The sequence below is a fragment of the Salvelinus sp. IW2-2015 genome, linkage group LG2 (assembly GCF_002910315.2).
Source record: "Salvelinus sp. IW2-2015 linkage group LG2, ASM291031v2, whole genome shotgun sequence".
In the NCBI taxonomy this organism is placed as follows: domain Eukaryota; kingdom Metazoa; phylum Chordata; class Actinopteri; order Salmoniformes; family Salmonidae; genus Salvelinus; species Salvelinus sp. IW2-2015.
Window position 1 is genome coordinate 31,125,964 of NC_036839.1, and position 144,179 is coordinate 31,270,142.

At 42.9% G+C, this 144,179-nt stretch overlaps 4 protein-coding genes and 1 pseudogene across 7 annotated transcripts; 2 read left to right on the forward strand and 3 right to left on the reverse strand.

The window, feature by feature from the left end:
* Positions 1-1,218: 1,218 nt before the first annotated feature.
* Positions 1,219-4,908, forward strand: LOC111978276 (stress-associated endoplasmic reticulum protein 2). Its single transcript, XM_024008251.2, has 3 exons — positions 1,219-1,407; positions 3,414-3,486; positions 3,666-4,908. Exons 1-3 carry the CDS (start codon positions 1,324-1,326, stop codon positions 3,704-3,706), a joined length of 198 nt encoding a protein of 65 aa, XP_023864019.1. The 5' UTR covers positions 1,219-1,323; the 3' UTR covers positions 3,707-4,908.
* Positions 4,909-6,255: 1,347 nt separating this feature from the next.
* Positions 6,256-74,042, reverse strand: LOC111978154 (TSC22 domain family protein 1). 4 transcript variants are annotated; one of them, XM_070448401.1, is made up of 4 exons: positions 73,843-74,034; positions 70,654-73,327; positions 9,379-9,430; positions 6,256-7,901 (listed from the first exon to the last, which is right to left on the reverse strand). In XM_070448401.1, exons 2-4 carry the CDS (start codon positions 73,302-73,304, stop codon positions 7,641-7,643), a joined length of 2,964 nt encoding a protein of 987 aa, XP_070304502.1. In that variant the 5' UTR covers positions 73,305-73,327; positions 73,843-74,034; the 3' UTR covers positions 6,256-7,640. The 4 variants fall into 4 exon arrangements, with proteins under 4 accessions (XP_070304502.1, XP_023863809.1, XP_023863819.1 ...); XM_024008041.2 differs by having other exon boundaries at positions 70,654-74,034; XM_024008051.2 differs by lacking the exons at positions 70,654-73,327; positions 73,843-74,034 and adding an exon at positions 10,036-12,099.
* Positions 74,043-103,796: 29,754 nt separating this feature from the next.
* LOC111978225 (general transcription factor IIF subunit 2) lies at positions 103,797-138,931 on the forward strand. The gene is made up of 8 exons (XM_024008172.1): positions 103,797-103,966; positions 104,114-104,187; positions 104,452-104,470; positions 104,733-104,877; positions 131,325-131,406; positions 136,876-136,975; positions 137,148-137,291; positions 138,463-138,931. Exons 1-8 carry the CDS (start codon positions 103,814-103,816, stop codon positions 138,589-138,591), a joined length of 846 nt encoding a protein of 281 aa, XP_023863940.1. The 5' UTR covers positions 103,797-103,813; the 3' UTR covers positions 138,592-138,931.
* Positions 120,914-122,571, reverse strand: LOC111978233 (BTB/POZ domain-containing protein KCTD4). The gene has a single exon (XM_024008183.2). The coding sequence runs from the start codon at positions 122,432-122,434 to the stop codon at positions 121,664-121,666; it is 771 nt and encodes a 256-aa protein (XP_023863951.1). The 5' UTR covers positions 122,435-122,571; the 3' UTR covers positions 120,914-121,663.
* Positions 138,932-140,977: 2,046 nt separating the features above from the next.
* The window catches only part of LOC111971523 (translationally-controlled tumor protein homolog), a 4,227-nt pseudogene continuing 1,025 nt past the window's right edge, over positions 140,978-144,179 (reverse strand).

Consider the following 144,179-nt stretch of genomic DNA (forward strand, 5'->3'; position numbering starts at 1 on the left):
AGCTGGTAAACACATACAGGAGCAAGGCAGACCACACACACTCACTGAATGGTCACAATAAACACACACACATCTGTGCGTGTCAAAGCTGAGTTTGTCATATTGGAGGTTGTTGCACTGCCCTGCAGTTTGGCTGAATATGGGCCTAGAATATAGATACTGTGGGCAAGAGGAGCCAAACTGTTGTTGCAAAGTGAACTGTCTGGATTACATGTGTTTGGGCTCACAATGTTCAGTGCTGTGCAACACCAGAACAACCCAATTAGTAAAAAAGAGCATGAATTCAACATTACACACTGTGCACACAGAACACACACTTCAATGGTTGAAATTACTGGAAATCTTACATACAGTAACAGACTTTTAATAGATAAATACAATGTTATTAGACGTTTATTAATTGTATGTAAATAAAGTAAAGATAATGAAATCCATCCATGGGTTGAGCTGTTGGACCCATGGTGCTGATAAGAGTGGTTGCCTATCAACTGCATCTAGGGGTGGGCCAGCTATGTCTGAAGTCCTCCCTGCCAAGGCACAGTGCTGCTGTGAAACCCTGGTTGGCCCACCCCTAGATACAGTTGCTAGGCAACCACTCTTATCAGCACCATGGGTCCAAGTGCAGCACTGCTGTTCTCTTCTCTTCTCTCATCTTATTCTTATTATCTCTCTCCTCTCTTTCTCTGTACTTAAACTAATCACATTTGAAGATATGATATCATTTTGTGAGTATTAGAAACCCCAAAAGCTGATAGTTATGAGTGGTGTAAGCTGTTGTAATTCTAATTTATACTTTTGTTTTAAAAATAAATAAAAAACAGATCATTCAAATGTTTCTAACCTACTTTTGCACCATGTTCTAGTCTACTACACTCAATGTCCTGTATGTCAGGTATTTGTCAAATTAACACATGATGCTGTTTCTCCAGACATTCCAGGCATGTGCAGCACACAGACAAGACCCTGGCAACAGCTTCTATTGAGAAAGGTAGAAGAACTTTAGCCTACTGATTGAGTACTGGTGACAATTGAAGGTTATGCTACTGTTAAAAAGTATGTTTCTATGGCAAATGAGAGAACTATTCATGCATTCCATGTTGAAGAATAAATAGTTTGACTAACTGCTATTGGCTGGTTGGATTGAGGTAAGGCAGAAAAAAGCTCTTTACCGGATCGCGCGCGCCACGCTTCATGGAAGAGCACTTCCGTCCGCGCGCACGTCAGCAGGTGCAGAGAGCAGTGGGGGTCTCGCGGCTTCATCATCACTGCATCGAAATTACGCCGGCATATAACAATTTTACATCAATATAACATTCTCAGAAAATGGTAGCAAAACAAAGGATCCGTATGGCAAACGAAAAGCACAGCAAAAACATCACGCAGAGAGGGAACGTTGCAAAGACCCTGGTGAGGCGACGCGTTTCTTCATGCTGTGTGTTCCATCATCAGACGAAAGGAGATGCAAGCATGATGACACCGATTCAGTTAATCATCACTGAGAATTGCATGATTTCAAAAAATGTGACCCATCCATTTCATAATGATAAATGATTGTGTAGGCCTATGATGTTATGGTTCTAATTGGGTATCATCAAAAAAAACGCATGTTGTAGCCTATCTAATATGATTAATTTCAAACCATTCTGATCAATCACACGACACATACAAGCTGCAATTAATGAGTTTTCAAGCCCTTCTCTATTCATTGTAATTCATGGTCCGTTGGTTGGGTGGTTTATCAATACTGATGGCTGTATGTTATATAATGGTCGATTATCTTGAATCGGCGGTTTGCCACAGGGTTTACAGCCCGGTATTCTCCCGATCAATAATTAATGAGAGATCGTAGATAAAGATCGAGATTGTCGATAAGGATGGTGTCATCATCTGGTTGAACATTCCATATAGAAGGCTTGAGGTTGTTGATGAACTCTATGGTCGATCTGTATACTGACCGGGTCACAAATACACGCACAGTTTTGTATTGCTATGCTTGTAGGGACCATAGAATTCCCACCCAAAATCCGGTTTTCCCTAACCCTAAATCTAACCCTAACTCTAACCTTAGCCCTAAACCTAACGTAAACCCTAACCTTAATTAGATTCCTAATTGTAACCCTAACCCTAAACTTAACCCCTAAGCCTAAAATAACATAGCCTTAGGGAAATGGGAGGTGTTCATAATTTATTAAATTATCATAACTGCTGAATATAATGTTATAGTAGTTGTTATAGTATTCCCAATTTATCCACCGTCTAACAGATTCCTTTTTATGGCAGGCTGATTTGTTCTCTTGGTGTTCCTTAAGATGTCGGTTTTTCTTCTGACAACCTTGAATTATGAAACTATACCAGAAATCTTTACATGCCTTCAACATGACTGCATTGTGCAAGGTGACACTGAATGGAATAGCTCACTGTGGAATAGAGATTGTTTTCATTGTTTGCATTAGAATAAAGGAATACTTGGGGTTTGCGCTGTACATTCTAGATAGCAATTGTGTCATCCACAATAATACCGTACCACAATCAGAAAGCACATGTGTGCTATCCAACTGTATTATGACATCACCCACACCAGACCACATCGTGTGGTTGTGATGGTTTATGATGCTGCTGGTCTAGACAGCCAGGCAGGCTGAGGGTTTCCAGAGACATATTGTATATCATGTGTTTTTACATCAGTGGTTTGGTTTCCACTCCTGTTTTCCATAAGAACTAGATGTGTTCATAGCTGAGTCTGAGGGGCTACATGCTAACTCTGCAGAACTCAGTTTATTATTAGATCCAGTCTATTCTGGTGTAACTGGGTACAAAACACCCACACCGTGATGAGGACAGGGTTTAAAACAGTCAGACTGACTGGACTAACATGGGTTGAAACGTGTCCTATTCAGCATGTTGTTGATGTAGGCCTAAAGGTCATAACACTGTATGAAACTTCATCCAATGGATGTTTGTTCAACCTGCTTGGTCTTCCTCCACCAAGCTGTGTCCTGTAGTCACATATTCTGCACAGTTTTGACCGCCCTTGAACAACAACTGTCCGACCTTGACCGTCATACTAACTCTGACCTTACGTCCGACCTTATGTCCAGTGTATGTGGCCAGTCAGAGGAGGATGCCTCTCAAGATTTCCTCCTTCTACAGTGGAGGTTTCCTGGCCATTGTTACACTAAACTTGCTCACTGGGGGTTCAGGCCTTATCAGGTCCTAAAATTACATATCTCTAAAACTAAAATAGTTAACTAACGGAAGAACACCGATAACAACTGTTTAATTCAGAAGGATCATGTTGTTTCCAAAGGGGTCCTAAGACAAGACATGACATAAATAGTGACATTTGGATGACATTTGACCTGTACAGTATGTCTCAGTGGTTGAACATTCTTGTTGTTTTCTCTCCCTCTCAGCGACCTCAGGAAGAGAAGTACCCCGTGGGGCCGTGGCTCCTGGCTCTGTTCGTCTTCGTCGTCTGTGGATCAGGTAAGGCCCAAACATCCAGTGTTCAACATTCTGTTTCACATTAGCCTTGATAATACTCACCTAGGGAACATTGGTTAACCACAGACCTAAACCAAATGTAGTTTCACTTCAGTTTTCTGCTCAATTATTTTGCTTAACTGGATGTTTTCTTGTGTAACAACAGCCACTTTCTCTTTAAGCCATCTTTCAGATCATCCAGAGCATCAGGATGGGAATGTGATCCAGAGGCCCCACAGACTCTCCCCTCTCTCCCCACACCCGCTCATCAGACCTGAGGCGGCTCGCCACCCTACGCACCTCCCTAACACCTCCAGGAGGCCTGGAGGTCCGGACAGCTCTGTGTCCATCAGGGAAGGCCTGAGAGATGAGTGGACCACCCCCCTTCCCCCCTCGATTTTCTCGATCACACGTTTACAGAGTTCCAGGCCGTGGAGATGAGAGCTTTTCTACTGACAGTCTAAACCACAACCAATGGCTGGCTCAATCTCGTACAGTGTGTTTTACACCTGCTCATATGTATGAGTGTGAGACTGTGAGTGTATGTGTGTGCAGTCAATGATGTGACTGGCTGCTGTGCAATACTGCTGTGTTTCTATATACACTCACCGAACAGTTTATTAGGTACACCACCTCGTTCACGAAAATGGATCGCTCCTACTGACAGTGACCGTGGCTTGCTATATAAAGCAGGCAGACAGGAATCTAGACATTCAGTTACTGTTCAATTGAACGTTAGAATGAGCAAAACAATTGACCTAAGCGACTTGAAGCGAGGTATGATCGTCGGTGCCAGGCGCGCCGGATCCAGTATCTCAAATGGCCGCCCTCCCGGGCTTTTCATGCATGACAGTGTCTAGGGTTTACCGAGAATGGTGCGACAAACAAGAAACATCCAGTCAGTGTGGGTGAAAACAGCTCGTTGATGAGAGAGGTTGTAGGAAAATGGCAAGAATCGTGCAAGCTAACAGGTGGGCCACAAACAGACAAATAATGGCACAGTACAACAGTTGTGTGCAGAATGGCATCACGGAACACACAACTCGTCGACCCTTGTCACGGATGGGCTATTGCAGCAGACGACCAAACTGGGTTCCACTCCTATCAGCTAAAAATATTAAGAAACGTCTCCAGTGGACACGCGATCACCAACACTGAACAATTGAGTGGAAAAACATTGTCTGGAACATGACAGCGAGTTCAGTTTACTTGAGTGTCCTGCGCAGGCCCCAGATCTCAACCCAATAGAGCATCTTTTGGATGAGATGGAACGGGGTTCCGACCTAGTACTCGATGGAAGTACGTAATAAACGGGCCGGTGAGTGTATATCTGTGTTGTGTGAGAACCCTTTTCAAATAAATGTGACTCATTTGGGACATGTCTGTTTGTCTGCTTTCAGTTCCACTTTGGCTGCTTCTATCCCAGCGCATGTTGTGCAAATTCAGCTTGCTAACAGTGTGGTTAATTTGGGGCTTCCTGGTGTGTGTGTGTGTGTGTACATGCATATAACTTAGCACTAAAGAACCATGGCTTCATGGAATGTCAGGTGTCTTAATGTTTAAATTCCAGGTGCTAAACTGTCACAACTATTTACCAGGATTCTGTCATGTCCTTTCTCCAACATACCTGTATGACACCAGGGTTACGTCTTGTTACTCAGCCTCTCAAACTTATGTCTCCCGAAACCATCCTTCAAGGCAGACGGCAGCTTATCGTCATTTGAATGGAATGCTGTTCACACATTTATCCAGTGTGGTGAGTTGTGGAGTTATACAATCGCTGTTTGTTCACTTGAAGTAATGGGCCGAAGCAAGGTGCTGTTCCTGCTCAATTGGAGTGATTTGTGGACCATGTAATCTATGCAGCTGTTAACTAAGGCCGACCCTGGTGAAAAGCAGAGGGGAAAAGCTTAACCTACAGCTTGCAGTATACAGGCAGTGCTCTGTTGCTGTCTGTTTCATATGTTCTCTTTTCAGTGTACAGTAGGATGATGTGGCCGAAGACACTAAACTAAGGTTAGTTTTACATTTCCCCTCCATAATGGTTAAGGTTGAGACTAAGGTTAAACTGCTGCCTACTTCTGACAGCCCTGGCACAGCAGTGTTGAAGCATGCTACAGTATGAGGACAGAGAGAGACTCTGCAATAAGTAATCAGCAGACACACTGGTCTGATTGTTACAACAGTAACCCACAGCAAAGGTCTGTCTGCTGAACACAATGAGGTCAATGCTCAGCCTGGCATTTCTCTGTCTCGGGGAGATGGAGAACACTGCCTGGCCCTTTCCTAGACAGATCTCTCTGTGTGTGCATTTCCTATCCTATATAAACAGGTCTTCCCTAACTCACCCCTGAAACACAGGACATAACATAACCTAGCCATGGCAATATGTGTCAAAGCTCATCCAGCAGTGCAGCTATAACATGCCTCCAATCCTACAAGTAGAAATGCAGCCAGCTCAACTGGCTGCATGCCAATAGCCTACGTGACTAGAAAAAAGGTGGAGGAGACTACCATTGGACCGCAGGGGAGAGAAAAAATGGCAATCAGGGACAGGGTGCTGGTTTGTTATTTACATAAACATGTGGTATCCATACAACCAGTAGGCCAAGGAGGACCACCAGCTCATCCACAACACCAACTTTTGTTCACTTGGCAGGTCAGCACTAAGTAAGAAGTTGATGATAAATGGCCTACAAGTTAAGGTTAATTATTTAAACTACAGAAGTAAAGGAAGACTAAAGTAAACATGAAGAGGCATGACCAAGTTGATTATTCCTTTAACATTTTTATTGAAAGTTGTGAAGTGAAACTGTCAAGTGCAATTGTGTTAAGTATGTTTACAATACCTCATCTGGTTTGAGGAAACATGCACGGAACATGAGCATACAACTTATACATAGAATGCAAAAAATCCATTTCAGTTTTTCTTTATGATATTCAGAGTAATGTGTTTGTTATGTTTAAGAGCTGATCATCCGGAAGTACTTCACCGTCAAAATGAAAACAAAATAAATGTACTTCAAATCATTACAAGTGAACGATGGTTTACAGTAGGCGTTAATGTTGCAGCCGAAGATATGGATACTGGATATTTGTCAGTTAAATAACCTCCACAGCTCTCTATTGTCCTGAATTACAGCATTAAAAAGACAGCACATATCTTCAGACCAGCCCATTACTAGGCCTAGATCACTCACCATTTGTACTTCACCTAAATAGCATCTGTCTTCTCTCCTTATGTCACTATATTACACAGTACTTACACTACATATACAGAAATATACACAATGTAGAAAGCCCATCAACTCCTCTTTGAAAATGCAGCTTAGCCAAACATCTCAGCCCCTGTGCTCCTTTACATGAGAAGAGAAGCCGCCATGATAGGTTTAACAGGGCGCAAGGCGGTGGGGTTCAAATTAAAATAATATCATAATCATCATCTCTTTTAATAAGCAAGTGTAGGCTACTATACTCCATTCAATCCCACAGTTTAAATGATGACGTCCATGGAAATGTTGTCGTGTTCTCCCTTCAGATCTCCTCGCCCTCCTCCGCTCCACTCACCAGATGGGGACTATCACACCATGATAATCCTCTGATTTTTCACGTTGTCACCATGAGAGGTGCTCCATTCTCTGTCTGTCTCTCTGTAGCACGCAAGCAGAAGGGAACCGCTCTATTTATTTACATTATCAGGATTCAGCAAAGCATGGCCGTTACTAACTCCATCCATCATCGTTACCACTGAAGTCGACATCACTTGAAATTCATTGACACAGGCACAGTAACTAAGTCATGTCCACTTTTTTGTTGGTTTTGTTTTTCTTAGTCAGACAATCTTGTTTTTTCTCTCTCCTAAGTCCATGAATTTTTTGGCAATGTTCATTCTCCTATAACAGCCCCTTTCCCTCCTCTCCTAGGCAGATTGTCTTTGATAGTGTTTTTAATAGTCTTGAAACGATGAGACAACCCATCACCGCTCTCAAAGTTAAATATGTGCAAATTCTTGTCTTAACAGCGTAGCCCCGTGCAATGAAGGCCTGGTTGTTCTGCAGCGTTAGAACAGGAGTCTGTCTGAGGACTGTCAAGTCAGTCAGGCCCTGGTTGGTTGATAGACTTCCTCATCTACCCCTCTCCGGGGGTAGGAGGTGATGCTACGCAGAGGGTCCAGAGTTGTGTGATGGTTGGGTCGGGGGTAGGGTTGGTGCCTGGGCTGGAGGCTGTGTGGAGGTGGGAGGGGAGCCTGTCTGGGTCTGGGCCTGGAACTGAGCCATCTGCTCTGGGCTGGCCAGGGTCTTCAGAAGGCTGTTCTCCTGCTCAAGCTGGGAGTTCCTCTCAATCAGCTCCTTGATCTGCTCCTTCAGAACCTCCACCTCCTCCCTCACTGCGTACATCAGGTGGCTCTTCACCAGGTCCTAAAGGGACAGAGAGATGAACAAACAGAACAGAGACTTTAGTCTAGTTTTTTTACACATGACAATTAAATATACCATATGAAAGAAGTCAAAGATAGTGTTGCATAGTCATTTCACCCCTACCTACAAATTACCTCGACTAACCTGTACCCCCCACACATTGACTCGGTATCGGTACCCCCTGTATATAGCCTCGTTATAGTTATTTTATTGTGTTACTTTCTATTATTTTTTACTTTAGTTGGTAAATATTTTCTTAAACTCTTTCTTGAACTGCACTGTTGGTTAAGGGCTTGTAAGGAAGCATTTCCCAGTAAGGTCTACACATGTTGTTTTTAGCGCATGTGACAAATCAAGTTTGATTTGAAATGACATACAAAACAATGTTAAGTTTGTGTTGTTTTTTTAAATGACCATACATATACATTATACTCTTGATGCAATCATAATAATGTACGCATAGCATTACTACTGCTCTTTCTGTGGGAATCACTATTACTATGTAATACATGTTAATTATTGTAGCTAGCTTCTGTTTGTTTTAATATAAGAAGTGGGTCTGATCTTAAAACACATAACCTGTTTGAGCATATGGTTAAAATCAAGACAAAGATTCTGTAGATTCTGGGCCAAATATTCCCTGGGTCTAAAACTCCCCTTCCTCTAGGGCCAGGACGCAACGTCACCAAACAGACAAAATGGCCGGCCCACATACACGTTTTAGCCAATCAGAGCCTGAGATATTTATATCTTATATCTAGGCGTCAAATACTTTCTGTTTGCCTAGCAACAAAGGCAAGCACAGTATGGCGCGAGTGAGAACGTCCTTAGTGGGCAGGGATCCAGAGACAATAAAACATTAGAATACTGAGGAAATGAATATAAAATCCTGCACGCACGCTCATCTCGTTTTCCTTGTGTCAACGTGTCTATTCAAATAAATGGTAGCTTCAGGTAGAAATCGAAACAGTGTTTTACAGATGTGGATAGTACACATAACATAAATGTACATATGGCCCATGTGCTACCATGCTAATTTGGATACGACTTTGCGTGATGACAAACCTGGCTAACGTCTAGGCCCCCATAAATACACTTTGGCAAACTAAATATTACATTGACGTCAAGGCGCATAACACCATATGCTGCTACATTGTTGCCAGAGCATCAAGCTATTCTCTATCTATGTAACAGCGCCAAATTAAATGGGTTACAATGTAACGTGCAAATCGAAAGTGAATCGAGGTTTTTCAAATCCAGTTGCGTTTAGAAAGACAATCAGCAAAAGGCTGTATGTTGCGTGACTTCCCAGTTGTCGCTGGTTACGTGGTTATGTAATCCATTCATTGCGCTAACTGAAGCAACCTTTTCTTTTAACTGATCATTCTCCGAATGTATTCTTCGAAATAAGTTCTATTCACATGTGATTTGTGTAGTATAGTTTGCAGATAGTGAGTTTTAGATTGCATAAACTTACCATAGCCTGTTCAATTTTGTTGTCTATGGCCACCACACTGGCTCCTGACGAACTGCAAGAATGAAAAGAAAATAAGTCTTAATACACTGCATCGGTAAGAATGAATGAAAGCAAGTACTGTCGATGTTGCAGGTCTAACACCAGTCATTTCAATACAATGAAATACAGTATAAATCTCCTTATACAGGTGACATCACTTCGACTGAAGACAATTCTAGAGCCAAGTGTTCAGAGTGTATTGAATAGACCGCAGACCATATTCCTCTCAAATGCCACAAATAAGCCGTACATGTTCTATTACTGTCATCAATGTAAATCAACTAATGTTCTTTTACTGTCTTCAATGTAAATCAACTAAGGGGGTTAGCTACAGCATTTCCTGGGCCAGCAATATGCAAAGCCATCCTAGTGATGCCCCATCACGACAAGTGCATTTTCTCTCACTGAGCCCAATCAAAATGGCAGCCTCAGCATTAACGTCATACAAAAGGCATTTGGCTATACTTTTATTTCAATAATCAAGTTCTCTATAATACATAGACTCAGTGTTGTATGATCAGTGTATAAAGCAGCGCTTCTTTCGGGAATACAGAAAGAATATTAGCTGCCAGCAATAGGCATCCTCCTTGCAGCAATGTCATCGTAAAATATATTTACCTATTGTCGAGCCTGACAGGTGAACTATCCGAGCTCAGTAACGAAGATAAAAACGATATAGAAAAATTCCTTAACTGGCAAACACCGAGATCCATCGCCACTGTTGTATAGTACGGACTATTCATGCTATATCACAGATATAAACCAAGCTTTAAGCAACGAAAAACTCCTCTCTCGACGATTATCGTGTATCACAAATCACATTCTCTAGTTCCGTGGTTCGGAGAGGCGTAAGCAGGCACTTTATGTCCCTTCAGAAAAGCCTCGTATCCCGGGAAACCTGAACATCTATCTACCGCTGCAGCACAAAGAATCTCCAAGGTCAGCTCATCTCCGCTCGGCTGAAAATCTGCAGCCCGGGGACATTTGCATAATGCATCTAAGAAAAACAGCGCTCCGATGCACCCGATTGGTGGAGGGATACTAATATTTGCATAATCTATGTAGGAAACGCCCATACCTGCGGCTCAGCTGATTTCATTTTCATAAATTATTTAGAGGATGCACCCTCTGCCGAAACTGGGAAAAACCGGATGAGATGGTGAGGAACACTACAGTACTTCAAAGACACAAAGAAGGGACATGTTTACTTGTCGAGAATCAGGCTACCAAGAATTGTCCGAATACCAGGAATTATACAGAGAAATGGACAATGAAAAATGATGTATTTGGTACATTTACAACTACCAAAACGACTAAACGCGACGAAAGTGTATATTATGAACAAAAACGAATCAATCATTCACACAGTAGAAAATAACCTTTCAAGATCATTGTAGATCCAAAAACAACTGAACATATCTGAATTGTATACAAGTTCTGCACGTCAACATACCGCCCCCTGGCGGTTACTATGAGCACAGACCCACACAAGGATAACAACACTCCAGTCCACACAGGGTTTACTCAAACCATTTAAGAATAACCAATTACAACAAGTAAACAAATGCATTCAGAACTCTTCCAGCACGTTTTGTATATGTGCCAGGGACACAGGCCCCTCAAACCATAGATGAGTCAGACACTAACCAAATTCACTTGAAATGCTCCTTGCACCATACCTCTATTTTAGATGGACGCATTTGCTCATTTTATTAGTGCTCCAGAAATTAGAAGAACTGTTGTGTGTCAGTCCCCCCCAAAAAATAATTTTAGCCACACAAAATACCTATTGACTGTAAGCAAAACACTAAGGAGTGGGTAAGTGAATTGACGGGCAAGATGGATAATAACATGTACTTGTTGTGTTAATGTACTCATGAAAATAATGTTTGAAAAATCTAATCAGAGACCGTAGACCAATGTTAACCAAACCTCCTGGAGTACCCTCAGCCAGTATTTGATGTATTCCAGAACTAGCACAGCTGATTCAAATGGTCACCTAGTCATCAAGCCTCTCATTAGTTAAATCAGCTGAGGAGAGGTTTGGGAAACACTGCTGTAGACTATCCATCCAGAGTCCTTAACTTGTCTACACTAAGTCAGACATTTACCTGCCCTGTGCCCTACACACCTTACGACAACCATTACTGGAGATATTGGGCTTTTTCTACTCATGCCACCATGGCAAAACAAGATAAAATTACCACCCATTCTATCAAAGACAGCACAAACACACCATCAGACCCAGAGCACGGATTCAACTGATCACATCCTCATATTTACAGACTCAGAAACTACACTATAGGCTAGTGCCTGGTGAGGTGGCTTCTCCCTGACCCAAAGCTACACCTCTGAAATAAGAGCTGTAAGAACCTTTAGATGTTGTGATTGAGGTAGGACATATCCATCAACTTAATTAAGGGGTTCATTTTAAATAGCGCTTTTCCAGATGCTCCAAGCACTTTCTATTGTATGGGGCAAAGAAACACACCATATCCATTATCTGTGTGTAGCAAGCAACTGGGTGAGGCCATGGCAGCCATTTTGCACCAGAGATAAGCTCATCACACACATCAGCCATCACAGGCTGATATCTGTTTAGTGCTGCTGAAACATTGGCGTCTGAACTATACCAAACTATAGCTTGAAATCAAAGAAATATACTTTCTCTTGTTATACAACTTCAGTACTTGGATGTACAGAATACACATGGACACATGCCTTGCTTGTCACGGAAGACACCGTAAAGGCCTAATGGTTGTCTTTTATGGTGATCCATCTACAGTAACTGTCAGTAAAATAGCCTAGAGTTAGACAACAAAAAAATAGCTTCTGTTCATTTGCGTAAAAGTTTTGGCTGAGAATTATTTAGTGAACTCCACATACACACACAAGCGCAGGCTTGCCTCAGGGAGCTAGAATCTGTGAATATGGACTTGACTTTCCAGGGGAGAGAGGATTGCACATTCTCCCTATGAGGACTTCTGAACAACAAGTCCCTAAAGTAGGCCTAAAGCTATGAGAGCATAGTTTATTTCATGAGAAGACGGGGCCTAGGGAGGGTTTCATTCTTGTTGAAATCCAGAACATTAATCATAGAGATCCTAGTTTCTATATTAATTTTAATGCAAACCAAACCATAACAGACAAGGATGTGGATGAGCATCCTAGTTGGCCTACTATGTGCAGCAGACAAAGCCTTCACACATACAGGGGATTGAGTGTTGCCGTCTCAGTACTTCTGGGGGAAGAATGGAACACTCATCCACATATCCAAGACATCATACAAAGGGCTGTGTGCTGAGCTGGGGTGATTTATGCATGTGCCCTCTTTTACACACCCTACCTGGGAGGAAAGGAGTGAGAGAGGATGGGTGGGATACCTGGGAGGAAAGGAGGAAGGGTGGGATACAGGGAGGGAGAGGGTGGCCACTGTTGAAGAATGTCTTAATCCTGCCAGCAGGGTGTAGGGATTAATACCAAACAGAGACACAGAGTTAGAGAGACACACACTAGAGCCTTACACACCGAGAAAAATAGAACACGAAGTAGGGGTGTGTGGTTTCATAGGAAAGGCAAAAAGGTTCATGTGTTTGGACATGCACAGAGGTGGTCCAATATCACCACATTTAAAGATCCGGTACTACATTTTTTGTATTATTTTTGTATTTTATTTAACCTTTATTTATTTAACTAGGCAGGTCAGTTAAGAACAAATTCTTATTTACAATTACGGCCTACCCCGGCAAAACCCTAACCCAGACGACGCTGGGCCAATTGTGCGCCGCCCTATGAGACTCCCAATCACGGCCGGTTGTGATACAGCCTGGAATCGAACCAGGGTCTGTAGTGACGGCTCTAGCACTGAGATGCAGTGCCATAGACCGCTGCACCACTTGGGAGCGCATTAACGATAAACACAGAATAGGCTACTACATAGTAATTAAAGCCACCCTTTCATCCAGTTATTCACAGATCTATCAGTCATAGGAAAGGTGTCCATCTTTACACACAATTCACAGAAAGTTATCTAGTTCTGCAGAACTTGGCTTGGTGTTAGTCTGAGATTCAAACATAGCCCAGTGCTCAGTACTGAGTCCATCCAACAGTAACAGTGAATATACACAGTGTACAAACATTAGGAACACCATGCTAATATTGAGTTGCACACCCTTTTGCCCTCAGACTGGCCTCAATTTGTTAGGGCATGGACTCTACAAGGTGTCGAAAGCATTCCATAGGGATGCTGGCCCATATTGAGTCCAATGCTTCCCACAGTTGTGTCAAGTTGGCTGGATGTCCTTTGGGTGGTGGACCATTCAATCAAATGCAGCATATGTCACAAAGTGCTATATAGAAACCCATCCTAAAATCCCCAACAGCAAGCAATGCAGATGTAGAAGCACAGTGGCTAGGAAAAACTCCCTAGAAAGGCAGGAACCTAGGAAGAAACCTAGATAGAAGCCAGGCTCTGACTGTGCCGGGTGGAGATTTATAACATTACATGGCCATTAAGGACAGATTTTTCTAATAGACGACCAGCAAGGGCAAATAATAATCACAGTTGTTATAGAGGGTACAACAGGTCTGTACATCAGGAGTAAATGTCACTTGGCTTTTCATAGCCGGGCATTCAGAGGTTGAAATGGCAGGTGCGGTAGAGTGTTGAAAACAGCATTCTTGATACACACAGTAAACTGTTGAAATTGAAAAACCCAGCAGCGTTGCAGTTCTTGACACACTCAAACCAGTGCGCCTGGCACCTACTACCATACCTCGTTCAAAGGCACTTAAATCTTTTGTCTTACCCAATCACCCTCTGAATGGCGCACATACACAATCCATGTCTCAAATGTCTAATCCTTCTTTAACCCGTCTCCTCCCCTTCATCGACACTGATTGAAGTGGATTTAACAGGTGACAACAATAAGTGATCATAGGTTGACCAGGTGAAAGCTATGTCATGGAAAGAGCAGGTATCCCTAATGTTTTCTACACTTCCTGTCCTCTTTGCCTGGAGGTGTCTTTAACCTATTAGACAGACCCAAATATACACCTGGGAAGAGCACAACCTAACCTCAGTCTACCGAAACACACACAACACGGTGACACTGCGACCAAAGCTACTTAGCCCTGAGCTATACTGGGCTCCATTCATAAAGCACCCAGGGGCATACTGGGACAGGCTTTCAGGAAGCTGAGCTTAACCAATGTTCTGTACCTTCTGTGTCACTGACCTGTACATACGCAGCCAATGACAAGCAGCATATAGCTGAGGTCGGAGGTCACCATCTGGCATAATGGAAAGGTTGGAAGCACAGTATTTTCCAATCACAGAAGTGATTTATCAACCCCACCCTTAACCCAAAACCTAAATAAAAACGAATTCGAATAAAAAAATAAGTAGTTAACGTACATGGACCATTTTGGCTCGGACCCAGGTATTTGAGCACCAATTCTGACAATACTGCTTCTTTTGTCCATTCAATATGTGATTTACTGACAAGCAGTTTATGGGATGATGGCATGGAGTTTGGGTTCAATAGGTAGATGTAGAGGTTCCCTAAACACAGATCTAAGATAAGCTCTATTAAAAGCTCCATGTAGTCTAACATTTTGACCACTATGTAACAGGGCCTTTAGTGCCATATGGTTGCATAGTTAGGTTGGAGACCTACTGAAGTCAGTGATTCTCTGATCTAATATCAGGAAAAACACTCACCTACATCATGCATGCACCAACCACATACTGACCAATGCCATGCAACCAGCATGCAACCATCACACAACTAAACTGACAAATGAAGTGACACTTGAAACCAGTGGTTCGCAAACACTGTTAATTTTTAAAGGAACTCAGTCAGGCATGAAACTTACTCTTGAAAGTTGTAGAAGTAGAATGCACAAGGTGCAATTACTAAATTGGGTAGTGCATCCTTGGTTCCTCTTGTCATTTTAGTTATTGCATACCGTAGAGCTATTTATAACTTGTCAGAATTGTCCAGATCAACTAGAACATGTCTTCTAACATTTTTTTATTTAGTTTTTTTAGCCCATAGATATTGTTGTAATTTTTTTGTCACACAAATATCACATGAATACACATTAGATATGACAAAATGTATAGAATTGCAAGTAAAGTAGCTTTCAAACGCACATTTTTTTTGCAGGAAATAAGCTGTAAACCTGCAAAATTCTCTCCACCAACAAGATGTGTGTGAACAGTTTGTGTCATTAACAGTGCCTGTGCCCATAGAAATAGACATGGCGTGAGTGCAGGATGTTCCCCAAATCTGGAAAGGGGTGCCCCCGAGTGAAAAAGTTTGGAAACCCCTCAGGGCTGACCCCAATTAGTCGACTGGTAGATTGTTTGGTCGTTAGGCTATTGGTCAACCTAGATTGTTTTAGTCGAGCAGTAGTAAATATATTATATATATATATTATATTGTGTATATATATAATGTGTATATATATATATATATATATATATATATTATAATATGTGTTATATATATATATAATGTGATATATATATATATAATGATATATATATATATGTGTAATATATATATATATATATATATATATATATATGTATATATATATATATATATATATATATATATATATATATGTGTATATATATATATATGTGTATATATATATATATATATATGTGTATATATATATATATATATATACACACACACATCTCTCTCTATACATACCTCTCTCTATACATATACCTCTCTCTATACATATACCTCTCTCTATACATCTCTATATATACACACACATATACATACATCTGAAGTCGGAAGTTTACATACACTTATGTAGGAGTCATTAAAACTCGTTTTTCAACCACTCCACAAATTTCTTGTTAACAACTATAGTTTTGGCAAGTGCGTTAGGACATCTACTTTCTGCATGACACAAGTCATTTTTCCAACAATTGCTTACAGACAGATTATTTCACTGTATCACAATTCCAGTGGGTCAGAAGTTTACATACACTAAGTTGACAGTGCCTTTAAACAGCTTGGAAAATTTTAGAAAATGATGTCATGGCTTTAGAAGCTTCTGATAGGCGAATTGACATCATTTGAGTCAAATGGAGGTGTACCTGTGGACGTATTTCAAGGCCTACCTTCAAACTCAGTCCTCTTTGCTTGACATCATGAGAAAGTCAAAAGAAATCAGCCAAGACATCAGAAAACAAATTGTAGACCTCCACAAGTCTGGTTCATCCTTGGGAGCAATTTCCAAACGCCTGAAGGTTACCACGTTCATCTTGTACAAACAATAGTACGCAAGTATAAACACCATGGGACCACGCAGCCATCATACAGTCAGGAAGGAGATGCGTTCTGTCTCCTAGAGAGGAACGTACTTTGGTGCGAAAAAGTGCAAATCAATCCCAGAAACAACAGCAAAGGACCTTGTTTGAAGATGCTGGAGGAAACAGGTACAAAAGTATCTATATCCACAGTAAAACGAGTCCTATAACGACATAACCTGAAAGGCCGCTCAGCAAGGAAGAAGCCATAGCTCCAAAACCGCCATAAAAAAAGCCAGACTACGGTTTGCAAATTCAAATTAAACACATAACTAGGGATGGGCACGGTTATTCGGTGGTTTAATGGTACATGTATTCGTACCGAACCGTATGGGGACTTCGGGTTCAGTCCACACACCCGAATGAATACTACTACTACTAGTAGTAGTAATAGTACGACTACACTAGGCCTATAGGCCTTACCTACACTGTGTTGTATGCCTCGAGTAAATCTGAGCTGAAATTCTTTTTGTACCCTATTTCGTTAAAACAGAAATAGCCTATGCGCATGTTGTAATCAATATTCTAATCTTAATTGGCGCATTTCAAACTGTCCTTTTGTGATGTGCAGCCGGGAACTAGTTCTGTATGATGGCGAGTGGTAGGGTCGATAAACCAGTAGGCTTCTCCATCACCGTTTAACCGGTTAAGTCGCTCTGGATAAGAGCGTCTGCTAAATGACTTAAATGTAAATGTAAGGTCGATGCCCACCCGGAAATATAATTAGCATAATAAATAAAAAAATCCCCATAAAAATGTGTCAGTTTAAGCTAGAGATATGTTTTTTTGCATTGGATGGGTCACAATCCACCGCTTCCACCTATGTAATACTTCCGAATCTGCAGTGAAAGGTGACAGAGCTAGAACGGTGTTTGTCAGACCATGAAACATCCCGAAAATCTGTCATCTCACAAAATCGTCTGTGGTGTCCGAGCGGTTTGGCTCTACAAACCCCAAAAGCGTCTTGGGACTCGTCTGAAGTCGGTACAGCCGATCTGCCAACTTCTGTCTGTAGTGTCCGAACAGTTTTGGCTACACACTAGTATGACCACTCTGTGTAAAGGTAAAACTCTCACGAACACGCTTTGTTCTACGACGCCCATAAGTTTCATCTGAAGGTCTCCCAGTACCAGTCGAAAAAATTAAGTATATATGGAAACTTCAAGGGGTCTTAAAATTCAAAATCAATTAGCAAAATGATTATTGGTATGACCTTCTTAAATCAATTCCATATAGCTTAGTAGTAACTAGAGGCCGACCGATTAATTGGAATGGCCGATTAATTAGGGCCGATTTTCAAGTTTTCATAACAATCGGTAATCTGCATTTTTGGACGCCGATTATGACTGATTATATTGCAATCCACGAGGAGACTGCGTGGCAGGCTGACCACCTGTTACGCGAGTGCAGGCAGCAAGGAGCCATGGTAAGTTGCTAGCTAGCATTAAACTTATCTTATATAAAAAAAAATCTATCTTAACATAATCACTAGTTAACTACACATGGTTGATGATATTAATAGTTTAACTAGCTTGTCCTGCGTTGCATATAATCAATGCGGTGCCTGAATATGTGTCACTTCTCTTGCGTTCAATGTAAGCAGTCAGGTTATATGTAGCAGTTTGGGCCGCCTGGCTCGTTGCAAACTGTGTTAAGACCATTTCTTCATAACAAAGACCATTAATTTTCCAGAATTATGACATAACATTGAAGGTTGTGCAATGTAACAGCAATATTTAGAACGGTTCCGTATTTCACTGGAAGAATAAAAGTTTTGTTTTCGAAATGATAGTTTCCGGATTTGACCATATTGATGACCTAAGGCTCGTATTTCTGTGTGTTTATTATATTACAATTAAGTCTATAATTTGATAGAGCAGTCTGATTGTGCAGTGTTAGGCAGCAGCAGGCTCGTAAGCATTCATTCAAACCGCACTTTCCTCCATTTACCAGCAGCTCTTCGCAATGCTTGAAGCACAGCGCTGTTTATGACTGCAAGCCTATCAACTCCCGAGATTAGGCTGGCAATACTATAGTAACTATAAGAACATCCAATAGTCAAAGGTCTATGAAATACAAATGGTAGAGAGAGAAAAATATAGCAGTCTGCAGCGATATAGCAGTCTGCAGCGCAGGCAAAAAGTTGCTCCAGAACACCCCCCCCCCCACCACGAAAAAAAACTGCACCAACACCCCCAAACTACTTTCCGCAGCTATGCTTGCTACTGTAGCTAGCTAGCTTCTTTGCAATGATTTGATGCAGTCAAGACAGGCACTACCATATGGTATGATAGACACACTTGTTGATGCCATAGGTAATCTAACTAGCACGAGTCGGTTTGGCTACTTTCGCTATCTTCCTCTGTGCCACACACACCAGCCCCTGCACCTCTCTTGCCCTTCCCCCACCCTTCTGCTAAAACGAGCGCACCAGCTCTCTCAAGTCACGTGATCAAGTCTCCATTGACATTTTAAAATGACGTTTTTATGAGAAAAAAACAACATATTTAGACTATTCGGGTATCTGAAAAAATATGTTATTATTCATATTCTGAAATAATTTCAAATGCCCATCCCTACACTTAACACCAATCGTCAGACCAATCATTAGTCTGACCAAGACAAAAGAAAGACAATGCAGCTTAGTGCATCCCTTCCTTGGCTTGTTTCCAGACTCCTGTACAGTAAGAGCAGACATACAGTCTATACCTCTTCAACTACAGTATTAAGACACTAACCCTGTTAGCAGACCTGGCATAGGGGAGGACTAGGTCGGTATTGCCAACAGACTAGCTCCAGTAAGGAACTAGGTCGGTATTGCCAACAAACTAGCTCCAGTAAGGGGAACTAGGTCGGTATTGTCAACAGACTAGCTCCAGTAAGGGGAACTAGTCAGTATTTGTCAACAGACTAGCTCCAGTACGGGGGAACTAGGTCGGTATTGTCAACAGACTAGCTCCAGGAAGTGTGAACTAGGTCGGTATTGTCAACAGACTAGCTCCAGTAAGGGGAACTAGGCGGTATTGCCAACAGACTAGCTCAGTAAGGAACTAGGTCGGTATGCAACAGACTGCTCCAGTAAGGGGAACTAGGTCTTATGCAACAGACTAGCTCCAGTAAGGGGAACTAGGTCGGTATTGCAACAGACTAGCTCCAGTAAGGGGAACTAGGTCGGTATTGTCAAACAGACTAGCTCCAGTAGGGGAACTAGGTCGGTATTGTCAACAGACTAGCTCCAGTAAGGGGAACTAGTTCGGTATTGTCAACAGACTAGCTCCAGTAAGGGGGAACTAGGTCGGTATGTCCAACAGACTAGCTCCAGTAGGGGGAACTAGGTCGTATTGCCAACAGACTAGCTCCAGTAAGGGGGAACTAGGTCGGTATTGCCAACAGACTAGCTCCAGTACGGGGAACTAGGTCGGTATTTGCCAACAGACTAGCTCCAGTAAGGGGGAACTAGGTCGGTATTGCCAACAGACTAGCTCCAGTAAGGGGAACTAGGTCGGTTTTCAACAGACTAGCTCCAGTACGGGGAACTAGGTCGTATATTGTCAACAGACTAGCTCCAGTAAGGGGGAACTAGGTCGGTATTGTCAACAGACTACGTCCAGTAAGGGGAACTAGTCGTATTGCCAACAGACTAGCTCCAGTACGGGGAACTAGGTCGGTATTGCCAACAGACTAGCTCCAGTACGGGGACTAGGTCAGTATTGTCAACAGACTAGCTCCAGTAAGGGGGAACTAGGTCGGTATTGTCAACAGACTAGCTCCAGTAAGGGGAACTAGGTCAGTATTGTCAACAGACTAGCTCCAGTAAGCGGAACTAGGTCAGTATTGTCAACAGACTAGCTCCAGTAAGGGGAACTAGGTCGGTATTGCCAACAGACTAGCTCCAGTACGGGAACTAGGTCAGTATTGTCAACAGACTAGCTCCAGTAAGGGGGAACTAGGTCCAGTATTGTCAACAGACTAGCTCCAGTAAGGGGAACTAGGTCGGTGTAGTCAACAGTAGACTAGCTCCAGTAAGGGGGACTAGGGCGTGTAGTCAACAGTAGACTAGCTCCAGTAAGGGGGACTAGTCGGTGTATCAACAGTAGACTAGCTCCAGTAAGGGGACTAGGTCGGTGTAGTCAACAGTAGACTAGCTCCAGTAAGGGGGACTAGGTCGGTGTAGTCAACAGTAGACTAGCTCCAGTAAGGGACACTAGGTCGTGTAGTCAACAGTAGACTAGCTCCAGTAAGGGGGAACTAGGTCGGTGTAGTCAACAGTAGACTAGCTCCAGTAAGGGGGAACTAGGTCGCTATTGTCAACAGACTAGCTCCAGTAAGGGGGACTAGTCGTGTAGTCAACAGTAGACTAGCTCCAGTAAGGGGGACTCTAGGTCGGTGTAGTCAACAGTAGACTAGCTCCAGTAAGGGGGGACTAGGTCGGTGTAGTCAACAGTAGACTAGCTCCAGTAAGGGGGGACTGGGTCAGTATAGTCAACAGTAGACTAGATCCAGTAAGGGAGGACAAGGTCGATATTGTCTATCTCCAGTTTAAGTCTTAGTTTACCTCTTGAGGTGCTGCTCCAGTTCCCAGAACAGCAGCTTCATGGCCATCTCGTCCTGGCCTTGCACCCGGACCACCCGCTCTCTCATCGGGCTGTCTGTTCACTCTCCTCCAATAGAATCAGATATTCCTCTTTTCTAGTCCCTCACTCCCTTTCTTTTTATCCTCCGAGTCCCACCGGATGTGTGGAGAGCATTGGTAGAGATGAGGGGACAAGCCAGGGCTGCGTGTTTCGGTTGGTGTGTGTGTGTCAATCCTCTGCATGCGTCTCCAAGGCAGGAGAACTAGCGACTGATTGAGCAAAAACAAGTGTAGGGCAGACGTGACATCACAGCACTACGAGGCCATGTGACCTAGTGTTACATAAAAGCATCAACACAGATTAGCTTCTGCCCTGATGAGCACCGCTTCTCCTCCTCTCCCTCCAGAGTGGGGTACATTTGGAGCCCTCTGTGTTTAGGACGGACTCCCCCCTTATTTAAGGCAGGGAGTCTGGCCTCTGTACTTGAGCCAGGTCTTTTCCTGTCACTTCTCATCCGTAGGGTGGGCTAACAGTGGGCTTAACACCTGCACGCATAGAACGAGTACAACACACACGACTGCAGACTGTCAGCCAGCAGCCTGGGTCAGGGGAACACCACAGACAAGGACAAAGCAGGGGGGGCTTACCTGTTCAAATACACTGAGGGCTGAGTCAGAGCGGGGCTTTGTTGGTCACATGTCCAACCGTGGCAGTTTAGCCTAAAAAACACTGACCTGACCCATGATGAGACATTAAATCATACACAACTGACCACATACTTCATGCGCTATCCAATAACTTATATTGATTACGACACCTTTTAGGGCTACAAGTGCTCTGATTGTTTGGTAAATTCAAGTGAACGGTTATGGAGGACTAGTGAGGCCCGCAGACGGTTATCTGGTGGAAAATAGTATGTTGTAGAACATCATACTGTATTTTTATTGTAATTGTTCTCCTAATTATGCCTGGCCAAATTAACCCTGAGGGGATTGATCCAGTCATATTGTATTTGTTTGGGAAACCGCGGGTTAAAGATGCTGCCCCTGTCCTTTCAGTCTAATCCCTACCATATATAATAGTCTACTTATTACACAACTCCCAGTTTATAAATAGCAAGTCTTAACATTCACTGTCTCATGGTGATTCCATGTAGGTCTATTTTAAGAATATCCCCCAGTTTATACTGTCATATCACCAATGGGACATCTAGGCTCTCATTTCCATAGCCCAAAAATGCAGACTAGTTTCAAGCCTGGATAGGACAACTATGGATAGAGTAATTCACTGTGGCAAAATGATGAGTAGCCATTTTGGCATTACGTTGTGGCGTGAGAGGTAGAAAGGGAGAGGGTGAGAGAGGTGCCATTTGAACATTTGGGCTGACAGCAGCAGGTCAAACAACAGAGCTGAGTCCTGCACTCTCCGGCTCTCACCAGGGGAGTATGGACCAGATACACCGCCTCAGCACGTTGCTCTGTCTCAGAGAGCGAGAGATAGGAATTGCCATGGACCTCACGATACGGTACTGTGCTGATACGATATGTATTGCAATTCTCACGATTCTATATGTATTGCGATTCGATACAGCAATTTTATTGTGATTTGATGTTACAAACTATATGTCTGCTGCAGAGAGACGAGAGAGAATGATAAAATGAGTCATTCATGGAAATAAAAAGTGCTGAAAACATGTTGGCCCACTATTTTTTTTAAATTATGGATTACAAGCTATATGATGATAAATACCGGAGTTTTGACGTAGGTACACCCTACTAGCATTCAATATTTCTACCTAGTGAAAAAAACAAGTATGGAGTCAAGTATCGATATAATATCGTCCAAAAATAATACTGTGATAGGTTACTGTATAGTCCCCCCCCCATCACTAAACATCATGTGGTCAACTGGATCCAATACATCTTGATAGGTTCAGATAGAGCTTTACAGCCCAGCATTCAACAAGTATGCTCAAACATTACTAAGATCAGTACAGGTCTACTAAGCTGAGTTATCACATAGGTGCTCTGCTAGGTGCATGTATGGTCTGATAGAGATCAATGGAGAGGTGTCTGATTGAAAGTGCGTGCTGATCCGCACAGCGGTCACTACAAAGGTGTTTGTAAGAAAAATAAGAGCAGCAGGTATGACTAATGTGGCGTGAAACCTGGTATTAGCAGGACTAACACTCTGAAAACACAAACACATGATGCACTGCTCAAAGACCTGTTGAACACACACAGCGCTCAAAGAGAAAGACCTGGGGCGGAAGAGCTGCCAATTCTTACATGAACCATGAAGAGAGGAGGGGCAACAGAGAGAGGGAAGACAGAGAAGTCAGAGACAGAAAGCAGAAAGAGAGAGGGGGACAGAAAGGGAGAAGGGGACAAACAGAGACAGAGAAAGCAGAAAGAGAGAGAGGGACAGAGACACACACAGAGAGATGGGGAAAGAAACAGTCAGTCGTGCCTGCATCTGTAACAGTGGTGTCCCTCCAGTCAGTCTGTGTGGAGCCACTGGGCTGTTGATGAGAAGTGACACGAGGGGGGGGGGGGGTGATGTGAGAGGCCTTTACTATAGCGTAGAACCAACTGCTGCTCCCCTCCACATGCAACCACCAACACAGCTAGGCCACATCAATGTGTGTGTGGTATGAACTGGGGCTTATCCACAGAGACAAATGGCAGAGCTGTCCGATTTGGGGCGATGGGAGAGAAAGAGGTGACGATGATGCTAGAGGGAAGAGGAGGAGAGGGAAAGGAGGAGGAGGGGGGGGGGGGGCTCTATACATTGGCCTAGAACATGATGTTCTAACTCCAGATGGCTAGTCAAACCAGAACATTACTTCTACTGCAGCAGCTGAGGGGATTGGGAGGGCTAAGCTGAGTTGGATGTATAATACTGCACACTCATCAAGTGTTAGGGGTCAGTCACATGTTATAGTGCATTATATGGACCCCCTGTGTGATAGCTTAATCAAACAGGATTGGTTGGCCCTTCCACACTATTAACCTGGGGAAACACACACACGAGACAGAAAGACAGACGGGGCAGATGGATGGTTTGTGATTGTAAACCCAGACCAGGCCTTCACACTACCTGCTGGTTTGAACCAGATAATAGATCATAATCCATAATCAATTATGTACCAATTGTTTTTCTTTACTGGGAAATTAGACTGGATAAGTCTAGATAAAAATGCATATATATATTTTTTTAAATCATACAGTATTCATGTGAAGTAACCTAGTACAGGTCCTTATCAATATACTGTCAGTATAAACTAGATATCTAAATGAACAGTGTGTCAGTAATCAACAATGCCAAATTAAGCACATACAAGCTCTCACACACAATTAGGCAGATTTTTTCACAAATAGGTATTTTGGCCAACAAGATCTGATGTGAAAAAAAGATCAGAATTGGGCTGCCTGTGAGAACACAGCCATATTACCTGCCACAGTTAACAGAAGGGTTAAGCTGAGGGCAGATGTGTACCATTCATGTAGAGCAGGCCTGGACAATTATTTTCCATGGAGGGCCAAATCAGAATATACTTTTGCCATCGCGGGCCAGAATCATATTACAGAATTATACATCATGTGTTGGCTGTGTTGGCAGATATATCTACTGTAAATCACATCCAGATATGCTACTTATTTTACTTTTTTTAAACACAGAAATAAACCACATCCACATTCTCCTTTTGGTAGGTATTTTTTATTATTAAGCATGCAATGAACTACACGGAGGGAAATGTACACTATGCATTCAGCACCACGGACAGAACCCTTGTCAACGGGTATGCACAAAAACACAAGAAAGAGAGAGCGCGCTCAACATTACATTTAAACTACTTAATCAACTCTCTGATGGGCATTGACTAGAGCAGTGAAGTCAGGTACAGTTTCTGACGTCGCTATGTGCAGGATTGCTGAGAGGTGAGAGTCAGTAAGAGATTCTGTGCCTTGACGTGTTATATTCTGTTCACATACATAGGTTGACCCAAACAGTACAAACATCTTCTGAGTATAATTCCTTATCTTTAGAATGTTTTGTTTTGTTCATCCAGGGATGCATAGAACCTCGTCAGTGACATTGTTTGAATAGTTCTCCAATCACTGCATCAGACTGAAGATCGATAAGCTCAAGTTGCAGGTCAGTAGAAGTATTATCCACATTGAAGTTGTAAGGAGAGGAAACCAACAGCATGTCATTTTCCAACACTTTGAAATCCTCAAAATTCACCGTTCAAAGCACGCAGCAGCGATGTATACTTCTCCCGCTGGTCATCTGAYAGGGAACAGACTAGTCGTGTCAGAAGGTGGGTGAGATTGTTGGCTTCTACTTGGCGGGTCAKKATGAGTAATTTTCCCTTRAAGGCTTTGACAAGGCTGTACATCTGATGTGCAAAAAGGTCCTTCCCTTGTAGTTTGGAATTCAGTTCATTCATGAGGGCCATGATGTCCACAGTGAAGGCAAAATCAGCCAACCATTCTTTATCTTGCAGTTGAGGGAAATCCACATTTTCCTTTCATTTGCAAAAACWCAGCAATCTCCGACTTCAGGTCCAACACCCTTTTAAGCACCTTCCCCAAACTCAGCCATCTCACGTTTGTGTGGAATGGGAGATCTGCATGACCCGACTCGGTCTCTTCCAACAGTGAGACAAACTATCTGTGGTTGAAAGATTTTGCTCTTAAAMAGTTTACCACTTTAGTGACTATCCACAACATGGCTCATTTTCAGAACACATTTATAGAGCACCTCCTGATGAATAATGCAATGCAGGGGAAAAAAATCTGATCTGGGTTCAGCTCAGCTACTTGATGTTGTATCCTTTTCAAAAGGCTAACGTTTTTTCCTGTCAAGTTTGGGCACCCATCAGTGGTCACACTGGATAACCTTTCAAAACTCAGTCCCAGCTTTGCCACACACTTATTATCCTCCTCCAATAAATATTTCCCTGTGGTTGTGCTCTTCATTGACTGCACTGAAGCAAGCTCCTCTGTAATTTCACAGTCTGGGGTTATTTCTCGTGTCACATGCATCACTGCTCTCATCCAGGGCCAAGGAGAAATAGGTGAAATCCTTTACCTTGTCTTTCAACTGTTGTTCCATATTCTCTGCGATGTCCTTAACACGCCGTGTCACTGTTCGTCTTGACAGAGAAACATTTTCAAACAGCTCGTTTTTTGTCGGGGCAAAGTATTGCTGCAGAGTCAATAAAAAATAATTTAATGAATTCGCCCTCAAAGAATGGCTTGCTACGTTTATCAATTGTGTAGGACAGTACATAGCTAGCTCTCGCAATTCCGTTGTTTGCTGAATGCAGTTTTGTGAAAAGTCTTGCTGCTTCTGCAACTGAGAAAGCAACTCTTTCGATGCCCTCTGTTCAGAAGACATATTCCTATATTTCTCTGCATGTTTTGTCTGGAAGTGTCAGTACAAGTTGTAGTCTTTCAAAACAGCGATGCTATCTTTGCACACTAAGCACACAGCTTTACCTGATACGTCAATAAATAAATATTTCGATGTCCACTCTTGGCTGGAACACCCTACATTCATTGTCTACTTTCCTTTCCTTTGAAAAACAAATTTTTGCACAATTTCTAGCTAGCTACTATTTGTAACTGTGACGTGTGTGTCAGCCTGTCAGTCAATGTCTGTCCTTGTGCAGTTATTTATACGTGCCTTCAAAATAAAAGTCCCACAAGAGGTGGGAGTTAAATCATGACACAAAGGTGAGTATTCATTGGGCTTTTAATTTGAATAACAAATACATTCTTCAAAACCTTACAATCGCAAATTCTTTATGTGACCGGAGCATGATTACGCATACGGCCCCTGGGCCGGCCTTTGCCCATGCCTGACGTATAGTGTAAACTAGCCACCTGCTTTTAAATGCATTGGACAGGCTATGTGTTTGTGCTTTTCCCAAAGATTCTTTAGAACTAGAGCAAACACAAACACACGTGTCAAGTGTACTATAAGTTGGGGGCATTGTGTTCTTGTGGACTGTTGCTCTGTTAGAGGGGAGTGTGTTCATGCATGCATGTGTGTCTGTGGATGCATTTGTGTGATGTGCTCTGTACCCCTGTGCAGCTCATGTTCTACTGAGCAGCTTTTACCTGGCATCGGCAAGGAGACTTCAGAACACAAAACAGCAATAAAAAACACACAACCCATCCCCCACTGACATACACAAGAGAGAAGAAAGAATAGTGTGTGAAGTGAGTTAAGTACACAGACTGTAGTCAGAACTGTGTGATATTTCAGAAAAGCAAGGCCAAACCTCCCCATATATAATGTTCGTGTTTATCTCTAACCTCTTCAAATAGAACATCCCCATTCTAATCCCAATTCTCCACAATATAGCCTATCTGTGTCTGAACTAGGGGATTTCATTTGTATGTAGTTCTATCCTTGAGCTGTTCTGGTCTATTCTGTTCTGTATCACGTCATGGTCCCGTGTGGCTCAGTTGGTAGAGCATGGCGCTTGCAACGCCAGGGTTGTGGGTTCATTCCCCACGGGGGGACCAGGATGAATATGTATGAACTTTCCAATTTGTAAGTCGCTCTGGATAAGAGCGTCTGCTAAATGACTTAAATGTAAATGTAAATGTTTTGTCTGGACCCAGGATGAGTAGCTGCTGCTATCACAACAGCTCATGGAGATCCCCAAAAATAACACTTACTACACTACCAGATTTACGTCTCAAACTCCCCCTGCCCTCCCACCCCTCCATCGCTCTCTTCATCTGACCGGTCTGGCATATCAAATTGGGTGTCAAATGAAAGCTAAGAGTATAGATTTTTGAGAAATTAAAGCATATAATTTTTTTTTACCCTTTTCCCCATCTGAAAAATGAGGCATAAGTAAAGGCTTTGATTTCTGGATAAACATATGGAAAAGGTATATCTATAATTCCATGTGTATAACTTGTATTATCATCTACATTTATGATGAGTATTTCTGTTGAATCGATGTGGCTATGCAAAAATCACTGGATGTTTTTGGAACTAGTGAATGTAACGCTCCAATGTAAACTGATTTTTTTATATAAATATGAACTTTATCAAACATGTAGTGTAACATTTAGTCCTATGAGTGTCATCTGATGAAGATCATCAAAGGTTAGTGATTAATTTTATCTCTATTTGTGCTTTTTGTGACTACTATCTTTGGCTGGAAAAATAGCTGTGCTTATTGTGGTTTGGTGGTGACCTAACAATCGTTTGTGGTGCTTTCGCTGAAAATCATATTTGAAATCGAACACTTTGGTGTGATTAACAACAAGATTACCTTTCAAATGGTATAAGACACATGTATGTCTGAGGAATTTTAAGTATGAGATTTCTGTTGTTTTGAATTTGGCGCCCTGCACTTTCACTGGCTGTTGTCATAGCATCCCGTTAACGGGATTGCAGCCCCAAGAAGTTAAAAAGGCATCAGAAATGCATCAAAACACAATAATGTTCACGGAATATCAACACACATATTTAGTTAAATTGATTGCCTTCTTTAAGAAATATTGCCTTGTAATTCCGTTACCAAAACCCTGCATATCTTTAAGATATTTTCTAATTTCTCTCCATGAGGGAGGATAATGAAAGTTCACTGAGTAACAAATAATGAAACACCTACCAATCATAGTGATTTTACTGATATCAATTTTATTCATGAATTATTAAGTGATTAAAACTTGTAACTCCATTAACAATTTGGGTTATGGAATTACCCCCAAAAACGAATGGAATTACTGCAACTGAATTGGCTACAATGGGAAATCATAAGTCACAAACCACAGTTGGGTCACCTGCTAATGTCCTCCCTTCCACTGGCATGCTGTTATGTTCAGCTCATCGCTGTTTTCTTACTCTTTCTGTTGTCTGGTTGTCAAACCAGAGTTAAAACAGTCTGGACAACCCCTCCCTCTCTCTCTCACTCTCCAGTTAATATCACCTCTTCCCAGCTCTTACTGACACCTACCCATGAGCCCACTATTTCCATTCACTGTGACCAGCATCCACACCCACTGACCAACACCGGACATCCATGGACGTTGAAAAGTAGTTGAAATATGGTCACTCCACCCTGGCCTTGATGTTAACGTCCACAGACGAACCGAACTGGACCAAATCTGAACCCAACATAGAATTATGTTTCACAAGTTTGGATAGCACAGTACATTACAGTACAATGAGTAGAGCACAGTACAATACTACAGTAAAATATAGTACAATAATGTACAGAAAAGTAGTATATTGTACTGTACTGCACTAAACTCTACCCTACTCTGCTGTATTGTACTGCACTGTAGTCTACTGTGATCTGCTGTGATGTCCAGATTTGTGAAACATGAGAATGACATTCATATCCATAATTATGCATTTCTGTGTAGTAGAGATCAGGGATCCATGATGTAAGCCATTACCATAATTCCATTACATGGTGTAAATCCACTTCACTTCAATAACCAAAACCAATTTCTTCAAACTCAAGGTGCCATGTCATAGCTGACATCCCATTCTTTCTGCAGACATCTATAAATCTTAATTCAGAGCAGATATTTAATAGTCTTTGGAAAACGTGGTTGCATAAAAAACCAGAGGGAGATTTTACCGTAATTCCGTTACCAAAGATTGCATCTGTACATTTCTTGCACAATTCCTTTTTGTAAAATTTTCAGTAGAAATTGTTAAATGGTTAGTCCTTGTGCATAGATTTGTATGGTTTGTTAAACTTTGATAATGTTTGTGTGACATACATTTTAAAGTGAATGAGTCAAAGCGTAATTCCGTCACCGTGGAATGGCCCTGTCGTGTCCTATTTCTGACTGGAACAGTAGTGGGAAACCGGTACAATCCGGTTTGGATGGAGGGAGAGAGAGAAAGAAGGACAGCCAAATAGCTTTCCTACCTACAGCTCCATGACACAGCAGAGAGCTGAAGGTAGAGGGTATAGAGAGAGGACATAAGATGGCAGTGGGCAGCAGCAATCACCCAGCCCTGACCATCCATGCCCTCTCACAGACACACATTACACTAACTACTGGGGCTCAGTGATATACCCACTTTTCATTCGCTCTATCAGACTTGAATACTCATGTGCACAGAGAAAACAAAGATAGGCTACTACCAAGAGACACAAACACGCCTAACGGAGCCAAAGGGTTGAAATTCTGAGCCAAAGGGTTTCAATATGGCTTTTCCTCACCGGTTCTCTGAAATGCTACAGTATAGCCGAATAATACGTATCCATCTGCACATTATTGGACGAGGACGTTACATAAAGCGGTTTAACTAAGGGACTACTGCAAGCAGCACTTAGCATAAAGTTATGTAATAAGCTGTGGTCCATGTTGTAGACCTTTTTAACGACTTTTTGAAGAGCAGTAGAAATGAACTGCGGAAACCCAAACACTTCCTGTGCGTTTGCAAACAGCTAGCCAGCTAAACTAGCTAATCAAATCAAATTGTATTTGTCACATACACATGTTTAGCAGATGTTAATGCGAGTGTAGCGAAATGCTTGTGTCCTGGTCTAATTTCTGTTTCCTAACCTTAGATAGAGACCTGTGAAAGCTGTTAAAACCTGTCTGTGGATAAAGGCCTCAAAGAAAGTCCCAAGTCCTGGAGAGACTGAAGGGTATATCTCCAATGGGTTATATATGCTATTGGTTTACTGTTAGAATTGGTTGTAGGACTACACAAATACTGTTAAAAGTAACAATATATAGACATAAAACATGGATGGCAACCTAGCTACTGGGTGCAGATGTTTCTGTTCCAGTCCAACCCTGACATTCTGCTTATTATTTCTATTAGAAAATAATAATTTAACTATTCAATTGTCTATTGTTTTGGAGTAAGATGAATATCTAAACCCACTAACCATTTACATAGGCGTCCTTTTTTGGTCATTGAACATTCCCTGTGTATCTGTTTTAATTGGTTGTCATTCACTTTCCTTTTGTCTGGTGATATTGCACAGATTTGCAGCTGATGTCCTTGATCATTGGTGTGGGTTTTATAATCCCTGTATGGCTGACCTAGGATGCAACCTCTGTCCACAACAGCACCCACAAAGCAGCGTCCATTATCCTACCAAAACTATGGCCATAGTTGGGCTAGGATAACATAACTTTAGGTCTCAGAGCGGGTGACATCACCACAATGAAGGCTCCTAGAGTTGTCTCACTTGGTCTTTCCTTATTACTCGCATCCCATCTCCTCGCCTGTATTGTATCGCAACTGTATTGGTGGAGAAGGTACAAGGTCTCTCCCTTCAATTATTCTTCACTAATGAGGCAAGGAGAGGAATAGAGGAAGGATGAATTAAGAAAGAGCCTAGCACTCACCTGTCAACTAGCTCACTTGTACTATACACTCACCCCTCTGCTACACTCACTCACCTTCTCCGCATCAATCTAAACAGGCAGCAGAGCAGAGCAAATATAGCACCCACAGAATACATTGTGGGTATTTCATTCTGCTACATTGACTCAGATCACATAGTCTGTAGCTGAGTTACACTGTCCGTAGCATAGGTGGTGGTGAAGAAAGGGGTGTGACTGCACACAGAGGTAAGCTGCAGGTGAGTACTAGTAGCCACTGTGATGTAATACCCCCTGAAACTTGTAGTGTCTCCCCCTGCCTAAGCATCTCTGCTGCAGGAGGATCTCTTCCTGTAAATTTGCTCAGATTTTCTTCATTCTGCTACACTCTCCAGTGGTTGGCATGCTAGCTACAAGTGTAATTTAGTCAGGGTTTTTGTCCCGGCCAGCCATACAGGGATGGAACTCATACATTACATGGCTACTTTGCAGACCATGGAAAAAAGTGACACTTCACTGTAATCACTCTCCAGGTTATTTTTCTATTGCCTCCACTATGCGTGCTCTACCCTCTTGGTTAAAGTGGATGTAAGATTTTCTTATGGCCTGCATAACCAACGTAGACATACAGTGCCTTCGCAAAGTATTCAGACACCTTGACTTTCTCCACATTTTGTTACGTTAGAGCCTTATTCTAAATTGGATTCAATTAAATAAAAACTCTGCAATCTACACACAATACCCCATAATGACAAAGCGAAAACAGGTTTTTAGAAATGCTTGCAAATGTAATACAAATAAACAGAAATACCTTATTTACGTAACTATTAAGGCCCTTTGCTATGACTTGAAATTGAGCTCAGGTGCATCCTTTTTCCATCCTCATTGATCATCCTTGAGAGGTTTCTACAACTTGAAGAATTCATTTGATTGGACATGATTTGGAAAGGCACATATATGTCTATGTAAAGATCTCACAGTTGACCGTGCATGTCAGAGCAAAAACCAAGCCACGAGGTCGAGGGAATTGACTGTATAGCTCCAAGACAGGATTGTGTCGAGGCACAGATCTGGGGAAGGATACCAACACATTTCTGCCTCATTGAAGGTGCCCAAGAACACAGTGGCCATTTTTAATTGGAAGAAGTTTGGAACCACCAAGACTCTTCCTAGAGCTGGCCACCCGGCCAAACTGAGCAATCGGTGGAGAAGGGCGTTGGTCAGGGAGGTGACCAAGAACCCGACGGCCACTCTGACAGAGCTCCAGAGTTCCACTGTGGAGATGGGAGAACCTTCCAGAAGGACAACCATCTCTGCAGCATTGCACCAATCAGGCCTTTATGGTTGAGTGGCCAGACAGAAGCCACTCTTCAGTAAAAGGCACATGACAGTCCGCTTGGAGTTTGCCAAAAAGGCACCTAAAGACTCTCAGACCATGAGAAACAAGATTCTCTGGTCTGATGAAACCAAGATTTAACTCTTTGGCCTGAATGTCAAGCGTAATGTTTGGAGGAAACCTGGCACCATCCCTACGGTGAAGCATGGTGGTGGCAGCATCATGCTGTGGGGATCCTTGATGAAAACATGCTCCAGAGCGCTCAAGACCTCAGACTGGGGGTGAAGTTTCACCTTCCAACATGACAACGACCCTAAGCACGCCGCCAAGACAACGCAGGGGTGGCTTCAGGACAAGTCTCTGAATGTCCTTGACTGGCTCAGCCAAAGCCCGGACCTGAACCTGATCAAATATCTCTGGAGAAACCTGAAAATAGTTGTGCAAGCAACACTCAACATCCAACCTGACAGAGCTTAAGAGGATCTGCAGAGAAGAATGGGACAAACTCCAAATACAGGTGTGCCAAGCTTGTAGCGTTATACCCAAGAAGACTCGAGGCTAGAATCGCTGCCAAAAGGTGCTTCAACAAAGTACTAAGTAAAAGGTCTGAATACTTCTGTGATATTTCAGTTAATTTTGAATACATTTGCACACAAAAAAAATTCAAAACAACTTTTCATTATGGGGTATTGTGCGTAGATTGAGGGAAAAAACTATTTAATCAATTTTAGAATAAGGCTGCAACGTAACAAAATGTGTAAAAAGTCACGAGGTCTGAATACTTTCCGAACGCACTGTATGATGGGATTTTTATTGGCCTTGTGGGCATGTCCAATGCACTTGTACATGTGGCTTGTCATTTCTATACTGAAACAGGATTAACAAATCCTCACACATGGTTTACATTTTCTCAATTTTAAATAATACAATTAGAAATAGGAAAAGCACTCACATCTGAGAACTTGTGTGCGTGTGGGAAATAATTTGCTGATACTGGCAAGATCACTGTGGGTTTTAGTTTATCAGACAATTAACGAGGCTAACCATGTTGAAGGACGCCAGCCACTGTACACGCCGTCATGAAATCGATTAGTGCAAGCCCCACCCTTGTAATGAAGGTAGGCCTTAAGGATGACTTGCTCAGGAGAGACATTAGCAAATATCACTATCATGAGGGTGTGCAGAATGGAATATTTTAAGGTTAATTTGTAATTTGTTTGCTTCGTGTTATATATCATCCTGGTGTAATTATTATGCAGTTTACAATTATTACCACTAGCTAGGTCTCGTAACGTGAGGTTGATAATACATGCCTAGCACAAGCTAGCAGTTCATTAAAATTACAGTATGTTTGTTGAAACTTAAGTGGGCAATAGACCTGGGTAAAATATAGTTGCGTTTTGGAAGACGCAAACAAAGACTTAAGAGAGAGATTGGTGACAGGGGGAAGAGGTTGATTGTACTGCTGCTAGCCAACTTTTGATGTAAACAATTAATTATATTGTTGGCTGTCGTGAGAGAACTTTATCTATCTAGCTGAATAACCAGGTTAAGCTGAGCTTTCTATACCGTCACATCACGCTAGCTATGTGGTTATTTCTGTGCTAGCCAAATGTAGCCAACACCAGCAGAGTAAACAGATAAAACAGGAAATAAAAATAGTTGGATGATTTTGTTTAGTATATCTGATAGCAACAAGTCTGTGTATATAACTCGTTTGTTCAGTTTTTTGGTTGGCTCAAGAAAAATGAATTTTGTCATTTTGTGCTAGCAAGCCAACTAACTAGCTAGCTAGAAATGATGGAGTGCCGCAGCACCGAATGTTTACTGGGGAACCTCTTGGTTGTGCGTGCATATAGAACTTGCTACTGTTTTGACAGTTGAAAAGGTCTTCATAATAATAGTTCTCCCTGAACGAGCCGACTGAAGCTCCTGATTACATGCTCCAATACACCCAGTCTCCATAGGTCTGTCAGGCCAGAATATAGGAAAATTACATAATTTACACATTAAATGATGCACACAGAGCAGTCACTGCTCCCTCTCAAATCCTCCAGTGTTCACTGTGTGAGAAACTGGACCTGTAGAAAACCTAAACAGCAGATGGAAGAGTGAAAACTGGTACACTACACCCGCAATAACATCTGCTAAACACGTCTATGTGGCCAATACAATTTGATTTGATTAACACTTGAATATTGACTTAAAGAAATGAGTTTTGTTGATCTGTAATCTGCAGTTCATTCTGGGAGGCCGTCCATCTTAAACACTGGCTTGTAAAACTATAGGATCTTACCCATTCCTTCCTTCCTTCCTCCGTGTGTGCGTTGTATCTTATTAGATGTCCAGAGAGAGAGAGAGGAAGAACTGAGTGGATTAACTAGAGACTGCGTCAGGCCAAAGGCAGTGACGACAGAGGGCTAACATAAGAAGTGCGTGATTCCACACACACACACAGCTCAGTGGCTGCAGCGCCATACATTGACTACGTAAGTTTACATACACTTTGGTTGGAGTCATTAAAAAGTCATTTTTCAACCACTCCATAAATGTATAGTTTTGGCAAGTCGGTTACGACATCTACTTTGTGCATTACAAAAGTCATTTTTCCAACAATTGTTTACAGACAGATTATTTCACTGTATCACAATTCCAGTGGGTCAGATGAAACAAAAATAGAACCGTTTGGCCATAATGACCATCGTTATGTTTGGAGGAAAAAGGAGGAGGCTTGCAAGCCGAAGAACACCATCCCAACCGTGAAGCACGGGGGTGGCAGCATCATGTTGTGGGGGTGCTTTGCTGCAGGAGGGACTGGTGCACGTCATAAAATAGATGTTATCATGAGGATGGAAAATGATGTGGATATATTGAAGCAACATCTCAAGACATTAGTAAGGAAGTTAAAGCTTGGTCGCAAATGGGTCTTCCAAATGGACAATGACCCCAAGCATACTTCCAAAGTTGTGGCAAAATGGCTTAAGGACAACCAAGTCAAGGTATTGGAGTGGCCATCACAAAGCCCTGACCTCAATTCTATAGAACATTTGTGGGCAGAACTGAAAAAGCGTGTGCGAGCAAGGAGGCCTACAAACCTGACTCAGTTACGCCAGCTCTGTCAAGAGGAATGGGCCAAAATTCACCCAACTTATTGTGGGAAACTTGTGGAAGGCTACCTGAAATGTTTGGCCCAAGTTAAACAATTTAAAGGCTATGCTACCAAATACTAATTAAGTGTATGTAAACTTCTGATCCAGTGGGAATGTGATGAAATAAATAAAATCTGAAATATATCATTCTCTGCTATTATTCTGATATTTCACATTCTAAAATAAAGTGGTGATCCTAACTGACCTAAGACAGGGAATTTTTACTAGGATTAAATGTCAGGAATTGTGAAAAACGGAGTTTAAATGTATTTGGCTAAGGTGTATGTAAACTTCCGACTTCAACTGTATATTTACCTTGAGTGTGTAGTTATGGACCACTAGCACAGTGAGAGAATGAGTCCATCTACCGGTATGCTACTTTCACAGAAAACCACAAAAAGGTATTTCTTTGCTAATTAACTCAAGATACTGGCCTGTGTCCTATGTCCTGAGTTGTAACACACTCACAGATACAGCCTACTGTTGAGGCCAATGTAGTTGCTGTGCGCATATGAGTGTGTTTATATTATGGGACAGAGAAAGAGAGAATAACAAAGGAAGAAAAAGCAGGAGGGATGGAGCGAGAGAGTAGCTGTGGTGCGTGGGTGGATGCGACCGGTTTGAACCGGTCAGCTGTGACTCTTACTGAGTGTCGAAAGGACAGCCCCTTTTACAGCAATGCATCCCTGCAGGACAGTTAGAATGCTTTAGCTAGAGGCCTGCAGTAGTAAGTAAACACATGGGGCCTGGGGTCCACCATCTGATGCCATTACTGGTCAACGCTGTCAAGTGGTCAAAGTGAAGTCTTAAATTAACATTTAACACACTTCACAGTTTTATGTAATGGCAGAGAACTCTTACCTACAGATGGGTAGCGAAAGGGCAGGTCAGGAGAGAACATGGAAAAAAGAGAGGGAGACAAACAGATTAACATATAGTACACACACGGATCTACAATTGTGCGACTGTGCCACAAGCCACTTCTGAACAACGAAATTATGCCGAGACTCAGATTTTTCACTTTAAAAAGGTATGCCAAACAAAAAAGTCAAACAAATCTGACAACTCTATGAACAAGGACTACTTTGAACAATTTCTACAGAAAATTCATTCCGTTACCAAATGTATATCTGCACAGTTATTCATGTAAATGTGTTTTTGTAAAATGTTCAGTGAAAATTGTTAAAAGTATTCCTTGTTCATAGAGTTGTGTGGTTTGTTAAACTTTGAAATCAATGGTTTTGTTGGTATACATTTTAAAGTGAAAAATCTGAGTTTCAGTGTAATTCCATTGCCATGGAATTTCCCATAGGTTTACAGTAAATATGTCTGTATAATACACAGGCAAATAGTGTGTATGTGTTGATGTATGAGGGTTTCGGGTTAGGCAAGGGCAGGACCAGTGACTAGGCCAAAGGGGAGGGTAGAGCAAAACAAATAATGGTTGTTCCTGTGTGTAGGCTACACACCGTTACACCACAGAAAAGCACTTCCTAATAAAATGCCCATATAGTATAGATGCCACCTGTGAGTCACCCCACACATGCACACACCCTATTGCTCTCGTTCTTTCTCTAGTCCCTAAGCCTGCTGACTCATTCAACCCAGAGCCATAGGGCCTATTCTTGGGGCGGCAGGGTAGCCTAGTGGTTAGAGCGTTGGACTAGTAACCGAAAGGTTGCAAGTTCAAATCCCCGAGCTGACAAGGTACAAATCTGTCGTTCTGCCCCTGAACAGGCAGTTAACCCACTGTTCCTAGGCCGTCATTGAAAATAAGAATTTGTTCTTAACTGACTTGCCTAGTAAAATAAAGGTAAAATAAAATAAAAAATTCTCACTCAGCCGAATCTAAATCAACACTACATCATTGCCATAAATAGGCATACATTGTGTTGCATACATTCAAAGGCAGACTGAGGCCAGGGTGTGGTTTTGTCATGGTTAATCATCCTTAAATCAATCAAAACAGTCACCTTGCAGGTGTTTCCTGGGCTCAAAGTAGGGCTAGGCGATATCGAATTAATCCAAATGCATGTTGTTGCACTATATGTCTCTGTGTGAGTGTGTGTGTCTCTGTGTGTGTGTGTGTGTCTCTGTGTCTCTGTGTGTGTGTGTGTGTGTGTGTGTCTCTGTGTGTGTGTTCTCTGTGTGTGTGTGTGTTCTCTGTGTGTGTGTGTGTCTCTCTGTGTGTGTGTGTGTGTCCTCTCTGTGTGTGTGTGTGTCTCTCTGTGTGTGTGTGTGTCTCTGTGTGTGTGTGTGTGTCTCTCCTCTCGTGTGTGTGTGTGTGTGTGTGTGTGTGTGTCTCTCTCTCGGTGTGTGTGTGTGTGTGTGTGTGTGTGTGTTGTGTGTGTGCTCTCTCTGGTGTGTGTGTGTGTGTGTGTGTGGTGTGTTCTGTGTGTCTCTCTTCTGTGTGTGTGTGTGTCTCTCTGTGTGTGTGTGTGTGTGTGTCTCTGTGTGTGTGTGTCTCTGTGTGTGTGTGTGTCTCTCTGTGTCTCTCTCTGTGTGTGTGGTGTGTCTCTTCTCTGTGTGTGTGTGTCTCTCTCTGTGTGTGTGTGTCTCTCTGTGTGTGTGTGTCTCTCTGTGTGTGTGTGTCTCTCTGTGTGTGTGTCTCTCTCTGTGTGTGTGTCTCTCTCTGTGTGTGTGTGTGTGTGTGTGTGTGTGTGTGTGTGTGTGTGTGTGTGTGTGTGTGTGTGTGGTGTGGGTGTGTGTGTCTCTCTCTCTTGCAGACAAACCACCTATCAGGGAAATTGTCCAGTGGGCAGTAGAGGGAGGAGGCTGATTAGAGGCGTGACACTGACAACTGGTGGACATCAGAGGTAACAGCATAGTTCACAGGTCTCAGATGTGTGCAGCACAATGGTTGTCTCGTCAACATAGATTTTGATCTCTAGCTATATGCCAGAAATAGCCTAGGGCCCTATGCTTACTAGATTACTGCCAATCATACAAATTGGGGTTTTAGAGGACAATGGCAAACAAAATAATGATATAGGCAAGGGCTATATGCAAGGGCCAGATTAGATAAAGGTTATTTACAGGGGGGCCAGACATTTCCATTACTCTTCCTAAAATCGGTATAAAAACAAATGGCAAACAATTATAATCTTATGAACTCACTTTTTTTTTTAGATAAAAGTTCATTTTAAGTGCTTTAAGATTAGCCTTATTCAGTGCATCAAATGTAAAAATTCTTCATGCTCTGTCAAGTTGGTTGTATTTGTAATGGCAGCAGATACTCTTCCTGGGGTCCAGCAAAATTAAGGCAGTTACACAATTTTAAAAACATTACAATACATTCACAACAAATTTCACAACACATTAATAAGTGTGTGCCCTCAATGGGTCTTATGGTTGTGGAGGTATAAATTCACAAGCTCTGAATTCATTAGATTATTGCTGACTGTTTGATATGCAGTGTATTTGACCTTTAAAATTATACAACAAAGCTTATTTAGAGATAAAATTGAAGCAAAAAATAAATATACACACTTCAACAACGCATGAAGTGTGTGCCCTCAGGCCCCTAAACAGCCATTTTCAAGTCTTGCCATAGATTTTCAAGCCGATTTAAGTCAAAACCATAACTAGGCCACTCAGGAACATTCAATGTCATCTTGGTAAGCAACTCCAGTGTATATTATGTACAGGCTTCCTTCTGTTCACTCTTTCAATTAGGATAGTATTGTGGAGTAACTACAATGTCGTTGATCCGCCCTCAGTTCTCTCCTATCACAGCCATTAAACTCTGCGGAGGAGAATTTCTGTCTATAATAAAAGCCCTTGTGGGGGAAACTGATTCTGATTGGCCAGGCCTGGCTCCCCAGTGGTTGGGGCTATGCCCTCCATGGCTCACCCATGGCTGCACTGCTGCCTAGTCATGTGAAATCTACATATCAGGGCCTAATAAATGTATTTCAATTGACTGATTTCCTTATATGAACTGTAACTGAGTAAAATCTTTGAAATTGTTGCATGTTGGATTTATATTTTTGTTCAGTATACTTCAGCACCAGATCTGTAAAATATTAATTTAGCACAGTTATCTAAGTTAATAATACCAATTCCTGGGGTAACAATACCTATCACTTATACAAACAGTGATAGCGTCTGAACAACATTGTAGTTACATAATTACCTCAATGACCTCGACACCGGTGCCCCCGCACATTGACATTGACTCTGTACCAGTACCCCCTGTATATAGCCCCGGTATTGTTATCTACTGCTGCCCTTTAATTATTTGTTATTCTTACTTTTATTATTTTTTTTTGGGGGGGGGGGGGTCTTAACTGCATTGTTGGTTAAGGGCTAAGTAAGCAAGCATTTCACTAAGGTCGACACCAGTTGTATTCGGCGCATGTGACAAATACAATTTGATTTGTACACCAGTCACTGATTCAGTCAGGTTGTGAGTCATTTATTGCTTCAAACTTGAACTACTCTTTTTTTGATCAGTCAGAAGAGGATCTGGAAGGCGCTTTGTGCTGATGAGTAACAATGCAGAACAGTTAGAGAACCACTTATTTGAGCCAACAATGTATTTTGCTTGCTTAGAAAAAAAGCAACATGCATACGGGTACATTTATGCTTTTAAATGTTTGTATAGAGATAGCTTCCTGTACAACATGTCAAATCAAGATACAAGACAGGCCAAGGGGGGCTCAACTGCATTAGTTGGAATGTAAAACGGCACACTTACAACTTGTCAAAGCAAACATAGCTTATTTTTTTAACAAGAAACACACCTGTTCCCAGATTAAAGCTGGAGAAAATCCTGTATTGGGCAGGTTTTAATCTCAAACTATCTGAACAATCACAATACAAATTTGGCACCTTCCCAAGTTCTCAGACAATAAATGGTCGATATATTGTGGTCTCAGGGATGCTGTATAATATTCTGGTGGTTCTGGCAAATATTTATACCCCTAATATGGACGATATATAAACTTCCTGAAAAATGTGGTGTCTATACTGCCTGATCTAAATACCCATCCAAGGCAAAGACTTCAACAGTGTGCTGGATCCATTTTTGTACCACTCTTCTAATAATAAGGGAAAAAAGTCCCTCTCCCTCCCTCTATCCAAGTTATAGTGCATTCGGAAAGTTTTCAGATCCCTTAACTTTTTCCAAATGTTACGTTACAGCCTTGTTCTAAAATATATTAAATCGTTTTTTTCCCACATCAATCTACGCACACGACAAAGCAAAAACAGTTTTTTAGAAATTATAAAAAAATCACATTTAAATAAGTATTCAGACCCTTTACTCAGTACTTTGTTGAAGCACCTTTGGCAGCGATTACAGCCTCTAGTCTTCTTGGGTGACACCACAAGCTTGGCACACCTGTAATTTGGGACGTTCTCCCATTCTTCTCTGCAGATCCTCTTAAGCTCTGTCAGTTTGGATGGGGAGCATCGCCGCACAGCTATTTTTAGGTCTCTCCAGAGATGTTTGATCGGGTTCAAGTCTGGGCTCTGGCTGGGCCACTCAAGGACATTCAGAGACTAGTTCCGAAGCCACTCCTGCGTTGTCTTGGCCGTGTGCTTAGGGTCGTTCTTCTGTTGGAAGGTAAACCTTCGCCCCAGTCTGAGCGCTCAGGCCAAAAGAGTTCTGTCTTAGTTTCATCAGACCAGAGAATATTGTTTCTCATGGTCAGAGTCCTTTAGGTGCCTTTTGGCAAACTCCAAGCGGGCTGTCACGTGCCTGTTACTGAGGAGTGGCTTCCGTCTGGCCACTCTACCATAAAGGCCTGATTGGTGGAGAGATGCAGAGATGGTTGTCCTTCTGGAAGGCTCCCCCATCTCCACAGAGGAACTGGAGCTCTGTCAGAGTGACCTTTGGTTCTTGGTCACCTCCCAGACCAAGCCCCTTCTCCCCTGATTGCGCAGTTTGGCCGGACGGCCAGCTCTAGGAAGAGTCTTGGTGGTTCCAAACTTCTTCCATTTAAGAACGGAGTCCACAGTGTTCTTGGGGTCCTTCAATGCTTTTTTGGTACCCTTCCATAGATCTGTGCCTCGACACAATCCTGTCTCGGAGCTCTATGGACAATTCCTTCAACCTCATGGCTTGGCTTTTGCTCTGACATGCACTGTCAACTGTGGGACATTCTATAGACAGGTGTGTGCCATATACTCCACCCTCTGCAAAGCCAGAAATAGTTATTTTTGATGGATGCAGAAAAAGCATGACCGCATAGAAGGGGATTATTTAATCAAAGCATCAAAAGGCATTGATTTTGGAGATGCATTTATTTCATGGGTTAAAATAATATACAAATCTCCACTGGTTTCAGAATGAACAGCATCTTTCGTTTTTGAGTACTTTCCCTTTACAAAGTTCCACTGGGAAGTGATGTTCGATGTCTCCACTCCTTTTTTCTATCGCCATAGAGCCACTAGCCATCGCTCTACGTAGCAGTGAGGTAGTGAAAGAGGTGATAAGAGGTCATCTCGAACACAAAATCTCACTTTATGCTGATGACATACTTTTATTTATCTCTGATCCAATGTTAAAGTTGGTCGGAAGTTTACATATACTTAGGTTCGAGTCATTAAAACTCGTTTTTCAACCACTCCACAAAATTCTTGTTTACAAACTATAGTTTTGGCAAGTCAGTTAGGACATCTACTTCGTGCATGACAAGTAATTTTTCACAGACAGATTATTTCACTGTATCACAATTCCAGTGGGTCAAAAGTTTACATACACTAAGTTGACTGTGCCTTTAAACAGCATGGAAAATTCCAGAAAATTATGTCATGGATTTACAAGCTTCTGATAGGCTAATTGACATAATTTAAGTCAATTGGAGGTGTACCTGTGGATGTATTTCAAGGCCTACCTTCAAACTCTGTGCCTCTGCTTGATATTTAGGGAAAATCAACAACAACAAAAAATCTGCCAAAACCTCAAAACAATTGTAGATCTCCACAAGTCTGGTTCATCCTTGGGAGCAATTTCCAAACGCCTGAAGGCACCACGGGCGTCTGTTCAAACAATAGTACGCAAGTATAAACACCATGAGACCACGAAGTCATCATACCGCTCAGGAAAGAGACGCGTTCTGTCTCCTAAAGATGAACGTACTTTGGTGCGAAAAGTGTAAATCAATCCCAGAACAACAGCAAAGGACATTGTGAAGATGCTGGAGGAAACAGGCACAAAAGTATCTATATCCACAGTAAAACGAGTCCTATATCGACATAAGCTGAAAGGCTGCTCAGCAAGGAAGAAGCCACTGCTCCAAAACCGCCATAAAAAAGCCAGACTACGGTTTGCAACTGCACATGGGGACAAAGATCGTACTTTTTGGAGAAATGTCCTCTGGTCTGATGAAACAAGAAATAGAACCTTTATGTTTGGAGGAAAAAGGGGGATGCTTGCAAGCTGAAGAACACCATCCCAACCATAAAGCACGTAGGTGGCAGCATCATGTTGTGGGGGTGCTTTGCTGCAGGAGGGACTGGTGCACTTCACAAAATAGATGGCATCATGAGGAAAGGAAAATTATGTGGATATATTGAAGCAACATCTCAAGACATCAATCAGGATGTTAAAGCTTGGTCGCAAATGGGTCTTCCAAATGGACAATGACCCCACGCATACTTCCGAAGTTGTGGCAAAATGGCTTAAGGACAACCAAGTCAAGGTATTGGAGTGGCCATCACAAAGCCCTGACCTCAATACTATAGAAAATTTGTGGGCAGAACTGAAAAAGTGTGTGTGAGCAAGGAGGCCTACAAACATGACTCAGTTACACCAGCTCTGTCAGGAGGAATGGGCCAAAACTTATTTGTGAGAAGCTTATGGGAGGCTACCCGAAACGTTTGACCCAAGTTAAACAATTTAACGGCAATGCTACCAAATACTAATTAAGTGTATGGGAATGTGATGAAATAAAAGCTGAAATAAATCATTCTCTCTATTATTCTGACATTTCACATTCTTAAAATAAAAGTGGTGATCCTAACTGACCTAAGACATGGAATGTTGAATAGGATTAAATGTCTAGAATTGTGAAAAACTGAGTTTACATACACCTTGGCCAAATATATTTAAACTTCCGAATTCAACTGTATCTGCACCAATGGTTTTGAATACTCTTGAAATCTTGAGGAAAATATCTGTGTATAAACTGAATCTACATAAATGTGAAATGTTTTGTATTCTCCCACATGATGGATCCACCAGTTTGGCTACTCTTCCATTCAAAAGGGTCAAACAAATTCACACATCTGGGTGTTTCAGTTACCCGCCACGTTAAAGACCTCCTAAAGGCAAACTTTACAAAGCTACAATAACATACGAAACTTGTCTTTGAGAGCTGGTCACTTCTCCCCTTTCGCTATCTGGAAGCAAAAAAACTGTGAAAATGAATGTCTTTCCAAGGTTTATTCAACTATTTCAATGTGTTACAGTTTTTTCTTTCTAGATCAAGATATTACCTCACTCATTTTACAGTTCTACAACTGGTCTGCCAACATCAGAAATAGTATGTATTGGGTTGAATCTCAATTATTCAAGTCATCCCTCTTTGGTGTTGTTGGGTTCTGAGAATTGGAAATATACTTATTCATGTCAGTGAGGGAGTGCTGAGGTTTAGAGGGTTTACACCAGAAGTTAAGGGTTATAGGAGGAAGGTATATAGTGTGTGCAACTAAGCTTGGAATGTGTTGAGTGCAGGGAAGCGATTACATGTGGCAGGCATTGATAAGCGGAGAGCCATGGATTGGTGATGGGGGGGTTGAGGTCAGGTCACCTTAAGGGAGAAATAAAAGTTTATGGCCCGTATCACTAGTGTCCTGCCTAGCAGTAAAGAACGATGTTTGTACAGATGGGTAGGAGGAGACTCAGCCTATGAGGAACGGTTAAATATCAGTGCTTGTGTGAAAATGTTTGTCTAATGCAGCCCTATTGATCCTCTGGAAATAATAAACTTGGTTAAACTTTGAGAGTGTTTCACTCTGAGAATTAGAACCTAACAGTGTAAATGGAAGAATCAGCCTGACACACTAATGTTCACCCTTACCTTTGCAGATATCCAGGTACACATCTAATCCCATCGTTAAACAACCTATGAAAATATGGATCTAATTTCGACAACATTTTCAGCTTCACTCGGCATGTCCCGACACAATAACCAAATGTTCCCCCCATCATGTGAAGACAGAGCATTTGATGTATGGCAGAGGAAAGGTGCTCATGTATTGGATCTTTTTCTGAACAATAATTTTGCCTCACTTGACAAACAAGTCAAAAACATTGATCTTCCTAGATGTATTTCGTTATCTTCAGGTACGCAACTTGAAAGTAGGACCTTCACTACCTTTCATTAACTCCCCCCAGCTTCACTATTAGATACTATTTTAATCCAGAGCCTGAAAAGAAAGGTGAAAACTGCAACAATATATGCCTCCATCTTATTGGTACAACCCTCCCCTATTCTGAACATCAAAACAAAATGGGAAGATGATCTGAACAATGAATTCTCAGATGAGGAATGGAAGCAAGTATTGTTGAGAGGGTTCATTCATTGTCTATTTGTGCTAGGCATGCATGCACTTGTTCAGGTCAAGCTGCTACACCAAATCTATTGGACTATGTCCAGGCTAAGTAAAAAGGTATACAAACCTATGTGACCGATGTAGAGAGGCTTCTGCAGATCTTACTCATATGTTTTGGTCCCAAGATCATTACGTTTTGGTCCAGCGTTTTTGCAACAATATAACATTTTATAACATAACTGTGCCCTCTGGGGGCCCTTTTTAGTCTACCACCTACTGGGTTAATGGTGTCCAGACTAGGGGTTGACCGATTATGATTTTTCAATGTTGTTAACGTTAATTGGAGGACCAAAAAAAGTTTAATTTTAATTCATTTTATTTATTTATTTTCGAACAATGTTTTATTTATATTTGTAATAAATGACAATTACAACAATACTGAATGAACACTTATTTTAACTTAATATAATACATAAATAAAATCTATTAAGTCTCAAATAATGAAACATGTTCAATTTGGTTTAAATAATGCAAAAACACAGTGTTGGAGAAGAAAGTAAAAGTGGAATATGTGCCATGTAAAAAAGCTAACGTTTAAGTTCCTTGCTCAGAACATGAGAACATATGAAAGCTGGTGGTTCCTTTTAACATGAGTCTTCAATATTCCCAGTTAAGAAGTTTTAGGTTGTAGTTATTATAGGACTATTTCTCTCTATACCATTTGTATTTCATAGACCTTTGACAATTGGATATTCTTATAGGCAAGCCTATCAACTCCCAGCCTAATCTCGGGAGTTGATAGGCTTGCAGTCATAAACAGCGCTGTGCTTCAAGCATTGCGAAAAGCTGCTGGCAAACGGAGGAAAGTGCGGTTTGAATGAATGCTCACGAGCCTGCTGCTGCCTACGACTGCTCAGTCAGACTGCTCTATCATAGACTTAATTGTAATATAATAAACACACAGAAATACAAGCCTTAGGTCATCAATATGGTCAAATCCGGAAACTATCATTTCGAAAACAAAATGTTTATTCTTCCAGTGAAATACGGAACCGTTCCGTCTAAATATTGCTGTTACATTGCACAACCTTCAATGTTGTGTCAATTACGTAAAATTCTGGAAAATGAATTAAGTTTTTGTTGTTGGAAGAAATGGTCTTCACACAGTTCGCAACGAGCCAGGCGACCCAAACTGCTGCATATACCCTGACTGCTTACACTGAACGCAAGAGAAGTGACAATTTCAGACACCGCATTGATTATATGCAACGCAGGACAAGCTAGTTAAACTAGTAATATCATCAACCATGTGTAGTTAACTAGTGATTATGTTAAGATTGACTTTTTTTACAAGATAAGTTTAATGCTAGCTAGCAACTTACCATGGCTCCTTGCTGCCTGCACTCGCGTAACAGGTGGTCAGCCTGCCACGCAGTCTCCTCGTGGATTGCAATATAATCAGTCATAATCGGCGTCCAAAAATGCAGATTACCGATTGTTATGAAAACTTGAAAATCGGCCCTAATTAAATCGTCCATTTCGATTAATTGGTGGACCTCTAGTCCAGATCAGTGCAGGACGCTCTCTCTACTATCCTTGCGAGGGGAGACGTATAATTCTTGAGGAAAAATGTGCACCCTCCATTGCAGTCGATGGCTGCACAATTTTTTTTCGCCTTTTTAAACTATAATTGTTGTTGAGAATGTGCACCCCTTTGGGTTCCCAGGGCCAGGAGTTGGGAAGCATTTCCCTCCAACAATGTAAAAATGTCCATGTTCTTGACCGATATGAAAAAATATATATATACACTGCTCAAAAAAATAAAGGGAACACTTAAACAACACAATGTAACTCCAAGTCAATCACACTTCTGTGAAATCAAATTGTCCACTTAGGAAGCAACACTGATTGACAATAAATTTCACATGCTGTTGTGCAAATGGAATAGACAAAAGGTGGAAATTATAGACAATTAGCAAGACACCCCCAATAAAGGAGTGGTTCTGCAGGTGGTGACCACAGACCACTTCTCAGTTCCTATGCTTCCTGGCTGATGTTTTGGTCACTTTTGAATGCTGGCGGTGCTCTCACTCTGTGGTAGCATGAGACGGAGTCTACAACCCACACAAGTGGCTCAGGTAGTGCAGCTCATCCAGGATGGCACATCAATGCGAGCTGTGGCAAGGAAGGTTTGCTGTGTCTGTCAGCTAGTGTCCAGAGCATGGAGGCGCTACCAGGAGACAGGCAGTACATCAGGAGACGTGGAGGAGGCCGTAGGAGGGCAACAACCCAGCAGCAGGACCGCTACCTCCGCCTTTGTGCAAGGAGGAGCACTGCCAGAGCCCTGCAAAATGACTTCCAGCAGGCCACAAATTGTGCATGTGTCAGCATATGGTCTCACAAGGGCTCTGAGGATCTCATCTCGGTACCTAATGGCCAGTCGGCTACCTCTGGCGAGCACATGGAGGGCTGTGCGGCCCACAAAGAAATGCCACACCATGACTGACCCACCGCCAAACCGGTCATGCTGGAGGATGTTGCAGGCAGCAGAACGTTCTCCCACGGCGTCTCCAGACTCTGTCACTGTCTGTCACATCGTGCTTCATCGTGCTCAGTGTGAACCTGCTTTCATCGGTGAAGAGCCAGGGCGCCAGTGGCGAATTTGCCAATCTTGGTGTTCTCTGGCAAATGCCAAAGCGTGCTGCACGGTGTTGGGCTGTAAGACAACCCCCACCTGTGGACGTCGGGCCCTCATACCACCCTCATGAAGTCTGTTTCTGACCGTTTGAGCAGACACATGCACATTTGTGGCCTGCTGGAGGTCATTTTGCAGGGCTCTGGCAGTGCTCCTCCTTGCACAAAGGCGGAGGTAGCGGTCCTGCTGCGGGTTGGTGCCCTCCTACGGCCTCCTCCACGTCTCCTGATGTACTGGCCTGTCTCCTGGTAGCGCCTCCATGCTCTGGACACTACGCTGACAGACACAGCAAACCTTCTTGCCACAGCTCGCATTGATGTGCCATCCTGGATGAGCTGCACTACCTGAGCCACTTGTGTGGGTTGTAGACTCCGTCTCATGCTACACTAGAGTGAAAGCACCGCCAGCATTCAAAAGTGACCAAACATTAGCCAGGAAGCATAGGAACTGAGAAGTGGTCTGTGGTCACCACCTGCAGAACCACTCCTTTATTGGGGGTGTCTTGCTAATTGCCTATAATTTCCACCTTTTGTCTATTCCATTTGCACAACAGCATGTGAAATTTATTGTCAATCAGTGTTGCTTCCTAAGTGGACAGTTTGATTTCACAGAAGTGTGATTGACTTGGAGTTACATTGTGTTGTTTAAGTGTTCCCTTTATTTTTTTGAGCAGTGTATATATGAAGTGATCTGATATTGTATACCATGGAATGTAGGTAAAATATTTGTGAAATATGAAATCTGAATAAAAAACAAAAACTTCTAAATAAATCCTGACAGCCAATAGGCACTAGATGGAGCAAGAGACTAACATTACTAAGTGACCGTAACCGCCGAATCAATACAATAGACCCATTACCTCTCTGTCCTCAGTTCTGCCCCGTCATAGAGCCATTACCTCCTGAGTCCTGTACAGTCTGCAGATAATACTGACCCTGTAACTAGCAGCTCTGCTCACCCAGGCCTCTACACTGCAGCAAAATGCTCCTCTCAAAACAAAATTAGTAAATCGTTCCTCCATTTGACCCAGACTTTATGGTAACAGACCTAGAAAGAGAGTCAAGGTAACGCATAAGCCTAAAAAAAAAAATCAATAAATAGTCCATGAGAGGTGTTGTGCATATAGGTGATGCATGAATGTTTTACAGAGCTATCATTTAAATAACTATTTGAGTATGTGTGTGCATGAGTATGTGTGCGCATGAGCATGTAAAGGTTAGTTTAATGTAATCTGAACTAGCTGGCCCAAAAACAAAACAGCACAAAGTCATTTTAAAACGACTCTCTCTAGTTCTGAACACAACCATCAGAGATAAAAGCTCCTCTACTACATACACCTCTCCATCACCGCAGGACCACATGGGTGAAGCTAGGTGGGTGATTGTGAGTGTCTCCAATCCATGCAGCTTTAGAAAAGTACCCAGTGCCTTCAGTGCTCTCTTTGCCTGTGGGTGTGTTCTGTCAGCTGATGAGACATGATAAAACCGACACTCACACACACACGCTCCACACGTTCCACCATGTAGAAACCAGGTGGAAAATATGATCTCTGACAATGGATCTGTGTAATATGAGGACTTTAACTAGGTCTGACTCACTGTCCATGACCTCAGTGTGTGTTTGAGACTAACCAGGAGGTTCAAATAAAACTAACTGTTTTGAGGTTATTGCAGGACATAGCCTACATTCACCCTGTTGGGCGGCGCACAATTGGTCCAGCATCGTCCGGGTTTGGCCGGTGAAGACAGTCACTGTAAATAAGAATTTGTTCTTAACTGACTTGCCTAGTTAAATAAACGGTTAAATAAAAATGTTTAAAAAATGTGTTTCTGATGCAACAGTAAACAGTTGTGACAGAACAGAGTGATGATGCACGTGATATATTAATCTGTCAACAGGACGACAACATCAAATAGCCATGCCTGAACACCCCCGCCTCACACGTGATCTATTACAGCGCAAGCCTGTGTGTGTGTTAGTATGCATGTCCACAGGAAAAGCTATTCATCAATACTGCATGATACCAACACTGGAGCTCAATGTGTGAGTGTATGTCTGCTTACGCATGTGTATGATGTGGCACAACAGACTGGATACCATGAAAACCTGTCATCATAACAAACTGCTTAAATAATCTGTGATTTTATTCATTTTAAATATGAAAAGCTCATAACCTCGGTACAGTCAGACAACACTTGCTACGGAACAAGCAACGATGAGTTCCCAATTTATGACCTGGCACACGCACCCAAGCACACACCCTGCAGTGCAAAGATCAGAAAGACTGTCATGGCTGCCTGTTATTCAGAAGCAGTCACCAGCCTCTTAAATTTAGATAAACTCAAAGCACCTGCCACACCAAACACCACGCAGACACACGTGCCTGGTTGCAGTGGTGAAAAAAACCTGAGTGAAAGAATTAACAAACAAATGGTCATTAATTATAGGAGGGGAAAAAATTGGGCAAGGAGACCAGATAAGTAGGTAAGGTAAGATGTACCCGGGGCAACACTGCAGTAAATACAACCTGTCAGACATATATTGACAAAACAGCCCTGTCATCAACATCAGAGGTTGTTTAACCCAGCTGATTGACTGAACAGGCTTCTGGTTTAGTTAAGGGTTACATGGCTGACTGAAGCCTCAATCCCCGGGGCCCAGTTTTCAAAAATTATCTATCTAGAATTTGCCTATCGGATAGGATTAAATGCATAGAAAGCTAACTAAAAAGCAGCATTCCCCAAGAGAGGATGGCTTTCACTTCAGCAGTAATACATTCATGAACTTCTTTGAGGAAAAGATCATGATCATTAGAAAGCAAATTACAGACTCATCTTTAAATCTGCGTATTCCTCCAAATCTCAGTTGTCCTGAGTCTGCACAACTCTGCCAGGACCTAGGATCAAGAGAGACACTTAAGTGTTTTAGTACTTTATCTCTTGACACAATGATGAAAATAATCATGGCCTCTAAACCTTCAAGCTGCATACTGGAACCTATTCCTACTAAACTACTGAAAGAGCTGCTTCCTGTGCTTGGCCCTCCTATGTTGAACATAATAAACGTCTCTCTATCCACCGGATGTGTACCAAACTCACTAAAAGTGGCAGTAATAAAGCCTCTCTTGAAAAAGCTAAACCTTGAMCCAGRAAAYATAAAAAACTATCGGCCTATATCGAATCTYCCATTCCTCTCWAAAATGTTWGAAAAAGCTGTTGCGCAGCAACTCACTGCCTTCCTGAAGACAAACAATGTRTAYGAAATGMTTCAGTCTGGTTTTAGACCCCATCATAGCACTGAGACTGCACTTGTGAAGGTGGTAAATTACCTTTTAATGGCATCAGACCGAGGCTCTGCATCTGTCCTCGTGCTCCTAGACCTTAGGGCTGCTTTTGATACCATCAATCACCACATTCTTTTGGAGAGATTGGAAACCCAAATTGGTCTACACGGACAAGTTCTGGCCTGGTTTAGATCTTATCTGTCGGAAAGATATCAGTTTGTCTCTGTGAATGGTTTGCCTTCTGACAAATCAACTGTAAATTTCGGTGTTCCTCAAGATTCCGTTTTAGGCCCACTATTGTTTTCACTATATATTTTACCTCTTGGGGATGTCATTCGAAAACATAATGTTAACTTTCACTGCTATGCGGATGACACACAGCTGTACATTTCAATGAAACACGGTGAAGCCCCAAAATTGCCCTCGCTAGAAGCCTGTGTTTCAGACATAAGGAAGCGGATGGCTGCAAACTTTATACTTTTAAACTCGGACAAAATGGATATGCTTATTCTAGGTCCCAAGAAACAAAGAGATCTTCAGTTGAATCTGACAATTAATCTTGATGGTTGTACAGTTGTCTCAAATAAAACTGAAGGACCTCGGCGTCACTCTGGACCCTGATCTCTCTTTTGACGAACATATCAAGACTGTTTCAAGGACAGCTTTTTTCCATCTACGTAACATTGCAAAAATCTGAAACTTTCTGTCCAAAAATGATGCAGAAAAATGTATCCATGATTGTTACTTCTAGGTTAGACTACTGCAATGCTCTACTTTCCGGCTACCCGGATAAAGCACTAAATAAACTTCAGTTAGTACTAAATACGGCTGCTAGAAACCTGACTAGAACTCAAAAATGTGATCATATTACTCCAGTGCTAGCCTCCCTACACTGGCTTCCTGTTAAGGCAAGGGCTGATTTCAAGGTTTTACTGCTAACCTACAAAGCATTACATGGGCTTGCTCCTACCCATCTTTCCGATTTGGTCCTGCCGTACATACCTACACGTACGCTACGGTCACAAGACGTAGGCCTCCTAATTGTCCCTAGAATTTCTAAGCAAACAGCTGGAGGCAGGGCTTTCTCCTATAGAGCTCCATTTTTATGGAATGGTCTGCCTACCCATGTGAGAGACGCAGACTCGGTCTCAACCTTTAAGTCTTTACTGAAGACTCATCTCTTCAGTAGGTCATATGATTGAGTGTAGTCTGGCCCAGGAGTGTGAAGGTGAACGGAAAGGCTCTGGAGCATCGAACCGCCCTTGCTGTCTCTGCCTGGCCGGTTCCCCTCTCTCCACTGGGATTCTCTGCCTTTAACCCTATTACAGGGGCTGAGTCACTGGCTTACTGGTGCTCTTCCATGCCGTCCCTAGGAGGGGTGCGTCACTTGAGTGGGTTGAGTCGCTGACGTGATCTTCCTGTTTGGGTTGGCGCCCCCCCCCCCCTTGGGTTGTGCCGTGGCGGAGATCTTTGTGGGCTATACTCGGCCTTGTCTCAGGATGGTAAGTTAGTGGTTGAAGATATCCCTCTAGTGGTGTGGGGGCTATGCTTTGGCAAAGTGGGTGGGGTTATATCCTGCCTGTTTGGCCCTGTCCGGGGGTATCATCGGATGGGGCCACAGCCTCAGGACTACCTGGCATGATGACTCCTTGCTGTCCCCAGTCCACCTGGCCGTGCTGCTGCTCCAGTTTCAACTGTTCTGCCTGCGGCTACGGACCCCTGACCTGTTCACCGGACGTGCTACCTGTCCCAGACCTGATGTTTTTAATTCTCTAGAGACAGCAGGAGCGGTAGAGATACTCTCAATGATCGGCTACGTAAAGCGAACTGACATTTACTCCTGAGGTTCTGACCTGTTGCATCCTCGACAACTACTGTGATTATTATTATTTGACCATGCTGGTCATTTATGAACATTTGAACATCTTGGCCATGTTCTGTTATAATCTCCACCCGGCACAGCCAGAAGAGGACTGGCCACCCCTCATAGCCTGGTTCCTCTAGGTTTCTTCCTAGGTTTTGGCCTTTCTAGGGCGTTTTTCCTAGCCACCGTGCTTCTACACCTGCATTGCTTGCTGTTTGGGGTTTTAGGCTGGGTTTCTGTACAGCACTTTGAGATATCAGCTGATGTACGAAGGGCTATATAAATAAATTTGATTTGAAATTTGATTTGATAGAAATAGAATGAATGGAAAGGGACGAATCATTGACCAGCCAGAGGTGTGGTGAGGGGGTGAGGACATCACAGGGAGCCAGGCAGCCACACAAGCTCTGGCACTGACGCTTAAGAAATGACTCAGTGCTAAGCTAAGTGCTAAAACAAGAGCTACTCAGTGCTGAAGGGTAGCACAGGGGATGAGCATGCTACAGAGGGGCTATTTCTATTGGTAATATAAAAGGCTACACTAAAGGCTGAGAGAGAAGGCTCATGCTGTATGCTAATGCTAACATGCTAGCCACAGAGTCACAAAACCCATGGGCTCTCATTCAGCTCTGTCACCAAAGAAAAGGGGATTAGTTCACAAAGTGAGGGGGAACAGCCATCAAATCCATAGAGACAGGATTATACACCACATATGACCTGTCCAATGATATGGATACATTTAAATAGATTGTTTTAGAGCCCAAGGCTGTCATTTAACCTGCACCAGGCTCCAACAGTATCTAATGGAAGTTAAAACCCAAACATGTGTCTCAGTCCTTCAAGAATGTGAGACTACGTACTACTGCGCAGGAAGGTGGAGATTTGAGGAAGCTCATTTAGGAGTGAGAATATGGGAGTTTGAGTTCAGAAGAACTTACTTTTTAACTTATGGCTGCAGGGGCAGTATTGAGTAGCTTGGATGAAAGGTGCCCATAGTAAACTGCCTGCTCCTCAGTCCCAGTTGCTAATATATGCATATTATTATTCGTATTAGATAGAAAACTCTGAAGTTTCTAAAACTGTTTGAATTATGTCTGTGAGTATAACAACTCATATGGCAGGGAAAAACCTGAGAAGTTCCACTTCCTGTTTGAATTTTTTCTGAGGTGGCAGATTTTCAACCAAGCTCTCATTGAAATTACAGCGAGATATTGATGAGTTTTCACTTCCTACGGCTTCCACTAGATGTCAACAGTCAATAGAACTTTGTCTGATGACTAATGTGAAGGCGGGCCAAAGGAGACAGGAATTAGTCAGATCTGCCACGAGCTGACCATGCTTTCAACATGAGGACCTCCGTTCCACCGCTCTTCTGAAGTCAATGTAATTCTCCGGTTGGAACGTTATTCAAGATGTTTGTTAACAACATTCTAAAGATTGATTCAGTACATCGTTTGACATGTTTCTACTGACTGTTACGGAACTTTTGGACATTTCGTCACGTTATAGTGGATGCACTTTGTGACTTTGGAATTGTTTACCGCTAACGCGCTAACCAAAGTAGCTAATTGGACATAAATAACGGACATTATCGAACAAATCAAGTATTTATTGTGGACCTGGGATTCCTAGGACTGCATTCTGATGAAGTTCATCAAAGGTAAGGAAACCTTTATCATGTATTTTCTGGTTTCTGTTGACCCCAACATGGCGTTCTGAGCTCCGTCTCAGATTATTGCATGATTTGCTTTTTCCGTAAAGTTTTTTTTAAATCTGACACAGCGGTTGCATTAAGGAGAGTTATATCTATAATTCCATGTGTATAACTTGTATTATCATCTACATTTATGATGAGTATTTCTGTTGAAATTATGTGGCTATGCAAAATTACTTGATGTTTTTGTAACTAGTGAATGTAACGCGCCAATGTAAACTCTGATTTTTTTATATAAATATGAACTTTATAAAACAAAACATGCATGTATTGTGTAACATGAGGTCCTATGAGTGTCATCTGATGAAGATAATCAAAGGTTAGTGATTCATTTTATCTCTATTTGTGCTTTTTCTGACTGCTATCTTTCGCTGGAAAAATGGCTGTGCTTATTGTGGTTTGGTGGTGACCTAACATAATCGTTTGTAGTGCTTTTGCTGGGTGAATGCACCAACTTGTAAGTCGGGATGCAGCCATAAGAAGTTAATCTAAACCTAAAATCCAAGAATTAAGAGACTGAAGTGAGAGAGCAAGTGACAAAGAGTGAGAGAAAGGAGGGGGATAAATTATTTTGTGCCAAGCTATTGTCTCCCCCAGTGACCTCATTTCCCACGGGCCGGACAGACAAGGTTAGACTGGGGCTGTTCAGCCGGTGACACAAGGAAGGGAAATGTAATTGTGCCTGCTCACTAGAGCAGCAGAGACACATGGGCCTTCACTCAAGGCAGCAGCATGCTCACAGAGACGGAGCGTTAGAGAGAGGGGGGTGGGGTAGGTTGAGGCAGACGGTGTGTGATGTGCAAAGTAATCCATTGCAAGTGTGTGTTCTTATGTGCACGAGTACATTCCTGGGTCCAGGACCAGACAGCGTATTGGTCACAGGAATTCCAGGTATGATTCAGCACATCAGTGTTCAGAGAGCTAACAGACTAGTAGACGACCTCTATCAACACCATTCAATACTAATACAGGGAGAGACGGGACTAGACAGACAGAGGGGTGAGAGATGGTTAGACAAAGAGGGACAGAGTGTGTGACTTACCTCTACGTTTCATTCCCAATGACTGAAGTTTAAATTAAACGCTGCACAAATTAGAAGTTACAATACAATGTCATACCCCTTCAAAGAGGTAAAAGGCCTAAAAGGAGGATCTGTGTCTGTTGAAAAGCTTTAGCCTAAAATGGCATCCCACATCTGCTTGATATAAAGGTGGTTCCTCCTACTCCTATCTATTGGTGAAGGAGGGTGTTATGCTATCTAAAGCTCTAAAGCCTCAGATGAAAGGTAGACTACAAACAGTTCATTATAACCTATTAGCAATAACTAGGCCTAGACACGCGCACATGCACCAATCGATCCCCTTTACGGCTTGAATAACAACATATATCATCAAAACAGAGAGAAATAAAGTCAGAAAGAAAAGGCACATCTGCACCTGGATCAAAGAGGCCACTCACTAATTGGCCACTCACACAAGTCGCTGCAGAGTGTTCTCTGGGCTATGTAGTATGGAAGCAGAGAAGGAGAGAGATAGATACACACGTGCAGCAGCAGATTGCCAAAGAATAAAATAGCACATTAGCCTAGCGTATTTACTTGACACAAACTCACCATAAAATCAAAGCACACGCATAATTGACACTGCCAGACTGCACACGAGACCCGAACACAGTTTAGAGTTCTCATCAGAACTGAAAATGTGCTCCCGGTTCGACACGATCCCGGCAAGCTGAGGCCTGGTCCGACATCACAGAAATGAGCCTGAACCCGATAAAATTAAATGATTAAGAAAACAGTAGGCTATATTGATTTCAACTGGTGTTGAGAACAACGTGGCAGAGGCAGGCAGCAACAAAGTGCGGAGATGAGGAAACCATTGGGCCTAGAAAAAGCACAGAGGAAAACTCACCTTAGTTATGATCAACTGAATTATGAAAACATTGGAATAGCAGGCTAATGCAATTGAAGGCATGTATCAAATTCTTGCTTATACAGAAACTCTTAGTCATATACAACCGTTATACTTATTTAAAACAATAGTCGTGTGTGGTCACCTAGATTATCATTTCAGCACTGTTTTGATTGGGACAGCCCCAATCACGCTGCTTCTAGACAAGCGTGGGGGACTCATCTACATAAATGAATCAATGTCAGATCTTTGTTTTCACTGAATCTTCGTTTGGATATTTGGTAACACTTAAGGCTGCTGAAATGTTAGCTAAATTGAGGTGAGTGCTAATGATTATCTTTATTCTAGTTTGCTCATATATTAGCTGATTAGAACATTTTGCTAGCATGTTATAAAAGTGGATTTTGCTCTTCACTCACGCAGTAGCCTGTCCTACTCCCAACCAAAACCTGTGACTTGTCTGAATCAATCAATGTGATAATGTTTCACTGAATCTCTGTCTGTATATTTGGTTAATTGATCTCTGGCTGGACAAGTGGAAGTGGTAGCTCATTTATTAGTTCGCTCAATCACTGATCATCCAACAATGTAGTCCCTGTTAAGATATCTTGATATTTAAACAATTTCTCTTCATCTCCCCGTTATTTATGAGCTGATCTGCTATCTTATCTGTATAATCAACTTGATTTAGTCAAATATGAGATATTCTGTCATTCGTTGGTTATCTAGAAAGCTTAGCAACTTTGGTCATTTTACTTTTGTTTGACTGCCGTTACAAAGTTAATATGATTCGACAACGCTATAGCCTACTCGGGGTGTGTCTTGTGCGTCCTGAGCGCACCATTTCGAGAGAGCATTTCAGCAGTAGGCCTAGGCTGAATTGAGGAACATAACGCTCTGAATTTAAGAACGGCCTGTTACGCAATTCACAATGTTATGGCCGATCAAAGTTACTCTAACATGACTAAATATCAGTTTCACTTGCTGTGTAATCTTTACATAGGGCCGCAGACAAGACAGCAATGTAACGCAGGGACTATCTTATTTTGGGAGAATCCCAAGTGACCATACCTTGGTTTTAAAAGCTTTACATTTCAAAAATCGGAAGTGAGTTTCCCCAGAACTCTGAACAAATATGAATTATTCCCGGTATTGAACCTTGGTAGATTTGGGGGAAAATATTACTCCCTACATAAAAATAAAAATAAGTTTTACCTTTATTTAACTAGACAAGTCAATTAAGAACAAAATCGTATTTACAATGACAGCCTACTGGGGTGTTAACTGCCTTGTTTAGGGGGAGAACAACAGATTTTTACCTTGTCAGCTTGGGGATTCGATCCAGCAACCTTTCGGTTACTGGCCCAACGCTCTAACCACTAGGCTACCTGCCACCCCAATGAGTTGGGCTAGCCAACTTGTCTAAATATTCTAAAATAAAATAAAAACATTTTAGAAGGACAAGTTTGAAAAGGGCGTGATCTCATTGACTCAACCAAAAACACATATCTAACTTAAGCTTTCTTAAATGATTCAGAAAACCAATCGTTTTTTCTGGTATTTATTAAAGGTTAGCTGGCTTACTCGTTGATCCTGCTTTGTAGTATACCCCTCTGGAGCACAGACAGTGGAGTATTGCAACAGTACTTAGTTAATTTAGGCCTACAATGACTGCTAAATGGAAATAATACAGTCCAAGTTTGTTGTCTGGGTTCCAACACTGGTAGTATAATAACAGAGAGAGCAACACATACGCTACATGAAGATACATATTCCAGAATTAATGGATCCCAACTAATACCATAAACATACCATCATTGTGTCGCTTTCCACCGTTGCTATTTATGACTAATCGCAATGTGTATACTGCTATGGTAGTCTAATAAGGAGGCCTATAATCAATGCTTGCAGACCATGACAAGTATTTTAGTATCCAATAAACCAGAGGGGAATAATTAGTATAAAGCCAGGGATCTAAACACAAGAGGTAGCTAACCACATACGTCAGCTGAATAAACTCAATACTGCTGTCAACACAGACAGCTGGGGTTGTGTAAGGACAGGACAAGACAGGCAGGGCAGGTGACAGTGAGACTGACTCTGCTGATGCCGTTTTGGCTTCCAGATCATGTTTCAGTCCTGCTAAAGCAGTCATTTATCTTAGAGCTCCAGGAACAGACACACACTAGTGTTTTAACGATACAAGAATTTTAACTTCGATACAGATACCAAGTTTAGTATCACAATACTCAATACCATAACACAAAAACAAAAAAATATATACATATATATTAGCCAGTCACAGAATGGCACTTGATCCAGACAGAAACTCAGCTACTGTTGTGTTCAATCTTTGGGCATCTTTTGAGTTCAATATCATTACGTTTAAACCTTTTTATGTCCTTTTTTGTTGTTGCCAAAAACAAAACAAGATGTCCTGCTCTTTCTTACATCTCTCAGATAAAGGACAGACACTTCAGAACAAACTTCCTTGGTGGGGGGGGGGGGGTCTGTTGATCCATGTAGTGAATCTGTTATTCAATAGCAGTAGACAGGGCTTAGACTGATTGGTTTTTAAGAAATTAATGACGTCATTCGAGGTTGAATGTGGCTATGGAATCTGAATTTTTGGCTTTGGAATCTAGTTGAAACCAGACGGGAGGCAAAGGCAGTCAGTGAATGATTTTTGGTGGTGAGGAAGACGAAGTGAATTAAAGTTTTTGGTGACAGTCAGCTTTGAAATTAGCACATTTTGCATTATGGTTTGCATATTATCGCAAACAGAGTACTACAAGGTAGTGAATTCAGCTGTAAGCTAAGACTACAATTAAAGCTGGAAGCTACTGGTATCGTCTTGCATTGTAAAACTGTTGTACTACTGATTGTCTAAATTATTTTTGTACTAATCTAAAATTTGACACAGCTGATTAAAGCCCACTCGTCCAAACTTAAAAGGACCCTACGAAATCGACTTTGATTGACCACATATTTACAAATACTCCAGAGAAATATGCTGGGAGTGGGGTATTTGCTTAAGATATTAGTGACCACTGTCCCATTGCATGTGCCAGGGATATACGGATGCCTCGATTCAATCCTCGTTTTATCAAAAAGATACATTTTAAACATTTCAATGAACAGGCCTTTTGTGACCTATATGTCACTTTGATTGTGTTGCATCTATACCTGACCCAAAGTTGGCTCTGAACCACTTCTAAAATGTTTAATTGTATTGTAGATAAACATGCTCCCTTTAAAAAAGGTTCAGTCCAGAGCGATCTGAAGTCATTCACAACAGAGATGCTGCCTGGGCCAAAGGTGGATTCACAGACTCGGCCCAGACTGGCAGTCTTTTAGGCAGTTGAGAAATCTGTGTGCAAAACTAGTTAAAAGCTAAATCAGACTATTACAGTTGAAGTCGAAAGTTTACATACACTTAGTTTAAATGTATTTGGCTAAAGTGTTTCACAATTCCTGACATTTAATCCTAGTAAAAAAGTCCCTGTCTTAGGTCAGTCAGGATCACCACTTTATTTTAAGAATGTGAAATGTCAGAATATTAGTAGAGAAAAAGATTTATTTCAGATTTTATTTCTTTCATCACATTTCCAGTGGGTCAGAAGTTTACATACACTCTTATTAGTATTTGGTAGCATTGCTTTTAAATTGTTTAACTTGGGAAAAACGTTTCAGGTAGCCTTCCACAATAAGATGGGTGAATTTTGGCCCATTCCTCCTGACAGAGCTGGTGTAACTGAGTCAGGTTTGTAGGCCTCCTTGCTCACACACTTTTTCAGTTCTGCCCACAATCCTTTCTATAGAATTGAGGTCAGGGCTTTGTGATGGCCACTCCAATACCTTGACTTGGTTGTCCTTAAGCCATTTTTCAACAACTTTGGAAGTATGCTTGGGGGTCATTGTCCATTTGGAAGACCCATTTGCGTCCAAGCTTTAACTTCCTGACTAATGTCTTGAGATGTTGCTTCAATATATCCACCTAATTTTCCTTTCCTCATGATGCCATCTATTTTGTGAAGTGCACCAGTCCCTCCTGCAGCAAAGCACCCCCACAACATGATGCTGCCACCCACATGCTTTATGGTTGGGATGGTGTTCTTCGGCTTGCAAGCATCCCCCTTTTTCCTCCAAACATAACGGTTCTTTTTCTTGTTTCATCAGACCAGAGGACATTTCTCCAAAAAGTACAATCTTTGTCCCCATGTGCAGTTGCAAACCGTAGTCTGGCTTTTTTATGGCGGTTTTGGAGCTGTGGCTTCTTCCTTGCTGAGCGGCCTTTCAGGTTATCGATATAGGACTCGTTTTACTGTGGATATAGATACTTTTGTACCCGTTTCATCCAGCATCTTCACAAGGTCCTTTGCTGTTGTTCTGGGATTGATTTGCACCCTTCGCACCAAAGCACGTTCATCTCTAGGAGACAGAACACATCTCCTTCCTGAGCGGTATGACGGCTGCTTGGTCCCATGTGGTTTATACTTGCGTTCATCTGTACAAACAATAGTACATGGTACCTTCAGGCGTTTGGAAATTGCCCCCAAGGATGAACCAGACTTGTGGAGGTCTACCATTTGATTTCTGAGGTCTTGGCTGATTTATTATGGTTTTCCCATGATGTCAAGCAAAGAGGCACTGAGTTTGAAGGTAGGCCTTGAAATACATCCACAGGTATACCTCCAATTGACTCAAATGATGTCAATTAGCCTATCTGAAGCTTGTAAAGCCATGACAACATTTTCTGGAATTTTCCAAGCTGTTTAAAAAGGCACAGTCAACTTAGTGTATGTAAACTTCTGACCCACTGGAATTGTGATAGATTATTTCACTTATAATTCACTCTGTCTAAGCAATTGTTGGAAAAATGACGTGTGTCATGCAGAAAGTAGATGTCCTTAACGACTTGCCAAAACTATAGTTTGTTAACAAGAAATGTGTGGAGTGGTTGAAAAAGGAGTTAACTTCACTAGGGTAGGGGGCAGCATTCGGAATTTTGGATGAAAAGCCCAGAAGCCCAGAAGATAGGATATGAATATAATTGGTATATTTGGATAGAAAACACTCTAAAGTTTGCAAAACTGTTAAAATGGTGTATGTGAGTATAACAGAACTGATTTGGCAGGAGAAAACCTGAGAAAAATCCATCTATGTAGTAGGATTTTTTTGTTGTTGTAGTTTTCTATTCAATGCCATTACAGTATCCATTAACTTAGGACTCAAATTACAGTTCCTATGCCTTCCACTAGATGTCAACAGTCTTTAGAAATTGTTTCAGGCTTGTATTCTGAAAAATGAGGGAGTAAGAGCAGTCTGAATGAGTGGACCCTGTAGTGTCACAGAGCTTTCTCATGTACACGACAGAGAGAGTGCCTTTCTTGTTTACCTTTTATATTGACGTTATTGTCCGGTTGAAATATTATCGATTATTTAGGCTAAAAACAACCTGAGGATTGAATATAAACATCGTTTGACATGTTTCTATGAACTTTACGGATACAATTTGGATTTTTTGTCTGCCTGTTGTGACTGCGTTTGAGCCTGTGGATTACTGAAGAAAACGCGAACAAAACAGAGGTTTTTGGATATAAAGAGAGACTTTAACGAACAAAACAAACATTTATTGAGTAAATGAATGTCTTCTGAGTGCAACCATATGAAGATCATCAAAGGTAAGTGATTAATTTTCTCTCTATTTCTGACTTGTGCAACTCTTCTACTTGGCTGGTTACGGTTTGTATGATTTGTCTGCTGGGCGATATTCTCAAATAATCGTAAGGTATGCTTTCGCCGTAAAGCCTTTTTGAAATCTGACACCGTGGTTGGATTCACAAGAAGTTCATCTTTAAACCCATGTAAAATACTTATATGTTTTCATAATTTTTTATAATGAGTATTTCAATTTGGCTTCAACTGTGCATACATACACACATACTTCATGCTACAGTAGAAACAACACTATATACAGAAAATAAGGCACTTACTTTGATAGGAACGCACACAAGTCCAAAGTTATTATTTGTAAGGAAAACAACAATGGAGCCAATGCGAGCACCAACCAAAAAATGTGCCAGTTCATGCAAGAATGAGCAAATGTCTGCATACTTGATGTGCGGAAGAAATGGGGAAGGGCTCTCCTCGAAGAGTGAAGTTTGTCCGGCTCAGTAAAGCCTCAAACATAAATTGTCCGCAACACTGAAATGGGCTACTTCTATGTGAATGAATGAGGAGGCGGAACAACCATCAATTCAAACTGTTAGAAAATACAACTTGTTCGAAAATAACTTGAAATTGACAAGTTGAAACATAGCCTATACATAATTAGCAGGCAGCGTGTGTTAAATGCGTAACAATCAAATTTTGGAACAGATAGTCCATTCTGACATCACGTGCATTAAACAACTCACGCTGGTACGACCGTTAGAGATATATTCAGAACTCACGTATGAAAAGGTTAAACTACTTTCATATTTACTTTGAATGTGTGTCTTTTGAAGTACAGGCTACATTTGGCCTTTATATTTGCCAAATTGAATGTTCTTTTTAATATAAAGTAGAATACAAAGTCTCAAAATAAGGATTTTCAGTCAACCAGATTTCATAGCTTTTGGCAATGGCTCACATAACTTTTTTTGGCACTCACATATGTCCCCCTGTTTTTCTGACCAAGTCGAAAGGTTAATGAAACAATATCAAATACATTTTAGTCCATTGAGTGTTAGTACGAAATTATGCAATCTAGTAAAGATCAAACTCTGATCTTACTCTGTGTGATTGTGATTCATTTCTGGTATTACTCACGTTCTTACATTAACTGCAATCACACGTTGTTCTGCTAACTGGAGCATTGCATGTGATCACATGGCATAATAAAAGTCTTAAATCCATAAACATAATTAAGGTCTTAATCCATAAGAAACTTTCACCGGTCATGCTAAGTTTGTTTTAGGACTGACCCTAATTAATCGACTTGTCGGCTGACCAATAATAAATATATTTTTTTTTTCTTTTTAAAATCGAGCAGTGGCAAATATATTAGGGCTGTCGCCGACTAAAGAAAATCTTTGTCGACAGAGTATTCTTTTGACCAATAGAATGGTCAAGTTTTATAAGGTGTACAAACTTTTGACTGGTTTTATATATAGACACATCCTGTTTTTTAATCAAATCAACTATACGCAGTGACGAAAATAATTAGATAATGTTTGATGAAATAATACATGCAGTGATGAAAAGAATGAGATAATGCTTGATGAAATAAGACATACAAATGACTAGAGGGGGTCCGACCGCAATTGATTAGATTGAGCCGGGCTCAGACTTGCTGCACTGTGTTAAAATAAATGACAGCGAGTGACTATGTGACTAGCACCCGTTGTCTCACTCACTCCTCCCTGCTGCAGCTACCACCGCAGAACATCAGTGTTTATCATGCTGTCCGCGTTACTGAAGCTGCAACATAATTACAGCCATTTCTGACTGAAAAGTTCTGTTACCGAAAATCCTCATTTGTTTACGAAAAACATTCCCTATTCCCTCAACCCTTGCTCTCTTTACGTGACATGTATGCATCGCATGCACGAAACAATAGGGCCTGACCTATAGCCCATATCATAATCTAATCAATAAATTGGTTAAAACAAACTCCGAACACAGTAACATGCTGACCAAACCGGACGCGCGCATGTTGATTTTGTACCCCCACACCAGACACGATCAGGCCACGCAGGATGAAATATCAAAAACTCTGAACCAATTATATTATTTTGGGGACAGGTCGAAAAGCATTAAACATTTATGGCAATTTAGCTAGCTAGCTTATTTGTCCTGGGATATAAACACTGGGTTGTTATTTTACCTGAAATGCACAATGTCCTCTACTCCGACAATTTATTATTTTTAATTTAACTAGGCAAGTAAATTAAGAACAAATTCAAATTTACAATGACGGCTTACCCCGGCCAAACCCGGACGACGCTGGACCAATCGTGCGCCGCCCTATGGGACTCCCAATCACGGCCAGATGTGATGTAGCCTATATTCGAACCAGGGACTGCAGTGATGCACTGCGAGGCAGTGCCTTAGACAGCTGCACCACTCGGGAGCCCAATTAATCCACAGATTAAACGGTAAACCGAATTCCTTTCTCGTTATCTCTCTTCCTCAGGCTTCTTTTTTTACTTCTATGAACTTTACATGGCAGTTGGCAACTGACTTTACGGTGGATTACTACAACCGACTGGAGTGTGGACGTCAGTTCATCTTTCAATCACCCACATGGGTATATTCTCCGAAACACCAATGAGGAGCTGGCCTGTGGGTATATGACCTTAAAAACCAATGAGGTATTGGGAGAAGCCGGACTTGCAGCGCATTGAGCGTCACAAATAGAACACATTTCTATTTTAGCAGACGCTCGCTAAGGTGTGCGAGCAGTGTGGGTGCAATGATTGAATAACATGTGTACATTTATTTTGCAACGCTCGCACACGCAACGCAAGTGGTGTGGTCAGCATGTAAAAGTATTCAGACCACTTGACTTTTTCCACATTTAGTTTCCGTTACAGCCTTATTCTAAAATTGATTAAATTGTGTTTTTTCCTCAATCTACACACAATACCCCGTTCTACAAATATACACATTAACATGTATGCTTGATGTGTCAATTATGTAAGACATTTTGTTTCTCATTTTGTGTGCAAATGTCACATCTATTACACTGGAACAGCCCAGAGGTCATCTTCAGGTAACATTTTGTTCTTATGCCTTGATTGGTTTTCACCAGCACCGTTGTCCTCGGTGTAGGTAGGCTATGTGACATGTCCTTTACAAAACACTAACTGTCACCTGTATCAGTTAGGTGAACTAGAAGAAACACCACAACAGTCCAAACTAACATTACAATTCGCTGTGAGAGGTTTTTATCATTGTGTCCAACATCAGAGTTAGGGCTGTGAAAATAAAAAACAAGGAGAATTATTGGCAAGGGACGAGAGCAGTGGGTACTTGCAGGGGTTGCAACCAAAGATGCTAACGTGATGAAACCTTAGGCCTGTGTGTTTTGGGGATCCAACTAAACAGAAAAGTATGTCAGCAATATGACTCAATATACTTTGCATTTCAGGGCTAAAAAAGATCTGACCACTGTCAGCATTACAACGACGAAAGGGAAAACGATGGAAGGCATGATGTCAATTATCCTAGTACAATAGAGACCCAAATTTAGAAGGCAGAAAGCAGTCATTAGTTATCCATCTCCAAACACTAACGCCTAGATCACACTGACAGCGTCATTGGGTAAAATGGAAACAACATTCACCTTTTGCTACCATTTCTGTCAAGCTGTCTACGCATACAGTTTGATGCACACGTTCAATAAAACCAACATATGCACCACACAGAACGCACTGCAACTCCCTCTGCAACGCAATGCTGCAAGGCAAACGCAGCGTTCCATTGGAAACAAATGTACTTCTGGTATACCAAAACGCAATGACCGAGGCGTAACACCCTGATTGAGTGCGCAGCCTAGCAGTGTGTGTAATGAGGGGTTAACACGGAGTAAGCATTCATTAATTGCTGCTGCCTGCGCTGATGAACTCTCTGACAGTGGAGCTGCCTGGGCAGTATAGGCGTGTCACTGACACAGCCACTCAACATCATCTTACTGACATCTGCTACAGCACGCTCTGTCAGGTACTGAAAAAACTAGGTCTATACTAGAGGTCGACCGATTATGATTTTTCAACGCCAATACCGATTATTGGAGGACCAAAAAAAAGCCGATACCGAGTAACCGGACGATTTTTAAAAATGTATTTGTAATAATGACAATTACAACAATACTGAATGAACACTTATTTTAACTTAATATAATACATCAATAAAATCAATTTAGCCTCAAATAAATAATGAAACATGTTCAATTTGGTTTAAATAATGCAAAAACACAGTGTTGGAGAAGAAAGTAAAAGTGGAATATGTGCCATGTAAAAAAGCTAACGTTTAAGTTCCTTGCTCAGAACATGAGAACATATGAAAGCTGGTGGTTCCTTTTAACATGAGTCTTCAATATTCCCAGGTAAGAAGTTTTAGGTTGTAGTTATTATAGGAATTAAAGGACTATTTCTCTCTATACGATTTGTATTTCATATACCTTTGACTATTGGATGTTCTTATAGGCACTTTAGTATTGCCAGTGTAACAGTATAGCTTCCATCCCTCTCCACGCCGCTACCTGGGCTCGAACCAGGAACACATCGACAACAGCCACCCTCGAAGCAGCGTTACCCATCGCTCCACAAAATAGTGATTTTTTTGTGAATGCGCTTGTTAAATCACCTGTTTGGCAAAGTAGGCTATGATTCAATGATAAATTAACAGGCACCGCATCGATTGTATGCAACGCAGGACAAGCTAGATAAACTAGTAATATCATCAACCATGTGTAGTTAACTAGTGATTATGTTAAGATTGAATGTTTTTTATAAGATACGTTTAATGCTAGCTAGCACCTTACCGTGGCTCCTTGCTGCACTCGCATAACAGGTAGTCAGCCTGCCAGGTAGTCAGCCTGCCAGGTAGTCAGCCTGCCACGCAGTCTCCTCGTGGAGTGCAATGTAATCGGCCATGATCGGTGTCCAAAAATGCCGATTACCGATTGTTATGAAAACTTGAAATCGGCCCTAATTAAAATCGGCCATTCCGATTACTCGGTCGACCTCTATTGTACATGTACCTATGTGTCTGTGTTAGTGGTGTGAACGTTTAAAACAAAATTGGGATCCTTAACTTCTCTAGGGTATGTGGGACGGTAGCGTTCCACCTCGTCAACAGCCAGTGAAACTGCAGGGCGCCAAATTCAAAACAGAAATCCCATAATTTAAATTCCTCAAACATACAAGTATTTTACACCATTTTAAAGATGCACTTGTTGTAAATCCAGCCAAAGTGTCCGATTTCAATAAGGTTTTACGACGAAAGCACACCAAACGATTATGTTAGGTTAGAGCCAAGTCACAGAAAAACAGCCATTTTTCCAGCCAAAGAGAGGAGTAACAAAAAGCACAAATAGAGATAAAATGAATCACTAACCTTTGATGATCTTCATCAGATGACACTCATAGGACTTCATGTTACACAATACATGTATGTTTTGTTCGGTAAAGTGAATATTTATATCCAAAAATCTGAGTTTAGGCGGGACGCTACTGTCTCACTTGGCAAAAAGCCGGAGAAAATGCAGAGCGCCAAATTCAAATTAATTACTATGAAAATTACTATAAAAATCTAACTCATTAAATCACACATAAACGATACCAAATTAAAGCTACACTGGTTGTGAATCCAGCCAACATGTCAGAATTCAAATAGGCTTTTCGGCGAAAGCAAACGATGCTATTATCTGAGGATAGCACMATAGTAAACAAAGASAGAGAAGCATATTTCAAMCCTGCAGGCGCGACACAAAACGCAGAAATAAAAATATAATTCATGCCTTACCTTTGACGAGCTTCTGTTGATGGCACTCCAATATGTCCCATAAACATCACAAATGGTCCTTTTGTTCGATTAATTCCGTCGATATATATCCAAAATGTCCATTTATTTGGCGCATTTGATCCAGAAAAACACCGGTTCCAACTTGCTCAAACGTGACTACAAAATATCTCAAAGGTTACCTGTAAACTTTGCCAAAACATTTCAAACTACTTTTGTAATACAACTTTAGGTATTTTTTAACGTTAATAATCGATAAAATTGAAGACGGGATGATCTGTGTTCAATACAGGATTAAAACTAACTGTAGCTAGCTTTCTGGTCTCGTGTCTCTATCAAACAGGACACTTCAAGTGACCCTCCTTCAAGATGGCCGTACTTCTTCATTACACAAAAGGAATAACCTCAACCAATTTCTAAAGACTGTTGACATCCAGTGGAAGTGGTAGGAACTGCAAGCAGGTCCCTTAGAAATCTGGTTTCCCAATGAAACCTCGTTGAAAAGAGAGTGACCTCAACAACAACAAAAAATCGGAATGTTTGTCCTCGGGGTTTCGCCTGCTAAATAAGTTATGTTTTACTCACAGACATGATTCAAACTGTTTTAGAAACTTCAGAGTGTTTTCTATCCAAATCTACTAATAATATGCATATCTTATCTTCTGGGGATGAGTAGCTGGCAGTTTAATTTGGGCATGCTTTTCATCCAAAATTCTGAATGCTGCCCCCTAACCTAGAGAAGTTAACATTAAGAAAAATACCCAAATGAAAAACAATATTTTGGGGTGGTTTGTCCCCACAAAATTAAAATCACTGTAAGCCAAGAAACTGCAAAATACAGCATTCCTGGTGGCCGAACCCTCTCTCTCTCCGTCCCCTGCTAGCTCGATATGAAAGATGTGAGTGTTTGTGTTCTCTGAAGTACAGCAACTAAGTCTCCTCTGTTCCAAAAATACTGAATCTTAGGAGACGATTGCTAGCAGAATATGTGTTTTCTTTCAACTAAATGTCTTGGTAAGTCACGGTATTTAACTAATTTTAAAAGTACTTTTTTAGGATAGAGTGGTCTGCTCTGCACGCAGGTAGCAGGCAGCAAGCGCAAGCAGGTCTAGATTATTTGATGGAAAATTCTGTCCGCCTAGCGATGGACGTTAGTCCCGCTTCAGAAGCGGCATTCCTTTACAAACAAGTAAAATGCCCATTCAGTGGCGCTTCAAAACTATCTCCAGACAGGGTTTCATGTCGGCATTTAAAAATAAGTAGTTTACCCTTATGAACAAATATACCCTTGAAAGCGCCTCAGCTACGGCATATGACTGCCCGGCCATAGCGGTTGTACATACTTAATAGGACCATTATTCTGCTTTGAAGTGGATTTTTTTAAACAGAAAACCGATTTTAAAAGATTGTAGTTTAAACATCAAGCAAAATGGTCCATTTGTTAAATCCCTAGTCTGTGTGTTTTAAAATGCAGAGTCACTGCAGTCTGAGGTATACAAAATGTCACTTCCAGCTGAGCACTGCCCTGTCTAGTGTCTAAGGAGTAGCATAGAGCTCTCTGACAGTGAGAGCGCACACATGGTTGTGTCTGCCATCTCACATACACACACTGTCTGGCATCCCACTCACCCACACACAGTGCTGCCGTGGCGACCTGGATTCACCCAATCCAAACAATTCCTAACCACCACCAGGCACTCAGCCGGCTGCATCACTCCACTAGGAAGAACTCCCCCCGCAGGCTAGAATGCAAGGTCATGTCCAGGACACTGTGTTTTAAGGCCAATGCTGACTAAACATTTAAATGGTCTAAATGTCATTCAGCACATCAGATACAACATTATGGAAGGAATGTTAAAAGCAGCATGCTGAAGGTAAAAAGAGACAACATGGGACAATCTCTTTAGTGATGTGTCGATCAGCTGGCCTACTAGTATAGGAGATACTGTCACTTTTATACCCCAATATCAATCAATCGATCAAAAACATATACTAAAGGCACTGATTTGGGACTCACCCATCATCGTCTCCATCCACGGCTTTGAAGAGTCCGGCAGAGGAGGTTAAGGCACTGACGGCCGTGGCGGCAGCTGCATTACTTTCAGTCCCCAGGCTTGTGCCTGCCGCAGTGCCACCCTCCCCAGCCAGCTTGGCCATGGTCTGGGCCAGCAGGGCAGACTGGTCCTGGAAGAGAAGGCGCTGGGCATCCTCCAGCTGGGTGGTGGTGAAGGAGGGCAGGCTGGCGTACAGGGCACTGGTTTGGGAAGCCACAGCCTGGGTGTGGGCCTGGGCACTGTTGAAGTCCTGGGGCATGCTGACCCCGGGTGGCTGCGCCTGGGGGTGAGACTGAGCCAGGCCACTGCCGTTCTGGGGGTCACTCTGGGGGTTAGGAGGAAGCACATTGGAGACTAGACAGCCCTGGTTAGGGGGGGCAGTGTTGGACAGCTGGGTGGCAAGTCCTTGGGCATTGCTTGGGAATGACTGCTGTTGTTGATGATGTTGGTGGTCCAGGGGAAGAGAGTGTCCTTGTGGCTGCTGCCCAAACCCAGTCACTCCTCCTGGGCCCATCTGAGGCATTAACCCCCCTCCTACAGCAGAGGCCTGGATTGAGGTCTGTTGGGGCTGCTGTTGGATGAGACCCTGGGGTTGGAGCTGGGGTATGGAGCCAACCACCTTCTGCTGCGAGACTCCCATCATCTGCCCGGATCCAGGCAGGGCCTGTGGGACAGCAGGTTGGGGTAGGCCTGCCTTGGGCTGGGGGTAGTCTGGAGGCATGCCCCCTCCCTGGCTCAGCCTGTGCACCGGGGCTACCTGGGGAGTCGCAGAAGGCTGCTGTGTAAGAGCATAGCCCATCTGCTTCTGGAGCACCCCCACTAGGCTCTGAGCTGAGCCAGGAGCCGGGTTGGAGGCTGCCTGGGCGTAGGTGAGCGGCTGCTGGTGAATAGGAGTGGTAGGGTGGCCTATGGTGGTCTGGAGGCCCGCCATGTTGATGGGGGCAGGCTGGTGAACGCTGGCAGGGACTGAGGGAGCCACGGTGGTCAGCAGGTGAGACTGGGGGTGGGACACCACCATGGGGAAACCTGGGCGGGAGGTCTGGAAGGACGGAGGGGGGTTGGAGTAGTCCTGGTAGTGAGGGTGGGGCTGGAGTAATGGGGGGCCTCCAGCATCTCCACTTCCCACACTCTCTGTGTAGTGACTCAGTGTGCTGACTGTGCTGCTCACTGAACTCCCACTGGTGCTCTCCCTCTCCGACCCCCCTTTCACACTCTCAGGCCCACACGGCCGCATGCTCTCCACAACCCGGCCACTAGGGGCAGTAGCCTCAGAGGACAAGGGGGCAGGGGCCGAAGCTGGGGTCTCCTTGTCATAGTACTCAGCACATGTCCATCTTCCCTTTTTAAATGGCTCTGAGCTGGAGTCAAGCTTGACCACTCTGAAACGGGAGCTAGTGGTGGCAGGAGCTGGGGTTGGGGGGGGCTGGGAGGAGGGGACTGAGGCTAGAGCCATGCCCGAGGAGCTCATCCCTGGCTGAGGTATGGCAGCTCCTCCACCCTGTGTGCCACTGGAGGGCCCCAACACCACAGAGCCACTGGGAGCAGCAGAAGTCATACTGATGCTCGAGTTCACAGTTCCAGAGCTTTGGTGTTGGATCAGATTGACATTGGGGTTGCCAAAGTTACTCCCCATCAAACCTCCAACCCCCCCACCGCAACTCATCACACTAGGGGGGAAGCCACCACCACTGCTGCTTGCACTGGTGCTAACACCTCCCATCACAGATACATTGGAAGAGCTGTACATATTCACATTACAAACATTGCTGGTCAGGGGATTAGCTATGCTAACGGAAGCTACTGCAGCAGAGCTGTGCATTCCAGGGAGAGAGACAGCTGCTACAGGCTGAGTAGCAACACTGGCAGAACCCACTGAAACATTCTCCAGAGGTACCTCCATGGTAGAAGGCATCTTTAGGGCACCCCCAGCCCCTCCAGAGGTGGGGGTAAAGTGGGGGTCAGAGGAATGAGGCTGAGCCAGGGCCTGCTGAGGATGATTATGTTGCCTCTGGTGATGGTAGTGGTGCACATTTCCGTTCACCACCCGTGCTGCTCCGTGCTGGGGTCCCTGGGGCAAGGAGTGGGGGGGCTGGTTGGGGGAGATGGCCCCGGGGGTGTCCGCCTCATGAAAGTTATTCAGCGTCTCCTCCGAGGAGCTCCTTGCACCCCCAGCCATGTCATTTGCCCTGGAGAGGGAGACATCCAGAATCTCTGAAGAGGACAGATCCTCTGTATGAGACTCATCCAGATCATCATAGCTCTCCGTGTCCTCCGCAATGCTGTTGTTGGTGCTCACAGAGATCTGTGCTGGAGTCACGCTGGTGATCTGGAAGCCGCTCTTCTTCTTCATCATCATCTGAGACCCAGAGGAGAGAGCCTGGGGCTGTGGCTGGGAGTGCAGGTTAAGGCTGTGGGGAGGGTGCTGAGGCCCAGGGGAGGATGATCCAACAGGAGGTTGAGACTGCATCAAGAGGGGGGATTGGTAGTCTTCAGTGGGAACGTGGCATTTGCTAACAGCTGAACTAGTCGGTGTTGACATCGTCGGAACACTCCCGGCGCCGGTGTTAATGTTGCTAACATTACCCCTTCTTGGAAAATTCGCCGGGTGCGCCATCTTTCTGACGCTGCCAGAGTCTCCTGCAGAATGAGGATGGTGCATATTGAAAGATTCCAGGGGATAACGTTACACTTCGTTAGGGCCGCCGTTTTGACAAAGACTGATATTTAACAATAACTTAATTTCAACCGACAAAAAATAAATCTGTTTTAAAGACAAGGTTCAAACATTTAGCTTTTTGGGATATCTAATACGTCTCCCCTCGTGACGGAGAATGCTCGCGTTTGACAATCAGTTGACGAGCCGAAATGCTAACAAGCTAACTAGCTTGTTAGCTAGTCTAACGTAAGCGTATGGACTTGCTAGCCAGTTACAGGCGCGTATGTTCTCACATACAAGCCAGCATTTCGTCGTTGTACTATATTATCTCAATGGTTAAAATAAATTGTTATAACACAAACTGAGTAAACAGTAAGCATCCAAAGCGAGAGCTGATACAGAAGTGCAACGTTAGCTCCATCACTATCCACACACTGTGGTGAGTTGCATTATTGAATTTCTCAGAAGCAAAAAATGAAAACAAGCAATCCTTTACCGATATAAGGTTGTCCTTGGGAGAATATATCCACTTAATTCTCTCGCAAAACGGGTTAATCCATTCTGAAAAGTCTTTGTTATAGCTAACGTTAGCTAGTCCAATGTTTGCTGTATCACTCCCTCTTCCAAAAGCTATTCACAACCAGTCCGCCTTCTTGTTCTTGCACTGTGGCTCGAACCGTTGAAGTGTGACGAGACTGATGGGAGGAGGGTTTCCACTAGTTACCCCAGCCACAGAGTGAAAATTGGCTATATCGTAAAGATTCGTGAAAACAAAAATGCTTTTTGTGCTTGATTTAAGGTTAGGGTTAGGCATAATATTAGCAGTGTAGTTACGGTTGAGGTTATGTTTAAAATATGAAGAGAATTGTCAGAAATGGGCGGTGTTTATGAATGTATGGCTGTGGTAACTAGTGACGTCGGGGAGGAGAGAACTTGCTAACATGGCGACCGCGCATGCTCTATTGATGCCCAGACTAGTCAGACAAAAAGCAGTCTGGAGAGAAGAGGCTGAGAGAACAGGGGAGAGGCAGGCAACGGACAAAAAATAGTTTCAGTAGGCCTAGATCATGTTCCGGAAAATACCAAGCGACAGAGACGGTGGGACAAAACGACTCTTACAGAATATTCCCATTCCTTTACCATTGTGCAACCCAACTGGATAAAATCATATATGCTTGCAGCTTGTCATGATTTTAAATAGGCTTGTGAGAGATGGATAGGGAAATGTGTTATGGGTGTCATAATGCCAATCACATTATTTTCATGAACAGTAGACAAGAGTATCAACATGGTGCGATATATCACAAAAAAAAATGTATATTCCATCAGCCATATTGTTATGTCGTTTTCCTGGGCCTCAGAGTTCTGTTTTACCTTTAACTTCTAACTAAAACAACAAAAGGAAATGTTTTGGTCTGAACAAAACTTTAACAACACAAACAACAAGATCAGTTGTGTGTTTTTACTGAGAAACAAAAGGCATGCAGACAGAATGTTCTGCAGACAGAATGGAGCCGGCCAGACGTGTTCACTGCACTGACGATTATTCTACATGCATGTATTGTGAGAGTGTGTGTTTATTGTGGTGGGTACTCCAGGTCAGCAACCCCTCCCGTTGCCAGGAAGTCTGTTCTGGATGTGTGTGTGTACCTCCAACTCCCTGTATTCTGGTGCCTTCTGTTTTATCACTGTTGGCTGCCATCGAGACCAGACCCACCTGTTGTTGTGAATGTCTTAGTGAATAACAGCAGATAGTCTGGTACCATCTGAATGTGCTTTGTTTGGCTAACTTCTCTGACTATCGTTGTCATGACTCTTCCTATTCTCTCTTCTCCTCTCTATTATTTCCTCTACTTTCCTCTCACCTCCTCCTCTCTCTTCTCCTCTCTTCTCCTCTCTTCCTATTCTCTCTTCTTCTCTCTACTATTTCCTCTACTTTCCTCTCACCTCCTCCCATCCCTGACTCATTTGCTCAGTCACAGCCACCAGCTAGTTAATTAAAACATCAGGAGGCCCTCAGGACTCTTACACTCAGGACTGTTACACTCAGGTGGGACGCTGTATGGAGCGTATGAGAGGAGTTAGGGAGAGAGAGAGATGTGTGTTTGTGGAGAGGACAGAGGAAGATTAAGTAAGTGAATGAAGTAGAAAGAATCAGAGAGAGGGGCTATGGGGGAGAGAGACGATTGAATTGAGAGAGAGCGAATGAGAGCATGTGCCCATTGTGGGTGACTGGCAGGCAGACAGGCAGCGGCAGGCTGTGACCAGACCGTGCAGGCAGACAGATTGTGCTCATCCATACAAATGACGGAGGGAGAGAGAGCCAGCGAGAGGCGAGCGCAATGTAAGCGTCTGGTACAGTCAGCAGCTTTAAATCACTCTGGCACTCCACAACAAAACACACTGAGCACTATTGTCCTGCCCTAACAATAATGCTCAATTTATACACCCGGCATGGCTGTCATTTTGTAAACACTAATTTCTTTGATGGGAATGACAAAAAATATCTTTCCCTCCTCGTCTTCAGTTTTTACGTCCAGCGGCGCTCGTCACTTCCTCTTGAACTCTCAATGAGGGAGAGCTCGGTTAGTTGTTTTGGAAAGTTTGTAGTTTTGGAAAGTTTTGAAAGTCTGTTGAAAAAGTTTGGTTACTAGCTATCTACGTTTTGAATTTGGATCCCACTCTGCAGTTGGCATCAGTTTCTGGGACCGCTACTGTCTGTCCAGTGATCCTGCCGACCAAGGCCAGGTCTGAGGAGCTGTTTGTTGTAACAGCTAACCTAGCTGCTAGCTAGCAGCCTATCAAGCTAGCAGGGCTTTCTTTGTGGCAAGGACCACGGATTGTCCCGAGCTTGTGGCTGTCTAAATCCCTGTATTTGTTGTTGTTGTTTTCAATCTTCCCTGCGACCTGCCCCGTCTGGAACTGCAAGGAGTAACAGCGTAACTTAAGTTGCTACCATGACAAAGACCAAAGCCAGCGGGAGTACCATTGAGGACAATGGTGTCTCTATCACAGGTGAAGTATCTTTTAAACAAACAAAAAGAGTTGTTTGTTTAAAGCAGTTGTGCACATTTGTGGCCTACTGGAGGTCATTTTGCAGGGCTCTGGCAGTGCTCCTCCTTGCACAAAGGCGGAGGTAGCGGTCCTGCTGTTGGGTTGTTGCCCTCCTACGGCCTCCTCCACGTCTCCTGATGTACTGGCCTGTCTCCTGGTAGCGCCTCCATGCTCTGGACACTACGCTGACAGACACAGCAAACCTTCTTGCCAACAGCTCGCATTGATGTGCCATCCTGGATGAGCTGCACTACCTGAGCAACTTGTGTGGGTTGTAGACTACGTCTCATGCTACCACTAGAGTGAAAGCACCGCCAGCATTCAAAATGACCAAAACATCAGCCAGGAAGCATAAGGAACTGAGAAGTGGTCTGTGGTCACCACCTGCAGAACCACTCCTTTATTGGGGTGGTCTTGCTAATTGCCTATAATTTCCACCTTTTGTCTATTCCATTTGCACAACAGCATGTGAAATTTATTGTCAATCAGTGTTGCTTCCTAAGTGGACAGTTTGATTTCACAGAAGTGTGATTGACTTGGAGTTACATTGTGTTGTTTAAGTGTTCCCTTTATTTTTTTGAGCAGTGTATTATAAATTTCTGAGACTCACTTAGATAATTAATTTGATGATACAGCAGTAGCAATACAAGGACATAACATCTATAGGATAGGAATGCTTACACGGGAGATGTTGCTGTATATATTCAGAGCCTTACCCCTGTAATGCTTAGGGAAGATCTTATGTCAAGTGTTATTGAATTGTTGTGGTTGCAGGTGCACCTGGACATCTAAAGCCTTTTATTTTGGGGTGTTGCTATTGGCCACCAAGTCATTATCTACACTGAACAAAAATATAAACGCAACATGGGACCAACAAGTGTTGGTCCCATGTTTCATGACCTGAAATAAAAGATCCCAGAAATGTTCCATATGACAAAAATACTATTTCTCTCAAATTGTGTGCAGAAATGTGTTTACATCCCTGTTAGTGAGCATTTTGGCCTTTGTCAAGATAATCCATCCACCTGACAGGTGTGGCATATCAAGAAGCTGATTAACAGCATGATCATTATACAGGTGCAACTTGTGCTGGGACAATAAAAGGTCACTAAAATGTGCAGTTGGTCACACAACAAATCAAATCAAATGTATTTATATAGCCCTTAGTAATCAGCTGATTATCTCAAAGTGCTGTACAGAAACCCAGCCTAAAACCCCAAACAGCAAGCAATGCAGGTGTAGAAGCACGGTGGCTAGGAAAAACTCCTAGAAAGGCCAAAACCTAGGAAGAAACCTAGAGAGGAACCAGGCTATGAGGGGTGGCCAGTCCTCTTCTGGCTGTGCCGGGTGGAGATTATAACAGAACATGGCCAAGATGTTCAAATGTTCATACATGACCAGCATGGTCAAATAATAATAATCACAGTAGTTGTCGAGGGTGCAGCAAGTCAGCACCTCAGGAGTAAATGTCAGTTGGCTTTTTAGCCGATCATTAAGAGTATCTCTACGCTCCTGCGGTCTCTAGAGAGTTGAAAACAGCAGGTCTGGCTCATCAGACCAGAGGACATTTCTCCAAAAAGTACGATCTTTGTCCCCATGTGCAACCGTAGTTGCAAATCGTAGTCTGGCATTTTTATGGCGGATTTGGAGCAGTGGCTTCTCCTTGCTGAGCGGCCTTTCAGGTTATGTCGATATAGGTCTCTTTTTACTGTGGATATAGATACTTTTGTACCTGTTTCCTCCAGCATCTTCACAAGGTCATTTGCTGTTGTCTGGGATTGATTTGCCCTTTCGCACCAAAGTATGTTCCGCTCTAAGAGACAGAACGCATCTCCTTCCTGAGCGGTATGACGGCTGCGTGGTCCAATGGTGTTATACTTGCGTACTATTATTTGTACATATGAACGTGGTACCTTCAGGCGTTTGGAAATTGCTCCAAGGATGAACCAGACTTGTGGATGTCTACCATTTGTTTTCTGAGGTCTTGCTGATTTCTTTTGTTTTCCCATGATGTCAAGCAAAGAGGCACAGAGTTTGAAGGTAGGCCTTGAAATACATCCACAGGTACACCTCCATTGACTTAAATATGTCAATTAGCCTATCAGAAGCTTCTAAAGCCATGACATCATTTTCTGGAATTTTCCAAGTTGTTTAAAGGCACAGTCAACTTAGTGTATGTAAACGTCTGACCCACTGGAATTGTGATACAGTGAATTATAAGTTAAATAATCTGTCTGTACGCAATTGTTGGAAAAATTACATGTGTCATGCACAAAGTAGATGTCCTAACCGACTCGCCAAAACTATAGTTTGTTAACAAGCAATGTGTGGAGTGGTTGAAAAACTAGTTTCAATGACTCCAACCTAAGTCTATGTAGTCTTCCGACTTCAACTGTAGTTCAAAAGTAATATCCTCTAAAACGCTCTGGTAACAAACAAACTTTGCTTCCCTGTTTCCAGTTGTCCACATGACTGAGAGGACCTATTCAAGTAAGTAAATACATTTAGAAAATGTTTTTAAAAAACTATGTATTATTAGCTAACGAGCTACAGTGCAGGCTAACTCAAATGAGCTGCAAAATGAGCTTGCTAGTTGGCTAGCTAGCTATCTAGCCAACTTCACATACTGTATAGATAGCTAGCTAAGTCAATTAAATATCACCAGCTACCTAACTTCATATTAGCTAGCAAACTCCAAATGCATTTGTAGGTAGCTAACTAACAGCCATGGAGGAGGGTGAAAGGAAAGCAGCCCCATCTGTCAAAGTGAGAGTAGGCTATTCTGGATAGGGCTGGTACTTTTGTGTAGTTCCTGTCCCTAGAAGTGAGGATGGAGATAATTGTAACACAATATTCAGTGCAGTGTAATTTGAGTAGAATGTCTTGTGAGGTTTTCTGTCCTCAGATAAAGAGGGCTATTAAAGCCTGTCTACATATGAAGAGGTCCCAATGAAGAGCAGTGGTTATCAGTCCTGGTCCTGGGGACTCAAAGGGGTGCACATTTGTTTTTGCCTTAGCACTGCACAGCTGATTCAAATGATCAACTCATCATCAAGCTTCAAGTGGTATTTATGTATTCGTTTGTGATGCTATCCTTGATATGATCCTGTTCTTGTCACATGCTACACATGCAGATATGTGCTGTTCCCTGGCAACATAGACTACACTATGCACAACCAAAGGCTCTTTTAAGAGCCATTCACATTGCAGTAAGAGTACACTTCCATTTACTTAGCTATGTCAACTGCAGTTATTAAATTTCCAGTTTCTCTCCCTTTGATTTCTACTTCTCAGGTGAGGGCGCTGTTTAGGTAAGGGTGTGATGTCTGTACAAAAACAAAACAGGCTATTTTCAATCACCCATATTGAAGAAAAAAAAGAACAATTAGACACCCTATAACCCACACCTCTACACACTCATATATCAATCTGATTGATGGATTGTGTTGTGCAATAAGCAGGCTCAGGTGTAAAACTGGCTCCTTCCCCCTTCAAAGAATAGGCAAGAGGGCCAACCATGGAGAATAGTAAGACACTTCATTATTTCTATAACTACGCTATATTGTTTGTCCTCATGTGTCCGTTCATGTTTTTCGGCATAAAGTACTCTGCAGCCACTTAGTGTGGTGTGGACACCAGGTGAGGCCACACACACAGATTCCTGTTGAACACTGTCACTTTAACTACCTTATTTTCTCAATAACAGTCTCTCTCCTTCACTTCATCCCTATCTCCTCTTCTCCCTAAATCCTCTAGGTTATATCAGCTGTGTCGGTGAACCCCTCCCACATCTGAACTGGCTACATAGAGGGCACAGCGTGATCAGAGAAGAGAGGTCACTTGGTCAGATCAACAGGAAGTATTATTAAAGAGAGTCTTTACATTGAAATACAGATATAGATGCAATAGTTAATGCTGGTTAATGATCCAAGGTCAGTTTTGCATTTCTCCTCCTGATTATTATGATGACTAACAATGTTAGAATAAAAAATAAAAACAAGGCTTAAACATGCTCTCTCTCTCTCGTCTGCAGATATGTTTTGATGTGAGAGGATGCCAACCCCCAGTCCCATCCTCGCCACCTCACCCGCTTTTAAGATAACCTTCGGGCCGACTAGAGACACTATTATGTAGTTGTGATGAACTGAGAGAATATTTGGGTAGCACTGATTCATTAATCATATGCTGCCTTCCCTGCTCCTGTTCTTACCTCTTTGCCTTTCTGTCTTTTACACCTTATCTCACCGCCACCTCTTTCTTCCTCTGTTTTTATAATGCACAACAGATGTGCATTGAAGCTATCCTGTGTTTATCAGATCAATGCAGATGAAGGGCATTAGATATTGAGATGAACCGGTTTTAGAGTATATAGTCTATTGGTTACAATGTGTAACCATTGATGTCCCAGGACCAAGATTGGTAAACACTGTTGAAGTGTATAATTGTAATACATATATGCAGACACAGCATCATTCAAAGACTGGAAATTGATACTCCTGGTATTGGATATGACTGAAAAATTATCTCAAAGATATTCATACCTGAACTGCACCTTTATTTGCCAAGGTAGAGTACATGATCAGTGAATATATTCAATGTACGGACTACAATGTGGGGATCTCATGCATGGTAATAACTACATGTATATACGTCTTGCATTGTTGGCACAAAGTTATATTATATTCTACTCAATCCATAGACATCATTAATGTCATTCAGACTGCTCTGAAGTTGATACAACTGGCTATGATAGCTGAGGTTCATAGCTAAGTTCTGAACTAATATGTATACCAAATGCTTGGGTCCATACCCAGATCGGCTAGATAGCTAGCTACACATCCATAGGCATACAGGTATTTTTATCCTCCACTGCACCATAAGAAAGAACATAGCTAGCTCCGTTATTTAATCTATCTGCATTGCATGGCAAATATCAGCAATGCAAGCTTACAAAATTGTACATTCAATTTGCAATAAATGCTTTAGCTAGCTAGATTCTTTACATCCACTGTTTTACAAGACGACAGCCTGGTTTGCCGGTTGTTTCAGGAGTCCCTAAAACATGAAACAACCAGAATTACAATTTCATACTCATGTCACACACCCACAAAGCTAGCTGGCTAATGTTAGCTAGTAAGCTAGCTTGCTAAATCGCGATTTTTGTAAATTAACTTTATGATAAAAAAATATGCTTAATCGTTTGTCTCTACATTAACTAACATATTCCTGTCAACTGTAAATTTTTTGAATGATTCATTATGACGTTATAATCACTTACATTTGCTTCTATCCTAGTATTTTTGTGAGCCATCTTTGCTGAAGAAAGTCTCCAGCCTTGGGTCGCATAGGGTCAAATTCGTCATGGGAACCACTCGATATGACTGGTCATCGCCCAACGGTCGCCGCTGGTGATTTGCATAAAGTTGGCAAAAGTTTATATTTTTCACCGCCTCCCACGCCACCTTCGCACCGCCCAAAGGTCCCCCGCCCTCTCCACTTCTCACCACTTTCCTTCCATTGAAATGAATGGGAAGCGATGTTTCACCGCGTGGTATCCTGTGCTAGTGTATCATGACGGAACTGCAGTCAGGTCAAGACTTCCCTGAGATCGTTTCTGACAGTTTTTGCATACATTATTTGGTTCTGAAAACTGACAGTTTCATAAATTGTCTGGGGTGGCTGGTCTCAGACGATCCCACAGGTGAATAAGACAGATGTAGAGGTCCTGGGCTGGCGTGGTTACACGTGGTCTGCGGTTGTGAGGCCAGTTGGACGTACTGCCAAATTCTTCAAAACGACATTGGAGGCGGCTTATGTTAGGGAAATGAACATTCAATTCTCTTACAACAGCTCTGGTGGACATTCTTGCAGTCAGCATGCCAATTGCTTGCTCCCTCAAAAATGTTGACATCTGTGGCAGTGTGTTGTGTGACAAAACTGCACATTTTAGAGTGGACTTTTATTTACACAGGTCCTGGGGACAATCACCCAAATCAGCTTCTTGATTTGCCACACCTGTCATATTATCTTGGCAAAGGAGAGATGCTCACTGACAGGGATATAAACAGATTTGTGCACAAAATGTTAGAGAAATAAGCATTTTGTGCGTATGGAACATTTCTGGGATCTTTTATTTCAGCTTATGAAACATGGGATAAGGACGTCCCAGCCGGCCAAATCCTCCCCTAACGCTGGGCCTATTGTGCGCCGCCTCATGGGTCTCCTGGGCATGGCCGGCTGCGACACAGCCTGGGATTGAACCCGGGTTTGTAGTGACGCATCAAGCACTGCCGATGTGCCACTCTGGAAGCCTGACACTTCTCCTGTTTTTGTATTCACTCCATGTTCGTTCCTATTAAACTCACGGACTGCACCTGCATCCTGCTTCTCCGTACAACGTTACATGTTCGTTCCTATTAAACTCACCGACTGCACCTGCATCCTGCTTCTCCGTACAACGTTACATGTTGCGTTTATATTTTTGTTCAGTGTATTTATGCCCAAATTTTTACTCTATTCTACTGAGCCATTTACTTTATGTTCGTATTCTTATATTTTATTATTATTGTATTATTGTATTTGTTGCCGTTGATTATTATTCCTCTTCTTCCGTAATGGCACATTCACATGCAAATTCCCATGAAATGGAAATGCTTAGTAACATGCTGACCAGACCGGACACGTCGCGTGCGCGAGCGTCGCAAAATAAATGTAGAAATCCATGTTACTCAATTATTGCACCCACACTGCTCACGCGCGCCAACGAGCGTCTGCGACGCCAGGGGCTAAAATAGAACTCATTCCTATTTCTGACGCAGATCGCGCTGCAAGTCCTGCCTCTCCCATCTTCTCATTGGTTTATAGAAGCAGGTACACACATGCCATCTCATTGGTTTATAGAAGCAGATACCCACGTGCCATCTCCTCATTGGACCCCGGCAGTCCTACAATCCAAGCTTGATGCCCTCAATCTCACACAAATCATCAAGGAACCCACCAGGTACAACCCTAAATCCGTAAACATGGGCACCCTAATAGACATTATCCTGACCAACCTGCCCTCCAAATACACCTCTGCTGTCTTCAATCAAGATCTCAGTGATCACTGCCTCATTGCCTGTATCCGCCACGGGTCCGCGGTCAAACGACCACCCCTCATCACTGTCAAACGCTCCCTAAAACACTCTCGAGCAGCCTTTCTCATCACCTGCCCGGTCCCTGAAGATAATTACCTAATCCGTAGTTGAGGATGCCTGTCATTCTTTAAATGTTACTTCCTCACCATATTAGACAAGCATGCTCCGTTCAAAAAAATGCAGAACCAAAACAGATATAGCCCTTGTTCACTCCAGACTGACTGCCCTCGACCAGCACAAAAACATCCGTGGTGAACTGCAATAGCATCGAAGAGCCACCGCGATATGCAATGTTCAGGGAAGTCAGGAACCAATACACGCAGTCAGTCAGGAAAGCAAGGCCAGCTTTTTTCAAGCAGAATTGCATCCTGTAGCTCTAACTCCAAAAGGTTCTGGATACTGTAAGTCCATGGAGAAAAAGAGCACCTCCTCCCACTCGCCACTGCACTGAGGCTAGTAACACGGTCACCGAAATACGTGATAATCGAAGACTTCAACAAAGCATTTCTCAAGGCTGCCATGGCCTTCCTCCTGCGACTCCCACCTTGGCCAACAGCCCCGCCCCTCCGCTGCTACTCGCCCAAGCCTCCCCAGCTTCTCCTTTACCAAATCCAGATAGCAGATGTTCTGAAGACTGGAAAACCTGGACCCATACAAATCAGCTGGGCTTGACAATCTGGACCCCCTATTCTGAAACTGTCGCTGCCATTGTCGCCCCCTATCACCAGCCTGTTCAACCTTCTCCTTCGTATATCTGAGATCCCAAGGATGGAAAGCTGCCGCGGTCATCCCCTCTTCAAAGGGGAGACACCCTGACCAAACTTGTACAAGACCTATATCCATCCTGCCGTGCCTATCTAACGTCTTCGAAAGCCCAAGTCAAACACAGATCACTGACCATCTCGAATCCCACCGTTACCTTCTCGCGCTGCAATCCGCGTTTCCGAGCCGGTCCCGATGGCGTGCACCTCAGCCACGATCAAAGACTCAAACATATCATAACGGCCATCGATAAAAAACATTACTTGCACCGGTTCTTCATCGACCTGGCCAAGCTTCGACTCTTGTCAATCAACCATATCTTATCGGCAGACTCAGTGCCTCGGTTTCTAATGGACTGCGCTGCCTGGTTCACCAATACTTTGCAGACAGAGTTCAGTGTGTCAAATGGGGGAGCCCATGTTGTCCAGTCCTCTGCAGTCTCTATGGGGTACCACAGGTTCAATCTCCGGGACCGAACTCTGTTTCTCTGTATACATCAATATGTTGTACCTCGTGCTGCGGGCATCCTGGCATCCACCTCTACAGCGAGACACCATTCTAATATACTTCCGCCCTTCCTGACACTGTACTATCTAACCTCCAAAACGAGCCTTCAATGCCATACAACACTCCTTCCGTGGCTCCAACTGCTCTTAAACGCTAGGTTAAAACCAAAATGCATGCTTTTCAACCGCGCTGCGCGCACCCAACGCCCGACTAGCATCACACCCTGGACGGTAGCCGACCTAGATATGTGGACATCTTAATACCTAGTGTTGCTAGAACTCAAACTCTCCTTCCGACTCATATCAAACATCTCCAATCCAAAACAAACAAGAGATCGGCGTTTTATTCCGCAACAAAGGCCTCCTTCCACTCACGCCCCAAACTACCTAGAAACTGACTATCCTACCTATCCTGACTGTCGGCGATGTATCTACAAAACTTAGCTTCCAATACTCTACTAGCAAACTGGGTTGCAGTTTATCACAGTCCACTTCGTTTTTTTACTAAAGCACCTATACGACCCACCACTCGACACTGTAGACTCCTAGTCGGCTGCCCTACGCTACATGTTCGTGTCAGACCCACTGGCTCGCAGGTCATCTACAAGGCTATGCTAGGTAAAGTGCCCCTTATCTCAGTTCACTTGTCACGATGGCTACACCCACCCGCAACACGCGCCTCCAGGTGATACTCACTAATCATCCCTAAAGGCGACTGGAACAATTGCAGAAATCTCTGAAGTTGGAGACTTTATCTCCCTCAAAACTTTAAAATCTGCTACCGAGCAGCTACACCGATCGCTGCAGCTGTACATAGTCCATCTGTAAACTACCCACCCAATTTACCACATACCCCACCATACTGCTTTTATTCATTTACTTTTCTGCTCTTTTGCACACCAGTATCTCTTCTTGCACAGATCATCTGTGATGATCACTCCAGTGTTAATCTGCTAAATTGTAATTATTCGATTTATTGCCTACCTCATGCTCTTTGCACACATTGTATAGAATTCTCTTTTTTTTCTACCATGTTACTTGACTTGTTTATTTTACTTCCATGTGTAACTCTGTGTTGTCTGTTCACACTGCTATGCTTTATCTTGGCCAGGTCGCAGTTGCAAATGAGAACTTGTTCTCAACTAGCCTACCTGGTTAAATAAAGGTGAAATAAAAAAATAAATAAAAAAAATTGGTTATACACACGTGGGTGATTGAAAGACGAACTGTTTTGCCGGTAGTCGTGGTAATACAATGAAAGTTTAGATGCGATCACCATATAATTTAAACGATGAAAAAGCCTGGAAGGAGGAGAGATGACTAGAAACGATTCGGTTGGCCGTTTTATGTGTGGATTAATTGTCGGAGTAGAGATCCTTGTGCATTTCAGGTGAAATAACAACTCAATGTTTATATCCCAGAACAAATTAGCTAGCAACAGCAAGCTAGCTAAATAGGACAAATTAACGTTAGCTAGCAAGTGTAAGCTAACTAGCTAAATTGCCATACATGTTTAATGCTTTTCGACCTGTCCCCAAATTAATGTCATTGGTTCAGAGTTTGTTTTGATATTTTAACCTGCGTGTCGTGATCGCGTTTGGTGTGGGGGGGCAAAATACATTTATGCACAATAGCGCACGATGGCGCATGCGCGCAGCCGGTTTGGGTTCCGTGTAAGGTGCAACTTCCATAACGGTAAAGGGCCAAGGGCCACACCCTCTCATGCAATGCCATGACAATTGGCCAGATGGTGGCGCTATAGCAAAGCGATTGAAAATGCAAGCTTTGAAAGGTCATGCCCCTCATGATGGATTTTTTGCCATTTTGAATTTTGTGAAGAACACTTAAAACGCTACTCTTCTGGCACTGAATGACCGATCTGCCACAAAATGTGATATGTAGCATCTATGGACAAAGTTCTCCCAACCCAATATTTTCCAGACTTGTAACTAAAACAACATGGCCGCTATTGATCAATATGCATTCACATGGGCGTGATCTGGCACATAAATACATAGAAATCAGTCACGGATATTCGAATTGTAACAACTTGTTATACGTTTTCCAAACACTGTGAAGACTCAGATCGACCACACGGTGGCGCTATAATGGGCACATGTTTGTATCTTTTGATCTGTTTGACACAAATTTGGCACACATGCTCAGGAACATGAGTCTAGCTATCCTGAAAGTATGGTTCAGTTTTGGCCACATGGTGGTGATATTGGACAGGAAAAAACATTAATGCAAGCTGGAAAATATTGCATTTTGGTGCCGATCTGTCCAGCGGTTCTGGAGATGCTGTTTAAAGTATCATTACAAATTGTTCAAAATACATAAAAAACATATTGCATGATCAGTTTGATTTTGAGTTCTGATATTTGGCAAGAGTGGTAAACAGTACAGAAGTAGCTCGTCATAGGGCGATGTGTCCAATTTGTCTTAGGGTGACACAGTGGTCCCACAGCTGAACACCGGCATTGCTGCTTCAGCACTATTTTCTTATTGTTATTGCATTGTCGAGAAGGAACCTGCAAGTAAGCAATTCATTGGACGGTGTATACCATAATAAAAACTTAACTCAAAAGCAAACCAATAGGCCTTACTTTATTTCACAGCTCTTGACATTAAGGAGGCTGATGTAAATGTAGTTCCGTGCAGCATGCTGGTGACAGTTCAACAGAGCAGGAATTACTGAAACAACAGGAGCTTAGGGCCAGTAGAGGAGAGGGCCATGCACAGGGGTGGAGTGTCTGTGCCGGTCCCAGGCCCTCTATCTGGGCCTTTTGTCCACTCAGCCCCCTGTGTGTATATGTTTCCCCGCTCCTAATGGGAACCAATGGCTTATTTTTGTTGGACAGTCCTCCTACCAGAAAATGTGTATGTTGTACTAGGTATTTTAAATAAATAAAAATTGATGTATTTTTGGGGACTTTGTATCATTTGATTTACACAACACGCCTACCACTTTGAAAATGCAAAATATTTTTTATTGTGAAACAAACAAGAAATAAGACAAAAAAACAGAAAACTTGAGCGTGCATAACTATTCACTCCGACCCAAAGTCAATACTTTGTAGAGCCACCTTTTGCAGCAATTATAGCTGCAAGTCTCTTGGGATATGTCTCTTGGGGCGGCAGGTAGCCTAGTGGATAGAGCGCTGGACTAGTAACCGAAAGGTTGCAAGATTGAATCCCCGAGCTGACAAGGTAAAAATCTGTTGTTCTACCCCTGAACAAGGAAGTTAACCCACTGTTGTTAGGCTGTCATTGAAAATAAGAATTTGATCATAACTGACTTGCCTAGTTTTGCCCATTCTTCAAGGCAAAGCTGCTCCAGTTGGATGGGTTCCGCTGGTGTACTACAATCTTTAAGTCACACCACAGATTCTCAATTGGATTGAGTTCTGGGCTTTGACTAGGCCATTCCAAGCCCTTTAAACGTTTCCCCTTAAACCACTCGAGTGTTGCTTTAGCAGTATGCGTAGGGTCATTGTCCTGCTGGAAGGTGAAACTCCATCCCAGTCTCAAATCTCTGGAAGACTGAAACAGGTTTCCCTCAAGAATATCCCTGTATTTAGCACCATCCATCATTCCTTCAATTCTGACCAGTTTCCCAGTCCCTGCTGATGAAAAACATCCCCACAGCATGATGCTGCCACCACCATGCTTCACTGTGGGGATGGTGTTCTCAGGGTGATGAGAGGTGTTGGGTTTGCGCCAGACATAGCGTTTTCCTTTTTGGCTTAAATGCTCAATTTTAGTCTCATCTGACCAGAGCACCTTCTTCCATATTTTTGGGGAGTCTCCCACATGCCTTTTGGCGAGCACCAACATTTTTGGTTTTTTTCTGGCCACTCTTTCGTAAAGCCCAGCTCTGTGGAGTGTACGGCTTAAAGTGGTCCTATGGACAGATACTCCAATCTCCGCTGTGGAGCTTTGCAGCTCCTTCAGGGTTATCTTTGGTCTCTTTGTTGCCTCTCTGATTAATGCCCTCCTTGCCTGGTCTGTGAGTCTTGGTGGGCGGCCCTCTCTTGGCAGGTTTGTTGTGGTGCCATATTCTTTCCATTTTTTTATAATGGATTTAATGGTGCTCCGTGGGATGTTCAAAGTTTCTGATAGTTTTTATAACCCAACCCTGATCCGTACTTCTCCACAACTTTGTCCCTGACCTGTTTGGAGAGCTCCTTGGTCTTCATGGTGCCGCTTGTTTGGTGGTGCCCCTTGCTTAGTGTTGTTGCAGACTCAGGGCCTTTCAGAACAGGTGTATAATATACTGAGATCATGTGACAGATCACGTGACACTTAGATCGCTGCCCACACCTGCCTGCCCATCCAGCATCACTACTCTGGACGGTTCTGACTTAGAATATGTGGACAACTACAAATACCTAGGTGTCTGGTTAGACTGTAAACTCTCCTTCCAGACTCACATTAAGCATCTCCAATCCAAAATTAAATCTGTAATCAGCTTCCAATTTCGCAACAAAGCATCCTTCACTCATGCTGCCAAACATACCCTCGTAAAACTGATTATCCTACCGATTCTTGACTTCGGCGATGTCATTTACAAAATAGCTCCAACAACTCTACTCAGCAAATTGGATGCAGTCTATCACAGTGCCATCCGTTTTGTCACCAAAGCCCCATATACTACCCACCACTGCGACCTGTATGCTCTCGTTGGCTGGCCTCACTTCATACTTCGTCGCCAACCCACTGGCTCCAGGTCATCTACAAGTCTCTGCTAGGTAAGCCCCGCCTTATCTCAGCTCACTGGTCACCATAGCAACACCCACCCGTAGCATGCGCTCCAGCAGGTATATCCACTAGTCACCCCAAAGCCAATTCCTCCTTTGGCCGCCTTTCCTTCCAGTTCTCTGCTGCCAATGACTGGAACGAACTGCAAAAATCACTGAAGCTGGAGACTCATATCTCTCTCAGTAGCTTTAAGTAAGCACCAGCTGTCAGAGCGCTCACAGATCACTGCACCTGTACATAGCCCATCTGCAAACAGCCATCCAACTACCTCATCCCCATACTGTATTTATTTATTTATCTTGCTCCTTTGCACCCCAGTATCTCTACTTGCACACTCATCTTCTGCACATCTATCACTCCAGTGTCTAATTGGTATATTGTAATTACTTCGCCACCATGGCCAGTTCAGCTTTACCCTCTAGCTATCTCCGTATTTGTCAGGTAGCAGTATCTAACAGCTGTTGTGTGTATGGAAATGTTTTGTAGCCTTTGTTATGTCCCGTTTCAACAAAAGTAAATTAACTTGGCTAGTTTTCGCCAGAAGATGTACCATTAGAGCTAGCCAAAAGTTGGCTAACGTTAGCTCGCTAGCTCACAATTAAATTCTTTCCTCAATCACACTAGACCTGAATCAAACGATGATATTAGAGTCAGTATACAGTAGCAATGTAATGTCATTGATCTGTCAGTTTCACTAGCTAATTCCCTACTTTTCACACTGACACGGCATAAACAGCTCTACAGGCTTCACTGTCATGGTGCACAGTCAGTACACACTACACAACACTATGCTCATCATGCCTTAGCAGGATCAGATGGTGACAGGTGTCCCAGCAGAGTCAGACAGCCAGGGAAGACCCGCCTATATCAATCAGTGAATGATAAGAAAGTTCCATCTTGAGGTGATGGGTAGACCTACAGTAGCTACATGACAAAGCTTAAAGCTACAGTCTGGGATCTGGGAATAATGGTCATTTCAATTATTGAACCATTATATTATCCAAGAATAGAATCAATGTATAAATGAACACCAAGGTAATTCTTTGCCATGCCTCATCTTAGCAGGATCAGATGATGACAGGGGTCTCAGCAGGTTCAGGCAACCAGGGAAGACCAGTCCGTAGTGGTGCTAAGGTGAACTTTTGCAGATGCAACACTTTATTCTCTCTATGCAGCAAACACTGGACAAGCAAGAAGCTTCAAAGATTGAAACTATTTTAAGAGTCTGACAAACCTCTAAAGTTGATTTCCAATTTCCCCGATGACAGAAAACATGCAAAACAAAAATGTGAGGAAGACCTGGGATACATGATTGATGATGATGAATAGATACAGATACACTATATGGCCAAAAGTGTGTGGACACCTGCTCGTTGAACATCTCATTCAAAAATATTGGGCATTAATATGGAGTTGGTCCCCCCTTTGCTGCTATAACAGTCTCCACACTTCTGGGAAGGATTTCCACTTGATGTTGGAATATTGCTGCGGGGACTTGCTTCCATTCAGCCTCAAAAGCATTAGTGAGGTCGGGCACTGATGTTTGGTGATTAGGACTGGCTCGCAGTCGGCGTTCTAATTCATCCCAAAGGTGTTTGAATGGGGTTGAGGTCAGGGCTCTGTGCAGGCCAGTCAAGTTCTTCCACACCAATCTAGACAAACCATTTCTGTATGGACGTCGCTTTGTGCACGGGGGCATTGTCACGCTGAAACCAGAAAGGGCCTTCCCTAAACTGTTGCCACAGATTTGGAAGCACAGAATTGTCTAGAATGTCATTGTATGCTGTAGTGTTAAGATTTCCCTTCACTTGAGGGGCCTAGTTATAGATGCACAAATATCATAACCCTCCAAAAATGCTAACCTTCCCAGTTATTGTAATGGTGAGAGGTTAGGATGATATTTATGCGTCTATAACTTTCTCACTCATCATTATTAAGTATTAAGTAACATCCACATTAATGTAGAAGTGTTTAGAAACATATTCCATTCTTATTTACAATAAAAGTGACTCCAAACTGACACAATACATTATTTACCATTAATTTATACTGGGCACAAAATAATCTGAAACACAACCAAAACAAACAGCAAATGCATCCAACAAATTTGTAGAGTCACAAGCTTAATAGCAGGACACTGTAAAGTCCATTATTCCACTGAAGAGTTATGAATTAGACTGTTTGAGAAGGTTTGAATCCTAAGCAACCTGCATACACATTTTTTTAAGTAATAGACCAACATAGCTACTGTAGTAGGTCAAAGCTGTGTGCTGGAAAACCTTGGTAGAGCATGGGTGGAGTAGGGATTGTGGTGCTCATGTGAATTTCCTTTTTTATGGCTTCAAACAAATGCTTTCTCACTTAAAACATCGTTTTTTGCTTTTAATATCCATGTTTTTTACACCGGAAGGTGATTATGATTACGCCAGCAGCATACCACCCTGCATACCACTGCTGGCTTGCTTCTGAAGCTAAGCAGGGTTGGTCCTGGTCAGTCCCTGGATGGGAGACCAGGTGCTGCTGGAAGTGGTGTTGGAGGGCCAGTAGGAGGCACTCTTTCCTCTGGTCTAAACAAAGATCCCAATACCCCAGGGCAGTGATTGGGGACACTGCTCTGTGTACGGGTGTCCTGACTCTCTGAGGTCATTAAAGATCCCATTGCACTTATCGTAAGAGTAGGGGTGTTAACCCCGGTGTCCTGGCTAAATTCCCAATCTGGCCCTCAACCATCACGGTCACCTAATAATCCCCAGTTTACAATTGGCTCATTCATCCCCCTCCTCTCCCCTGTAACTATTCCCCAGGTCGTTGCTGTAAATGAGAACGTGTTCTCAGTCAACTTACCTGGTAAAATAACGGTAAAATAAATAAATAAATATGCAACATTATTATACAACATATATAATACAGCATAACTTAACATAGCAATACAAGTAAAGTAAAAATACACAATAATGGCAATGGCAACTAAAATAATGTAGTTATTAGTATTTATTTAATATTAACAGCTGATTTTCCAGAGTCAACCGAAAAATCAACTGGTTCAGTCAATCGAACGGGTGTACGCATTTCAGGAAACACAATCTGCCACCCTGCAGTTATTAAGCAGTGTGTCCCTGGGGTGTACCTTAGGGCGGGAGGGCATCTGACGGATAAGGGCACAACGTATTCCTTGACAGTTGAGTGTTGGTCTCTCCACTCTCCACCGTTCTCTCCGTAGTAACAAGATGGAGAAGGGTGCAATTGCATCCCACAATTTGGGGCGTTCCTGTATGTGGGCATTCCAGCATCTGCAGGAACCCCTCTTTATACTTATTTTGGTACATTTTTAAGGTAGGTCTCCGGTACACAGGCGGGATCGCTCCAGTACAGTAGGTAGCAGTAATGCACCATAGTATTGGATGCCACCGCCGATAAACCCCACAGAAGAAGAGGTGGGGGCGACAATGCCGGTAGCTAGCTAGGTACAATGGTAGACAGTGTGCTTCACCCTCACCTGTCGGCACTGTTTTCCCACAGTTCTGTTAACGATGGTGGGGACAGGTGTTCGGCAGGCATTAGCGAAGGACACTGGGTGCTAGCCAGTTAGCTAGATAACTAGGACTCCGGTACACAGCAGGCGGGATAGGTAGTTAGCTAGCTAACGATAGCTAGGACACCGGTAGACAGTGTCCTTAGCTTCTGCCTGTCGGGCACTGCTTTCTCGCAGTTCTGTTAACAACGGTGAGGGCAGGTGTTTGGCATGCAGGAGTGAAGGACACCATGTGCTAGCTAGTTAGCTAGCCAGTTGGTTAGGTAGCTAGCTAGAGAGGAGAACTCTGGTACACAGCAGGTGGGACACTAGGACACTGGTAGACAGTGTAGTTTTCCCCCGAAAACTCAGACAGTATTTTAATTTCCCTTTTCTTTTGACCCACATTTTAATCGCATAGACAATCAAGGAAAATCCAGAATATCAAAAGTGTCACACTAGCATGAAGATGGTTTTATCAAGGGGCGGTGGATATGGTTTGAGGCTCAGTAATGGGACATTAACTACTAGATGTGAGTATTGTACGTGATGTATCCCTGAACCCCGAGCCTTTTGGATTCATTTTTCAATTTTTTACTTCAGCTTATGAAACATGGGACGAACACTTTACATGTTGTGTTTATATTTTTGTTCAGTTTACATTGCTAAGCAATCCAGGCGTAACATTAGTTAACGTTAAATGAGCAATGCCCATTGCATGTATTACACATTAGCAGTGTGGCAGTTTCCCATAGTTTGGTGTTGACTAGGAACTTTACTTAGCTAGCTAGCTGTGCTTTGTGGAAGAATGTGGGAGATATTGTAAACATTGAGATGTGCTGGTGCATCACAATCTGTTCATACAGCTAATGTTACAGCCTTTTTTGGCTTGTAGCTAGCTAGCTAAGGTTACTGGCTAATGTTAATTGGCTAGCTAATTGGTAGTGATGGGGAAACAAAGCTTCTTGAGGTTTTACATCCAATTGGGTCAAAAATAAGTGTATTGCTTGAGGATTTGATCAACACAGTGTATACTAGTGGCACCTGCTGGTCAAAATATTTTAGAGCAGACAAATGATTATAGATGACGTATCAAATCAAATCAAATTTTATTTATCACATACACATGGTTAGCAGATGTTAATGCGAGTGTAGCGAAATGCTTGCGCTTCTAGTTTCGACCATGCAGTAATATCTAACAAGTAATCTAACAATTTCACAACAACTACCTTATACACCCAAGTGTAAAGGAATTAATAAGAATATGTACATAAAGATTAATGAATGAGCGATGGCCGAACGGCATAGGCAAGATGGTATAGAGTACAGTATATACATATGAGATGAGTAATGGGTATGTCAACATTATATAAAGTGGCTAGTGATACATTTATTACATACATTTTCCATTATTAAAGTGGCTAGAGATGAGTCAGTATGTTGGCAGCAGCCACTCAAAGTTAGTGATGGTGTTGAACAGTCTGATGGCTTGAGATAGAAGTTGTTTTTCAGTCTCTCGTCCCCGTTTTGATACACCTGTACTGACCTCGCTTCTGGATGATAGCGGGGTGAACAGGTAGTGGCTCGGGTAGTTGGTGTCCTTGATGAACTTTTTGGCCTTCCTGTGACATCGGGTGGTGTAGGTGTCCTGGAGGGCAGGTAGTTTTCCCCCGGTGATGCATTGTGGCAGACCTCACTACGCTCTGGAGAGCCTTACGGTTGTGGGCGGAGCAGTTGCCATACCAGGCGGTGATACAGCCCGACAGGATGCTCTGATTGTGCATCTGTAAAAGTTTGTGAGTGTTTTGGTGACAAGCCAAATTTCTTCAGCCTCCTGAGGTTGAAGAGGCGCTACTGCGCCTTCTTCACCAGCTGTCTGTGTGGGTGGACCATTTCAGTTTGTCCGTGATGTGTACGCCGAGGAACTTAAACATTCCACCTTCTCCACTACTGTCCCGTCGATGTGGATAGGGGCCTGCTCCTCTGCTGTTTTCCTGAAGTCCACGATCATCTCCTTTTGTTTGTTGACATTGAGTGTGAGGTTATTTTCCTGACACCACACTCCGAGGGCCCTCACCTCCTCCCTGTAGGCCGTCTCGTTGTTGTTGGTAATCAAGCCTACCACTGTAGTGTCGTCTGCAAACTTGATGATTTGAGTTGGGGCGTGCATGGCCACGCAGTCATGGGTGAACAGGGAGTACACAGAGAGGGCTGAGAACGCACCCTTGTGGGGCCCCAGTGTTGAGGATCAGCGGGGTGGAGATGTTGTTTCCTACCCTCACCACTGGGGGCGGCCCGTCAGGAAGTCCAGGACCCAGTTGCACAGGGCGGGGTCGAGACCCAGGGTCTCGAGCTTAATGACGAGTTTGGAGGGTACTATGGTGTTAAATGCTGAGCTGTAGTCGATGAACAGCATTCTTACATAGATATTCCTCTTGTCCAGATGGGTTAGGGCAATGTGCAGTGTGATTGCGTTGTCTGTGGACCTATCGGGGAGGTAAGCAAATTGGAGTGGGTCTAGGGTGTCAGGTAGGGTGGAGGTGATATTGTCCTTGACTAGTCTCTCATAGCACTTCATGAGTGCTACGGGGCGATAGTAATTTAGCTCAGTTACCTTAGCTTTCTTGGGAACAGGAACAATGGTGGCCCTCTTGAAGCATGTGGGAACAGCAGACTGGGATGAGGATTGATTGAATATGTCCGTAAACACACCAGCCAGCTGGTCTGCGCATGCTCTGAGGACGCGGCTGGGGATGCCGTCTGGGTCGGCTGCCTTGCGAGGGTTAACACGTTTAAATGTTTTACTCACGTTAGCTGCAGTGAAAGAGAGCCCAAGGGGTTTTGGTAGCGGGCCGTGTCAGTGGCACTGTATTGTCCTCAAAGCGAGCAAAGAAGTTGTTTAGTTTGTCTGGGAGCAAGACATCGTGGTCCGCGACGGGGCTGGTTTTCCTTTTGTAGTCCGTGATTGACTGTAGACCCTGCCACATACCTCTCGTGTCTGAGCCGTTGAATTGCGACTCTACTTTGTCTCTATACTGACGCTTAGCTTGTTTGATTGCCTTGCGGAGGGAATAGCTACACTGTTTGTATTCGTTCATGTTTCCACGGTCACTGTAGTCACCGGATGCTGTAGTGTCCTTATCGGACGTTTAGATATTGAGCTAGGTCGCCTAGATATTGAGCTAGGTCGGGCAAGAAATTGTCATTTTTTGCTAAGGCTAACGACCCTGTTCAAAATCCTGTTCAATAATCTGGTATGTGGTTCTCGGTAACGGCCGGATGGCTTATGGCGAGAGGCGGGTGTGTTGTGTACCTCCAGTCTAGTTGATTTGCAAATGTTCATCGACATTGTTGTCATATTGGCTTAGCTATGATGGTAGGGAGATTTGAATTCAACATTGAGTTTCAACCAATGCATATGTTATTGTGGAGTCTATTGTCCCCACAGTGATGACCAGTACGTGACTAGTTAGTTAGACATACTGCTCTGATCCTGCTCCTTGGACCTGTCTTTCTAGTCCAGAGGAGAAAGGAGGGCAGAGGCTGACCCGAGTGACAGAGACAGGGACATATTACATCTCTGTTAGATGATCCATCAACAGAGGTAAGTTAAACACACCTGAAACAACCTGTTCAAGCTCCTCCATGGCGCCACTTCATAAACACACATCTCAGTTACAGCTGACAGAGTAGCACTCATACATTTCACAGATATCACTGACTTGACAGCAAGGAAAAATAAAAAAATATCTGACTGATAGTCTTTCAAATTAACAAGACTATTACAGTATACAGTGCCAAGCAGCGTACTTTACACAAATATTTCGTTCTGTGTAAAACAACATTGCTCTCTTTCTTTGAAAACTTAACAGTAAGTTAAGTGACCATAGCATGATTTCATTTGGCCCCTCATATATAGATTTATGAGTCTGGGAAGTATTGCATCATGTAGTTACGCTGCCTAGCTAACTGAATCTAATAATGTTTATGAATGGTCCATCCTTCTCATCCTGCAGTGAGTGATAGGAAAATAGAGAGTTTATGAACCGAAGCAAAAATAGAGTGGTGAATGAAGCAAAATCCTCTCGCTTTCTCTCGCAATTACATAAATGCAAACCTCAAGTAATGTTGACCCTGACAGGGGAATCAAAGCCCTGAGTCATGGGTTAGAGGAGGTCTGTCAACACTTCTCTCAGGTCTGAAGAAAAACCACAGAGACAGCCAGAGTGAAATCTGAGCCCTGAGAAAAAGGTGTGGAGAATCTACTGAGTAGGAACTCTGAGTAGGAACACCAGGTATTCTCCATAGTACTGCCAATCACACTATGTTGTATCAGCCCGACTGGATAGCCCGACTGGAAAGCGTGTATCTTGCAATTGTACTGTATGTATGCATGTTTGTGCATACATTCATGTGTATGTGCTCGAGCTTGAGTGTGTGCCTGTGTGGATGCTACTGTACAGTAACTGCATCATCTGTCGGCCTCTGTCCTTGTTTATAGCCTTTCGACACACTCCCATAACGAAGATAAGACCTGCCAGGCTGAGGGAAGTCTGTGGGTGAAGTGCCCTGATGTGGTGAAGGGTTCTGAGGTAAATGTTAAGGTGGTGAAAGGTAGGCAGGCGAGAGGCTCTGAGATCAGTCCTTTAGCAGTCAGAGGTTTGTGTGGACCAGGACATGGTGCTACTGGGTCACAATGTGTTGAGAGATCTCTGAGGAACAGAGGAAATGTGCCTAGTCAACAACATGAGGAGCAACAGGTGACAGTGTTGACCTGGTGGTCTAAGCTCAAAATAGTTATAGTTGAGAACTCCAATGTTCAGGTTATCCACATAAATACCCTACATGTAGGCCTACATATCTGCCTCAGCACCCCAATTGTGATTGAAGTTGCTCCCTTCCCTTAATCTAGTCATGTGGAACAGCTCCATCTAGTGGTAAATTAGCTAATGTCATTAAATCATAGAGTGAACATCTAGAGTTGAGCTATATATTTATACCAGAGTTGTGGACTTGAATCACTCCAGTCACGAATTTTATGACGAGACTGGACTTGATAGACAGTAACATAACTTGAGACTTGATTTGGACTTGGAGCCTGAAGATTTGGGACTCAACTTTGACATGAGACTGATTACTTTAATTTATTTGTCCAGGTTTTGTAATGTTTTATCACTCATTTTGTTGCACAGAGTCTACGTGGATTACTCTACATGCTGCCAAAGACAGTAGCCGCAGCAACGCCCTTGCAAAAAAACTGAAACAGATTGGCTAGTGAAACTTACACTCGGCACTCTGATTGGACCAATAAACTGTCAATCAACACAGGTAGGGTGGTAAACTAGCAAACAGATTGCCGATTTGCTGTACCGATATAGGATCGGGTGCAGCGCAGACTTCAAATTATAGGAAGAGAGGATTGCCATAATAAATGAATATGCAGCGCTAAAAAACTGTTTGGTGATCAAGAATACTTTGCAAGCTCATCAGCAATAGGGCAACAATTACTAGCATAAGTCTACTGGTATTTTGGTATGTTACAACTGCTTGAAATTGATAATTTAATGCATTTGGAATTTGTTTAAAATGAATTATTACTGTGGCAAAGATGCACCACAGGCGCGGCTTCTCACCTGCCCTCTACAAACTCCCGCCAGTGGAGAGTGCTTTTTTTATTGTGCTCATGAATATTCACAAGAAACATGAGGTAGAAGTTCTGTTTATTAAATTCAATGTATGGTTTCCTTTGTTCCAGTGGAGGTTCCTCAGAGGAGGAAGGGGAGGACCACCCTCCTCTGTGAATAATTTATTGCCCCCGGGACCTGCCGGTGTAACTGCTAAACTGCTTGCTGCTGACTGTACACTGTACTGATTGTAGCGGGTTTAAGCGTTAGTTCCAGTAGTTATGTTGACTACGATGTTAATATGGTGACAACGATGTAGGATGATGTAAGCTGTGTGTAGCGGTTAGTGGTTATGATATGAAGGTTTGGCTTGGAAAGCAATTTTTCGCCTGGTCACAGAAAGCTATCCACAAGCGAAGGGAAAAGAAGTCTCGAGGTATATTGCTCGCCTGAGGTAGAGTACCTTATGATAAGCTGTAGACCACACTATCTACCAAGAGAGTTCTCATCTATATTGTTCGTAGCCGTCTATTTACCACCACAAACCGATGCTGGCACTAAGACCGCACTCAACCAACTCTATAAGGCCATAAGCAAAAAAGAAAATGCTCATCCAGAAGCGGCGTACCTAGTGGTCGGGGACTTCAATGCAGGCTTACTTAAATCCATTTTACCTCATTTCTAACAGTATGTCACATTTGCAACCAGAGGGGAAAAAAACTCTAGACCACCTTTACTCCACACACAAAGATGCATACAAAGCTCTCCCCCGCCCTCCATTTGGCAAATCTGACCATTATTCTATCCTCTTGATCCCTGCTTACAAGCAAAAACTAAAGCAGGGAGTGCCAGTGACTCGCTCAATACGGAAGTGGTCAGATGACGCGGATGCTACGCTACAGGACAGTTTTGCTAGCACAGACTGGAATATGTTCCGGGATTCATCCAATGGCACTGAGGAGTATACCACCTCAGTCATCGGCTTTATCAATAAGTGTATCGACGACGTAGTCCACACAGTGACCGTACGTACATATCCCGAACAAGAAGCCATGGATTACAGGCAACATCCGCATCGAGCTAAAGGCTAGACCTGCCGCTTTCAAGGAGCGGGACGCTTATAAGAAATCCCGCTATGCCCTCAGACGAACCATCAAACGAACAAAGCGTCAATAAAGAATTAAGATTGAATCCTACTGCACCGGCTCTGAAGCTCGTCGGATGTGGCAGGGCTTGAAAACGATTACGGACTACAAAGGGAAACCCAGACGCGGGCTACCCAGTGACGCGAGCCTACCAGACGAGCTAAATACCTTTTTTGCTCGCTTCGAGGCAAGCAACACTGAAGCATGCACGAGAGCACCAGCTGTTCTGGACGACTGTCTGACAACGTTCTCTTTGAGCAAGAACTTTAAAGAGGTCAATATTCACAAAGCCGCGGGGCCAGACGAATTACCAGGACGTGTACTCAAAGCATGCGCGGACCAATTGGCAAGTGTCTTCAATGACCGAGTCTGTAATACCTACAGTTTCAAGCAGACCACCATAGTCCTTGTGCCCAAGGAAGCGAAGGTAACCTGCCTAAATGATTACCACCCCGTGGCACTCACGGTGGTAGCCATGAAGTGCTTTGAAAGGCTGGTCATGGCTCACATCAACAGCATCCTCCCGGATACCCTAGACTACTCCAATTCGCATACCGCTCCAACAGATCCACAGATGACACAATCTCAATTGCACTCCACACTGCCCTTTCCCACCTGGACAAAAGGAACACCTTTGAGAGAATGCTATTAATTGACTACAGCTCAGCGTTCAACACCATAGTGCCCATGAAGCTCATCACTAAGCTAAGGACCCTGGGACTAAACACCTCTCTCTACAACTGGATCCTGGACTTCCTGATGTGCTGCCCCCAGATGGTAAGGGTAGGCAACAACACATCTGCCACGCTGATCCTCAATACTGGTCCCCTCAGGGGTGTGTACTTAGTCCCCTCCTGTACTCCCTACTCACCTACGACTGCATGGCCAAACACGACTCCAACACCATCATTAAGTTTGCTGACGACACAACAGTGGTAGAACTTATCACCGACAACGATGAGACAGCCTATAGGGAGGAGGTCAGAGACCTGGCAGTGTGGTGCCAGGACAACAACCTCTCCCTCAATGTGAGCAAGACAAAGGAGCCGATCGTGTATTACAGAAAAAGGCAGGCTGAACAGGCCCCCGTTAGCATCGACGGGGCTGCAGTGGAGCGGGTCGAGAGTTTCAAGTTCCTTGGTGTCCACATCACCAACGAACTATCGTGGTCCAAACACACCAAGACAGTCATGAAGAGGGCATGGTAACACCTTTTCCCCCTCAGGAGACTGAAAAGATTTGGCAGGGGTCACCAGATCCTCAAAAAGTTCTACAGCTGCACCATCGAGAGTATGCTGACTGGTTGAATCACCACCTGGTATGGCAACTGCTCGGCAACTGACCATAAGGCGCTACAGAGGGTAGTGCGTACGGCCCAGTACATCACTGGGGCCGAGCTTCTTGCCATCCAGGACCTATATACTAGGCGGTGTCAGAGGAAATCCCCAGAAATTGTCAGAAATCCCTCCATTTGTTATGTACAGTGCTGCTACTCGCTGTTTATTATCTTTGCATAGTCACTTCACCCCTAACTACATGTACAAATTACCTCGACTAATCTGCACCCCCTCACATTGACTCGGTACCAGTACCCCCTGTATATAGCCTCGTTATTGTTATTTTATTGTGGTAAAATATTGGTAAATATTTTCTTAACTGTTTCTTGAATTGCACTGTTGGCTAAAGGCTTGTAAGTAAGCATTTCACGGTAAGGTCTACAGTTGTTGTATTCAGCGCATGTGACAAATAAAGTTTGCGTTGATCTGATGAGAGGAGGAGAGAAGGAATACAACGATCAAAGGGATCATTCATGCTGTTTGTATGTGGCTGCTATGAAAGTGAACTGTGTTTGCATGTGAACAGGCGTGTATTCATTCCGCCGATTGTGCTAACGATTTTGAAATAGAAGCAAACGTAACGAAACGGGGATAAACTTACCTGAATTTGTCCAGTAGAAACTCTTGTTTCCAACTGTTGGACTAATGATTACATCCTAGATCAGCTATATGCTGGCAAGAGTGTGCAAGGCGGTATTGAATGTGTCAATGTCTGTCATCTAGATTACTCAAATTTCTATCAACCTACGTTGTAAACTTCCATTCATAGGCTAAGTTGTAGCTAGCAACCTCATGATGGGTATAGGGAAAATTTGAGTATCATGTAGTACCTTAAACCTATCGATGTTAATGTTAACCTGGGTCAATGGAATATGAATGACAGTCATCCAGTATGCTGTAATAGAAATAAGGCCATGCTCATGATCATCCTCCCACATCTTGGGAATGATCATCCTCCCACATCTTAAATGGCAACACCACCAATGCTTTGTTCATATTTCACAGGTTATGTCGGAGTTCCGTTGCCACGTTCAAAACAACTGGGAACTCGGAAAAATACGAAATCAAATCATGACGTCATTGATCTTCAGGTCGGAAAGTCGGAGCTCTAGAAAGAGGCACGAGTTCCCGAGTTGGATGACCGTTCCAAATGATTTTTCCCAGTCGGAGCTTGTTTTTTTCAGAGTTTCCAGTTGTTTTGAGCGCACTGAAGTCGGAAGTCGAAAATGTCCGAATTACCCGTTTCGGGTTTCCAGTTGTTTTGAACGTGTCATTTGTCCTATGTCTCTGTCATTCTGGTTGTGCGTAATAGGAGCGCGCGCGCCTCAGGGCACAGAGAAATAGGCTACGTGGCCTGCGCTCCACGCTTTGGAGTCAGAACGTTGAATAAGAGGAAATGATTGTTCCATGTATGCATGGTGTTGAAATATCATTAATAATCATTAAGTCTGAATAAGACGAATGTAACAATGGATGTGGAAATTTCCTTTTACATTGTAGTACCAGGTTATTGGTTGTAATTGCCAATTGGGTAATTGTATGGTCCTGGGGGCCACGAGCTTATATTATTTAGGCCTACCTGTTTGCCGGATTCGATTTGGTTTTTCAATGGGAGGTTACAGTCTTGCCCTCTACTTGTGTCTGCTCAGATATAACAGGTTAAGCCTGATACAGAGGCTATTTCTTTTGGTCTATTGGCTCTGTATATTTGGTAAATCTACGTGTATATTTTGTATTGTAAAGTGGGTGGTTCGAGCCCTGAATGTTGATTGGCTGGCAGCTGTGGTATATCAGACCGTATTCCACGGGTATGACCATTTTTACTGCTCTAATTACATTGGTAACCAGTTTGTAATAGCAATAAGGCACCTCGGGGGTTTGTGGTACATGGCCAATATACCATGGCTAAGGGCTGTGTCCAGGCACACCACGTTGCGTCGTAATTAAGAACAGTTCTTGTATTTTGGCCATATAGCACACCCCCTCGGGCCTTATTGCTTAATTAAATATAACACGCTTTCATCATTGGATCACCAAGACCTGTAGATAAATCTACACTGAGTATGTCAACCTGCCTTGCCTTCTGCTGATTTCATGCCCTTACAACTGCCACAAGGTCCCTATTTTACAATTACATAGGCAAATCAAAATGTGTTGTAGACAAAATAATGAAAAGGGCTGTCTGGTAGCCTCAATAAATAGATGACAATGCTTTGTAGTTGAACAAGTTGTTGCATGTATAGATTTTTAAAAACTTGACTGGAGACCTGACTTGAAAACTTGTGACTGGACTCTTAGAATGCACGACTTCGACTTGACTTGAGTTTTGAACCCGTTCTACTTGGGACTCGACTTGAGACTCGGGCCTTGTCACTTGAGATTTGCATGTGACTCGAATAATAGTGACTTGGTGCCACCTCTGATTTATACTGTATTTTTATAAAACATTTGTGAATTCCAGTGGGATCAAACATTCTGGTCCACGTATAGTTACAACCTTATCAATAGGCTAATAAATAAAATTGACCAAATTCACCAAAAAATCATTTCACACTTGTACAATGTTATTCAAATTGTATTATCCATCACCGCTGTGTAGTGTGCTCTTCATTGATCGAAGTGAGGTTTCTCATGCGTTGTATTTCCTGTAACCTGTCTGTGACTCCACTGTTAGCAACTTCACGTGTCGTGAAGAACCTCATCAAAGGATCTGCCGCTATGTCTGAAAAAACGGAGGTTGATTTAACCGGAGCTAAGCAAAACACCGGTGTATGGCTAGTAAAGGTATGTTGCCTAAAATCTAATTAAACGGTAAGTCATATCCATACACATATTGGTCACACCTGACGGTTTTGTTGAGGAATAGCCTAGCATTTAGCTAGCTAAATTACCACCTCCGGTCTCTTTTTAACTTTTGTTTGACCTGATCAGGTTCCCAAGTACTTGGCCCAGCAGTGGGCCAAAGCATCCGGAAAAGGAGAAATTGGAAAGCTCAAGATTGTAAAGTAAACACTGACCATTAGCTATAACTCCACATCTGTTCATTACTGATAACATATGACTGCTTTTCAGAGGGGTTCAACACTACCAGACATAGAAATGTTGACTTTTGCAGTGGACATCATGCTCAATTTTGTAGTTGGTGATGCTAGTTATAAATGGTCTGAAATTCAGTAACATGGTTCTAAAGGAATCAGCTGTCTAATGAGACAATTAGTGTAGCCTATGTTGTAGTTAACTGAAAGTAAATGCATTTCCCCCCTTCATAGGAAACAAGGAAAAGCAGATGTAAGTATGTTACTTGTTGCCACAAGGTGTCACTGTAAACCCATACACTGTTCCTTGTCCTCAGTAATACCTCAAACTTTTGGAAGCGTTCTAGAAAACAGTAGCTGTATTATGAGAACATCATTTTCATTATTGGAAGTCATGTTTATAGATTCATAGACTATGATTAGTTGAATCAGAGGTTTTACTGCTTGGTTTGAACAAAAGCCCGCATCCATGCTGGGATGTTAGCGGATCCAAAGGTCTGTGGTGTTTCCTTTAGGTGTCGTTCACCCTGAATGAGGACCTAACCAGCCTGTCTGCCCTGGGGGAGAAGGCAGCGTCTGTACGAGCTCCCCGGGACCACCCATTCACCATGCATAGTGTGGGGGGGCAGACCCTGGCTGTGTTCACTGAGACCTCTGCAGGTAACAGACTACTGCCCTGCTCTGCTCTAGTACTGGTAAAACACCATGGAGATATGTTTCATTTTGAGTTGACGGTATATGGTACCTTTTGAGTTGGTGAATCATAAATATTCAAGAGATGAGACTCCTTGAGATTAAACAGATTAGATTTGGGTCGTCATGCTCAAGCAATGGAGAGATTCATCATCAAGACTTCTCGTTTGGCCTATTTCAGTTGACTTGTCTTAAAAGCTGAAGCTGAAATGTCGACAAACTATTTTATACTCCTGATTTTGCCTGGCTCTATTGTAGACAGAGTTATTACGATTACTCTAATGCACTGATTTATTAATTTTTTAACCCTTTAAAATGTTATATTAAACAATTCTCATCAAATAGATATACCCAACTTTATTTTAAACAGTCTACTGTAGAGACACAGAAGAGGACTGCTTCTTTGGTTTATAGTTAATCCATGAGGTTCTCTTTGATCATTGGATGAAATAATATAGAACAAAAATAAATTGATTAAGATCAAACCGAAATTTGACTTCCACTTTTAACCCCTCAAAGACACAGATCTGTGTTTTTGTAAAGGTGCAGGGGGCTGCCACACTGGGCTCCCAGTGGGCTGTTGTTGTGTGGGGTTTGCTCAAGGGCACAACAACAGGTAGTGGTATATGGGATTTGATATCATCAACCCTTCCGCCTGCCAACTCACTTCCCGACAGATTTTTCCAGTCAGACCCGAGATTTGAACTGGCAACCCTTCGGTTGCTGGCTCGCCTCTAATTGCTAGGCCACCTGCTGCCCTCATGAGCCATAGGCTTGTGGTGCACTGATGCGTTGCGGCTACAACGGCCTTTATCAGCTGGATAGTAAACAATGTAGTGAAAAAATGCCTTTGTTTGCTGCTTATGCAAGAATAAAAAAACGCACCAATGCGTTGCGGCTACAACGGCCTTCATCAGGGTGACAAAGAATAGTGGTGGAAAAACAGGTGTGTATATACCAACTCACACCAAACTTTTGACTGGTACTGTATGTAAAAAGGCGCATTTCTACGTTTTGTCGAAGAAAATAAATTATGTTAAAAAGTTCTACCCAATGACATCATCAAAAGTTTAAACGTTTTTTTTTTTATTACATTTTTTAAATTCTGAATCCTACCCTGTGATGTCAGAGACACATTCTTTTTAGGACTTTTCTTATCTTTTTAACCACCGATCATAGAAACACACTGTTTTCACATAGTGCCTTCAGAAAGTATTCAGATCCCTTATATTACACCCTTCTAAAATGTATTAAATAAAATAAAAATCCTCAGCAATCTACACAGAATACCCCATAATGACAAAACGAAAATGGGTTTTTAGATTTTTTTTGCAAATATATAAAAAACTGAAATACCTTATTTACATGCGTATTCAGACCCTTTGCTATGAGATGCATCCTGTTTCCATTGATCATCCTTGAGATGTTTCTACAACTTGATTGGCATCCACCTGTGGTAAATTCAATTGATTGGACATGATTTGGAAAGGCAACCACCTGCCTATATAAGGTCCCACAGTTGACAGTGCATGTCTGAGCAAAACCAAGCCAAGAGGTCAAAGGAATTGTCCGTAGAGCTCTGAGACAGGATTGTGTCAAGGCACAGATCTGGGGAAGAGTACCAAAACATTTCTGCAGCATTGAAGGTCCCCAAGAACACAGTGGCCTCCATCATTCTAAATGGAAGAAGTTTGGAACCACCAAGACTCTTCCTAGAGCTGGCCAAACTGAGCATTTGGGGGAGAAGGGCCTTGGTCAGGAAGGTGACCAAGAACCCGATGGTCCCTCTGGCAGAGCTCTAGATTTCCTCTGTGGAGATGGGAGAACCTTCCAGAAGGACAACCGTCTCTGCAGCGCTCCACCAATCATGTCTTTATGGTAGAGTGGCCAGACACAAGCCACTCCTCAATAAAAGGAAGATGACAGCCCGCTTTCATTTTGCCAAAAGGCACCTAAAGACCATGAGAAACAGTATTCTCTGGTCTGATGAATCCAAGATTGAACTCTTTTGACTGAATGCCAAGCGTCATGTCTGGAGGAAACCTGGCACCATCCCTACTGTAAAGTATGGTGGTGGAAGCATCATGCTGTGGGGATGTTTTTCAGGGACTGGGAGATTAGTCAGGATCGAGGCAAAGATGAACGGAGCAAAGTACAGAGAGATCCTTGATGAAAACCTGCTCCAGAGTGCTCAGGACCTCAGACTGGGACGAAGGTTCAACTTCCAACAGGACAACGACCCTAAGCACACAGCCAAGACAATGCAGGAGTGGCTTCGGGACAAGTCTCTGAATGTCCTTGAGTGGCCCAGCCAGAGCTCGGACTGAACCCGATCAAACATCTCTGTAGAGACCTGAAAATAGCTGTGCAGCAATGCTCCCATCCAACCTGACAGAGCTTGAGAGGATCTGCAGAGAAGAATGGGAGAAACACCCAAGTACAGATGTGCCAAGCTTGTAGTGTCATACCCAAGCAGGCTCTATGCTGTAATCGCTACCAAAGGTTCTTCAACAAAGTACCGAGTAACAGGTCTGAATATTTATGTAAATGTGATACTTTAAAAAAATTAATTAGCATAAATGTATAACCTGTTTTTGCTTTGTCATTATGGGGTATTGTGTGTAGATTGATAAAGAAAAAAAATACAATTTAATCAACTTTAGAATAAGGCTGTAACAAAATGTGGAGTAAGTCAATTGATCTGAATACTTTCCGAAGACACTGTATGTAGACACTGGTATGATTCTAGAGATAATGAATATGAGGTTGAAAAGTGGAGGAATTGCCCTTTAACCCTGTCCACCTCCTGGCTGTGTTGGGTCACAAAGTAGATTTGCTTGGGTTTTTTAGGCCTGTGGGTGTGTTTTGAGAAGACTTTCTCTTTCCAGAGATTTTGCTTTGGTGAGAGACTGGTTTAGCATTCTTGGCTTGTATCCCCATTGCTGAGACCTAGAATACATTTTCACAGCTTTTTCCTCAAAATCCTCCTTCCTGTCACAAATATGGCGTTGCAGGGTGAAAACTGTCCACCCTGAGGATATTTCGGCCCGTACGTTTCCTGTAAATGGTGACGTGGAGTGAGCCATTCTGAGTTAAGATTTTCAAGTCCAGAAAGTTAATTTGCGTTTGACTGTATTCTAAACTCGCCTTCAAATTCTCATTGAGGGAATTGACGGATTTGAATTCTAACAATTAATTTTCTGATCTAGAGAGCACTAAAATGATGTCATCAATGTATCTGCCATACCATACAATTAAAAAAGGGTTGGGGATGGATCAATATTTACAGAATGGTTACCTGTAGGAAATGGGGGAGGGTCATGCTTTTTCAATTTCATTCAATGGAGGGTTTATTTTTTATTTTTTTATCTAGTCCAGCGGAGGGTCATGTAATTGATGAAATGTTTAATATTTGTCAGTGTTTTAGAATTAGTTGCTTATTTGGCTATTTATTGATGTGTGCCCGATGCCGCACCTCATCTGTGATTCTTTGCTGGGCGCGCAATATCAAGTGCGCCTATAGGCTATTTAGTGTGGTCTCAATCAAATGATCTATAGGCTATAGCCTACGAAGTACATCCTCAGAGAAGCATAGATCAAAGTTATATTTATAAGTTAGCTGCTGGGCTGGTGTAAATTAAACTAGGCTGCATTACACACTGCAATGGATATTCCAACCCTGAGCCCTGTCTTGCTTTGCTCTTGTTGATCAAACTTTTTTATGTGCTGCCTAATCGATGGCTGTGCTCATGGTGCTGAAAGTAGGCAAATTCGAGTAGGATTAATTAATTTCAACAGTCTTTATTTTAATTAGACTTTACTAACAACAAGAGGGCTTTGTGTTAGAGCCAGTTTCTTCCTATTTAAGAAATGAGATAGGCCAACCTGTTTGACAGACTAAATTAGGCTATAGGCTACTATATCCATAGATCTGTTGGTCAACTCCTCCACCCACGATGCACTTTTTAAATAGCCTACCTCCGTGTCAGTGAAGGGCTGTTAAGTTAAAACCAAGACTAGAACTGAGGGGGTATGCAAGGGTATGCCATAGGCCTGCCTTTTCTGAAAGAAAATGGCAAAAAGCACAGGCCTACTCCTTGTTAGCTTAAGATTTTTGAAGAAATCTGTCACTATCAATTGATTAAACTATTTACTTTCTGTACAGTGGATGTTTAAACCCCGACAGCTTTACGGGGATCACTTGTGACCTTCTCTCGTTGGGTTAAGCCACGGAAGAAGAGTAGCCAGCAGCTAAAGCTTACAGTGTTCTGTGTTGGTTGGCCTACTCTGTCTGGGGGGGAAAGGTAGGCATAACTTTTGAAAGTGCCATGTTCAGATTCCTAATGACATCGCCGATTTTAAATTATTTGCAAACCGGGGCAGTTTCGTGGGCAAACAAGACAAATTGATTTGGCATTGGAGAAATATGATTAAATTCTTGGCCTGTAATTTCAGTAATTTGTGTGATACTAAAAAATATTCTGCTAAATCTACATAAAATGACGTAGAATTGCTTGAAATTTTTAAAGAAGGCAATATTTTTCCTCAGACCTGCAAATAGGATGATAGATTCATGCAATGCTTTTACTATAAAGGAGATCTCTCCATCCCTACTTTTGTCCACAGTGTGCTATCAAAATTCCTGTGTTGCCATGTAATGCTTACAGGACGAAGAACAGTTTGTAAAACTGCATATCTAAGGCTCAGGTCTGTGCAAGAAGTGAGCTTAAGCGGTAGACATGTTCTCTGCTATCTACTTTGTTTTAATTATTATTTTAGGTATAGGGGAGGTTAACTTGTTTTTTTTTAAGCGTTCATGGAGGGTTTAGGTAAAATATAAGTTTTCATTTCAGAGAAGTCCGATTTTCTCCATGTAACCTTTTAATATAAATAAGGTTCACTCTCTTAGCAGAACAGAGAATAAACTTCTCTTCCCAAAGTCCCCATAATAAGTTTGGGTAGTTCAAAGCAAGCCCTCATAGCAGTCTCCTTCTCTTGTTTAGTTCCACTCTGTTAATTGAAGAAAGTCAGCAGGGAGCATATTTTCCTATGGCCTATGTTTGAGATAATGCTTTGAAGCCTCCAGACCTTCGTTGTGTACAATATTGGTGTAAAGGGATTCAACATTCATTGTTACCAAGTCGGAAGATCCAACATCTTTGAGCTCAGATAGCTTGTTAAGAGTATGAGTGGTATCTTGAAGGAAAGAGGGAAGTTTGGCACAAAAGGCTTAATGTAGAAATCAATATACTTGGAGGCAGGCTCTGATGTAGTGTCATTGTTGCTGATGGGCCTTCCAGGAGGTTTATGAGGATCCTTGTGGACTTATTGGTAACATCCACTTATTGGTAAACATCCACTGCACGTTAACCTAGGGTGGGCAGGGACTTTTTTTTAAATCATTTAAATGATCAAATCTATAACAAAAAAGTTTAAAAAAAATGAAATTCTATTTACATAAGTATTCAGATCCTTTACCCTGTACTTTGTTGAAGCACCTTTGCCAGCGATTTACAGCCTGGAATCTTCTTGGGTATGACGCTACATAGAGATGTTTGATCGGGTTCAAGTCTGGACTCTGGCTGGGCCACTCAAGGACATTCAGAGACTTGTCCCGAAGCCACTTCTGCGTTTGTCTTGGCTGTGTGCATAGGGTCGTTGTCCTGTTGGAAGGTAAACCTTCGTCCCAGTCTGAGGTCCTGAGCGCTCTGGAGCAGGTTTTCATCAAGGATCTCTCTGTACTTTGCTCCGTTCATCTTTCCCTCTATTATGACTAGTCTTCCAGTCCCCGCTGCTGAAAAACATCCCCACAGCATGATGCTGCCACTACCATGCTTCACCATAGGGATGGTGCCAGGTTTCCTCCAAATGTGACGCTTGGCATTCAGGCCAAAGAGTTCAATATTGGTTTCATCATACCAGAGAATCTTGTTTCTCATGGTCAGAGTCCTTTTAGGTGCCTTTTGGCAAACTCCAAGCGGGCTGTTGTGCCTTTTACTGAGGAGTGGCTTCTGTCTGGCCACTCTACCACAAAGTCTTGATTGGTGGAGCGCTGCAGAGATGGTTGTCCTTCTGGAAGGTTCTCCTACCTCCACAGTGGAACTTTAGAGCTCTGTCAGAGTGACCATCAGGTTTTTGGTCACCTCCCTGACCAAAGCCCTTTTCCCCCGTTTGCTCAGTTTGGCCCTGCAGCCAGCTCTAGGAAGAGTCTTAATGGTTCCTAACTTCTTCCATTTAAGAATGATGGAGGCCACTGTGTTCTTGGGGACCTTCCATTCTGCTGACATTTTTTGGTACCCTTCCCCAGAAGGGAAGTGCCTCCACACAATCCTGTCTCGGAGCTCTACGGACAATTCCTTCAACCTCATTACTTTGTTTTTGCTCTGACATGCACTGTCAACTGTGGGACCATATATAGACAGGTGTGTGCCTTTCCAAATCCTGTCCAATCAACTGAATTTACCACAGGTGGACTCCAATCAAGTTGTAGAAACATCTCAAGGATGACCAATGGAAACAGGATGAACCTGAGCTCAGTTTCGAGTCTCATAGCAAAGGGTCTGAATACTTATGTAAATAAGGTATTTCTGTTTTTTTATTGATAATACATTTTGCAAAGAATTCTAAAAACCTGTTTTCGCTTTGTCATTATGGGTTAATTTGTGTAGCTTGAGGAAAATACATTTTGAATAAGGCTGTAACATAACAAAATGTGGAGAAGGGGTCTGAATACTTCCAGAATGCATTGTATCACTAAACTCTTGTTTCATATTCTCCAAAGGGCTAGAAGACAAAGGCAGGTAATAGTCAATATTGTTGTACTGTCTTTAGCCTTCCTGCTCATACAGTATTTGTCCCTCTCTTATACAATAACAACCCCTCCTTTGTCAGTACTGTGATTCTCAGAAAGCCATTTAATGGTTGAATTTTTTATTTAGTGAGATTACCTCTACACCTTTTATTCCTGTTCTCAAATCTACGTTGTGAGACACTTTATTTAAAAAAAAAAATTGTAACGGCATTTAAAGGGATACTTTTGGATCTTGGCAATGAGGCCTTTTTTCTACCAGAGTCAAGTAGATACAACTTTTATGTCTCTGTATGCTTGGCAAATTAAAATGAACAGAGTTCTTATGTCTCAAAATGCAGTTCTGTCAACGTCCTGTTTCAATTTGTTCTCAAAAGGGATTTTCTTCCCCCCACAGAATCAATATGGGCAATTTCTGATTTGATCACCTCTATCTTCGTTTAGCCTACTGTGGCACTTAACGCCTTCTCATGTGCATACACAGTATCAGCACACACACCCATGTATTAATGATCTATTGGATGATTCTCAAAGAACACAGAGAGGGCACATCCACAGGTCGATATAAGATGGCGCCGGTGTTCCTCACCAATTGTGTTTTTTTGTTTCTTTGCATTGTTTGTAACTTATTTGTGTACTTATTTTGTACATAATGTTGCTGCTGCTGTTTATTACGACTGAAAATAACTTCTGGACATCAGAACAGTGATTACTCCCCACGAACTGGCAGAATCCTTTTTTTCCTTTAACGAGTCCGACGAGCCCGATGTGAATGACATACTGCTTTCCCGGGAACAGGCCCAAATCCTCCTCATTTGCGTGAAGAGAAGGTGGAGAAAAAGGGGCCGGAGGTCAAGCTGTCTTCTGAGAATTTGTAGGCGATCGAATAAACCTCCACTGCCTTCCGTTCTGCTAGCAAACGTGCGATCTTAAGAAAAGAAAATTGATGACCTACGCGGAAGATTAAACTACCAACGGGACAATAAAAATGGTAATATCTTATAAAAACGTCAGTGATGCATCTTATAAAAATGGTAATATCATTCAGCCACGAAGTCGTGGCTGAATGAAGACATTATCAACATACAGCTAGCTGGTTATACGCTGTATCGGCAAGATAGAACAGCGGCATCTGGTAAGACATGGGGCGGCGGACTATGTATTTTTGTAAATAACAGCTGGTGCATGATATCTAAGGAAGTCTTGAGGTTTTGCTTGCCTGAGGTAGAGTATATCATGATAAGCTGTAGACCACACTATCTACCTAGAGAGTTTTCATCTGTATTTTTCATAGCTGTCCCGTGTGGCTCAGTTGGTAGAGCATGGCGCTTGCAATGCTAGGGTTGTGGGTTCATTCCCCACAGGGGGACCAGGATGAATATGTATGAACTTTCCAATTTGTAAGTCGCTCTGGATAAGAGCGTCTGCTAAATGACKTAAATGTAAATGTAAATGTACATACCACCACAGATGCTGGCACTAAGACCGCACTCAATGAGCTGTATTCCGCCATAAGCAAACAGGAAAACAATCACCCAGAGGCTGCGCTCCTAGTGGCCGGGGATTTTAAAGCAGGGAAACTTAAATCCGTCTTACCAAATTTCTATCAGCATGTTAAATGTTCAACCAGAGGGAAAAAAAACTCTAGACCACCTTTATTCCACACACAGAGACGCATACAAAGCTCTCCCTCACCCTTCATTTGGCAAATCTGACCGTAATTCTATCCTCCTCATTCCTGCTTACAAGCAAAAATTTAAGCAGGAAGCACCAGTGACTCAGTCAACAAAAAAGTGGTCGAATGAAGCAGATGCTAAGCAACAGGACAGTTTTGCTAGCACAGACTGGAATATGTTCCGGGATTTTTCCGATGGCATTGAGGAGCACACCACATCAGTCACTGGCTTCATCAATAAGTGCATCACTGACGTCATCCCCACAGTGACCGTACGTACATACCACAACCAGAAGCCATGGATTACATGCAACATCTGCACTGAGCTAAAGGCTAGAGCTGCCACTTTCAAGGAGTGGGACTCTCACCCAGAAGCTTATAAGAAATCCCGCTATTCCCTCTGACGAACCATCAAACAGGCAAAGCGTCAATACAGGACTAAGATTTAATAGTACTACACCAGCTCTGATGCTTGTCGGATGTAGCAGGGCTTGCAAACCATTACAGACTACAAAGGGAAGCACAGCCGAGAGCTCCCCAGTGACACGAGCCTACCACACGAGCCTACCAAATTGTCAGACTCCAGCCACCCTAGTCATAGACTGTTCTCTCTGCTACCGCATGGTAAGCAGTACCGAAGAGCCAAGTCTAGGTCCAAGAGGCTTCTAAACAGCTTCTACCCCCAAGCCATAAGACTCCTGAACATCTAATCAAATGGCTACCCAGACTATTAGCATTGCCACCCCTCTTTACACCGCTGCTACTCTCTGTTGTTGTCATCTATGCGTAGTCACTTCAAACTCTACCTACATGTACATACTACCTCAACTAACCGGTGCCCCCGCACATTGACTCTGTACTGGTTACACCCCTGTATATAGTCTCGCTATTGTTGTTTAACTGCTGCTCTTTAATTACTAGTTACTTTTATCTCTTATTCTTGTCAGTATTTTTTGAAACTGCATTGTTGGTTGGTTGCTCATAAGTAAGCATTTCACTGTGTCTACACCTGTTGTATTCGGCGCATGTGACTAATAAAATTTGATTCGAAAAGTGAAGGGGTCTGAATATTTTACGAATTCCCTGTATATGCTAAAGATGGTACACATTCCATCGAGGGCATAGTGGAACAGTAGGCAGGCAGTTATTCAGTCAGCTGACTGTCTGTGTGTGAACATTTCCTGCTGATTATTCCTGGCAACACGTGACTCCTTTGAGAGAGCAAAAGGCGACAACGTCTCTCTGAGAAACAATTACTTTTCCTGCCTAAACAATACGCTGCTGCCACTTCTGGCTGGATGATGTCCATCTGGACCTGGGCTGGTAGTTTTCACACCAACCTCGGCACATCCACCCAGCTTCTCAGCCCAGACACTGCATATTTGTTCTATTCCAGCAACAGCCCTTGCTTGATGAATTGAATGAGGTCTTCTATCTAGAGCTGAGCTGGAGAGTAGAGACAGTTTCCCTGCCCTCTCCTACTGGACATGTCTGCCATCCCTCCCACTCTGGACTTGGCTTTTACTCTCATTACAGACAAGGACAGAACAGACAGAGAGACAGGAGCTCAGTTCTCTGCCTGGCAAGAATCACATGACAGCTCCAGTAGAGAGACTGGAAAGAGATCTGAGCAGGTCTGAGGGGGTTTGGCTCTTTGATCTTTGTAGTTAATATAAATGTGTTGACTGCAGAACTTCTGGTGAATGGGGCTAGGTAAGACCTATTCCTAGAATACTGTAGGCTACTGTACACAACAGGCACGGTGATGAATCCGGTCCAAAATGAATACATGAAGCTTTGGGCTTGAAATGGTATCACTTTATCAGGGATTATTTTTTATTTTTTTTAATGCCAAATTTCCTCAGCTACATGGCAAAATGTATAGAATTGTAGGCAATTTGCTTTAAAACTGCTAAATAAAATCTCAGCTCCATGGAGAAAGGTGTATAATTGCAGGAAATTAGCTTAAGATTTTTCTATCGTGCCATGTAACCTCTCGGATGGCCCAAAAGTACTCACGTACTCACTGCCTCGGATTCAGACTGCTACATTTCTTACAAGCTGCATCTGATCCTACAAGAGATGGAGGCAGCGAAGACAGACAAACCGACAAAGGACATGACAGCAGGAACTTTTACTCAAAGCAATTAGATGCACTCAGGAGACAGCCTGGATTTGTGTACTGTATATCAGCATCACTCATCCACTCCACAACAGGTGGGCTCTTTCTGCTGTGTGTAATGCAGTATGATTATCTCCAGACAGAGTCAAAGGGGTCTTGGCTGACTGCGTGTCTGCAGTAATAGCAGAGTACAGAGTGTTATTTAAAAATGATCTGTCTCTCTCTACAGGGAGAATATCTATGATCTGCTCACCAGACCTGGCTGCTCTGTTTACCGTAGCTTCTGAAACTACTGGAACATTAGATGGAAGTAGTTTCACCCCTGACCAATTGCAATTAAAAACTTACTGAGAAAACCACAACCTGTAGGAGTGGGAGAGAGACGAAGAGCGAGGGAGAGAGCGGGAGGGATGAAAGAGAAAAAAAAGAGAGCTGGTTGGGGGGGGTGAGAGAAAGAGCAAGAGGGAGGAATGGCTTTCTAACAGTACATACAGCTGAGCCTATTCACTGCCAGCTTCTGTAGCCTGTTGCTAAGCAACCTCTTAATCAATACCTGCTGCATGCCAGAGCTGTGCAGAACGCAGAAAAAAATGAAACACTTAAAGACATAAAATTACATGAACCAACTACTACTGACATTCCGCGCATGGCTTCTGTAGGAATGACATCATTAATGGACTCAATTAGCGCTGTCTGCGTTGATATACACTGAGTGTACAAAACATTAGGAACAACTTCCTAATATTGAATTGCATCCTCTTTTTCCCTTAGAACAGGCTCAAGTCGCCAGGTCATGGACTACAAGGCTTCAAATATTCCATGTTGACTCCAATGCTTCCCACAGTTGTGTCAAGTTGGCTGGATGTCTTTTGGGTGGTGGACCATTCTTGATACAAACGGGAAACTGTTGAGTGTGAAACCCAGCAGCGTTGCAGTTCTTGACACACTCAAACCGGTGCGCCTTGCACCTACTACCATACCCTGTTCAAAGGGAGGACTTAAATCTTTTGTCTTGCCCATTCACCCTCTGAATAGCACACACACGCAATCCACACACTCAAAAATCCTTCTTCAACCTGTCTCTGTTCATTCATCTACACTGATTGAAGTGGATTTAACAGATGACATCAATAAGGGATCATAGCTTTCACCTGGATTCACCTAGTCAGTCTGTCATGTAAAGAGCAGGTACAGTATATCCACCTATATCAAATTGTATTTGTCACATGCACCAAATACAACAGGTGTAGACCTTACAGTGAAATGCTTACTTACTAACCAACAATGCAGTTAAAAAAAAATACGAATAAGAAATAAAAGTAACAAGTAATTAAAGAGCAGCAGTAAAATAACAATAACAAGACTATATACAGGGGTGTACCGGTACAGAGTCAATGTGCGGGGGCACCAGTTAGTCAAGGTAATGGAGGTAATTTGTACATGTTGGTAGAGATAAGTGACTGCATAGATGATAACAACAGAGTAGCAGCGGTGTAAAAGGGGGGGGGGGGGGGAATGCAAATAGTCTGGGTAGCCATTTGATTAGATGTTTAGAAGCCTCTTGGACCTAGACTTGGCGCTTCGGTACCGCTTGCCGTGTGGTAGCAGAGAGAACAGTTTATGACTAGGGTGGCTGGAGTCTTTGGCAATTTTTAGGGCCTTCCTCTGACACCACATGGTATAGAGGTCCTGGATGGCAGGAAGCTTGGCCCCAGTGATGTACCTGGCCGTTCGCACTACCCTCTGTAGTGCCTTGCGGTCGGAGGCCGCGCAGTTCCATAGTTCCATACCAGGCAGTGGTTATTATGAGGTACTGTGTGTAGATTGAGGGGGAAAAAACTGCTAAATCAATTTTAGAATAAGGCTGTAACGTAACAAAATGTGGATTACTTTTACGAAATATCTATATCAAGCTTGTGACTCTACAGATGCATTTGAAGTTTGTTTTGGTTGTGTTTTGGGTTATGTTTTGTTCAACAGTAACTGAATGGGGAATGATGACTGGAGTAATTTTCTTTCTGAGTAGATGTTTCGAAAATACTTTCAAAATGAATCCTGATAATGACGTGATAAAAAAATCATGAATTATGATGAGCGAGATGCCGTTCAGAGGCGACAACAAAACATGCTATCCTCTCCCCATTACCAATAACAGGGGAGGTCAAATCAAAATCCATTCAAAGTTTGTTGGCCATGCACACAGTTTAACAGATGTTAGAGGATGCAGAGAAATGCTTATGTTACTAGCTCCTAACAATGCAGTAAAATGTCAAACAAGTACACAAATAATCAACAATTTATAGGGGGAAAACGTAGGAATTTCTGGAGGTGTATGTTCCTACACTATAAGTGAATTTGTCCAATTAGCTTACTTATGACTTCTTCAAATTGGGGGACTAGATACATAGTGCTTTATTTCTAAACGGTAAAACAGATATGTATAAAAATACCCTCAAATAAAAACGGACATTCTGTACTGTCACCTATTATGAACAGTTATTTCTAAAATATGAAATGCTTTGTAGAGACACATTTTAAAATGTAGCTTTACTGTCCAAATACATGTGGAGGGGAGTGTATGTATTGCGTAGATAATGTACAAGTTGTGTGTATATATTGAGCCTGTGTAAAACATAAAAATATTCTTTAGAATGTACAGATATTCTTTAGAATATCGAGGTTTAGAGGTTATTTAGTGCTTACTGAAGGCTGGTGATTTATTTGAGAGACCGCAGCATGTGGCTCAGCTCCGCTATAAAGTGATTGATTCAGCTGTGTGTGTGTGTGTCTCTTTCTCTGCCTTTCTTTCTCTCCCTGTCATCTCTTTCTTTCTCTTTTCATCTGCCTTTCTTTCTCTGCCATTCATATCTGACTCCTCTCCTTGCCTTTTTTCTCTCTCTCTCTCCCTTCTTTCTCTCCCCTCTCTATACCTCCCTCTCTTGGTCTCTTCCCCCTCACCCCCCTCTCTGCTTCTTCCTCCTCTACCCTCTTTCTGACTCTCCTCTTCCCCCTCTCCCCTCTCTGCCTCTTCCTCCTCTGTCTCTCTGCCCCCTCTTTCTCTCTGCCTCTTCCTCATCTTTTTCTCTGCCTCTTCTCCCTCTACCCTCTCTTTTTCTCTTCCCCCTATATCCCGCTTCCCCCTCTAGCCTTGGCCTCTTGTCAGTCTAGGTTGGCTGTAGTTGACCCGTCCATTAGAATCATTCCAGGGGTAAGGATAGTTAGGAATGTTAGTTGTTTCCCTTAGTTACGCATAGCCATGGAGACACCTAATGCCATAAGGAACAGGCTCGGTGTGTGTGTGTGTGTTAGAGGGAAGAATGTCAGTGTGGAGACAAACAGTGAATATTAATCTGAATAATATTCAGTTAATGGGTTGCCTCTTTTTTTTAATAAGCTGTGTGCTCTCTGTATTTCTGTCTTTTTCTCTCTGTTTTTCTCTAGTTCTGTATTAACCCCCACCCCTCTATCCCTGCTCCCACTGCTTCTTCCTCTCCCCCTCTTCCTCCATCTCTCTCTCACTCTCTCTGCCACCTGTGGCTGAGATGTTCACCAATCTGAGCTAACAGCTAATAGGCACAGTGGTACCTCATCAAATATGGATGGGTCTTAGCTGCAATTAAAAAGCTCTTAGGTTTGATGTCCCCCTCAGCATACTGTTGGCTCCGGGAGCCTCGTGTTTTCTCCAATGCCAGAAGAGTGCGTGCGTGCGTGCGTGCGTGCGTGCGTGCGTGCGTGGAGCTTGAGTCTGCTGTGGTGGATCAGAAGGGATGTGTTCAGTAGTATGAAACATAGAGACAGTGTTCACTGTGTGTGTCATGAGTAGGGGGCTGTAGGTCTGAAGAAGGAGCGTGCTACAAAAGATGGTTTCTGGGGTGTGTGAGACGCAGGCTAAGTCGAGGTGGGCGTATGATGTGGTCAACACTATAGCTACTGTACTTAAAACATAGACTGAGTTTGGTTATTTTAGTTCCTAATATTCTGTTCTCGCACCATCTGTTGCCTTGTGTCAGAAGGGTTCTGTCAGAGATGAATTACAAGATGGTGAAACAATTAGCACTGGGAGGTAGGGGAACTCTGTTTAAGCCCAAACTAAAGGAAACGTGTCTGCTTAGTCAGTGGTGCACCGTATCATACTCTACCACCAGTACTCGGTACAAACATTTAATGGAATACTGGACCCACTGCTCAACAACAACCCCTTTAGCAGAGTTTTGGGAAATAACTACACAATTATTGATTCAATATGTTTAGTCTTGTTGTGGAATGTAGTATATTGCCTAAATGGATAGTACTACACATTTAAAAGGTTGAGATATGGATGTAAAAAGAGGTACACCTTGAGGGAAGAGAGCAGCGTTTATTGAACTGCCTTCCTGACCCACTTCTTAAAATATCAATAGTCTCCACGGTCTGGGGAGCATAAGTCCCAGAGACCCTGGGATGAAGATACCAGCACAACTGTCCATCACTGACCTCACTCACCAGTGATCACTTCCTATATGAAATGTTGGCTTATAACATGGGGCTCCCGAGTGGCGCAGCGGTCTAAAGCACTGCATCTCAGTGCAAGAGGCATCATTACAGTCCCTGGTTCGAGTCCAGGCTGTATCAGGTCCAGCCGTCATTGGGAGTCCCATTGGGGGGTGCACAATTGGCCCAGCGTCATCCAGGTTTGGCCGGGGTAGGCCATCATTGTAAATAAGAATTTGTTCTTAACTGACTTGCCCAGTTAAATAAAAAAAAGTATAAATGTAGCGAAATGGGAAAAGAGATTTAATATAGGAATTCAGATTTGATTATGATCCTTTCAGGTAGGTTATTACATTACAGATGTAGGATCTTAATTTGAGCCAGTTTGCTACAGCAGGAAAATAATCCTTCAGAAACAGGAAATGTGAATTATTATATGGATTATAAATCATTTACATTTTTGTAGGGGTTGATACATTTTTCTTAAGGATAAATCAAGTCTGAAATTTCAAAGTGGAAATTATAAACTTCAGAAGCTTTTTTTAAAGCCTCAAATACACTGCATGTCTGAATTGAAGGAAAGTTCTGCAATGGTGATCAAATTAAGATCCTACATCTGTATGTCAAAACACTGCATGTCTGTTGAGGGTTTGGTTTGAGGTTACTGCGTTGGGATGTTGGGCACTGATGCATGTTCCAGTACACGAAGCTGACTTTCTAAGTTGCTAACTCTATTACAGTTCTACGTCTGATACATTAGTTCCCAGTCTATTCTATTAAAGCGCTATGGTCAGCTCTGTCTGCCTTAATGAACTGTCATAATGTTGATGCAATTAAATATGATATACAAGTCTCCTTGTACTGTATATAGTAGAGTAGACACAAATGCCAGCATGACTTGTGGAAAATATTAGATAATATAATCATGCCGATATTCATTACTTTTATTTTGTGTGAAACAAAACATTCACATATCCAAAAGAACACACATTGTCACTTACTCACTCACAGCACTTACAATCACAATGTTGGTGTCATGCTAGATTTGAACCTTTGGGTCTAAACTCTCTGTGCTTCTCTGCTGCAGGGCATTCACACTGACCTCCCTTCCATCTAGTCTGACAAGTTGCTGCAATTAAACAATAGTTTTTCTGTCCAATGATCAGCAACAGTCAGTCAGTCAGTACAGTGTTCAACTGTACCTCTCCCCTCAGAATCCAGAGAAAGGCTTGGTCACACAACTCAACTCAAAACACAGCAACCGAAAACACACACTGTAATACCTCACGGTGCACTAAGGCTAGTTTGAAGGGGAAGCAGCTGGATGGAAAAAGCAGCTTATGTATGCGTAATTCAGTAGGAGACTGATCCTCTGAGAGGTTGTGTTGTGTTCTGTCCTGCAGCAGTGAGGGTGGTCAAGGAGGTGGATGCTCTCTCTTGACTCTCTGAGGTTGGACTCCAGACAAAGTGCAGAGAAATTTCAGTTTCAATCTAGGGGCTAGGGGTCAATCTGGAATCAGACACCTTTCTCCTTCCCTCATCCCTTCGTCTCCCTCACTACCTACTGTACCTGCCCCCCTCTCTCCCAGTCTTCCCCTCTCTATCCACCTCCCTGTTCATTCCCTTCCTGATCCCTCTCCCCCATCTTTCCCTCTTCCCTGCCTCTCCCCACCCTCTCTTACTTGACAAAGTGCAGAGCCTCTGCGGCCACCACAGATCCCTTGCTGCTGTCCAGAGAGCTGATTAGAGAGAAGCCAGCCTTCAGGGCCAGCATCACCGTCTCTAGCTTCAGACACTCCAGGGTACACAGGAAGGTACTGTCCTGTTTCAGCACCAGCCTGGAGCCAGGGTCCGACTTGATGAAGTGGCGGAACTGGATCACGTTGGACGACACCTCAAACTCCTCTGGGAAGCCGTCCAGCCGGCTCTTTGAGATCTGAACCAGGCGCCCTTTGATCTTGTCGATGAAGGAGGGGTCGCTGCAGTACACCTTGAAGCCCTGCGACCTCTCGTCAGTCACCTCCAGGAAGGCGGGCTCCCGTTGCGCCGCCCGCATCCCCTCCCACTCTGAAATGGCCTCCACCAATCCACTGAGGCGGTAGAACTCTGCTTCTCCTCTCAGAAGGCCCACCTCTCGGAAGTCATCGGGCAGCTGCAGGTCTCCGGTCCGCAGGAAGTTGAGGATGTGTCTGAACACGGGGCCGTCACGGTCGATGAAGGGGTTGCCCATGGAGTCAGTGTGCTGGATGGGCTTCCTGCCGCTGGCCAGCTCCTCCAACACTGACCCCTGGTGGCGGCTGAGGGTGGTGCGGTGTGCGGCATAGAGAAAGCCCCCCACGTTGAGAGTGATGGTGCCTGAGGAGGGCTTCTTGATGCTCTTGCTAGGCTGCAGCAGGTCTGGGTTGATCTGTCTCAGTTCACTGTCCATCCTTCTGAGGTTCCATTCCATGCCGCTCCCGCTCAACAACCGCACAGTCTTTTTGTCAGTGTGTGTGTGTCCTCAGGATAAGTGTGTAGCGTGCAGTAACAAAGTGTGTGTGTGTTAGTGTATGGGAGCGTCACGGAGAGGTACTGGCATAGAGAGGAGTGCAGAGCGCACTGGTAACAGAATGAGTCTGCCTCTACTTGTCTCTCTCTCCTCCCTCTTATATCTCTCCCTCTCTCTCTCTCTCTCTCTCTCTCTCTCTCTCTCTCTCTCTCTCTCTCTCTCTCTCTCTCTCTCTCTCTCTCTCTCTCTCTCTCTCTCTCTCTCTCTCTCTCTCTCTCTCTGTGTGTTGGAGGAAGAGAGGGTGCCAGTGCCATCCTCCATCATAGGGTGGGAGGAGAGAGTGTGTGTGCTTTAGAGAGAGAGAAAACAACAGAGTAGAAAGAGTGGCAGGTGCACTCCTTGCCCCTCTGTCTCTTCCTCTCTAAATCTCCCTGTCTTCTCTTTCCCCTCTCTCTCCTTCCTCTCATCCCCATCTTTTCTTCCACCCTCTCTCTTTTTCTATTTCTCTCCATCTTCCCTCTTCCCACCTCTCATCCAGCCCCCCTCTCTCTTTCTTCCATCTCTCTCTACTCCTCTCTCTCTCCCTGTCTTCATAATTAGCCCTCTCCTCTCGCTGATGGAAAGGTTCCTAAGCTGTGCTTCTGCACGTGAGAGCAAAGGTGGCCCTGAACACACACGCTCTATATACGCTTGCAGATACACACCAACCTCCTACCAACACACACACAGGACGTTGTCGTGGCTGGGAACTTGGATAACAAACCTCTCTCCCCAACCCCTAGACTGAGAGAGGGGTGGTGGCAGTATCTCTGTTATAGAGACACTGCAGTCAGATATATGTTAGACTATGTTTACAGCTTTGTTCAGGGTGGCATTACTGGCAGCATGGTGGGCACATTCGCTGGCAGTGTGATGGGGATAAATGGGCAGATGGCCTGATTTCTCTCTCCAAGATTGCGTACAGTTGGTTAAGATCTCCCTGTGTGTTTTTGTGGGCACAACCCAATTACTGGTGAATGCAGGCAGGGTCTTTGATTTGTCCACATCTTCCTTGTATCCAGTTGACTGGAAGGTAATTGGGTCTAAACCGAGTGTCATGTCTCTGTTTCTATGCCAACGGTCTCTGTTACTGCTCTATAAGGAAGACCGAGGCTTGTTTATTATTATGGTCATAGACTTGTAGTGTTAGCCTCCGCACATTTTGGGGAATATTCAGAGGTGGAAACTTTCTGTGGGAATTAACGGGAATATATGGGAATTAACGGAAATAATGCAAATTAATATTAATACCATTTAAATGTTATGTTTTTTGCATTGGATATATTTATCATATGGAGACAAACATAAAACTTTTACCTTATCATAAGTAGACATAATTGCAAATTATTAAATCCTTCCAATATAAATACATTTTAAAAAACAATTTAGTTACGAATTAAACTTTAATTGAGTTGACTCTTCACATGGGTTGATTTCACTGAACAACAACAAAAGGGAATATTGAATAATCCACAATGATCCATCGCATTTCCCAAAAACGTTTTCAACATCTGTAAAATGATAGTCTAGAAACTAAAGCTTTGGTTGTTTTCCTCTCAGGCTTCCATGTCTTCTCCCTGGACCTTCTCAATGTCCACCTCTTGAACATCAGACTCTGAGGCCTCATCTTCACTGTCACTTAACAACCTTGTTGAGGATGGCTCGTTGTCAGGCTCAAAAAGGCTAGAATTTGCCCGGATGGCCACCAATTTTTCAACCCTTGTATTGGTCAGACTGTTGCGTGCTTTGGTGTGTGTTCCCAAACAAGGACCAGTTGCGCTCTGAGGCGGCTGATGTTGATGGGATTTGGAGGATGATGGAGGCAACGGGAAAGAGCCTCAGATCCAAAAAGGCCCTTCCGCCAGGTGGCTGATGAGATCTGTTGGCATGACTGCCATATTGCATCTCCATCCCAAATCCCTTGCTTGGAAGTGTACTTTGCCAGACTGCCAAGAACCTTGCCCTCATCCAGGCCAAGGTGGTGAGATACGGTAGTGATGACACCATAGGCCTTGTTGAGCTCTGCACCAGACAGGATGCTCTTGCCAGCATACTTGGGGTCCAACATGTACGCTGCGGCATGTATGGGCTTCAGGCAGAAGTCTAAACACTTTTTGATCTATTTCAGAACTGCAGTTTCCTCTGCTTGGCGCAACAGTGAAGGGGGCAGGAAGGTACAGATTTCTTCTCTTACATTTGCAAGCAGAATCGGAACATCAGACAGGATGGCATTGTCTCCCTCAATCTGTGCAATGGCTACTGCTATAGGTTTCAGGCTGCTTACCCTCTCTCCCAAAATACATCATCCAGGAGGATCCTCTTGATGGGGCTGTCCATATCGGTAGACTGTGTTATGGCCATTTCTTGGAGAGACTCCTTTCCCTCCAGGAGACTGTCAAACATGATGACAACACCACCCCAACGGGTGTTGCTGGGCAGCTTCAATGTGGTGCTTTTATTCTTCTCACATTGCTTGGTGAGGTAGATTGCTGCTATAACGTGATGACCCTTCACATACCTAACCATTTCCTTGGCTCTCTTGTAGAGTGTATCCATTGTTTTCAGTGCCATGATGTCCTTGAGGAACAGATTCAATGCATGAGCAGCACAGCCAATGGGTGTGGTGTGAGGTTAGGACTCCCACTTTAGACCAAGCAGCCTTCATGTTTGCAGCATTGTCTGTCACCAGTGCAAATACCTTCTGTGGTCCAAGGTCATTGATGACTGCCTTTAGCTCATCTGCAATGTAGAGACCGATGTGTCTGTGCTCTTGTAGAATACTGGTTGAGGGCTGGAGATGATGTAGTTAATTATTCCCTGCCCACAAACATTCGACCACCCATCAGAGATGATTGCAACACAGTCTGCTTTCTCTATGATTTGCTTGACCTCCACTTGACCTCTGTTGAACTCTGCATCCAGCAAATGAGTAGATAAAGCATGTCTGGTTGGAGGGGTGTATGCTGGGCGAAGAACATTCAGAAATCTCTTCCAATACACATTGCCTGTGAGCATCAGAGGTGAACCAGTTGCGTACACAGCTCAAGCAAGACATTCATCAGCATTTCTCTGACTACGTTCCCCATTGAGTCAAAAAAAACTCTGATTCCAGGAGGACCATGAGCTGTTGCTATTGATAAGGTGTCTGATTCATCATTTTCACCTCGATTAGAAGTAGAGGGACTTTTGTCAGATGTTGCTTGTTGTGAGCTCTGAGGGAACTTTATGCATTTGGCCAGATGATTCTGCATTCTTGACATATGATTTGGCACAGTATTTGCAGATGTACACAGCTTTTCCTTCTACATTAGCTGCAGTGAAATGTCTCCACATATCAGATAGTGCCCGTTGAATATTCCTATAAAGATTAGAAAAAAAATTGTAAAAAAACCCCAAATACAATTCCATGTACAGATAAATAGCTAAGCAGTTAGATTAAACAAGTCCTTTGTAAGATAAATGTTTTAAAATAAAACATGTATGGAAACAGGTGAATTAACACTCCTCAGTTAGCAGGCTCAAGCAAGCTAAAACCCAAATGGTAGCAAAAACTAATTAGCAGAAATTGTTAACAAGTTAGAAATTATTTAAACACACTTTGCTGTAGGCTACTATTTACTAGTTAACAAAAAATCATATATGTCCTATAAAATATATTCACCCCACCCAGTATTGTAATCAAAACTTACCAGAAAGCATGTAGTCCTTGGCTCAGACAGTGTAATAGTGTGGGCTCAATAGCATCTCATTAGTGTGCAAGAGCTTGAGAATCAACTGTACATGTGATGGAAGAGTGCGCTGTGCATGCAGAGGGTTGCAATTCCATTGAATTGGGGATAGTTTAACCAAAATATGCCACAAGACCTAGAATTGCCTTGTGTATCCCACAAAAAAAGGTTCACTGTTATGAGCTAACTTTTTGGATGAATTTAAGCAAAATTCCCCAAATTCCCGGGCTTAACTTCCCATGGAAAATTGCCGGGGAAATTTACCGGAAAGTTTCCGACCCGTTGCACCCCTACCCATTGGTGACAGGTGTATAAAATTGAGCACACCGCCATGCAATCTCCATAGACAAACATTGGCAGTATGATGGCCTTATTGAAGAGCTCAGTGACTTTTAACGTTGCACTGTCATAGGATGCAACCTTTCCAACAAGTCAGTTTCTCAAATTTCTGCTCTGCTAGAGCTGCCCCGGTCAACTGTAAGTGCTGTTATTGTGGAGGGGAAACGTCTAGGAGGGACAACACACAAGCCTAAGATCACCATGCGCAATTGCCAAGCATCGGCTGGAGTGGTGTAAAGCTTGCCGCCATTGGACTCTGGAGCAGTGGATAGCGTTCTCTGGAGTGATGAATCACGCTTCACCATCTGGCAGTCGGGCAAGCGAATATGGGTTTGGCGGATGCCAGGAGAACGCTACCTGCCCCAATGCATAGTGCCAACTGTAAAGTTTGGTGGAGAAATATAGGTCTGGGGTTGTTTTTCGTGGTTACGGCTAGGCCCCTTAGATCCAGTGAAGGGAAATCTTAACGCTACAGCATGCAATGACATTCTAGATGTTTCTGTGCTTCCAACTTTGTAGCAACAGTTTGGGAAAGGACCTTCCTGTTTCAGCATGACAATGCCCTATGCACAAACCAAGGTCTATACAGAAATGGTTTGTCGAGATCTGTGTGGAAGAGCTTGACTGGCCTGCACAGAGCTCTGACCTCAACCCAATCAAACACCTTTTGGGATGAATTTGAATGCCGACTGAGAGCCAGGCCTAATCGCCCAACATCAGTGCCTGACCTCACTAATACTCTTGTGGCTGAATGGAAGCAAGTCCCCGCCACAATGTTCCAACGTCTAGTGGAAAGCCTTCCCAGAAGAGTGGAGGCTGTTATTGCAGCAAAGGGGGGACCAACGCCATATTAATTCCCATGATTTTGGATTTTCAACGAGCAGGTGTCCACATACTGTATTACACACTACATGACCAAAAGTAAGTACAGTGTCTCTTTCTACATGGGCTGACTGTGACAAACTGCCTGGACAATGTATACTCATGTCACTCATGGTATCTAAGTGGGGGGGGGGGGGTGTTTATTGACAGTTTGGTCCCTGATGAGAGTGAGAGAGATAAACAGAGGGAGTGCGTGTGTCCTGCAGGTGATGGGCTGTCAGTCGGACAGTGATGTTACTGGACCCCCTCTTCTCTCTTTCTTCATCTATCACACACATACACTCTCCCTTGGGGGCAGAAGTCTAATTGAAGTAAACAGTGACATCGATGTCAGGTTGTGTGTGTATCTAAAAAGGGGGATGTCTTTTCTCTCAGTGTGAAGTCTGTTTGATGGAGCTGTAGTTATACAGAAGGCTCTGGTGTGTGTATGCTGGTGTTCAAAATTAAATTAAACCAAGCAATCACCGCAGAATCCAGGTGTAGAACATTCCCCACACACTCTCGACAGAAAGACAACCTATCCAATAGAATACCACTCTCTGCTGTGGAGGCACAACTTCCATTCACTCACTCCCTTAAATATATGTACCTGTGGACAATCAGTGTGGCAGTCTGACAAACCTTTCCATTCAGTTAATTGTGTGTGTGTGTGTGTGTGTGTGTGTGTGTGTGTGTGTGTGTGTGTGTGTGTGTGTGTGTGTGTGTGTGTGTGTGTGTGTGTGTGTGTAAATCGGTAACGGTGACATTTTCGACTTAAACTCGTTGAAGAAAGATTTAGCTCAGAGTATCAGAATCAACCAATAGGAAGCGTTATGCAAAAAACTTTTTAATTTTAATTGGGAGGTTCCGAGTTGTCTTGAACGTAGCAAATGAGCCTATGATCCCAGAGTGATGGCTCACCACGGTGACGTCTGTGACACATCGGCGATCAACGAGGCGGCTCGACCATATCGTGGTGCTTTTTAATCATAATGTGATTAATAGAATCATCCCCGCATTAGAATTGCAAATGAGGCAGTGGAACAGCGGAGAGGGGATGGTGGGTGGCCTGCGCTCCTTCCCAGCCCTATCGCACCATCATTACCTGAGATAATTGTTCAACATCATGTCGGAATCTATTTGATTTCTTTTTCTTTTTAATGAGAGCAGTAATGAGCGCAGTAATGGGGATTCCCATCAGTAAAATCACTGTCTCTATTCATTAAAGATGTTGAGTTATTCATAATGCTGCTGGCCAAGTCAGAGCTGTAACGTTATATCACAAACTGCAGTGAAGCTGGCATAGCAACAGTAGCCTTGAGGAACATAGATGTTGTGTGTGTGGCAGAGGTGGTTAGGTAACCTTGCCTGAGACCTGTAGACTTGCATTAGGCTCCCTAAGCTAATGCCTGGCCTTTAGCTCAGCAGGCTAACACAGTTTAGGGCTGTACAGACAACCCGGCTTCAAACCCAATTAGTCACATGCGTTCTCTATGTCAAAACACTTTGATGTTGGCTATATTTGAGCAAATATCTCCACTAACGGTGCTGAAAATGTCCTCCGGTGGGTTTGATACAGGTAATGAAGTAAATTAATAACCCCTCACAACAGATTCTTGATAAAGATGTCTTCTCTCTCCCTTCTGAAAGCCCTACCAGGCTGTGGAGAGATTAGTGGTTCTATAATATTACGTATCCTCATCATATCTAAGTGTCCCTAACACCCCCCCCCCCCCCCCCCCCCCCCCCCCCCCCCCCCCTCCACATGGGAAGTCATTTATAGATCTGGTAGTCACAGGGAGATGGCTTTGGGCATCCAGTCAGCTTACATCTCCTCCACTATTGAGACATGTTTGACTGCTTTTCCAAGGCTGTGTTGTGTAGTAAAAGTGTGGTGTGGATTGTCAATAGGACAAAAAACGCAATGGGGCCAACATTAATGAGCAGGTTCATAAGGTGTTTGTTTTTGACGTAAGGTTAAGGTTAGAGACTACCGTGGTGGTCTGAAAGATTCCTGTACGCAGGCTGATAGTAGTAGTCGATCTAGTCAACAGGTTTCCTCGCAGGTTCTCGCTCTCCTTTCTTTCTTTCTCTCTCCTCTCTGTCTCTCTTCTTTTTTACAGACTTTGTCGCTGTTCTGTCCCCTCAAGGATGAATACTGCAATTTACTAACACATTCCTCCTCCCATAGAAAATTGGCTATCTGAGGGTTTTTGGTAGTCTAGCGTCTATCTGAAATTCACCAGAGGCTTGAGAAATCTAAAGGCTCCTGGAATATTCAGATACAGAGGGAGGTGTCTAGGGAATATCAGTGGGAGTGGGGGGTGAGTGTGTGTGGTTTTTAGATGGAGGGTCCTTAGAGCAGATAAGAGGTTAGAGATGGTGGGAGAAGATGAGTGGGCGGTAGCTTGACCTTCTCACCCTTCTTTCTCCTCTTCTCTCCTCCCGTTCTCTCTCCTCCTGTTCCGCTCCTCTTAGCACGACAGCCTTGAGCAACAAATGCTGTGGCCATTCCACCTCTCACTGTGCCCTCCTCCTCCTCCTCTCATTCTGTTCTCTTCTCTTTCTGCTTCCTTCCATCTCTCTCCATCTCTGCATGTGCAGCTTTGCTCTCCTACATACCAGTGTCCCTTGGGACCTGCAAGTTTTATCCTAATTCATTCCACACTAAACAGACATAAACCCTCAACAGTCCCAGTCTTATACAACCCTACAGGAGAAGAGGCATGAGCAGACTGGTGAGAGAGGTATAGAGTAGGGGATAGGTTGAAAAAGTGAACTGGAAGAGAGAGAGGGAGCCTTGAATGGAGAAAATGAGATCGAGAGGAGATCTACAGTATACGATTCTCTCTCATACGGCCCTGACTCAGATGATCCCAGCCAGTGGCCTGTGAGTGACTAGAGGGGGAGATGGAGGCAGGCTGCTCTGAAGTTGAGAAATGCGTTTGTGTGTAAGTGTGTTTATGGAGATGCGCCGACAAGTGTTTCAGCCCTTATCGTGCAATAATTGCACATAATGCATGAAAAAGGTGAGGAATGGATATTAGTGAGTGCGTGAGATCTGTGACATTGGACTGACTGTGACGTGATTTCTCTGGAGCCACCTGGTAAAAGTGCACAGATTTTTAATCGCACCAACAAACGCTAACTGGACATTTTCTCAGTAGAACAAAACCTGATTAGCCAACAAACACAAACGGACACCAACTGGACTTCAGTGGTTGTTGGTTGTTCTTTGGCGTTTGTGGACAGTCTGGACAGAGTCTACTATTTATCTCTGTATGACAGTGTCCCATACAATTGTGTGAACCTATCCCGGCCCCCTTGTTAGACACACACACACAATTTTGTTTTGCTATCCTTGTGGGGACCAAAGAATTGATTCCCATCCTAAATCCAATTTTTCTTAACCTAACCGTAACCTTAAGCCCATACCCTAAAACTATGCCTCCCTATTTGTATGAATTTTCCTTGTTTTACTATCCTTGTGAGGACTTCTGGTACCCACAAGGATAGTTACACACACACACACACACACACACACACACACAATGACAAAGAAAACGCCAAATAGATGAATCACTACATTTTGAAATGGCAAGCTGTTGATGAGCAGTCCAGTGGCAGTTGGTGGAGATGTGTAGTGTTGGCTGTGGAGTACTCAGCTTGGGTGGTGCCACCTATTTCACCTGTTTACTGATTCAGTCAAGTGATTCAGTTCAGTCAAATATCATTTGGGCTGCATGTTTAGTACGGTGCTGAAGGATATTAAATAACACTTTTAGGCCTGTTGTATTGAAAGAAAGAATACACTGTGATTTTAAACAGCATTCTGCTATTGATGTGTGTGGGTCCTTAAAGGAAACGTATGGTCTTTGTTTCAGATAAGATCAGTCTGGAGGGCATGGTGGTACAGAGAGCGGAGTGCAGACCAGCCGTCAATGAAAACTATATGAAACTGAAGAAGTGAGTGAAACAAAATTCAATACATTTTCAATATACAGTACCAGTCAAACGTTTGGACACATCTACTCATTTCAGGGTTTTTATATATTTGTACTATTTTCTACATTGTAGAATAATAGTGAAGACATAACAACTATAAAATAACACACATGGAATCATGTAGTAATCAAAAAGGTGTTAAAACAAATGAAAAATATTTTTACTTTGAGATTCTTCAAAGTAGGCACCCTTTGCCTTGATGACAGCTTTGCACACTCTTGGCATTCTCTCAACCAGCTTCATGAGGTAGTCACCTGGAATGCATTTCAATTAACAGGTGTGCCTTGTTAAAAGTTCATTTGTGGAATTTCTTTCCTTAATGCATTTGAGCCAATCAGTTGTGTTGTGACAAGGTAAGGGTGGTATACAGAAGATAGCCCTATTTGGTAAAAGACCAAGTACATATTATGGCAAGAACAGCTCAAATAAGCAAAGAGAAACAATAGTCCATTATTACTTTAAGACATGAAGGTCAGTCAATCCGTAAAATTTCAAGACCTTTGTAAGTTTATTCAGGTGGAGTCGCAAAATCCATCAAGCGCTATGATGAAACTGGTTCTCATGAGGACCGCCACAGGAAAAGAAGCCTCAGAGTTACCAGCCTCAGAAATTGCTTCACAGAGTTCAAGTAACAGACACATCTCAACATCAACTGTTCAGAGGAGACTGCGTGAATCAGGCCTTCATGATCGAATTGCTGCAAAGAAACCACTACTAAAGGACACCAATAAGAAGAGGCTTGCTTGGGCCAAGAAACATGAGCAATGGATATTAGACTGGTGGAAATCTGTCCTTTGGTATGATGAGGCCAAATTTGAGATTTTTGGTTCCAACCGCCGTGTCTTTGTGAGATGCAGAGTAGGTGAACAGATGATCTCTGCAAGTGTGGTTCCCACCATGAAGCATGGAGGAGGAGGTGTAGGGGTGCTTTGCTAATGACACTGTCTGTGATTGATTTAGAATTCAAGGCACACCTACAGGTTGTGTAAGGGCTATTTGACCAAGCCGGAGAGTGATGGAGTGCTGCGTCAGCTGACCTGGCCTCCACAATCACCCGACCTCAACCCAAATGGGATGAGTTGGACCACAGAGTGAAGGAAAAGCCGTGAACAAGTGCTCAGCATATGTGGGAACTCCTTCAAGACTGTTGTTAAAGCATTCCACGTGAAGCTGGTTGAGAGAATGCCAAGAGTGTGCAAAGCTGTCATCAAGGTAAACGGTGGCTACTTTGAAGAATCTCAAATATATAAAATACATTTTGATTTGTTTAACACTTTTGCTTACTACATGATTTCATATATGTTATTTCATAGTTATGTCTTCACTATTGTTTTACAATGTAGAAAATAGTAAAAAAATTAAGAAAAACCCTTGAATGAGAATGTGTGTCCAAACTTTTGACTGGTACTGTAATTAGGTGACAGTAAAATAAAGCATCACCAATAGGCTATTTCTCCTGGCTTCATTTCTTAGTAGATGTGGGAGAAACAGTAGCCATAGCGAACTCCAAGAGAATATCTAATAATGGTGTATAACCGTTCTCAATTCAGTTTTATGGTAGCAGAGGTTGGCAGGGATTGCTATAGCAACTGTTCCTTGTGTGCTATGGCAACTATTCTCTCTCCTGTGTGCAATTTTTTTTTTTTTTTTTTTTATGTATTAGGGGGTAGATCAGCTTTAATATTGCAGATAGAGTGTAGCTTCCATCAATGTAATTGTCTGCATCATTTCCAATCCTCCATATTTATTTATATATATAATAGTTATTTATTTATATATATATTTTTGCAGTACCAGGCAAAAGTTTGGACACCTACTCATTCAATTGTTTTTCTTTATTTTCACGATGTTCTACATTGTAGAATAATAGTTAAGACATCAACTATAAAAGAACACATATGGAATCATGTAGTAACCAAAAAAGTGTTTAACAAATGAGATTCTTCAAAGTAGCCACCCTTTGCCTTAATGACAGCTGTGCACAGTCTTGGCATTCTCTCAACCAGCTTCATGAGGAATGCTTTTCCAACAGTCTTTCCCACATATGCTGAGCACTTGTTGGCTGCTTTTCCTTCACTCCACGGTCCAACTCATCCTAAACCATCTCAAATGGGTTAAGTTCGAGTGATTGTGGAGGCCAGGACATCTGATGCAGCAATCCATCACTCTCCTTCTTGGTCAAATGGCCCTTACACAGCCTGGAGGTATTTTGGGTCATTGTCCTATTGAAAAACAAATGATAGTCCCACTAAGCGCAAACCAGATGGGATGGCGTATCACTGCAGAATGCTGTGGTAACTATGCTGGTTAAGTGTGCCTTGAATTCTAAACAAATCACAGACGGTGTTACCATTAAAGCACCCCCACACATCACACCACCTCCGCCATGCTTCACGGTAGGAACCACACATGCGGAGATCATCCGTTCACCTACTCTGCGTCTCACAAAGACACACGATTGGAACTGGTCTAATGTACATTGCTGAGAGTTTCTTGGCCCAAGCAAGTCTCTAATTGTTATTGGTGTCCTTTAGTAGTGGTTTCTTTGCAGCAATTCAACCATGAAGGCCTGATTCACGCAGTCTCCTCTGAACAGTTGATGTTGAGATGTCTGTTACTTGATCTCTGTGAAGCATTTATTTTGGGCTGCAATTTCTGAGGCTGGTAACTCTAATGTAACTCTGGGTCTTCCTTTCCTGTGACGGTCTTCATGAGAGCCAGTTTCATCATAGCGCTTGATGGATTTTGCGACTGCACTTGAAGACACTTTCAAAGTTCTTGAAATGTTACAGATTGACTAACCTTAATGTCTTAAAGTAATGATGGACTGTTTATTTTTGCTTATTTGAGCTGTTTTTGTCATAATATGGACTAGTTTTTTTACCAAATAGGGCCATCTTCTGTATACCAGGCCTACCTTGTCACAACTCAACTGATGGACTGAAATGCATTATTTCAGGTTTTTACTTTTTATAAATTAGCAAAAAATTAGCAAAAAAATTTTTTTTATGGATTATTGTGTGTAGATTGATGAGGGGGGGGGAAACATTTAATCAATTTTAGAATAAGTCTGTAATGTAACAAAATGTGGGAAAAGTCAAGTGGTCTGATTACTTTCCGAAGGCACTGTATATATAAATTATTTAAAAATATATATATTTTCCTTTATTATTTTCCCCTAACCCTACCCTAATTGGAGTAAACTAATGGACAACAACTCTTAAGCTTATACATACCATATACATTTTACAGACACAATGTATTTTACAGTTATGTTTTGTTTGTTTTTAATACCATCCTTCAGCTACCCTCAACCCCTTCCATCTATCTCCGAAGACCATCCAGTTTGATTTCTATTTGCCATATATTTTTAACTGTGCTGTCTCACAAAAGTTCTGAACCTATATACATTTTATGGACACAGTAAATTTTACAATAGTTATCTTGTTGTTTTTATTCCCACCCTTCAGCTCAACCCCTCCCATCTATCTCTTAACACCATCCAGTTTGGATTTCTATTTGCCATATATTTTTCAACTGTGCTGTGATGTTTCACAAATGTTCTGAACCTTTCTATTCACATAGTTTCTACAGATTGTAAATTAAAGAAACATTTTTGCTAAGAGTATTATTATTATTGATCGATTGACTATGACTTTTCAAATCACCCAGCAGTGCAATTTGCAGTTAGCTCCAGGTAAATGTTGCAATTCTTCAGCCATTCCTGGACCTGTGACCAAAAAAAAGCTACATATGGACAGCACCAAAACAAATTATTTTAAGGATTGTCTCTTCGCAGCAAAATCTGCAGAGCTGGGATGGTTGTATCCCCCATATACAGTTCAAGTCGGAAGTTTAGATACACTTAGGTTGGAGTCCTTAAAACTCGTTTTTCAACTCCACAAATTTCTTGTTAACTAACTATAGTTTTGGCAAGTCGGTTAGGACATCTACTTTGTGCATGACATAAGTAATTTTTCCAACAATTGTTTACAGACAGATTATTTCATTTATAATGCACTGTATCACAATTCCAGTGGGGCAGAAGTTGACAAACACTAAGTTGACTGTGCCTTTAAACAGCTTGGAAAATTCCAGAAAATGTAATGGCTTTAGAAGCTTCTGGTAGGCTAATTGACATCATTTGAGTCAGTTGGAGGTGTACACCATCCCAACTGTGAAGCATGGTGGTTTCAGCATCATGTTGTGGGGGTGCTTTGCTGCAGGAGGGACTGGTGCACTTCACAAAATAGATGGCATCATGAGGATGGAAAATTATGTGGATATATTGAAGCAACATCTCAAGACATCAGTCAGGAAGTTAAAGCTTGGACGCAAATGGGTCTTCCAAATGGACAATGACCCCAAGCATACTTCCAAAGTTGTGGCAAAATGGCTTAAGGACAACAAAGTCAAGGTATTGGAGTGGCCATCACAAAGCCCTGACCTCAATTCTATAGAAAATTTGTGGGCAGAACTGAAAAAGCGTGTGCGAGCAAGGAGGCCTACAAACCTGACTCAGTTACACTAGCTCTGTCAGGAGGAATGTGCCAAAATTCACCCAACTTATTGTGTGAAGCTTGTGGAAGGCTACCCGAAACTTTGGACCAAAGTTAAACAATTTAAAGGCAATGCTACCAAATACTAATTGAGTGTATGTAAACTTCTGACCCACTGGGAATGTGATGAAAGAAATAAAATCTGAAATAAATAATTCTCTCTATTATTATTATTACATTTCACATTCTTAAAATAAAGTGGTGATCCTAACTGACCTAAGACAGGGAATTTTTACTAGGATTAAAGGTCAGGAATTGTGAAATTGAGTTTAAATGTATTTTGCTAAGGTTCCGACTTCAACTGTATATACATTCTATTGGTTGCAAGAATTTTTTATAATCATTTAAATTGAAATATTCTACTTTTTGAGATCAGTGTCATTTTGCGTATCAGTTCATAAACCATGTGGCATGGAATTGGTACATCAAAAATCTCGTCCTAACTATTTTGCCATCTATATGGCACAGCTGTAAAAAAAATAAAATAAAAAATAGTTCCTTTACATTAAACTGATATACCGACAAGTTCTTTACTTTTCCCCCTTTAACTTGCTTCTTCCATTTTTGCGGTAATGGTGCAATTAGTTGATTGTAATTTTGGGTAGAGCCTCTCCCTGTGTGTTTGAGCACATGCATGTCTGCCTTGGTGTCTGTATGTGCACAGCAGTGCCAGTACTGTACATTATACTAAATGGCTATATGCGTTATTCAACCATTGTACAGCATAGTGGATGCTATTGTTCTGCCTTTTGTTCTATTCACTGCTCTGCCCACTGGGTTGCTTCTCTCAATGAGACCCTATATCTTCATTCATTTTAATAATTTCTCAGGTTCTATGACAGTGTTCTAGAATGTATTCTCCTCTCCTCAGATTACAGATTGAGGTGTCTACCAAGCCCCAGCGTCTGACCGAGCAGATGGACAGGGCTGTCACCAACAACTTCAAGCCTGTAGCCAACCATGTTGCTAACGTAAGAACACTACCATATCACATGTTAAAATCAGTGTGTGTCTGCTTGCATGCTCCTGAAGGTTCCATATCTTTGTAGTGTTTAATCAATACACATTTGGAACTGTTACGTGCACTTCTACCATGCTCCCTCCTTGTCCCTGTGTGGGTTTTCCGTGGGTTGTTTTGTGTAGGTGGAGTATGAGAAGAAGAAGAAGGCTGAAGGTAGGATGGTGAGGGCAGACAGACAGCAGGTGATGGACATGCTCTTCTCCGCCTTTGAGAAACACCAGTACTACAACATCAAAGACCTGGTGGAGGTCACCAAGCAACCTGTGGTTAGTCACACACAAACAGCAACCTGTTCACTGTCCTGTCTGATTTCATTACCATAAGTGAGTATGCGCTGCGAGCGGTTCTGCTCAGCCTTCCAAGATAGATTAGACTCCACTACTGTAACCATCTCTCTCCAGGATCGATTACGCTCCACCACTGTAACCCTCTCTCTCCAGGATCCATTACGCTCCACCACTGTAACCCTCTCTCTCCAGGACGATACGCCGTCCACCACTGTAACCCTTCTCTCCAGGATCGATTACGCTCCACACTGTAACCCTCTCTCTCCAGGATCCATTACGCTCCACCACTGTAACCTCTCTCTCCAGGATCCATTACGCTCCACCACTGTAACCCTCTCTCTCCAGATCCATTTGCTCCACCACTGTAACCCTCTCTCTTCCAGGATCCATTACGCTCACCACTGTAACCCTCTCTCTCCAGGATCCATTACGCTCCACCACTGAACCCTCTCTCTCCAGGATCGATTACCGTCCACCACTGTAACCCTCTCTCTCCAGGATCCATTAGCTCCACCACTGTAACCCTCTCTCTCCAGGATCCATTACGCTCCACCACTGTAACCCTCTCTCTCCAGGATCCATTACGCTCCCACACTGTAACCCTCTCTCTCCAGGATCATTACGCTCCACACCTGTAACCCTCTCTCTCCGAATCCATTAGCTCCACCACTGTAACCCTCTCTCTCCAGATCCATTACGCTCCACCACTGTAACCCTCTCTCTCCAGGATCCATTACGCTCCACCACTGTAACCCTCTCTCTCCAGGATCCATTACGCTCCACCACTGTAACCTTCTCCAGGGTTCTTCACAGGGAGAACAGCATGTCAGAGTGAACTATAGTAACCTGAGGCCTGATTAGTCATACCGTAATAAGTTGAACAGAATCAGAACACATACCGTAGACCTGTATCTGGAGGAATGTCAACCATTACCCACTATTGACATCTGGTGGACATGATCAACTACAACAAATGGCTTTTGACACTAAGAATAACAGGTAGACTCGCCTCACTGGTAGATGCTTCTAGTTTTCAGAGTAAGGGTGCAGGCTGTAGCTGTGTGAAAATGGGTACTGTAGAAAGAGCCTCTCTCCTATAGACATATATAAAGGAGATTCTGAGAGATGTTTGTCCGTGTGTTTCCTGTAGACCTACTTGAAGGAGATTCTGAGGGAGATAGGAGTGTACAACGCTAAAGGGACGCACAAGAGTACATGGGAACTGAAGCCAGAGTACCGCCACTACCAGGGAGGAGAGGAGGAGATAAAGAGTGACTAGCCCAGAACAGAGCACCCTGTCTGGGATACAGACATTGACCTGGGGGCCTACCATCACGGAAGTCTTTGTTCTTTTGTCTTTCACTTTATATAAAACTGCTACCCAAAACTACATGATCACAAAGGGTGTACCCTTTATCAGCTGTTGGTAGGATGGTGTGTGGGGATCTTGCACTATGAACCAGACTGGGTGAAACTTGCCTTAAAGCAACAGTCTTTTGGATGGGTTCTTTTCTATGTCGTTTGGTGCAGCTTATAGAAATGGTCATCTTTTTTTTCTTCACTACTTACAGACGCTGAAACTTTGCACTATCATTTGTAAATCATTTATAAAATAATGTAACTACCGGTTTCGGAATATTTGACATTTTCTTTCAATGAATGTGACAGAACAAGCTTTTGAGGGAAACTTCCCACAGATACATGCATACAAATGAGTGGATTCGGACATTTCAGCCACACCCGTTGCTGACAGGTGTATGAAGTGGAACACACAATCTCCACTGACAATCTCCAATCTCCATACAATCTCCACTGACAAACATTGACAGTAGAATGGCTTTACTGAAGAGCTCTGACTTTTTTTTAACGTGGCACCGTCATAGGATGCCACCTTTCCAACAAGTCAGTTTGTCAAATGTCTGCCCTGCTAGAGCGGCCCCAGTCAATTGTTAAGTACTGTTATTGCGAAGTGGATACATCTAGGAGCAGCAACGGCTTAGCCGCGAAGTGATAGGTCACATAAGCTCACAGAACAGGACTGCTGAGTGCTGAAGTGTGCAGCGCATAAAAATCGTCTGTCGTCGGTTGCAACGCTCACTACAGAGTTCCATACTGCCTCTGGAAGCAACTTCAGCTCAAGAACTGTTCATCGAGAGCTTCATGAAATGGGCTTCCATGGCCAAGCAGCTGCACACAAGCCTAAGATCACCATGCGGAATACCAAGCGTCGGCTGGACTGGTGTAAAGCTAGCCGCCATTGGACTCTGGAGCAGTGGAAATGCGTTCTCTGGAGTGATGAATCACGCTTCACCATCTGGCAGTCCGACGGACGAATCTGGGTTTGGTGGATGCTAGAACGCTACCTGCCCCAATGCATAGTGCCAACTGTAAAGTTTGGTGGAGGAGGAATAATGGTCTGGGGCTGTTTTTCATGGTTTGGGCTAGGTCCCTTAGTTCCAGTGAAGGGAAATCTTAACGCTATAGTATACAATGACATTCTATACGATTCTCTGCTTCCAACTTTGTAGCAACAGTTTGGGGAAGGCCCTTTCCTGTTTCAGCATGACAATGCCTTATGTGCACAAAGCGAGGTCCATACAGAAATGGTTTGTCGAGATTGGTGTGGAAGAACTTGACTGGCCTGCACAGAGCTCTGACCTCAACCCCATGGTTGATGAATTGGAACGCTGACTGCGAGTCAGGCCTATTTGCCCAACATCAGTGCCTGGCCGCAATAATGCTTGTGGCTGAATGGAAGCAAGTCCCTACAGCAATGTTCCAACATCTAGTGGAAAGCCTTCCCAGAAGAGTGGGGTCTGTTATAGCAGCAAAGGGGGACCAACTCTTTATTAATGCCCATGATTTTGGAATGAGATGTTCAACGAGCAGGTGTCCACATATTTTTTGGTCATGTAGTGTATTTATTCAAGAAAAAGGCCAATGGTGTAACATCAAAAGATATTTGATGAATCTAATGACTGTTGCATCTAAATTTTCTGACAAAATAACACTACATTTGTGTAGGTTTTATCCAGTGTTTTATTTTTTACAACTCAAATCAGGAAGTCCTAAGCTATCCCACTACTTTTAGTAAGGGTGTCACATCTAATGTAACTGTAAACCAATCAAATGGAGGCCTGAGAGTTAATCAACAATAATAACTAATTAATGAATAACCAATAAGTGGACTGAAACATTGTCTTCGCAAAGTTTAAAAAATCATCCCGCAGCAAACTGTGTGACATATAGAATGTCCCAGATAGAAATTTAACATATTGTGTATTCTGCATGACAGAGGCATATCTGCTCTACTCTATACATTTCTATCTGAATGTTCTGATTGGTATGTTCAGGAAGTACCTGTTAACAGAACACTGCAATACTCAAAGTTGAACACCATAATCAATAAGTTCAATACCGTAACACTGTCACAGCACCCCTTCTGTCAACCCCATAGACATATGACTTGGTTTGGGCATCATACAATACTTCCATTCCAAACGTAATGCAGGGTTGTCGTCTGGTTGGTCCCTGGTCGTGGGTCAGGTGAGATGCAGCAGCTAATAGAAACAAAGTTCTGAGACCTGAGTATTACTATGAAAGAGAGGAAGAAGGACAGTGGTTATAAGACAAGTAGACTGGTTATAACAAGTGTTATTATTACACTAGTAGACTGACCTAAAGGGTCTCGCGCATTTCTCCATCTCCAGGCCATCTTTGAAGGGAGTGATGTCGTCCTTACGGATGTCCAGCAGACCAACCATACAATCTGGGTTCATAGACTCACCTGTAAAATAAAAAACTACAGTGGGAGGGAGGATGGAGAGTGAGGTGGGAGCAGGAGGGTAGAGTGAGGTGGGAGCAGGAGGGTAGAGTGAGGGGTGGAGAGTGAGGTGGGAGCAGGAGGGTAGAGTGAGGGATGGAGAGTGAGGTGGGAGCAGGAGGGGCAGGAGGGTAGAGTGAGGGGTGAGAGTAGGGTGGGAGCAGGAGTAGAGTGAGGGTGGGAGAGTGGAGTGGGAGCAGGAAGGGTAGATGGAGGGGATGGAGAGTGAGGGGAGGGTAGAGTGAGGGGTGGAGAGTGAGGTGGGAGCAGGAGGCTAGATTGAGGTGGGAGCAGGAGGGTAGAGTGAGGGGTGGAGAGATTGGGGAAACAGAAACAAGAAGATAAACACATGTGTGAAAGAGAATCGGCGTAATGAATACACCTCCTGTTCTTCTCAAGTCTAGGAATACCCAGCAAGCTCGGGTAGAACATGTGTAATTGACTGGGCTATTAGGCAGTAGTAGATGTAGTTGGTTACCTGGTAGTTCTTCATCTTGCCCATGATCATCTTGATCTCCTGAGCTCCAGTCATGAAGGGCTTCACTCCATCTGGGTTGTTCTCCTCCAGCTTAGCCTTGATCATGTGCGCACACACACACCTTAAACTTTATTTCATTTCAAATAGTGACTTTTAAAAATGTACAATTACAGCTTTGCAGGGTGCAAAGGGGGACTGATAGGGCTAACCTAACATCACACATACACCCCTTACTAACACACTCACACCTTCATGTAGTCCTTGATATATCCCTTGTATGAGTCCTTGGGGAAGGATGTCTCTTGTAGTTTGTGGTTGAGGACGATGTCCACTCCACTGACGGTGCTGGACTCACAGACGTCAGCCTGCACTTCTGCCGACGCATTCGCCCCCAGCAAAGAGTTATCACTGTTCTACTGACCATCTGAAGGGAGGACAGGGAGGACCGGAGGAAGATAGGGGGGGAGGGAAGGGAGGAGAGTGAGTGCTGAGTCACTCAGTGGTTGGGTCTCAATACTGTCAAACACCTTATTGTGGCCTCCCGAGTGGCACAGTGGTCTAAGGTCTAGTTGCTAGCTGTGCCACTAGAGATCCTGGTTTGAGTCCAGGCTCTCTCGCAGCCGGCCGCGACCCATGGGGCGGCGTACAATTGGCCCAGCGTCGTCCAAGCTAGAGGAGGGTTTGGCCGACAAGGATGTCCTTGTTCCATCTCACTCTAGCGACTCCTGTGGCGGGCCGGGCACATGCACCCTGACATGGTCGCCAGGTGTACAGTGTTTTCGTCCAACACATTGGTGTGGCTGACTTCCGGGTTAAGCGGGCATTGTGTCAAGAAGCAGTGCGGCTTGGTGGGGTCGTGTTTCGGAGGACGCATGGCTCTCGACCGTCACCTCTCCCGAGTCCGTACGGGAGTTGCAGCGATGAGACAAGACTGTAACTACCAATTGGATACCACGAAATTGGGGAGAAAAAGTATAATAATAAAACACCTTATTGTACTTCAAGACCATCTGATAGGACTAGTCTTCATAAACTCTGTTTTAGTGCAAAGCTATGAGACGATACCCAACTTAATTACTGGCTCCAAATCCTGATACACCTCATCTGTCAGCCCCAAAACTCATAGAGCATATACCTGCATTTAGACGCATCCTTTCCCTGAACTTCGAATAAGGTCCCATTTGGTGATTCTTTGATCTTGTAAATGTCTGAACATTTCATCCCCTGCAATAAAAACAGAAATAATTGAAACCACATTAATAGTTCAAAGTTACATTTGGTTTGCCTCAGACCTTGTACAAACTTTCCCCAGGCTAGGGCCAAGCCCTGCTGCCACTGGCTAACATAGCTGAGCTTGCTCACTATTTGTTAGATTGCTGACAGACAGGCTACAGATGCTGCTGTGGTACTAGCAAGAGCTGCTAGATTTACAAAGCTAACATAACTGGATTAGAAGCATACCATTAAACTAATAGTATGTGTGCAAATGACCTGTGGGTGGAAAGTCGACTGTACAGTGATTGAGTGTTTTGGTGTTAGTTGACAGTGCCTTTTGACAGCGTGCACATGGAAAGCAGCTGCAGACTGGCTACTGAACAAGCTAATATCCACATACCGGTATGCCTTGTACCGTTAGCTGCACCTGTTTAGTTTATTATAGGACGTGCACAACCTAGCTCATAGCCTTCACAATAAGTAAATATTCACCTGTTGTTACATTACCAAACCAAATGGGTCCCCTTTATTAAAAGCCGCAAAAATCAAATCACATTTTGTCACATGCGCTGAATACAAGTGTAGACCTTACAGTGAAATGCTTACTTACAAACCCTTAACCAACAATGCAGTTAAGAAAAAATAAGTGTTAAAGTATTTACTAAATAAACTGATGTAAACAAATAAATCAACTTGTAGAAAAAGGAGGAAGGGAAGCGCTGCTAAGGTACACAATAGTAGATTTTGGGAGACAGAAGGTGCTCTTTGATAAAAGTGTAAATTGGTAATCTTTTTGATGAATGAATAAATAAATAAAAATCTAAAAAATAAAATAGAAAAACGTAAAATAACTAAAGAGCAACAATAAAATAACAGTAACGAGGCTATATACATGGTGTACCGGTACAGAGTCAATGTGCGGGGGCAAAGGTTAGTCGAGGTAATTGAGGTAATATGTACAGTGGTGGAAAAAGTACCCAATTGTCATACTTGAGTAAAAGTATAGATACCTTAATAGAAAGTTACTCGCAAAAGTGAGTCACCCATTAAAATTCTACTTGAGTAAAAGTCGAAAAGTATTTCGTTTTAAATATACTTAAGTATCAAAACTAAATGTGATTGCTAAAATATACTTAAGTATCAAAAGTAAAAGTATTAATCGTTTAAAATTCCTTATATTAAGCAAAGCAGACGGCCCATTTTCTTGTTTAAAAAATGTACGGCTAGCCAGGGGCACACTCCAACACTGACAATATTTACAAAAGATGCATTTGTGTATAGTGAGTCAGCTAGCCCAGAGGCAGTAGGGATGACTGAGTGTTATCTTGATTAGTGCGTCAATTGGACAATT

What these genes read in the sequence shown, in the direction of transcription:
- LOC111978276 (XM_024008251.2), top strand. Translation starts at nt 1,324, where the DNA reads ATGGTAGCAAAACAAAGGATCCGTATGGCAAACGAAAAGCACAGCAAA. An exon ending in GGAACGTTGCAAAGACCCTG is followed by an intron (nt 1,408 to 3,413) that starts GTGAGGCGACGC and finishes TCTCCCTCTCAG; the next exon opens with CGACCTCAGGAAGAGAAGTA. An exon ending in CTTCGTCGTCTGTGGATCAG is followed by an intron (nt 3,487 to 3,665) that starts GTAAGGCCCAAA and finishes TTTCTCTTTAAG; the next exon opens with CCATCTTTCAGATCATCCAG.
- LOC111978154 (XM_024008041.2), bottom strand. Translation starts at nt 73,349, where the DNA reads ATGCACCATCCTCATTCTGCAGGAGACTCTGGCAGCGTCAGAAAGATG. An exon ending in GTGGATGGAGACGATGATGG is followed by an intron (nt 9,431 to 70,653) that starts GTGAGTCCCAAA and finishes TCATTCTTGCAG; the next exon opens with TTCGTCAGGAGCCAGTGTGG. An exon ending in ACAAAATTGAACAGGCTATG is followed by an intron (nt 7,902 to 9,378) that starts GTAAGTTTATGC and finishes CTGTCCCTTTAG; the next exon opens with GACCTGGTGAAGAGCCACCT.
- LOC111978225 (XM_024008172.1), top strand. Translation starts at nt 103,814, where the DNA reads ATGCGTTGTATTTCCTGTAACCTGTCTGTGACTCCACTGTTAGCAACT. An exon ending in TAGCCAACCATGTTGCTAAC is followed by an intron (nt 136,976 to 137,147) that starts GTAAGAACACTA and finishes TGTTTTGTGTAG; the next exon opens with GTGGAGTATGAGAAGAAGAA. An exon ending in AGGTCACCAAGCAACCTGTG is followed by an intron (nt 137,292 to 138,462) that starts GTTAGTCACACA and finishes TGTTTCCTGTAG; the next exon opens with ACCTACTTGAAGGAGATTCT.
- LOC111978233 (XM_024008183.2), bottom strand. Translation starts at nt 122,434, where the DNA reads ATGGAATGGAACCTCAGAAGGATGGACAGTGAACTGAGACAGATCAAC.